Source organism: Hippocampus guttulatus, chromosome 1 (assembly GCF_054856545.1).
Source record: "Hippocampus guttulatus isolate MCC_2025c chromosome 1, RoL_Hgut_1.0, whole genome shotgun sequence".
NCBI classification, from domain to species: domain Eukaryota; kingdom Metazoa; phylum Chordata; class Actinopteri; order Syngnathiformes; family Syngnathidae; genus Hippocampus; species Hippocampus guttulatus.
In genome coordinates this window covers 35182127-35324711 of record NC_141261.1, presented here as the reverse complement: position 1 = coordinate 35324711, position 142585 = coordinate 35182127, and the positions used below count along the sequence as shown (strand labels likewise).

General features: G+C 43.0%; 4 protein-coding genes across 8 annotated transcripts; 3 read left to right on the top strand and 1 right to left on the bottom strand.

Annotated features, from left to right (window-relative positions):
• Nucleotides 1–26257: 26257 nt before the first annotated feature.
• Nucleotides 26258–56822, bottom strand: def6a (DEF6 guanine nucleotide exchange factor a). 2 transcript variants are annotated; one of them, XM_086128245.1, is made up of 15 exons: nucleotides 56562–56822; nucleotides 55619–56134; nucleotides 52695–54674; nucleotides 52030–52286; nucleotides 50361–50501; nucleotides 47109–47294; nucleotides 39458–39685; nucleotides 39232–39378; nucleotides 38252–38360; nucleotides 37879–38177; nucleotides 37632–37798; nucleotides 32984–33182; nucleotides 31542–31632; nucleotides 31128–31249; nucleotides 26258–27191 (listed from the first exon to the last, which is right to left on the bottom strand). In XM_086128245.1, the coding sequence occupies exons 4-15, from the start codon at nucleotides 52123–52125 to the stop codon at nucleotides 27069–27071; spliced, it is 1908 nt and encodes a 635-aa protein (XP_085984371.1). In that variant the 5' UTR covers nucleotides 52126–52286; nucleotides 52695–54674; nucleotides 55619–56134; nucleotides 56562–56822; the 3' UTR covers nucleotides 26258–27068. The 2 variants fall into 2 exon arrangements, with proteins under 2 accessions (XP_085984371.1, XP_085984372.1); XM_086128246.1 differs by lacking the exon at nucleotides 26258–27191 and having other exon boundaries at nucleotides 30544–31249.
• An 800-nt stretch (nucleotides 56823–57622) lies between these two features.
• troap (trophinin associated protein) lies at nucleotides 57623–67536 on the top strand. Of its 2 annotated transcripts, XM_086128243.1 has the most exons (19): nucleotides 57623–57727; nucleotides 57980–58067; nucleotides 58492–58690; nucleotides 58770–59166; nucleotides 59820–59938; nucleotides 60069–60197; nucleotides 60841–60880; nucleotides 62386–62504; nucleotides 63181–63306; nucleotides 63379–63418; nucleotides 63896–64014; nucleotides 64237–64365; nucleotides 64437–64476; nucleotides 64663–64727; nucleotides 65375–65392; nucleotides 65735–65827; nucleotides 65903–66152; nucleotides 66231–66424; nucleotides 67092–67536. In XM_086128243.1, the coding sequence occupies exons 2-19, from the start codon at nucleotides 58015–58017 to the stop codon at nucleotides 67152–67154; spliced, it is 2193 nt and encodes a 730-aa protein (XP_085984369.1). In that variant the 5' UTR covers nucleotides 57623–57727; nucleotides 57980–58014; the 3' UTR covers nucleotides 67155–67536. The 2 variants fall into 2 exon arrangements, with proteins under 2 accessions (XP_085984369.1, XP_085984370.1); XM_086128244.1 differs by lacking the exon at nucleotides 65375–65392.
• Nucleotides 67537–67938: 402 nt separating this feature from the next.
• Nucleotides 67939–93195, top strand: pfkma (phosphofructokinase, muscle a). Of its 2 annotated transcripts, XM_086128242.1 has the most exons (22): nucleotides 67941–68110; nucleotides 70384–70457; nucleotides 70577–70654; nucleotides 71811–72000; nucleotides 72358–72523; nucleotides 72636–72680; nucleotides 73223–73331; nucleotides 73420–73515; nucleotides 74685–74777; nucleotides 75466–75591; nucleotides 77448–77512; nucleotides 77679–77742; nucleotides 78616–78762; nucleotides 81257–81327; nucleotides 82252–82339; nucleotides 82816–82968; nucleotides 83038–83202; nucleotides 83283–83344; nucleotides 83727–83838; nucleotides 83913–84012; nucleotides 92422–92527; nucleotides 92621–93195. In XM_086128242.1, the coding sequence occupies exons 1-22, from the start codon at nucleotides 68020–68022 to the stop codon at nucleotides 92760–92762; spliced, it is 2343 nt and encodes a 780-aa protein (XP_085984368.1). In that variant the 5' UTR covers nucleotides 67941–68019; the 3' UTR covers nucleotides 92763–93195. The 2 variants fall into 2 exon arrangements, with proteins under 2 accessions (XP_085984367.1, XP_085984368.1); XM_086128241.1 differs by having other exon boundaries at nucleotides 67939–68110; nucleotides 82816–83202.
• A 3369-nt stretch (nucleotides 93196–96564) lies between these two features.
• Nucleotides 96565–133944, top strand: larp4aa (La ribonucleoprotein 4Aa). 2 transcript variants are annotated; one of them, XM_086128228.1, is made up of 17 exons: nucleotides 96565–97138; nucleotides 114430–114547; nucleotides 115750–115908; nucleotides 116783–116864; nucleotides 116963–117099; nucleotides 117176–117279; nucleotides 117393–117503; nucleotides 119163–119216; nucleotides 119306–119515; nucleotides 122896–122996; nucleotides 123108–123149; nucleotides 126061–126279; nucleotides 126389–126443; nucleotides 126529–126687; nucleotides 129317–129444; nucleotides 129528–129726; nucleotides 131968–133944. In XM_086128228.1, exons 1-17 carry the CDS (start codon nucleotides 97022–97024, stop codon nucleotides 132349–132351), a joined length of 2379 nt encoding a protein of 792 aa, XP_085984354.1. In that variant the 5' UTR covers nucleotides 96565–97021; the 3' UTR covers nucleotides 132352–133944. The 2 variants fall into 2 exon arrangements, with proteins under 2 accessions (XP_085984354.1, XP_085984360.1); XM_086128234.1 differs by lacking the exon at nucleotides 123108–123149.
• Nucleotides 133945–142585: the final 8641 nt, after the last annotated feature.

The following is a 142585-nucleotide window of genomic DNA, read 5'->3' as shown; positions in this document are numbered from 1 at the left end:
GTTGTTTCCTCTTTAAACTCCTAGCATCTATGGCCGGCCAAAGCTGTGATCCATAATTTATTTGCTCTGAGCACTGTATGTTGAAGGATGCGCATCAGGGGTGGAGTCGTACATTTCTTACTGAGGCAAAGCAAAAACCTCCTTTTCAAAGAGCATGTCACAGCGTTGCGACACATTTCTCGACAAACGCATGACGCTAAAACATGTCGGAGAAGTCAACAACCTTCAGCTTGGAAATAATAATGGGACACGCAAGGGAGGGCAAAACTGCAGCTACCAGTGCCACGAGGTAACACGTGCTCCCCGGTGTTGACGAACGCGTCTTTGGGATTTGCCTTTAATTGAGCTTAATAAATGGTCACTTCATAACAAATTGTAGGTGTATGTTGTGCAGGAAATAGTGTATTTTGTGAGCACAGCGATGTTGCCTTTTCGTTTGGGGATGGGGGGGGGGGGGTCATTTCCTACACAGGAATGAGCACTGCTAACTTTGCAATTCAAAGATCTGCTTGATTAATAGCATGCATCTTTGAGTGTGCGGTGACTGCAAGACGCCAACGCGGGGCGGGAACATGAAGGACATTGAAATGCAGCGTAGATAAAAGCAGTCATTATTTCTGCACTGACAACCTTGAGTGTCCAGAGATAAGATGGTTAAAACTGGGGCTAGGCTGCAAGATTTTACATCTTGTGTTCATTTGGACCGGTTTATCGTTTGTCACAAAACGTACTGTAAATGAGCTTACGCTTTGGAGCATCCATTTCACGAACAGGGAATCCATATGAGGGGTCAACACTGCAGTCAAAAAAAAAAGTCAGATTTACTCTGGCGAGCTTTGATCGATTGACACCCTCAGCAGTGGCACGTTAATCATCTCCAAAGCTTTTGGAAATACGCCCTGTGCTGTATCAATGCCAGTTTGCAGTCGTCAAATCGGAATCTGTACCATAGACTTACTTTCCAGTCCTGTTAAGCGTGAGGCATGTATTCGGCGGAACAAGCTATCATCAGACCAATGGATTTTGTGCAAAATGCTGAAGGAAGGTGGAGTGATAGCTAACAAGTCAAGTCAATTGTGCTTGCAAGTACTTGTAAAATAGGAATAAATTAAGATGCTAAATGGTTCTCGACCAAGGCCAGACATTCCTAAACGCGAGGCTGACTTGTTTGGGACACAAAAAGCCATATAACCATCTGGGTGGTACCATCACTCTTCAGTGCAAGTGCAAGTGACTCATTGTATCAGTAATTCTTTACTGAACCAATTATACCTGCTTGCAAACAAACAAAATGCAATCAAAACAAGTCCTCTCGCCTTAATACTTTTTGGTATTGGAGCTGATTGTCTCAGCCAAAATAGTCGAATGAGGGGGCCAGACCGGGGGTTCAAAGGGAAGTTTTTGCGGAGACAAAAGCGGTCTTAATCTGCTCTTTAGAAACAATGCTACTGACTGCTGTGAAGGCAACATTGGAGACAAATCTTGACTGTGAAAAAGTGTCTTACTGAGGAAGTGAGAGTCCACTTCATATTATTTACATTTTATGCAGGACAAGGAACTATGGATCACTTCTCCAAAGGGATACCAGAAAACTCAAACAGGACACGTCAAGAACCAAATACGGAGTAAAAATGGAGAGAAGATCGCCGCTATCTTTCTACCCACGTCGTGTTGAATTATTGCGTTACCGTGCGTGCTCTACACAGGCTTTGCTTGCCACACTAAGATGACGGGGTGGCCTGCTTCGTCAAAATAGAAAATGATTGTACAGTTGATACACGCGCAAAACTGATGAAACGCCGCTGCGTGGGTGGCACACACTCCCCTCTATTAATTAAATTGGAAAATGAAAACGTGGCTGCTGACGTCGCTGTCCTCCAATCATATAAAAAAAAAAAGAACGCATTGTGCTAACGTGCGCCATGGATTGCTAATTCCCAAGATGGTTATTTGAAGTGAAGTGCATGTTTTCTTCATCCCTCAATCATGTCACACTATAATTGCAGTACATTGCTTTGCTGTTCAGCATTGACATGCAAACCTCAATCGTTATTCTGCCTGGCATGTCCTCCGCATTAAAATACTCGTCACCTAAAAATACACATCCCTGATTGGAGTTTATGTTTGGCATTGCGACTTTCAAAACCAGTGAACAAGAATCCTGGTGCAAGAAATTATCAAGCGAGGAGGAGAGGTGGCAGCTGACACAAAAAGGGAGGGAGGGAACCACGTCCATGAGCACTATGGACAAATACTGCACTCAAGTGTTTTTTTGTTTGGGTATCAACATTTGAAAGCACATTTCTTCTCCTTGCACAAAATAGGCTTTTTACTCTTTTCACCCTCGACGGATGATCACAAAATGTAAAAGAGATGTCACCAGAGAAAGGTAGAGTCTGTTTGGCATCTGGTTTGATTGTGTGATTGTGTTCTTGGAGCCTTAAAAGGCAGGGAGAAAAACGCAAAAACAGGGACTGCAGCGGCATGGAGGAACGTGCAGCAGGGATCATTAATGAAGATGAAGCAACGAGAGCCTTGAGCCGGAACTGGGGTCATGGGAAACTAACCCACTGTTGAAATCCATTATTTGTCCTCGGGAATCCACTCTGTCGCTCCTCCCTTTGTGTTGCGTTTTGTTACCTTTTTCAGTGTGGGCTGGGCGTCTTCCCAAATCAATGCACTTGCCTCACCTACACGCCTGCCATTCTTCACCTCGTTAGCTACACCCACCCCTTGCAGCATAAAAGCCGGCCTGAAGAGCCTCCCGTTGCCAATTCATGGGCCATCTTCCCAGGCGTACTTTCTGCTGCCAAGATGCTATGATCCCGCCTTCCTGTACACCTCCATTTGGCTCCTCTGACCACTTTGGTTCTTGCTTCTTCAAACTGTCCTTTCTTCCTGACAATAAAACCTCTTCCGAGTTCATTGTGTCTGCCTGTAGGTCCTGTGCTCACTTCTAGCAAAGTCTAACCACCCACCGGAGTCCAACAGCCTACCGGCACGGCAGAACAGAAACCGAGGAACATCATTACATGGGCGCCTCTGCTGGTCAACAGGAGGGCTGGTCAAAGAGGTTCCGAAGTAATGGCAAGAGGTGCATTTAGCACTGCAGTTTGGTGAACAGCCCCATGCAACGGGGTAACGCTCATACTTGTGCATCCCAAAATAGAAGTGAGGCTGTTTTCACAACAGCACATTTCATTAAAACTTCCGAAAGCACGCACTGCGGCTTTAATTGCTCACCCTATTCATGTCCTGACAATTGAAAGAAAGAAACGAGGTTGCGGTGACAGATGGGAACGCTTCCTGTGTTCGTGTCATCTTGCTTTGCTTGCTATTGCCCGTCCAGGGAGCTAAATGTGCCAGAGGGAGTGCAGGAAAGGGGCCAGGGAGACACGCCAGACTCATCGTGGCCTTGTTTCCCAAACAATGCAGAAGCACATACTTGGTTTAGGCTTTGACGAACAAATCTTGTCAGAGCAGCGGATTTATTTACTATGACCTAGAAAGAAAACAGAAACACTCCGACGCCTTGGCATGTAAGTGGGGAGTTGCGGGGTTGTCACTTGCAAGTGTTCTGTACCTGTTTGTTTGTAGGTGCAAGAGTTTTCTCATAACTACTACAGAGTAAGCCTCGGTTTGTTAAGGACATGCAGACTTAGCCGCCATCTGGAAGTGAAAGTCCCAGACAAGCTATTCCATTCACTTGCATTGAGGTCACCATGTTGCGCCAATAAATTCATCCGAATTCATCAAATTCTTTCTGGATTTTAACACAGACTGGTTTGTTAGAAACATTAGACATGCAGTTATATACTGTAGGTCATTTTATAATCGGGCTTTCACAACATAAATCAAACATTATTATTTAATTTTTGAAGCGAAAAAAACATCAACAATGAACTTGACTTTACATTAAATATCCTTTCATTTCTCTTGCTATGACATTTTTAATAGGAACGTGACATCAAGCAAGAATGGGGAAAAATAATCCCGCCTCCCAAGCTTCGATAATTAGTCTTCAATTCCCAAACAGGAATTGAATGTTGTTCAAAGGTAGGCTCATGGAACATAGTTGTAAACGTGCCCCAATCCCAGCTTGTTTGGAACATGTTAATGAATATTTGATCAATAACAATAAGGTTTGAACCTGAAATCTCTTGTCTTTGTAGTGTATTCAATGATATATAAATGGATTGGCAAATCATTGCACTGTACTCTGTTTTTACTCAACATCCCAACTTCACTGGAAATGGTCTTGTGCCATCAACGATATGAATAACGAGACCCAGTGAGATGCCCTTTCCAGCTGGCCCCAAACAAGTACTGCCTTTGTGTTTGGAAGACCCTTAGAAGAGAGATTACCTGACATATTGTAAATGCCTCATTATTTGCACTCATGTCACAGTCGATGACACATCAGAATGCCAGACAGTCACTGTGAATATATTTTCTGGTTTGGAAAGTGCCAGTTATGCAAATGCTGCATTCTGATCTGTCACTACTTTCTCCTCTGGGAATCATATGACAGCCTGACACATTCAACCAGCTATTTCTTTCTTGATTTGTTTGGTTGTTTATTTGTTTATTTATTCGAGGGATTGGGCTTCAACTGTCAAATACAGACTCTTGTGCCAGGCAGAAGATTACCTTTTTCAGCTACTCCTGTTGAGTTTGCTAGCATTTGCGCGAGTATTCAGCAAACCTTTTTTGTCACGGTTTGCAGTATATTGAATCAGCTTTATGAGTGAAAGAGAGAACAACATATTTTATCAAGTCTACCCAACGATGAGCCCATGAAAATCATAGTAAATGCATTCGAATGTCTGTTGAGCGTGTGATCTTTGTGATTGTGTGGATTTGTTTTGTTTCCATGTAAGAATTGTGGGAGGAAGCCAAAGTGCCTCTCTTGCTTTATCTGCCTTGCAATTGACCAACGAGGGATATGTACGCTCCAACTCACGTGCAACCCTAATGAGGGCAAGCGCTTTGGAGGGATGGAGCAAGCATCGAAACATTGGTAGAGGAACGCAATAGCTGTGAAGTCAAGCAGATGACAATGTCGCTGAAGTCTGGATGCCGGAAACAAGCTGACACAAAATATTTAAAAGGAACCACCATACACTCATGGTATTCACTGATTTTTTTTTTCAAATATTTTTATTGGGGAGGGGGAATAGAAAAAAATGTTATATTTTTCCCAATGCATTTCAATGGCCGTCAACTCCACACGGGTTTCACCCCACCGTCCCTATCCCCCCGCGTATAGTGGTGGTCCACTGTACTATTTGGTTGTCTGCATGATGAACAAGTGAACTTTGACCTGTAGCAAGTCAAAAAGGTGAGAGGAATAGTATGTTGTATGACTGATTGCAACTGTGTTATGACTAATATCTCTTGCAATTAACACAAGACACGCCGTCGGGGAAAATTAATTTCCATCCCCGTGAGAGTCCTGTCAAATATCCTTTTATCCCCAAAGCCTCTATGGCAGGGGTGTCAAACTCAAATACACAGTGGGCCAAAATTTAAAACTTGGACAAACTCGCGGGCCAACATTGGTATTTATTGAAAATTTTCCTTCAGATATAACAATGAACCTGTGCATTTGGACACAAACAACTTTTGCTTAAACACTGAATGTGGAACAAGCAAAGCTGAATACTTTATGATGCATAGCTTAATATTGCACACGTGCAAAATTGAATTTCAAATTAAAAAAAAACATAAATGGCACTTATTCCTTAAATAAAATTTAAATGAAAATTGTATGCCTTTTATTTATTTGCAGCCTTCTGATTTAAATTTCAAAAGTAACCTTTTTCCACAAGCTAATAATAAATTAACTAACAATAATATCCTTCAATGAAAGTGCAACCATTCAAGCCCATGCCTTGGAGAAGAAGCAAGAAAGTGCTCAAAGAAAACATGAATTATTATTCAGTTTGCAACACACTGATCTACTCTGAAGTGCTCAAGCCAGATACCTGGCATCTCTTCTTGGATGCCAGTTCATTGATGTCTGTGGTCAGGCTCTGAGCTGAGGAAATCCTTAGGATTGAGCAAAGGTGTTCATCAGTCAGACGTCTCCTGTGAGCTGTTTTGATCATCTTCATCGAGGAGAATAGTTGCTCACATAGATAAGTGCTGCCGAACATGGAGAGCATCTGAGCAGCTTGGGTGCGGAGCTGAGGCATTGTGTCAGGGATGAAATGTGTAAACTGTGCAGCACCCACAGCGTCATACTTTGACTTCAGTGTGTCACTACACTGGAGTTCAATCAGCTCCATTTGGAGGTTGGTTGGTGCATTTTCCACATCAACTGCAAACGGATTGCTCAGTAGTTCAAACCTACATTTTTGGACATCAAAGTCGGCAAATCGCCGGGCAAACTCAGCACAGAGTGCGTGGAGTTTATCAGCAAACTGTGCACGTGGAAACACGGTGGTTGAGATGTGCATTTAAATGGTTTGGCAGCAGGGAAAATGGCCCAGGTTCCCTTGGAGCATCTGATTCTCCCACAAGCACAGTTTAGTTTTAAAGGCCCTCACTGCAGCGTACATGTCTGTGATGATACGTTCCCTCCCCTGAAGCTGCAGGTTTAGTGCATCGAGATGGATTGTGATGTCACACAAAAACTTTGGCTCACGGAGCTCCACAGTGTCTTTCCCTTTGCTGTCCAGGAACTGACATATTTCCTCACGCAGCTCAAAATATCGGTTCATTACTTTCCCTCCGCTTAACCATCTCACGTCTGTGTGATACGGCACATCCTCGTATTCTGAACCACATTCCTCGAGAAAAGACTTGAACTGGCGGTGATTCAGACCTTTTTCTCTTATAAAGTTCACTACTCGTGTTACTGAGGTCATAACATGTTCCATCTTTAGGGCTTTGCCACACAGTGATTCTTGATGTATGATACAGTGGTAAACAGTTAGCTCACCTGCACAGTTCTCCAACCGCATCCTCTCCTGAACCCTGCCACCAGTCCACTCTTTTGACCGCACATTGCTGGCGCGCCATCTGTCGTTAGTCCCACAAGTTTATCCCACGGCAGCTTCATTTCAGTGACACAGGTGGAAACCTCTTCAAATATGTCATTTCCTGTGGTAGTGCCATGCATTGATTTTAATCCCAAAAGTTCCTCCGTAACACACATATTTGAGTCCACTCCACGGATGAAGACTGACAGCTGGGCAGTATCACATGTGTCGCTGCTCTCATCCACAGCAAGGGAGAATGCAACAAAATCTTTTCCCTTCTCCGTCAGCTGCTCAAATAGGTTGGTGGCAAGTTCACATGAGCGAGCAGCGATTGTGTTCCTGCTCAGGCTCACATTTGAAAATGCTTTCTTTTTCTCTGGGCACACGAGATCACAAACTCTCATCATGCACTTTTTCACCAACTCTCCCTCATTGAAGGGCCGCGCTGATTTCGCAATTTCTGCCGCCACAATAAAACTAGCCGCTACAGCAGTCTCACTTTGCGATGTGGCTTTTTTAAACATAGTCTGTTGTGTCGCCAAACGTCTTTTCATCTCCTCCGCTTTCTGGCGCCGCTGAGTCGTGTCCATCTCCTTGTACTTGTCGTGGTGTTTTGTTTCATAGTGTCGTCGTATATTGTACTCCTTGTTTATAGCCACGTTGGCTCCACGTACAAGACACATAGGTTTGTCTTTTTAGATTTTTAGGTCTCCCACCTGTCCAGAAAGGTCCTGTTTCCTGCCTTTTTTTTCGCCATTTTTGGGAGAGGTAGCGCGGTGCCAGTAGTTGCGTGAGGTAGCGAGGTATACTATCAACAACAGAGAGAGTGTTCATTGGTCCCAAGGGAGGCACCAAAACACCAGCTGAGCATTCTGGGATTTGTAGTATCAGCGGTACATGCGCTGTATAATACCGGCGGGCCAGCTCTAATAGTAATTTAGTATTGCCTTGCGGGCCAAATATAATTACACCGCGGGCCATATTTGGCCCGCGGGCCAGAGTTTGACACCTATGCTCTATGGTGTGCAATACGCCATGACCTTGCCCTTATTGAAATATCCGAATATCCGGTTTATTGCCACAACACAAGCAGACAGTGACTCATAAAGCTGATGGCTGCCATAACTCATCCTTCAGCTCCATTGTCACGACTCTGGTAGGGGGATGGAACAAAGGAGTGATCGAAAGGGGCATGAGGCCATCAACCAATGGACGCTTCATTCTATTTGCAACACAGTCGCTTCAAAGTCAGAGGCAAAGAAGCAATTTGGTCTTTATATTGTTTGTTCTCCTATTTGCAAAACCACTTTTATTATTATCAATGAATCTAACGGTGCTGCTAGTCTAACTGTGTTGCACTGGGAATCAAGTATATTGTAAGGCTGGAAAACAATTAATCAAATTTTAATCAGGATTTCAATTTTGGCATGAAAACAAAACTCGCCAATTTTCAATACTACGCTATGTGGAGTTAGTAGAGTGGGTGCTAGGGCAGACATCCTCATTAGTCATGTCAACTTGCGGCTGAGAGTCATTCACTCCGACAAAGAGGCAAAGAAAAGGGGGCATCAAATTGACTGATGCCAGGCCATACAACACAGACTGCTTCCAAATAAATTCATCTATCCATCCATTTTCTGATCTGCTTTATCCTCACAAGGGGGGGGGGGGGGGGTTGCTGAAGTCTATCCCAGCCATGTTCGGGCAGTAGGCGGGGGACACCCAGAACCGGTTGCCAGTCAATCACAGGGCACACAGAGACGAACAACCATCCGCGCTAGCACTCACACGAGGGACAATTTGGAGCCTGGCATGCATGTTTTTGGAATGTGGGAGGAAACCGGAGTACCCGGAGAAAACCCACGCAGGCACGGGGAGAACATGCAAACTCCACACAGGAAGGCCGGAGCTGAAATCGAACCCGGTACCTGTGCACTGTTAGGTAGACGCACTAACCACTGGACCACCCGGCCGCCCTCCAAATAAATTTAAAATACCGGTAATCATAATAATAACATTAACAACATTTAAAAAATCTGCTACGTAAATGTGTTGACTTCATGTGACTCTGGACTCCAGTTAATTGACGACTAGAGAGATGGTGTTGGCAAAAGGTAATGTGAATGGTCACGACTGTTATGTTATGATGCTGAGACTTAAATGAAGATCATGGATCAAAGTGAAAGACCAAGACGATAGGCTATTTACTAGCCTCTTGCTAATATGTCGCTAAGCCACAGAAAAAGGGATTTAGTATTTGGTTTTGCTGAACTAGCAACTATCAGCACTGAGGCATCATGTCACGCATAATTTCACCCATAGGCAACCGAGTCGAGTTTGCGTTTGCAACACAGCAATTGCAAATTCACACAGACGTCTTGACTGTGGAATTTTTATTTTATTTTTTTTGAAGAAGAAGAAGAAGAAGAAGAAGCTGGAACGATCATCCTTCTTTTGGTGTTCAATTCGAATTTCTCCATTGTGAGACAAATGAAGGTTTTTCTTCAACAAATACATCACCCAATTTTCGTTATTGCCATTTGTGAAATATCTGCATTTGCATCTGCAGTTCATAATGAGCCACCTTCAAAATATGACAGCTCTACCAACTGCATTTTGTAAGCGACCCGATTACGTAGAATGCTTCCGCTTGTATTAATGTTCCCCGCTAATTGTCTATCTTCACAATGATAGTCTTAGTTGCTCTTTCCTGCTCTATGTACAGCAAATGTCTTTCCCACTCAGTGTCTCAGGGAGATGAAGTCAATTTCAGCTATTTCAGGTGAAAGGCAGAGTACACCCTGGATTGGTCGACAGTCTACCCCAGGGCACACAAAGCTACAGACAGTCACATTCACACAGTCACTGTGAAGGAATTGAACCCACGTGGCTTACAGTCCTCTGAGTGTACGACACCGTTGTGGATGAATGTGTTCTGATTTTTGCTGGTTGATTAATAGAATCTTTAAACCCTTAAAGTTAGGAGGGCCCACCGAAGGGCCCTTCGTCATCTGTCAAAAGAAATCGCTGATGCACGTCGTCAGCTGAGTACATGTGTGAAAATGTTCTACATCTCTACTTACTCTAATTGCCCCACGGGAATAAATAAAGTTTTCTGAATCTGAATCTGAATACATCTTTTAAAAGCTGTCCTAATCAACATTCTGAATCCATTTCCAAGGCAGATTTTGTGAAAAGAAATTAGACGAACATAAGATTCCCCTTTTTCTTCTATTTTCGAACATCCATAGTTCAGTGACAGGAGCACTTACACAGATTCTTACTGTATGGGAGATACATACATAATGATAACATTTTGAATATTTCAAAAAGAGACCAAAACTATGCTGACACTCCAAATAGTTCAAGAACAGCTACAAATTTACTGGGTGCACCTTTCCAGAGGCGTTTTTGGCAAAGTTGCCCTTGGTTTAAGGTGAAATGCAACTTACTTTTTTGTTAAGAAAATTCAAAATATGACAGTGTTAACTTTATTCTGGAAACAATCAGAGAAATGGCGTTGATAAAGACTTTTTGGATGATTAACATAAAATGACGCAGATGAATGCATCGGTTTTAGTCATTTGGCAAGAATTGCATGTCTCTGTGCATGTGTCTCAGATTTCACAGTTTTAATCTGCCTCATAAATCATGCTGAACTGAGCCGTTAAAGAGGTCAGTTTTGGTTGGAGGATAATATCTTGCATTTAAGGATGCCTATAAGCAAGTTAGAGGGCAATGTTGATCTCTGCGCCAACACAAATTTATTGCAGTCGTACATCACATTGCAACAACCCCCCCAACACACACACACACACACACACACACACCGTGAATATCCGTTAATATTTGAAAGAGTGGACACACAGAACACTTTGGTTTAGTGGGAATTTTGGGAAGGCAGAAATTTGACAACAACAACAAAACAAAACAAAAAAATAGCAGAAGCTACCGAAACTGTAGGTTGGGAAAAACATGGGTGTGACATTAAAAGATGAATGAGATTAGATTTTTTTTTTCTAGAACGTTTTTATTTCTTGGTATTTACTGTACATCTGCATTTTATTCACATGCCCTGCGATTGGCTGGCAACCGGGTCAGGGTGTCCCCCGCCAACTGCCCGAGGACAGCTGGGATAGGCTCCAGCACCCCCCGCAACCCTTGTGAGGATAAGCGGATCGGAAAATGGATGGATGGATGAATCTTATTCACAAATGAGAACATAACCTTTGGTTTGAAATTGTATGCAAGCAAAAGTATTGGAACATGGGACTGACAGGTTTGTTTTGATAACCAGATGTGTTCCACTTTGATGAACAATTATTAATAAGACTAAGTATCTGTGCTCACTTTCTGATTTGGGCTTTGTATGTGGATACAAAATGTATAAAAGTTAGAGGCGGAACCATCATGATCAGAGAGCTGCCTATGGGTCAAAAATAAGCAACCGTCAAACTGAAAGACAGAAAATTAATCAGACCTACCGCAAAAACATCAGTCATACGCAGTCCCACTGAGAAAAAAAAAAGACACTTTCTCATTGAAGCCACTTTTATTCTCCCTGGAGTAGATCAAGATCTGAATGGCACAAAATTTCTTGAAGTCAATAAAGAGAAGACAGTTGTGATGGTGGTTGGTCTCAGTGGTCCTTGTGCATCCCATCCTGTAGACTCGGGCCCCCTGTCTCCTTTTTTTAAGCCAGCAGTCTCACACTTGGGTCTTAAACTGGACAGTGATTTTAAATTGGACCAGCAAAATGGTAAATCCAGCTTCTTTTATCTTAGGCTGCTGGCTGAAGTAAAACCTTTCCTTTCTCATGAGCACTTTGAAACAGTTATTCATGCCTTCGTCACATCTCGGCTGGATTACTGTAATGTACTTACTTTGGAGTCAGCCAATCCTCCATTAAGTGCCACCAGTTGGTCCAGAATGCTGCTGTGAGCCTCTTGACTGGTACTCGTAAGAGGAGCACATCACTCCTACTCTGGCAGCCCTTCACTGGCTCTCTATACATTTTAGAGTTCTTTTTAAGATCCTGTTATTTGTTTTCAAATCTTTAAATGGCCTCGCTCCACCTTACCTCTCTGAGCTCCTCCGCCCCTACACACCTGCCCGGTGCGTCAGGTCTGCGGACCAGCCATGATTAGACGTACCAAGAACTTAACGGAGGCTCAGATGGGATCGAGCCTTTTCCGTTGCTGTTCCCTTCCTTTGGAATGACCTCCCACTAAACATTCGGCCACTGCCCTTGGTTCCCGTCTTTAAAACTTGTCTCAAAATTCATCTGTATTCTATGGCTTTTGACTCAGCATGACTTAGAGTTGATTTTTAGTTTTACTGTTTTTGTGCTTTCTACTGTATTTGTTGTTAATTTATTGTTTTATTGTTTATTGTTGTACATATGATATTTGCTCTATGTAAACTTTGTATACAGCGCTTGTTGTTTTAAAGTGCTCTATAAATACATTTGAGTTGAGTTGAGTTGAATACAAGCATTTTGAACGGATGTATTACCTGATTCACATGACATCCCAATATTGGCGAGCAAGCGACAAGCGACAGTTGGCCCACGGGGTGCCAGTTGCTTATGCCTGGCTTGAATTAAGTTCGCCACCATGAACCCTGTTGGGCACCAACAAGCAGCACACTACCAAGCCTCTTCTCTGCATGGCCAGCTGCGCCCAGGTATGAGAGCCAACAAGTGGCTCTCTGATAGAGAAATCTATGAGCAAAATGGGATCATGTTTAAAGTTTCGGTTAATTTGGGCATGGTGTCTGTCACGTTTGCGAGGTGGTGGTGGACCCCAAAAAGCAGGCAGGAGAGAGGAGCAGGGTGTACTTGACAGATTGTATTAAAACATAGAGAAAACTAAATTCTCAACAAACAAAGTCCTGAAAACAAAACGAATCCAAAGTATCAAACAAAAACCATAACTGAAGCTCAAAACTATCAATAACAGAAACATGACCAAAAACATGACCTTAACATGACAGACAAACAAACATGACAGCAGCAAAGAGCAACAATGACCCGACAATGAGTGCTCGGGCTGGGAGTCCTTTTAAAGCAATAGTTACATAACGACCAACAGGTGTGCAGCTGCAGGAAAAGCCCCACAGTGCCACCTGTTGGTCACAAACGAAAACATGACAGTGTCTGCCGTTTGGGTGGAGGGCCTTTTTTACCCGGACACTCTCTTACCTGTTCCATTTGCGTTTGTGCACAGTAATTCTCGTTGCGACAGACACGTGGTTGATGTAATAATTTCACCACCATCTGCACGGATGCAATATCTTGAATTCAAAGATGGATCCAAACAAAATGACGGCAGATCGAATAACACTAGCAGTTAATGAGCAATCTTGACGGCTTGTAGCACTAAACAATTGTGGTATTTGGTGAGAAGACATTTTCGCACAAGAAACTCATGACGAAAGAGAAACACAGCAGTGTTCATCACATGAGGTGAGTCCCTGTCAAGCCAAGTCATTAACACCATAAAAGCAGTTTGGTCCGTGGCCTCTACTTTCCATCTCCCGGTTCCACCTAGCAGCCTCCTCTCACCCCGAGCGCTGCACCAAGTGACACCTTCTATCCATCAACTTTTCCACCTGCAACATACTGTATGAGGCCAGAAACTCCAGGGATAGCAAATTTTTCATGCATATGATATTTGGTCTACAGAAGACCTACCCATGTTGACTCGGGAGAGTGAGATAGGGGTAGCGGGTGGGCTATCGGGGCAGAAGGAGGGTATATTTAGAGGCAGAGAAGATGGATTACTACATAATTTCATAAGAAAGATTCTGCTATGAGCCATCATCAATTTCAGTCCGAGGCTCATAAAGTGAGAGAAGTGTGAATATGTTGTCGAATTTCATTTGCAAAAAGAGTTTATTTTTATCGTCAACAGCACAGCAGGGTCTCTTGGTGTTGTCAATCTCCTGAACAGAACTAAATAATACACACCTTAGGCTTTTTAACTAATTTAATGCCAGCCGTTTTTCTTACATTGGAAAAGCCATTTTTGACCATTTAGACAAATTTTTGAAGGCCTACAGAAAATTGAGTTCTGTAGCCAAAAGAAAGCTTTAACCCTCTTCTTTCGTCAGGAAAAAAAATAGAGAAAGTACATTTCTACCTTTTCCCATTCTTGAGTAAACAGCAGTGGAATATTGGTCAGCTTCTTGAATTTTCAATCAAATTCACCCATTTTGACTGTGACATCATTATTGGATTCAAAAAGAAAATATGTACAAGAGAACTACGATTCAAAATAATTGAATTAATGATTTGTTTATTGTTTTACTCTTCATGTTTGCATTATAGGACTCTCAGTATCAACTTTGTGTGTGTTGTGTCCTACCTGGCATATATCAGAAGAATATTTTGCACCTAAAATAGCGATCTGGTTATCAGATGACAATATTAGAAATAATGAAATGGATTGAACAATGTGATTCCTTATCACGAGGAGTGTTTTAAGGGATGCTAAGCAAAAATGTAGTTCAGGTAAATGTGTTGAAATACGCCCGGAGATGTGTTATGAATTCCCTCCTGCTCCCAACAAATGAAGCCGTCTTCATTTCCAATAGCAAGGCCTTGCTGATAAAGATCTTTTGCAATCAAGAAGGATACCGCTCCAAATACATATTCCCCACTTGCCAAAACCCGAAACACCCCACAAGTGACAAGTGTTCAGTCGGCACGCATGCAGCTGCTTGGAAAGTGAATCTCTGCCAAATCCCTGTGGTTCATTACGTGAACTGGACGAGTGGTGCAAAGCTCAGCAAAAAAGTGAAATGCCAGCAGATCATTAGCAGCACATGGAGGATGATGTGCGTTAAACTTTCTTCAGCTCCTCCTCGAAAGTTTGGCCTATTTTTTAACAATGTCACCTCAAACAACACCCGCGCAATCGACCAGTGACAGAGGTCCCGAGAAGCGAATGAACCTTCTCTGTTGAATCCTTTGGGAGCACCCCCACCTTCTGCATCAATTTAACTGATTTAGCCCTGTGGGAGAGTCAGGCAAGGATGGAAGTCACCACTGGTGCTGAAGCAGCAGAGGGAAGGCCTCTCACTGTCCATCCCCACCTCCACTTTTTTGCTTGCACCATTATTTCCTGAGATGACAAGAAACTCATCTTACTTTGAAAAACGTTTCTCATTTTAAACAATGCAGCCTGCGCCCACCGTGCGTTTTAACTCATTTCACGGGGCCTTACTTCAACAACTCGAACCATCGAGCTGGCTTAAGCACATTCAAGTTCAGGGTTGTCGCACCTGGGAAAGGAACAGGATTCATTTCGCTTACTTCCTAGAACAATTTTGAAATAGATCGTTTTACTCTGCCCTTAAATAAGAAGTTTTCTGTCATTTGCAGTAGATCATCCACAGATGTGGTCAATATACTTCGAGCATCAGCACAAGTGCTGGTCGAGTGCTCTGCAATCACTCAAAACGTGATAACACAGACAAGTCGTGGTTTGGAAATAAATACATGAACCCAAAGGCTTGGCTTCTGTCATGATTCTGTTTTGTCCTGTCTCCAGTTCTGCAACTGTCTCTCATCATGTCATTATCAGTCACCCGTTTTAAGAGACTGTCAAGTCATCACCAGTGGTTGGAATATTCTGTTAAGGTTCCGGACCAGGCCGGGACTTAAGCGCATCCCAAAAATGCAGACCAGGAGTGGTTCCGATACAAAAAAAATAGTTTATTATGACAAACTGATCATGAGACCGACAAAGTACAACAGAAATCGCTGGGAACAACCTAGGGTAAAAATAACATGATTAACGAAAAGAGCTTGCAAAAAGCAAGAGAAATCAGAACGCAAAATCCCATGTCCTAAAATAACAAGGCGAAGCCAATCAATAAGTAAACATAAATGCACCGAGGATAGGAAAACCGCAAAAGTAACTGAAGATAACAAGGAGAACGAGCCAGAAATACGACAGGTCTAAAGAAAAAAAGATCGAGAGTGACGAAAGTCTCGAAAATTCAGCACTTTGGCGAATATGCCGACAACTTGTGACGCCTTGACAGTCTCCTAAAACAGGTGACCGATAACAACATGACGAGAGACAGGTGAGGAACGGAAGGATGAGCCCTCCACTGCCACCTGCTGGAGACATGACAAAACAGAACCACGACAAGTTTCTTTGGTGTCCGGCCACGTTTTAGTCATTTAACAAGTGCATGGCAGGTTCAATGATGCTTTGGTTGTCACCACATGAGATGAGCACTTTAGCTTGCTTGAGGCACTGAACCAGCAAACGTGCTGAGAACTTTTGGAACACACTCAGAGTGCTTTTAAGATGTTTATATGTATATTTCTGTGAGACGAAATTCAATCTCAGTGTTTTAATGTACATACCTGTCAGAGATTTTCTCGGACAAAGTTAAAGAAATGACTCAGCACACAGGAAAATTGTCTTCAATATCGGCGGGAGTGGATCTCTGAGAGCGAACGACGGTTTAGTTGCTCCGATGATCACACACTCGAGCTCCCTTCCCGCCAATTCGGACTTTTATCGTAACATACAAGGAAAACACTGCCCCCGATATTTGCATACCGCACCCCCGGTCCGGCCCCTCGGTAGTGATGGGTTACCTGTTTTTAAACTTTGAACCACCAGTACGTTGGCGCCTTTTCTGTCTGGTCTACATCAAATTAACATGCTGCAGACTTTGCGGATGGCCAATGTCGCCTGGGCGCGACGGGTGTTCTCAACTCGTCTTTTGTTGTTCAACCGCTGTTCCCGAATTATTCATTCCCCTTTTGTGACCGAGTTTCGCCGTCTCCCCTGTGATCGCCCACCTGTATTGACGTGCTCATGTGGACTTCAACAGCCCTCCGGCCAGGTGGCCGGCGCCTTTGTGCACAGGCATTTGGGGGTGCTGGATACGCACCCAAACGTTTAGATGTGCCCAGATTAAATTAAACTTCAAACATGATACAATTTTGTTCATAGATTCCTCTAACAATACCTCATGACATATTAAATGCTATTCTCCCATTAATCCAGTTTGTTGGGGGTTTTTTTTGTTTGTTTGTTTTTTTTGCCGGATCCAATTTGACCAACAGGCTCAACAACGACGTCTGACACTATCTGGAAGGCTGCGTGGTTTGATTTCAGCCAGCAATCAGGTTGCCTTCATCTTGTATCTTCATTGTCATGTCAAAACAGTAGAGCAGCTGGATGTCACAGAGATTGCCTTTCAACTGGATGATGTGTGTCTCAGACACCCCGGATGGCATTTGTGCTCTCTAATCATCTCGCCCCCTCTTTGCGGGGTGAGAACTGTTTCATAGAAAAGTCTTTCATAGAAAAGACAAAGGCAACAGGAGGGAGGGTTACCTGTTGCACAGAAGACATGCCCTGGCACAATTTGGCCCACAGACCACTTACACCAGGGGTGCCCAAACTTTTTGGACCAAAGATCTACTTTTCGATCAACTAACCTCTACCCTTACCGGCGCACGCGCGCCCACACACGCGCACACACACACACACACACGCCATGATGAGAAACAGCCTGAAACTGAGGCACGCGATGCACTTTTGCAGCCTGTTAACTATCGTAACTCACACGTACCGTTTTAAAGTGCTTCCTTGGGCCCTCCTAGGTTCCTATTCTTTGCCCGTGCCCTCGGTGAATTGTACACGAAGCAAACTCTGAATGAGAATAATGACGATAAAAGATAGAGCGCAACAGTTCTGATCACAAGCTGCAATTGCAGACTGCTGAGCGCTAACAACTTCCGGTGACGTAATCACGCGCCACCGTAAATTCAAGATTTACCTGCTTTATTTTATTTTTTAAATATTTTTTGGGTGAAAATGAGACTGATAAGATGATTAGGGTACAGTGTACATTAACACAAAAAAATATATTACTAACATGTACAAAGACACACAAATGGTTGTTTGTTTGTTTTCTCCTCGACACTCCTCGGATCTACTTGGGACCTGTCTTAGATCTACCAGTAGATCAGGATCGACCTAATGGGCACCCCTGACTTACACTAACCTGCCCGAGGACAACCAGTAAATAAAACAAATACTGTACGATTCAATGAGAGTGAACAAGTTGTGACTTGGTCATTAAAAGTGACAATGAATGATTGATGATTTTGACTGCACGCAAGGAACGGTACATATGGAAGTGAGCGAGCTACCGATACTGCCCGCGAACATAGGGTGAGGGCGGAGTCTCACCAAATAAGTCACATGCAACAATACTTGTTTGCGCGCCCGTAACATTCCCACAAATGAATGAAACAAGATGATCTCATCACTTACATTGGTATTGCAGCAGCCCTCACTAAGGAGTTGTGTTAACTTGACTACCCCACTCAAAAATATTCTGCTTACACTGCTGGTTTTGCAAAACCTGATGCCTTCCCTTCTCTTTCAACTTTGTTCACTGATATGAAGGAAAGCCACAAATGGATAACAAACTGCCTTGGAGAGTGCGACTTTGTTACGTGTTCTGGTACAAAAACTTTTAGGCTGGTCATAGCTCATAGCTGGACTATTTTACTTGAGACACTGCAGTTGAGCAAGCTCCCTGCGTGTATGTTAACCCCCACAGCAATACCCTCGCCAAAAATAACTTTTCTTTTCAACAGAGACCCTTTATTACATTACGGTCATTTCTACGTGTTTAGGAATTCGGGCATATTATTTCTTCTTCAAAATATGTTGAATGACAATATATTTTCATTCCATGCAGAAAAAAATTGACAGAAACATGCTCAACATTTGAGTACACTGTGCTGTTGCAATGGCCATTGGCTAGAGACAAGCAAGTTATCAAGAAGGCAAATTTTCACACTGCACAACCCAGTGATGTTTTTCCCCCCCTTTCAGTATGTACTGAAATAAGTCCTGGCACTTATTTCAATCGCTCATTGTCATATGCTGGCAGACACTTTCAGCGATTACAGAATGTAACATTACAGAATGTAACTGCCACTGGCAACAAATGTGTCTACATTTGTTGCCAGTGGCAGTTACATTCTCCTGGTTTGAAACTGAGGATTGATTCCCCTCATAAATGCTCATTATTCCGAATTGTGCGCCGAGTGTTCGAGGGACGTCCACACAAGATGCAAGTTAAAAGCAACTTTCTGGTGGTCAGTGGTAGGTAGATGGGTTTTTTCCTCTCTCTGTGAAAATCCCTTCTTGTCTCTGGACACAGATGAGGGAGGATTCACCAGCTTCCTGTCACCTCTTTACTTTTTTTTTTTCTCCCACTCTCCTTTGCGCTCAAGAGCCTGCCTGCCAGCAGAAACAGAACACCTCACTGCGTGCTTAGAACATACTTTATCGTTTTGCTTTGGGCAGCATCCTTCGTCTGGGGGCTGTGACAGACGATCTTCCCAGCGAGGGTCCAATCCAAGCACTTGGCCTTGACAACACTGCTCCATTAACTCCCTCTTTCCTTTTTTCCTCTCATGAAAATTCACACTGCAGATTTTTTAAACCCAACTATGGTTTTTAAAACCTTCGTGCCAAGTCAAAAACATTTTGCAGAGGACGAGAATTAGGAGTACAGTACGCAAGTAAATTAGGAAGAGATCATTATGAATAGAGCATGTGCTATATAAAAAAAAACTTTCAATGCAGAGCTATAAATAACAATAATTAAAAATGCCATCATTTTTTATAGCACTGACACGAACTCCAAAACAGCTTGATGGAGGCTACTGTGAATTTGCATTGGACGGTATAAAACAAATTTACAAAGGAAAAGAGGCCTACTAAAATAATACCGAATGCCTCTAAATGGGAAAAAATACCCCCCCCCCCCCCCCCCCCATTTTTTAAAAACAAATAAATAAATATCGGTTTCCTCATGACTAAGCCGGACTCTTGACACAAATGACCACGAGGGATGATAAAGCTCCTGCAATCGGTTCCTGACTGTGTCGGGAGATTGGAGCTTGTTAGTCAAGTTCGGGTTACCGGTATATGCCACATTCTCATGTACGGACCGGTATATGTGTGTCAGCTTCAGCTTACTTTCAGTGCAAGAAAAACTCTGACAATGTCAACATGCCAAGACAGATTGTAGCCATTAAGCTGTGACTGAAATAATGTGCCTTTGTGTGATCATCCCCCCTATGTCAAGTGACACAACAATATGGAAGAAACGTCTAAGAGCCGCACAGTTATACTGCGAGTTGTGCGTCCAACTCTCCTCTGAGATGAAGGAGGTGGCCTTTTGACAGTACTTTCGTCTACATAACGTTTCCTCGTCAAGCTTCCTGCAGCATTTTAGTTCGCTGACAGCTTCTATTATGTTTTTCCTCTTCACTCTCTGCCCACCATTGAGCTTTCAAACAAGATATTTAACACCTGCCGCTGCAGCTCACAGTCCGAAGGTGCGGGGAGCCTCATTTTCACTGATAATAGTTTGCTAGTTTGCATTTATTTTGTTTTAAATTGCTGAATCAACTTTGACATTTGTAAAGTTGAAAAACACCATGATTATAACAGACAGATAAAGAGTATCTTGGCTACAGACTGTACAATCAAATTTGGAGGACAAATTTACAAGTTACAAATCCAGGCCATCTTCGCACCAAAATGATGAGCCACAGTACCACGAGCACACAATTTCTCAATGTTTGGAGCTCATTCTCAATCAGAATGGCTGATGAAGGCCCAGATTGCAGAGGGCCATTAATTAGAGTGGCGGCTGACGACAGAATCAGGGCATCGCACTGTTCCTTCACAAACCCTCGATATTCTTCCATTTACTGACTTGTCAGTATTGTATGTTTTTTTTTTCTTTTTAAAAAAGCGCCCATGAAACCAAGACTCTATATTCATCGCAAAGCTCTACGTGCTTTTTCTGAGTGTATTATTTATTTATAAAGGTGTGGAAGTGAAAATGGATCTTGAGGCGGGGTGCACAAACACACATTTTTGTTTCTTTACGTGATAGACCACACACGAGAGGGGAAAAAAATGCTTTCTGCTCTTGTAGGGTCTGGCATACTCAAGATGACCAACATGATAGGCTCCTCTCAAGTCTTTTAATTGTAACAGTTCCTCAAAACCTCAAAAGCGATTTTGGAAGTTGCTCTAATGCCGAGACATGGAAGGAACATTTCAATTGAACTGAAATTGAGGTGCAAGGATCGAGCAACCAGGAGCTTCTTATTTTTGGTGGATTCCTCTAAGAGTGCCAGATTGAGGTGAGGCTGCTGAGGTGGCATTATTGGGGAGGACCTGCTAGACAGGTCCTGATAAAGGCATTGCAGAGAATTCAGCGGCCTGAGATGTCTTCATTTTTCTTCTTCATCTTTGTGGGACTTGATGGCTGTTGGCAAACTAATGGAGTGGTCTTCCTCTTCTTCATAGATGAGTATTCATGCTTTCCACATCATCACATAGGTGGTACTGGTATAGGATTGTCATGTTGCCTATTTTTGAGGACATGCAGTACTGATAGAGGAATCTATGAGCAAAATTGTATCATGTTTAAAGGTTCATTTAATTTGGGCACATCTAGACGTTTGGGTGTGAATCCAGAGCCCCCAAATGCCTGTGCGCAAAGGCGCCGGCCGTCTGGGCAGAGGGCTTTTGAAGGCCACAATTATCACGTCAAAGCAAAGGAGCGAACAGAGAGAAGAAAGGCTAGACACGGTCACAAAGTGGGATTGAACAATTTGGGAACAAAGTGTTGTTGAACAACAAAAGACGATTTGAGAACACCTGTCGCGCCCAGGCGACATTTGTCGTCTGCAAAGTCTGCAACTTGTTGATTCATTGTAGACCAGACAGAAAGGCGTCAACATACCGGTGGTTCAAAGCTTAAACCAAGGAAACCAATCACTACCGAGGGTCCGGACCGGGGGCGCAGTATGCAAATATCGGGGGCAGTGTTCTTCTTGTATTTTGCATATGTAACAATAAAAGTTCAAACTGGCGGACAGGGAACTCTGAGCGTGATTACCGGTCAAAAACCGTCGTTCGCCCTCAGCGATCCCTCCCGCCGTGAATGAAGACAATTTTCCCTATGTGCCGAGTCATTTCTTTGACTTTGTCCGAGAAAAACTCTGACAAGTACCTTGCAAAATGGCTTTATTTAGTCCACGTTGCTTTTGAAATTCTAACATGTCACTTTTCTACGATTGTTTCTATCGTAGTTTGTCATCTGCAGCAAAATGTGTGTAATAAGAACACAGGGATGGACATTCCGTCCCTGGGAACAGCCCGCTTTTGGGAGAGAGGACGGAGGATGAGAAGTTTTTTAAAAAGGACGGCCTCAGCAAGGACGGAAGTGGGTTTTCGTCCATCCCTTTAATTGCCCCTAACCAGGTTAAATATGTTAGTTCAGGCAAAACTTTTCTTCACAGGCTATTTAACAGCACAATCCTTTTCATATCAGCAGTATTTTTAGAGCAACACAGCTACCTAATTTAAAGTCAGAGAACATTATAAAGTACCGACGGACCCCAATTTCACTCATGATGAATCCAGCCGGTTAAGAAAGCTGGCTGTGTTGTATGTCTCTCGGTACCAACCCACCAAGATACTTATGCCATTTGAGGCACGGATTTCGAAAAACAAAGTTGCGCATTGGAGAGTGTGATAGGCTGGCAACACCTGTTGTAGAAGTTGCTTCAAATGATGAGAACCAGCGACCGGTCCGAGCTTTGGTGGAGAAAACCAACCACAAAGCAGACATCACCATTGCTTGACAACAGACACTTTGACGCCTATGGCTGGAATTCACCCATCTTTGCCTAGCAACCATGATGGTGATTGACTCTTGACCAACTTGAAGATTTCATCACCATGTCACATAGCTCTGCTGTAGGTATTAGAATCCTGAATTATACTTTGAATCGTACAAATAAAAGTCCTCGCAAAACTGAGAAATAGTTAACTGATGGATTGTGTTGATTTTTGAGTGGCGTATTTCTAAGCAAAAAAAATAAGCAGACTTCTGCCCTCCACCAACCACCCCAAGCCATTTTTTTTCTCGAGCTAACAAAAGCACCCTCAGCTTTATGACAATGAGAGTTTGTCGAGTTTTTGTTGGAGTAGTCTCAATTGTAATGTATCTGGGGGTTGTTGGTCGATTGAGGGCATAAGAATTTATTAATTGTTCCTCTGCTACTACCCTAGCTTTTGCTAATTGAGTTCCATAGTTTCCTAAGAATTGGCCTGCCTTAAATTTGAACTCTTCCCAATTTGAACCATATAAGCCTTCACTTACAGCCTTGTTAAGGAATGTATCAATCCGATTTTTTTAATTAGATTTGACTACAGAATGCTCGCAAAGTGAACTATTTCATTTCCTCTATGCTGATCTATAAAGATTGTTTTCAGATGTGACGAGCTGCAATTGAATGTACCTTGCTCGATGTTGAGTAAGCGGTGTTGGAAGGATATCGACCGCGACTCCATCCTCAGGCCACTTGCTAGATATCAACCAAAAATCAAAGCAAAGCTGTCTCGAGCCAAGTGAATAGTCTGTCATCAGGAATCTTCTTTCTCCATAAATTCAGAAGACTACATTTTCCCGTAAGATTTTCCTGTTTTATATGACATGATCAATTTTGTCTCATGGGCCATGTATCCAGTGTATTATCTAAAGTAACATGAAAGTCTCCTCTTATTATTAAGGTTGCATATGGATACTTGGAAGGTCAAACTATCAATTGCGCCTGCCCGAGGCTTCTCCAGCCAGGGAAGGTTGTGCGGAAGTCCAGGAAGGTTGCGAGCGGAGTCACCCACCCACGTGACAATTCGAGACAGAACTGCTGTCGGCACCTGCTACACCGACTACAACAGGGAAGGGTGGCGGAGGGACGGGACAGAGGCGACTGGCCAGCAGAGGGGTTGACCACCCCACAACCCTCCCGTGTGACCGTCCGTGACCGAGCCGCTGCCGCTCACTAGGCCCCGCCCGAGCTGCGCAACGCACCTGCCACAGCGGCTCTGGCATGGAGGGGGTGGTGGAGGGCTGGCACCGGGGTCGGTGGCAAGGGAAGGGCAGGAACAACCCACTGCCCAACCGCGCGACCATTCGGAACTGAGCCGCTGCCGCCCACATGGCCCCACCTTTATTTGTGTTATGGGACAATGAACATATGTTTGCTCACCATACACTACTATGTTGTGACCTGTTTATATGGTTACGGTGAGACAAGGCGTCTATGAGTGTTTCACCATGACTTCATATCTGTGCAAGTTACGTGAAATAGTCTGAAATGAACAAAAGGCAAGACAGTGACATCTCATTTACAAGCCGTCCTACATGAAATGTCGCGCCATCTATCTTTGGCGGAGATTGGTTGGCACCCTAAGAGCATGATGATTAGCGTCCTACATCACCTCCTTCGTGGCTCATCCACCAACACTCTAATCACTATCAAAGCTTTTGTTTTTCAATAGTAGACTACATCGTCAGACGTACACACATTTTTCATTGCTGTGTCAGAATTAGTACATTTGTATTTTACAAAATTCAGACAAACAATCACCTGATGTCCATCCGTGTTGCTGAACTGACATTGAAGATATTTTGGCGCCTCAAAGTATCTGATGGCTCCCGTTGTCTCTCTCCATCAGCCTTTTTCTTTTCTTTGTGGTTTCTGTTTTGACGCACTGCATCATGGTCGACAAGATGCATTGTGGAATACATTGAGGGCACTTTATGGGGAAACCAAATGTTTACTCGCTACTTCCAGCAGTACTGCAAATAAACACACTAAATATATCGTGTCGGCAAGTGTTTCTCTCACTTTTTTACTTCAAGGACTTTCTTAAAAAAATACTTCCCATTGAAAAATGGCAAAAGAGGAAGCCTACGTGGTTTTACTCCTGAAAGGTTTTGCAGATTTGCCCATTCGCTGCTTTTGCAAGTGAACGTGTTTTTACAAAGTTAACAACTCGAACCAAAGCCAATAAATCAATGTTTTTTGGTGTTAATTCGGGGTTTATTCGCCTTTATTATTGTATCTTTGCATTTGCAATATTGAAAAGAAACAAAAATGGCAATGACATAGTTTTTCAAAAGCATTCAGCGTGACTCCCAACAGTCTAATTTCAATGTGTGTGTATGTCAATATGATGTGTGTGTGTGTGTGTGTCGTGGGAGGGGGGCGGGAGGGGTGGTTTCCCAGGAATGCCAATCCCAATCGGATTTTAGCAGAGCCTCACCATCATCGAGTTCCTAATCGATTGACCTCAGATGCCTTGTCATTCCGCCACGCCTCCCGTTTTGCCCCCCCCCCCCCCCCCACCCCTGTCTCCTCCTTCAGAGTGAATACACAGACAGTATCCCACTATTTGAAGTTAGCCTCGGGCCAGTTTTGCCAACCTCGCAACTTTCTCACTTTTTTTGGTGAGTTTTCAGACTCATCTAGTGACTCTTTAAAAAATATATTTTAAAAAGCGATTAGCGACAAATCTGACTTTTTCTGGTGTTATTGGAGACTGCAATGTGAAAACATTTATCATTCTTATTATTAACCCACAAACTCTTGTGTCTACTTTATTTTTCAGTTCCGTTCATCTTAGGGCCGTTGTGGCTGTTGCTCATTATGGCATGCATTATGGCATAGATAGATAGATAGATAGATAGATAATACATTTTATTTATAAGCGCCTTTCAAAATACCCAAGGACACTTTACAATCAAAAAAGAGCAATAAAACCACAGATAAAATTATAAATAATAAAAAGCGATGAGTTTAAACTGTATATGCAATTTTAAATAGGTGGGTTTTGAGATGAGTTTTGAATATGGGAAGAGAGTCAATATTTCGGATGTCGGGTGGGAGTGAGTTCCAGAGTTTGGGGGCAGAGCGGCTGAAAGCTCTGCACCCCATCATGCTGAGACAGGCAGAGGGTACACAGAGGTGTAGGGAGGCTGAGGACTTGAGGGAACGAGAGGGAACCGAAATTTGAAGAAGGTCCGACAGATGGGGGGGGTGGGGGGGGGCAAGGTTATGGATGGCTTTGAATGTGAAGCGGAGTATTTTGAAGTTGATCCTCAGTTTGACAGGGAGCCAGTGTTGTTGGAGGATGGGGGTGATGTGATGGAAGGAGGTGATGATACGGGCTGAAGAATTCTGGACCAGTTGAAGTTTATGGAGGAATGTGTTGTGGACACCGAAGAGAAGTGAATTGCAATCGTCAATACGGGAGGTGACGAGACTGTGGACAAGGATAGCAGTGGAGTGAGGGGTGAGAGAGGGACGGAGACGGTTGATATTGCGTAGGTGGAAATATGCGGACCGGGTTATGTTATTAATATGAGAGTGGAACGATAGTGAGCTATCGAGGATGACACCCAGGCTCTTGACCTGAAGGGAGGGGGACACAGTGGAGTTATCAATAGTGAGAGAGAAACTGTTGGTTTTGTGTAGGGTGGATTTGGTACCGACGAGGAGGAGTTTTGTTTTGTCACTGTTAGGTTTGAGGAAGTTATGTGTGAACCAAGATTTAATTTCTGAAAGGCAGTGTGAGAGGGAGGAGGGTGCTGGAGGCATCGGGTTTGCTGGAGAGGTAGAGCTGAGTGTCATCCGCGAAGCAGTGAAAGTACAGTAAATATTCTCTAGTACGGACTTGTGTTTGCGCTGTCCAATTTGTCCTGATAACAGAAATTCCTCATTTGGGAAATGAGCATGGTACACGTCCTTTATGAACCTGCAAGTATGTTGACAAAATGCACGTGTAACAACACAATCAATAAAATACGAAAATATACTGTCCAAAAACTGTTTATATAACAAAAACTGCAATACAGGTGTATCCAAAAAAAAATCACAACAGTAAAATACGTACAGTATTTTAATGTTTATTTTTTTTCTGTCTTGGGAAAAAAATATGTATTTTGGATTGTTTTGTTAGATGCATTCTTTGGTTTATGACAATGTTTGCCTGCGTGTCATACAGTTTTCTTGCTAGTTGCAAGTAACTGTCCCGTTGATCACCGATGTCTGGTAATTCTTGTGCATACTGAAGGATTTTTGTTGCTATTTGCATTGCTTCCTTGCTGGATGGTGGCTTGTCATCAGGAGTTGAATCGATGCCTTGTTGTTTAAAGTTTCGTAGATTTGCGTCTTTCCGACTCCAAGTGTCTGCTGGATCTTTCGCTCAAACGGATGCATTTCACTCGCTCCGCTCCAGTTGTTACAGTTCTTCTACGTTTCGATGCGATGATCTACGCGACGTAAGTGAATAAAGTTAATATCTTTCGCAATTACAGTAAAACGCACGCCAATAAAAAGTCGCTTACACGTCTTTGTTTCGAATCTGATGAATGAAAACGGCGAAGCGAACACGTTTCTTCGGTCGTGTCGAGTGGGTGCTGCTTTTAAGCTAGTGCCGCGTTCTACAGGACGTAAGTGAATAAAGTTAAAATCATTCACAATTACAGTAAAACGCACGGCAATAAAAACTCACTTGCACGTCGTCGTTTAGTATCTGATGATCGAAAAACGCGAACTGAAAACTTGTTTCAGCGTTGTCTTTTCCGTCGCATCGGGTGGGCGTTGCGTGTATTTAAGCTCCCGCGGCATTACACCTCCATCCGGGTTACGGGTAGTGGAATTTCCGCTTACGCAACTTCCGGTAACATGTAATATCGTAGTCAAAATGTTAATGCATAGGTTTTTATTCCGGGTGAAGGATATTCCTTTCCGTAGAATTCCGGGGATGGGAATATTTACTGTATATACCAAATTTACGGAAAATATTGCCAAGGGGGAGAAGGTAGACAATGAAGAGGAGGGGTCCCAGGACAGAGCCCTGGCGCACACCGGAAGAGACGGGGAGGGACTGTGAAGTGAAGGAATTGAGTTGGATGAACTCAGAACGGCCAGAGAGATAGGAGTGAAACCAGTGTAAGGGGGTGTGAGTGATGCCTATGGTGGAGAGTCTATTAAGGAGGATGGGGTGGGAAATTGTATCAAAAGCTGCACTCAGGTCAAGGAGGATGAGAATTGAGATTAAACCGGCATCTGCTGCCATAAGAAGGTTGTTAGTGATTTTTAAGAGGGCTGTGACGGGGACGGAAACCAGACTGGAATTGTTCATAGAGATTGTTATGGGTGAGGTGGGAATGAAGTTGAGAGGCAACGATTTTTTCAAGAAGTTTGGAGATGAAAGGAAGGTGAGAAATTGGTCATAGGTTATTGAAATCATTGGGATCTGAACCAGGTTTTTTCAAGATAGGAGTGACAGCTTCAGTTTTGAAGGGGACAGGAACAATTCCAGTGGACAGTGAGGAATGGATGATGGCTGAAATGAAAGGAAGCAGAGAGGGTGAGCAGGATTTGACCAGGACTGTTAGGAGGGGATCTAGTAGGCAGGAGGAAGTTTTGGATTTAGTAATGCTATCTGAGATTATTGAAGGATGGGGGAGTTCAAAAGAGGAAAGCAGTTGACAGGAGGTGTGGATGTCAGGGGAGGGGAGGGGTACAGAGGAGCCCAGGTGTTGGTGGATTTTATTTACTTTATTTACTTTTTACTTACTTTATTTACTATTTGGCGGCCCGGTAGGCCAGTGGTTAGCACGTCGGCTTCACAGTGCAGAGGTACCGGGTTCGATTCCAGCTCCGGCCTCCCTGTGTGGAGTTTGCATGTTCTCCCCGGGCCTGCGTGGGTTTTCTCCGGGTGCTCCGGTTTCCTCCCACATTCCAAAAAAAAAACATGCATGTCAGGCTGATTGGACGCTCTAAATTGTCCCTAGGTGTGAGTGTGAGCCCGGATGGTTGTTCGTCTCTGTGTGCCCTGCGATTGCCTGGCAACTGATTCAGGGTGTCCCCCGCCTACTGCCCGGAGATGGCTGGGATAGGCTCCAGCACCCCCCGCGACCCTAGTGGGGATCAAGCGGTTCGGAAAATGGATGGATGGATGGATGGATATTTACTATTTACTAAATAAGAGAGAGAGAGACAGAGAGAGAGAGAGATCCGCGACCCTCGTGAGGATCAAGTGGTTCGGAAAATGAATGAATGAATATCTCTCTCTCTCTCTTGTTTTTATATATATATATATATATATATATATATATCCTTCCATCCTTATCCTTCCATATATATATATATATATATATATATATATATATATATATCCTTCCATCACATCACCCCCATCCTCCAACAGCTCCACTGGCTCCCTGTCAAACTGAGGATCAACTTCAAAATACTCCTCTTCACATTCAAAGCCATCCATAACCTTATTTCATTCATTATATACTGTGTGTGTGTGTGTGTGTGTGTATATATATATATATATATATACATATATATATATATATATATAAAAATAAGAGAGAGAGAGAGAGATCCGCGATCCTAGTGAGGATCAAGCGGTTCGGAAAATGAAGAAGATATCCTTTATTTGTCCCACACTGGAGAAATTTACAATGAATGAATGAATATCTATATCTCTCTCTCTCTCTTATATATATATATATCCATCCATCCATTTTCCGAACCGCTTGATCCTCACTAGGGTCGCGGGGGGTGCTGGAGCCTATCCCAGCCGTCTTCGGGCAGTAGGCGGGGGACACCCTGAATCAGTTGCCAGCCAATCGCAGGGCATATATATACCGGTATATATATACAGTATATATATAAGAGAGAGAAAGAGAGATATCCGTGACCCTAGTGAGGATCAAGTGGAAAATGAATGCACACACTTATGCACACACACAGTGAGAGAGGGTTTTTTTTTTTAAAGCCGTTTGTCAATGTTCAAGCCCTGAGTTTTTGAGATTGTGTTTGGAAGTACTAAATTAAAAAACATTTTCTTCAGGGTACACACTAATGCAAATATTGTTAAGCTTTCAGGCATGTTGTGCACCTAAAAAGGCCATTCATTAGTCCCAAGAATAATAATCATAATGTTGGCGATTCCAAAAGGGCCTTTGCACCTACTAGTGCTGGGACACAAACAAGAAATATTTACCTGCTAGCTGCTATCCATCCATCCATCCATTTTCCGATCCGCTTATCCTCACAAGGGTCGCGGGGGGTACTGGAGCCTATCCCAGCCGACTTCAGCCAGTAGGCGGGGGACACCCTGAACAGATTGCCAGTCAACCACAGAGCACACAGATGAACAACCATCTGCGCTCACATTCACACCTAGGGACAATTTGGAGCCGCCGGGAAGAGCTTGAAGAAGTGGCTGGGGAGAGGGAAGTCTGGGCTTCCCTCCTAAAGCTGCTGCCCCCATGACCCGACCCCGGATAAGCGGTGGAAAATGGATAGATGGATGGATGGACAATTTGGAGTGTTCCATGAACCTGCCATGCATGTTTTTGGAATGTGGGAGGAAACCGGAGTACCCAGAGAAAACCCACGCGCGCCTGGGGAGAACATGCAAACTCCAAACAGGGAGGTCGACACGCTAATCACTGGACCACCGGGTCGCCCCCTGCTCACTGTTATGTACGCATATTATGTAGACTGGTCCCCATCATAATCCTTGTTGCGTCATGAAATTACTTGGACACACCACCAAAACAGTACTTCTATCATGATTGACACATCTCTTGACCAATGTTGCATCTCCAGTGATGATTCAGTCACACAATCTTATTTTCATTAGTTTCATTTGAATGTACAGTACACACAGTATGTGAATCTGGTTTCCTCATCATTTTATCTTAACTGTAAAAAATGAATGTTGTATGAAGGAAATGATACTCCAAATCTTTACACATATAAAATTTGAGCCATCCCTCCTGCACTTCAATATGAATTGCTGATCCGCATTATTCGCTTCTTTTGTATTACCGGTACATACTTGGGCATTTTAACATCATACTGACTTAGCTGCTTGCAGTTCCATTCATACAAGGCACTGAGGTATGTTCTGGGTACAGGTCAGACACCAGTGGTTAACAACGCAAATACAGTGCACCATTATGAGATTGAAAAACCCCTTTTTTAAACTGAGAACAGTAAATCTGACATTTGATCAAAATGTTGATGCTGAAAGGCCTGACTCCTCCAGTCAAAATACCAACGATTCCTTGGATATGCATCTTGTCTGAATCATGAATTTAGGGGAAATTTTAGTCTCCATTTGAAGTATGGGAGTTGTGTCTCTCTAAATCTGCATCGCATCTGTGGCCAGCACTGACATTTTCTATAAGTTGCTCATTTCGATCTTCTGATCCCGATATCCTTTTGAGATTCAGCCCAGGGTCTCTCTGGCTCAGAATCTGGAAGGATGGTAGGGAGCTTCTCGACACAGGTCGTTTATCTGGACACAAACCATACACAGAAAAGAGATCCTCATGTTAAGATGGGGTTTTTGACTTGTGGATATTTATTCGTTGATGCTAAAAAGGGACAGAAAGCTCAGTTTGTGATGTGTAGCCTGTTTAGTGTATATATGCAGTAGTCACGTTCCCCGTTGGAGCTTTGAATGCAGATACTGTACATACAGAAAGTGAAATATGTAAAGCAACAAGACAAAATGTATACATTTGCTCTTTTGGTTCCCTATACACCGCTTATCTGAAATGTCGCGTGCACATTGTGTGGAAACTCACCACCTGGTCCAATGGGTCGCATCAGTCTGTTCATCTGAACATTCCAGTGTTTGACGTTGGTGCTCGCTTGGCGAAGTTTCCTCTGAGCAGCCTGTATATCAGAGCGTCAAAACAAAAAAACATGTACAGTATAGCATCACAAAAGGATAACTGTTTGCATTGGTTTATCTGGATCAGCAAAAATGGAAAGTGATTCTGCTCCCCCCAGTGGAGGCTTCGAGGGGAAGATGGAGTGGGAGATCGACAGGCGGATCGGTGCAGTGTTTGCAGTGAAGAAGGAGCTGAGCCTAAAGGCAATAGGTCTCGATTTACAGTTTCTCATTCCTACCATTTTCTACCACTTTGCCGGGATCGGGTCGTTGGGGCAGCAGCTTTAGCAGGGAAGCCCATAGTTCTCTCTCCCCAGCCATTTATTCTAGCTCTTCCTGGGGGATCCCAAGGCGTTCCTAGGCCAGTTGGGAGACACAGTCCCTCCAGCGTGTCCTGGGTCATCCCTGGTGCCTCCTGCCGGTGGGACACCTCATCAGAAAGGCGTCCAGGAGGCATCCTAATCAGATGCCCGAGCCACCTTATCTGGCTCCTCTGATTTTTGTGGCTCGACTTCGAGTCCCTCCCGGATAACCGAGTTCCTAACTCTACCTCTAAGGGAAAGCCCGGACACCTTGTGGAGGAAACACACGGCTGCTCGGATCCGGGATCCTGTTCTTTCAGTCACAACCCATAGCTCGTGACGAAAGGTGAGAGTAAGGCACGTAGATCGACTGCTCAACTCACCGCCTTCTTCACCACAACAGAACGATACAGAGTCCACATCTCAGATCTCAGTAGACGCTGCACCAATCAGCTTGTCCATCTCATGCTCCATTCTACCCTCCCACGTGAACCACAAGATACGTAAACACCTCCACTTGGGGCAGGATCTCATCCCCGACCTGGAGAGAGCACTACACCTGGAGTTCCCTACCCGTGCACTTGACAGACCATTTGAGCATATTGAACATAGACTAGAGCAGAGGTAAGGACGTCCGGTTCCTGGAGAGCCATATCCTGCCTGTTTTCAATCCCTCCCTACTCCAACACACCTGACGCAAACGATCAGCTCATCAGCAAGCTCTGTAGAAGCCTGAAACTATCATGATCCATTGAATCGGGTGTGTTGGAATCAGGAGAGCTGTAAAACAGGCATGATATGGCTCTCCAGGAACCGGAGTTCCCGACCTCTGGACTAGAGCAATCATAAATATATTATTGCTTACCTGACTGTCTGTGGTCCATCTGGGATGGTCAAATTTAAAATGTATTTGATTTTTTAATTTCTTGACTTAATTGGTGGCACGGTAGGATGTGACACTTTCTTCTTGAATTTGAAAACTAATAATAACCTGAATTTGTTTGAATTAACTTTTCTATAAAAACGTGGATAGGTATCATTCTTTGCTTACCACTACATCCTGGTCAACCCTGTGCCGGTTGGCCCGGACTTCCTCCAGCTGCCTCTGTGCCTCATCCAAGGCCCGCGATTTGGCTTCCATCTCCTGCTTCAGCTCCTGCTTCTCCCGCTGCGTCTTCAGGATATACTCTTCCTGCGCCTCCTGCAGGGTCATCAGCTCCTTCATTTTCTCCTCCTCCTCGGCAAGTAACCTGCACCCAGCCCACAACAGCCACAAAAATTACTTTACCAAACAACTTTTGTCCTTTAAAAGCCACTACACAGTAGGTCCCTGGCCGACACAGACTCTGGTATGCAAAATAATTGAATAAAATTATATTTAAAAAACTGCATTTCATACATGAGATACAATAAAACAGACTGGAATGAATTAAAATATCTACCAAGGGGCAAGAAAATGACTAGAGGTGAAAATCAATTTAAGACTCGGAAACTTTGCAATTCTTTCTGGGTAATGTGCACATCATTTAAAACTGTCAGACAAAATAAATAATTGAATGTATGATAGCATGATTATTATTTCATGTTTTGAGTTTTGTGCTTCGTTACATCTCCAGTTGTTGTGAAAGTGTGATATAAATTTTACTTCAATTGAATGTCTTTTAATCATTTCTGTATGAATTTAACTATTTAAATATGTATTCATTTATTTCAGTCTTGAAATACAAATTTATTTTAACACTGAATGATTTCAATATTTATTGAATTAATTTTCTCACTCCTGTCCTCTTCGTGTGAATGGCCTACGATTGGGTGGCGACCAGGATGTAGCCCGCCTCTCGCTCAAAGTAGGCTCGCCTCAAACTCAAGCTCACATGCCACCCAAGTGAGGGGTAAGCAAAATGGATCATGGAAATGGATAAGGAAAATACATGGATGGAGGTCATTTTAGTTGAACAGGAAAAACTTTAATCATACTGTACATGTATAAATGTGTCTTGCAAATTTTTGTTGATGGAAAGAACTTTGAAAAAACTGTAAATGTCTGGGCAGATACGGTATATAATTCGAGGTAGAGTAAAAATGTAGAATAAGAATTGTATTTCTTCAATTATTTGGATTTAAAAGTTATGTGATTTATTTCTCCAATAAAACTGAATAGCAGCAACGGTAATTCAACATATGTAATATCATTTAATTTTATGGATAAAAACTTTTATAACTATTCATATACAACAGTGAAATCTACCCATTTTTGTCCATCTCAGGGGGTGGCCATTTTGCCACTTGCAATCGACTGAAAATGACATCACTGTTGCTCAGGGCTTGGGTAATGACCGAGCATGGCTCAGCTTCAGAAAAGAGCTTATCTTCATCATATTACTGTGAAGAAAATTTCCCTTGAAGAGTAATGATCTTTTTCCATGTTATATTAGGGCTGACAGTTGCTGGTAATTTGATGGATTGTGGTCCTCACTATTTAGGGATGCAATTACATTATGAAATTAAAGTCAGTCAAGTCTGTGGCCTATTTTCAGGATTGTATTTTTGATTTGAGCCAAAAATGTAAAGGCAATTTTGTAATTTAAGACAAATGACAAAATAATGAGTTGCTGTAATTTGTTCTGTGTTTCGATTGCCAATTCACAATGACATGAATGAATGGTTCGTTCCGATCCGCTTAATCCTCACAAGGGTTGCGGGGGGTGCTGGAGCCTATCCCAGCTGTCGTCGGGCAGTAGGCAGGGGACACCCTGAACTGGTTGCCAGCCAATCGCAGGACACACAGAGACGAACAACCATCCGGGCTCACACTCACACCTGGGGACAATTTTGAGCGTTCAATCAGCCCGCAATGCATGTTTTTGGAATGTGGGAGGAAACCAGAGTACCCGGAGAAAACCCACGCAGTCCCGGAGAGAACATGCAAACTCCACACAGGAAGGCCGGAGCTGGGATCGAACCCACAACATCTGCACTGTGAGGTCAACGCGCAAACCACTGAACCACCAGGCCGTACGAATGAATGGTTACTGATAAATAAAAGGCTGGACGTCCATTGGGGTGGGGGTGCGATGTGACTTGTAGCATCCACTGTACAATAATCTAGCCATTAAAGCATATTCTCATTGTTAAAAGATCATGTTGGACAAAAAAAAAAGAAAAGAATAAAATCCATACACTCAACGTTGGTAGTTTCAGGGGCGAAATTCATGATGAAATTCAGGGGTCTCGGTAGTCAGAGTGCATGGTTGAGAACAATGACAAAATCAAATCTGAGGAAGTTAAGATTCAGAAAAGGCCTCAAGGTTTTGATTACGATACCCAATTGGCTGAGTGCGCAAACACAAGGTCACAAAAAATGTCAATGACGGCAACTTCCTTTGTGAGCAGCTCTGCTTCCTCAGGAAGATGACATGATTTGAACTCCTTTCACTTTGGACATTTGCCACAAAAAAACCCCAACTATGCCACTGGTGAACTCAGGCAGCATGGTTAACAGTCGCTAAAATGTCACCGCAGTTCTGCCCAATGTTCGATTCTGACAATGTTTACCGAACACCTGAAACCTGAGGCGAGTGTCCAGAATGCGCACGCCCTCCGAAACACATCAAGATCAGCAGCAACAGCACCTAAGTGCAGGTGTGATTCTTCGACTGTATTCTTTTGAGACTTGCCCACAGGTGTGAAGGGGAGTGTGAATGCTTGTTGGTTTGTGTGTGCCTTATGCTTGGCCGGCAACCAGACCAAAGTGTACCCTGCTCTTACGTGCTCTAAAGTGATGTCATTTAGGCATTGTCTGCACGTAGCCAGATATTTTGCAAATGGAAAATATGGGTTGCCCTGTCATCCAGACGTCACCGGAGATTGTTTTCATGAAAAAAATGTATGTATTTTAGGACCGTCAGCCAGTCTATTATCGTGAGTACGTCACTCTGTCACGCAGCTCCGACACGGACCGCAGTTGTGTCCCGTGCGTTCTCCCCTAATTTCGACGCGGCTCGAGCACGTCACACATCCGCTCCAAATTCCGCACTCAGTATTCACATGACATCCAGAAAGCTAGCATTTAGATAATATTTAGTCGTGAGGAAAGTTAGAGGAATGTGCCTCTACCAAGTTCTTCCCGCACACCAATCGCCAATTTCAGGAAGTCACAGGTGAATGCATCCTGTGTGCATAACGGGGTGAGAGAGAGAGAAAAAAAAAATAGAAAAACGGCAGAAATATTATATTGCGTTTGAGTACATAATATTTACTTTCTAACCTGTTCAAATATTTACACAGGCCTGTATAGTTCATGTGGAAGAAGCTGAATAAAGAAGTATATGTGAACACTTCCACGTCCTCCCATTTTGGTTGATTTTAGTAGAGAACACTGGAAACATGTAACCCATTATGCCTTTAACTATCAGGCCTACGTTAAGCATATCCGGATCAGCCGGCCAGAGATACAAGCACCGCAGAGACTATTGACATTTTAGCTTTCTCTTTCTTATTTATTTGGATATTTTACAGTTCACATATTCATTCATTTAACTATTTAATTTTCAGTCATTTTATGGAGGCCTACTCAACTATCCATTTATTATTATTTGTTAATCCTATTGGAATTTATTTTCTCTCTTATTTTCTTTATTTTTCTCTTTGTCTTATTTCGTCATACTTTTTTTTTTGTAATTCATCATGCCAAGAGTCAAAACAGACGCGAATATCATCTACGCATCAGTGCAGCGCACATTGTGTGGGTAAGGTACAACTGCCTGTAATTATGCACATGGCCAGCAGATGGTTTCATGTGCACATGAAGCAGCAAGAAACGAACTGGAACCAAATGGCTGAAATGGTGTGAAGGCTCCTGGGGCTTCATCTCGCCATCTCTATGACACCCTTATATTTAAATATGACTGGCCTCATCACAGCTCTGCTTCTGCATTAATTACGCCAGTCCAGCCCTGCCCGTGTCCCTTTTTTCATGTCTTGTCTGTCTGGTTAGATTTTTGTTCCCACCTGTTCTCACCAGCTCAGTCCCTCATGTCGACCAATCAACTCAGTCAGATGCGTGTGTCTTGTCCAGGTTTTCCTTATTGTTGCATCAGTTTGTTTGCATTTAGTTCCCTGATTCCTTCCAGTCCTTGTCAGTTGATTGTTTGTGTTTGCTGTCAGATGTCACGTTCCCAGGATGTCATGTTGTGTGAGTCTTATTCCAGTGTTCATAACTTTGAATCTTGATTTTTTTTTTTTTTTGTATTTGTTGATTTTGCATTTTTTGTTCCACGTGCCCTGTTGAATTTCCTATTTGTCCTTTTGAGAATAAATGTCCATTTTTGAGTACAATCATGCCTTGCCTCCCTGCTTCCACGCAGATGGATCCCAACCAAGCAAAGCCGTCACATGAGGAGCTTCAACATAGCACACTAAAAAGAAAGAATCAGTCTACACCAAATACTATGTAATTCTTTAGAATTCTGCTACTAGTTTCTTTATTTATGATGGTTTACTTCCATGTTGTCACTGCTTTACGCATATTCAGTATATTCCAGGCGTGTGTGCAGGTGTTCATGCAATGTAAATACATTTGTGTCAATTCAACTTGTGTGTCATGATGCATCATAAGCACAATTCTTTCTAGTCCAATGATCCAATGAAAAGAAAAGGTAAATAATGTTCATATTTTGTTGGATAAATAATAACTTTACCCTGCTTGAGCATTGCGGAAGGCCTCCTCATCCAGCCTGGCTCTAATCTCCTGCTGCAATGCCTCCTCCAGTCGCTTCTGCATCTCCTCCAGCTCGTGGATCCTCTTTCTCTGCCTTTCCGCTTCCTCCTCTTTGAGAGCCATCTCCGCCTGCATGCTGATTCGCACCTTGACACCCACACACCAGGAAGGAAATGTCTCAAAGCCAACTCTCTTGTGAAGGACCTCACATTTGCCGCATTGCCCACCTCCTCGGCCTCCCGCAGCTGCACCTCTAAGGTCTGTTGGAGCTGCTCGTGTTGCTGGCGCCTCCTCTCTTCGTCCTGCTCCAGGAGAACCTGGGCCTGCTTCTGCGCCTCCCTCAAGAGCTCCAGCTCTGCCAGTTTTCGCTCTCGTTCATCCTGGAGGGCCCGGAGCCTCTGCAGCTCCTCCTCCTTGGCCTGTTGCCTGCTCTCGCGCTGTTCACGCTGCTCATGCCGCTTCAGCTTCAAGTCCTTGTGGAGGGATGTCTTCCCCTCCACGTGCAGCCTGATAGCTGTCTGAATGGCTATGGGTGGATGACAAATGAGGTTCTGTGTAACTGAAGAACCTCTGTAGAATTGATGTATTGATTTTTCTGACCTGTTGTCCATTCTTGTCTCTGCTTTGTGTCTGATGAGCTCATCTCATAAGTTTTGGAGAGTGTTTTGAGACAAAACATGCACCTTTTACCATCGCGGTCGGGCAGCACCTTAAAACAAGCCAGCATGCAAACGATTTTGGCAGGATAAGATGTCATGCTCGGCATAAATGGTTAGCACGTCGGCCTCACGGTGCATAGGTGGAGGGTTCGATTCCGGCTCTGACCTTCCTGTGTGGAGTTTTAATGTTTTCCACGTGTCTGTGTGGGTTTTCTCCGGGTACTCCGGTTTCCTCCCACATTCCAAACACATCCATCTATCCATTTTCCAATCCGCTTATCCTTACAAGGGTCGCGGAGGGTGCTGGAGCCTATCTCAGCTGTCTTCGGGCAGTAGGCGGGGGACACCCTGAACCGCTTGCCAGCCAATCACAGAGGAACAACCGTCCACACTCACACCTAGGGACAATTTTGAGTGTTCAATCAGCCTGTCATGCATGTTTTTTTTTTTAATGTGGGAGGAAACTGGATTACCCAGAGAAAAAACCCACGCAGGCCCAGGGAGAACATGCAAACTGCACACAGGAAGGCTGGAGCTGGAATTGAACCCGGTACCTCTGCACTGTGAGGTCGACACGCTAACCGCTGGACCAGGCAAGGTGAGGATGACAGAATTGGATGTCGCTGTACGGATTCTGGACATAAGAGGATTAGATAAAAGGATTAGAAGATGGATGGATGTAAAGAGGGTCCAAACATCCATCCAGCCATTTCCAATGTCACTTCTCATGTTTAGGATCACTGGACTAGGTAGGCCACTTATTAAGATGGATAACCATTAACGCTCACATTGTCACTGAGTGGGAACTGAAGCAACACTGCCTGCACCAAACTCGGATGAATGGACCATTACACCATTAGTGACTTGAGTCCAAACAGTTGTTGGCAATATATGAGTGCAACAAGCACTTGCTGCGTTTACCTCAACACAGCAGTTGCCATCCAAGACAATGTTGCCCTGGCACTCCTTGCGGTCCTCCCCAGTGTAGTAAAACAAGTTGCTCGCCCTCAGAGTGAACCAGCGCTCCTTCCAGTTTCTCCTGAGTTGGCCTCTTTTCCACAAATAACCCTGCAACACACACACACATGCACGTCAGAACGTTAAGCAAAGCATTTCTGAAAGCAGGCCACACACACATGACTCCTACCTCTTTAAGGACATCGCCAACAATCTCCCTGTATACTTCCTCTATAGCCATGCTGATGACGCTGCCATCAATGCCTCTGGCCAACTTTCCTGCATCCAGCATCTCCAAGAAAACCCAAACAGTGATGCCTCTCTGCTGCACTGAATCTTGGGAAAAAAAGTCCTCCAGTTCAACACAGTTGAGCTCAACACTCATTGCTGTGCATATCTTCTTCAGTAGGTACTCCACCTGTGTGACGGGGATAAAAAGATATACAGAGAAATTGTTACTATATTATCTATTTGAATTCCAAAGCTGTTTATCACTCTGCTTGAATCGCTTTTAACTGATTAACTTTCCTATGTCTGTTTCTGAGTCGGTGATGATGTAGTGGTACACTCGCCGGACTTTTGTGCGGGCAGTGCGGTATTGATTCCTACTCAGTGAAAATGTGGATATGAATGGTCATTTGTCTCTATATGTGCCCTGTGACTGACTGGCGACCCGTTCAGGGTGTTGTCTGCCTTTTGCCCGACGTCAGCTGGGATTAGCTCCAGCAAGTCCCCTGGAGCTAATCCTGCTCAGGATAAACGGTGTTGAAAATGGATGGATGGATGGATGTCTTTTTCTTTGGTACACCAAAAATTTACAGCAAAAAAAAACGTGCCCCAGTAACAATGAGTTGTGCTCCAGTCTCAAGTGTGGACTGGCAGCCAGAGTGGGGAATAAAATAAAATAAAATAAAATACAATTGCTGGGATATTGTCAGTCAGGGCTGCCTTTAACTCCTGATAGGCCCCGGGGCTAATCATCAAATATAGCCCCACCATAAGCCGGTTAGCCCCAGCCAGCCTGCGTTCTGCACCAGAAGTAGCCACTTGTACAGCGGGAGCCCGAGGCGTGAGTGTGCAAATGGGCAACAGGCCTGTCACCCGGCCGGCTACCTGGCACCACAACTGCCCGCCTGCGCTGCTCCCTGCCAGCCAGCCAGCCTAGCGTAGCTCCGAGCCACTATGTTTGTCTAAAAGATGAAAGCCATTCAATTATCCCTACCCATGACCCGTAACCTAAACTTGTAACCTTCGAAGCCGTTTTATGACAGCAAAGACTCACCAGTATAGTGCTCTCCATCTGCCATTGTGACAGTTGTAAAAAGCACTCCTGGTGCATCTGTGATATCCAACCTGTCCAGCTTGCACATGTACCTCATTATGTCCTTTTAATCAAACTTACACGTGAAGTGACTTTAACAGAATATTGGCAAATAAACTGCTGCGGTGACGGTCCAGTTAGTTTAGCTGCATAAACAACCACGGACGGGTGTGATGCCGCACTGGTATGATTGACTGAAAAATAAACAAATGGCTGAATAATATGGAATTTAATGCTTTTTGATGGGTGCTTTCGCATTAAGCTGTAGGCCCCTGTGGGGCGTGCTTCTTCAGCTAGTTTTGCAGCAGGGGAATGACTGACAGAAATGTCAATGTCAGAGTAATCAATTTAATAAAGACCGAATGAGGACAGGAGACACTCGATTCTGGTACCGGGGTAACGGAGAGAAGCGTTAGGTTTAAATTCTCTGTACGTCACCCACAGATCAGGGGTGTGTCCAACCTAAGGAGTGAGGGCTGTGGAAGACACACACCAAACTTGTTTGACTATGTGTGTGTATGTGAGTGAAAATTATGTACATGTTCCAATCTATGCACAGAGTTCCAAAATATGTGATTGTTGCGGTGCACCTTCGATGAGCGCTCCGCTTGACTGTGTGATAACATACGGACACATCGCTTATATAGAGGAAAGACGGACGTAAGTGTGGACGGCATGCGGACGTTCAAGGGGAAGGGTGGGCGTGAAAGAGGACGCTCAAGGCACACCGACAAGTAGTTGGATCTAATGCCAGTACGTAGATTGGGCAAAACAACTCTGGACCCCCGAAAACGGCACATATGAAGAGAGAAGCCTATGAAGCACAGTTCAAACTTCAACCGTTCAGTTACGCGGAGGAACATGGCAAACGAGCAGCCGGGAGAGATTTTAAGAAAAATGAATCCATGGTTCACAAATGCCGGAAGCAGGAGAACGAGCTTTGCCAAGTCGAGCAAACGAAACTGGGTTTCCGCAGAAACAAGGCAAGCAGAACACTGTGGTCCACCGTATCGGACGCTGCAGTCAGATTCAACAAAACATAAAAAACACATGGAAGACACGCTTTTTCATTAGTCCCAAAGAACTCCACACCAGACCGCTCTCCTATGCACGGCTAGCACAACACCACACGGTCTCCATTGCTTTTTCATCATAACAGGTGCACAGCGGGTTGGGGGCAGGATCAACTGAACAGCACAAGCTTGTGCTGCGCTCTTGACACTCGCAGCAAGTCATAACATTTTACAAGTGGCGAGTTTTGGCCAATATTTTTGGGGCAATTCAAAAGATGAATAGCAGTTGCATGAAGTGAAGACGTCACAATGTACAGCCCATCAAATGCTCAGCAGCTTTCACATATACAAAGGCAAAATCCATTTCCAGCTATAAGATAGCAAAACAGCATCCTGCCGGCTGCCGTCAGGTTAAAATATAGCATACAGTATATAGCACACATTTTGTGTCGGACAACCCTGAACCCTCTGAACAATCCCACATGTACCATAGATGAAATAGTGTGATGGTGATTTCACGAGCGCCACGCAAAACTGTCCGCCAGTGTTTGTTCATTCTGGCAAGTTCACTCTCGTTAGTTTGGTCTCCTCTCTGGTGATTTAAATGAGTGCTCTAATGATAAACTGCAGGAATCTGTTCAACAATTCGGGGTAAGATTCTGCGCAAATGGGTGATGAAGAATCGACAAACACGATGTTATCATGTTTAAGAGTTTTATGCTAGATTGGCCTCAAACATGTGTGTTCATACAGCTTGTCCACAATGGAGCAGAGATTCAGGGGTCAATTTAAGGTGAATAGAGCCAAGGCACTTGTTAACCGATAATACAGGAAGAAAGATTCAACTTAGGGCGGACAGCATGCGCTCCAGCATGATAAGATGTCCTTGAGTGAAGTTACAGATGTCTCCGTTCATGGAGATTATGGATGTAGGTGCTTGTACCGGGAGGTGTCTTGGCCTGCAGGTGTCCACTGAGGGGCGTATCAAGGGGCCGGGCCGAGGAGTGTGGCATGTAAATGAGGAGGGGAGTGTTTTTTCTGATATGTTACTTGTCATTTGCATAAACTGTCAATAAAGGCCAGCAGGAGCTATGAGGGTTCAGGTTTTCGGTTTGAGGAGCGAGCACGAGTGAGTGCGGCTCAAAGAATCGTGCCTCTTGCTGCAGGAAAAGACAATCTCTTCCTGGGTGGAGTCACTGTTCAACGGTCTGAGTGAGCAATTTCTGACAATGGGCTAAGTGGGTTTCAGCACAGAATCAATACTTTTAAAAAGAACACTTGGATTATGATGGTGAGTCTTAATAAAGTTTGACAAACGTTCCCTTTTGGCCTCTTTAACTGTGCTATGGTAGCAACGCCAGCAGTCTTTTGGCATTTGTGTTTTTTCCACTTGGCTTTGTGACATTCCTTTTTAGCTGTGCCAGTTCTCTCATTAAATCAGGGCTGAGGTCTGACCTTTGGCCGCACTGTATTTAATGGAGCCACCAAACCCAGTCGCATGAGTGGAACCAAGAATTGCTCCGTGCATAAAGTAGGAACACAAAGTTCATCAAAGGCATCAGAGAAATGGCCAGCCGCAAGAGGGTAAAAAAAACAAAAAAAAACTATAAATAACAATAAATAAAAACAACATTCAATAATTGAACTACTAGCATTAGCGAGAGAGGTGAAGTGTGTGCGCATGTGTGTGTGGGAGGAGGCGGCTATAGTAAGGGGCCTGTGCCCCAGAGAATTTCATGACCAGCAACGCCCCTGCTCGCATGTTACATGCTTCCTTTGTGTAATAAATTCTGTTTGATGCCTCTATTTTCTTTGAGGTCCAATATTCACCAATTCTGGATGTCTGATAATCATCTCCTCTATTTGTCTCACTTTACCTTTCATTATTCAAAGTTCACCTTTTATCACTGCAGAAATTACAGACCTGACATGAAAACCGCATTGTGAGAGCAGCTGAGAAGATCATTGGTGTCTCTCTCCCCCCACTCGTGGCCATCTACAACTATCACAGGTGACCCCACCCACCCACCTCACAGCCTCTTCGACCTGCTGCCGTCGGGGAGGAGACTGCGATGGCTCTGTGCTAGAACCAGCAGGCTCAAGAACAGCTTATTCCACCAGGCGGTCAAGAGACTCAACTCCCTCCCTGTTCTGCCCACACTCCCCCCCCTCTACCGCTACCTCCTGCCACAGACTGTGACCCTCCCTCAGCATCTGACATCTAACTTTAACCTGCAAACAAGTGCCCTTGGTTGCCTGTTGATCGCTATTTATTGTTTTATTTGTTTATACATGTCTTTACTTCTTTTTATGCAATTCAGTTTTGTTGCCCTTATTTTTAGCTGTGCGTGTTTCAATGCATTGCGTGTTTGCACTGTGGTTGAGAGGAAAGTACTGTAATTGTATCTGTGCTGTGTGTTGCACAAAGAGCATATTTGACAATAAAGCTTGACTTGACTTGAATATACTGAACATCAAAAAGTGGGGTGATCTCAACTCAACTCAACTCAAATGTATTTATAGAGCACTTTCAAACAGCCATCGCTGCACACAAAGTGCTGTACATGGAGCAACTAACATATACAACAGTAAAGCATAGCAACAAATCAGTCACAAAGACGGTAGAGAGCACCAAACAGTATAACTAAGATCATAATTTGGGTCATGCTGAGTCAAATGCCAAGAATACAAGTGAGTTTTGAGGCGGGTTCTACTTTACTTGCACTTGGCTAATGTTCTCTGAAGATTTGTTATCACAAACTTATATGAAATAGCGTAACAAATACCTGTATAAAAATGTAAATCGAAACAAGTAAGTGTAATTCATGTATTGCCAGTTATGCGAATTCCCAGATTCATAGCAACTTTTAATTTACAGAACATCAATGCCGATTTCTTGACACAGTGCGTAGTTTAGAAAGCGTATAAGAGGTGGATAATGTTCTGTGGGGCTCAGCGTAAAATAAACTAAAGTGGACTGTGAATGTAGGCCTTGTTCTTGGAAGCGTCTGTGAAAATGACTGTAAATGACAGGAAACCAAAATGCAAGGTTGAAGGTGAGACAAGAGCCCAAATGGCGGTATAAAAAGAGCTTGCGTGTTGCATGATGCAAGTAACACGAGTTCAGTCAGGCTGCACTTGGTGCTTGCAAATGATCTTGTGACATGTTTGTTTTACAGATTATCGCCTTCTCATTGGAATGAAGCAGTAAAACATGGTTCAAAAATAATCAGCTAACAAACAAAAACTATGTACATATTCATTTGGCCCATCAGACGGTTGTTCATTTTGTTTTAGTTTCACATTTATGTATCAAATGTGCTACAAAAATACATACTGGATGAAGTGATTATGGATATGACAAGGCACTTTGAGACTACACTTGGAATTTTTACACAAGTTGGACAAAAAATATTGAATGCATATTGTCAATATAAGAACAGAACTGCAAATTGGAAATTCATCTCTTTTGTGACGCTGGTCAAATTTAAATCTGGTCAACTCTCAAAGCAGAATTTACTATAGAGATCAGTTTTATATTATAGAATAATTCATATCAGAGTCTAAACTGCCACCCTCATAAAAGCAACATTTTCACATTTTCATAATTTTACATGTCTTCAATGACTCAAACAGTCATATGAGTATAATCTGAACATGTCTGTTCAAAACAAAATAACTAGGATGGGTAAGAAAGTTCAGTCGCTCATTTTCAGACAGGGTTGTAGTACTGGAATCTGGACTCTGACTCGAGTCCGGAATCAACTTTTTTTTTTTAACTAGACTCGAACTCTTTGGCGTTTGATTCTGACTTATGTCAGACCCAGCCGTTGGACTGGCAACATTTTTGTTATCGACTCAACCGAGTCCAGCTACGTATTTATTCCTGACATTTTTCAGATCAAAATGGCCATGTGATTGGCTAACCTGACTGCGAGGAATTCGGGTGCATCAAACTCTGCTGCAGTGGCACGTTTTTCATTCATTAGCTTTGTGTTCTGCATTGTTTTCATCTCTCACTGCCTGATGCATTCTGCTGCTTCCCAGTGGCCAATCTCCTCCTCGTCTCTACCCCGAGGCCGACCACCATTAACAAAGCAAAATTGTTTTTGAAATTTTTTGGGTTATCTCCACACACATTTAATAAAGCAAAGGCTTCCTCGCCTTCTATGAAGAGTGTTGAGCAGGATGAAATTTCCCAAATTTTGTGGTCATAAAAATTGTATTTGTCTGTTTTATGGATTACGGTACTCTTCATCTCATCTGGACTTGACATGGACTCGATAAAGGTGGACTTGACGACAGCTTTGTTTTCAAACATTAAAACATAGAATTGACCAAAAATTATGTCAAATGTAATGTAAACATAACATAGACCAGCCTGAATTTGTGACATCCAACCAAACCATCAAAACAAAATTTTGGAGTAGTAGCCTAGATATAAGTCCTGGGTTGCGTTGATTTCAATTAATTTTCTTCCTTTTTAAAAATTATTTAAAAAGATAAGACCGGCTTATTGAAGAGAAAACAATGCACGGCTCTCACTAATCACAAGAACTACAAGCCTTAATTCCAATTAGGTTGAGACGTGAAAAATTATTTCAGCGCATATTCACTTGAATACACTACAAAAACAACATTTCATGTTTATTGGTGATTTTTTTTTATCTGTCTTTTAAGTTGATGTCTGAATTACGTTGCAAAAAGCTTCAACACTGGCAACAAAAAGCTAGGAAAGTTGAGTAATGATCCAAAATGACCGTCTTAGGACATTTCAAGTCAACTGTATTTAGAGAGCACTTTCAAACAGCCATCGCTGCATACAAAGTGCTGTACATGGAGCAATTTAACATATACAATAAACAGTAAAACAAATCGCTAATAAAGACGGTAGAAAGCACCAAACAGTCAAACCAAGAACAAATCTAAGTCATGCTGAGTCGAATGCCAAAGAATACAAGTGAGTTTTGAGGAGGGTTTTGAAGATGGGCAGCGAGGAGGCATGCCGAATGTTCAGTGGGAGGTCGTTCCAGAGAGAGGGACCAGCAACAGAAAAGGCTCGTTTTCAATGATTAACAACTTAATTGCAAATCAGTGTCTGGACTGGAAAGAAAATTTATTCCCTAAACAGAACCGGAACCCAAAAATAGAAGTTCCACTACGGCGTAAGTCAGACAGGATTGGCCTATAAACTTAAATATCAACAAAAAAATTATGTATAGAACGCAGTGGTACAGATTGAACCTGTCCAAACTAGCTTGAATGGCACTGGATGTTGGACCCCTTGATTGTGTCAACCCTATATGTAAATGTTCATGTCTGTTTAAACATTTTTATTTTGAAAATTCAACAATATACAGTATACCATATCTACACAATTACAGTTTGATGCTTTATATAACTTCAATTGAGGTTAGCATGTTGTTGTGGCCCTGAATAACCATTCCAGTTTTTCACATGTAAAATCACATTGAAAAATGAATTCCCCAGCTATGGGTTGGACCAACCTCATCGGGGACCATCACCAAAGGGTACTTGTCCTCCGACAGAAAGTTAAAAAGGCACCAAAGCCGAAATGCGTCCCGCTCTGCCAGAACTGTGTCTGAACTCTTGTTGGGTTTGTAGTTTTTCTTAGCTGTCAGGGTCCAACACAGCTCATCCACATCTTCCTTGTTGAAGGCGCCTTCAACTACCTACAAAAAAAAAAAAAAAAAAATGTTAGCACCAAAACCTCAGGGTTGCATCTACTCTATGATGTGAATTTAGGATTGCTGCAATCAGAATGTCAAGCACAATAATAGTTAAAATGGGTTGCTTCCAAAAACATGCTTTTCACCTCAAAAAAGTGAATGCAACTAGGTACATGTTCCAATGTAATTTTTAAAAATATAGAGTGCCCTTTAAATAATAAGAGCAGACTTTTTATTAATGTAACTACAGATAAAGACTCAGGAGGTAGTCAATAGTATATATTGATAGTCACTTCTGCCTTAGGACACGCTCCGTTATATCATTTGTTTCTTAAGGCCCCCAGCCAACATTTAGTACCGGGTTGCAAATTGCACATTAATAATACGAGTCTGAAAGAATCTTGATGCCTGGAGTCAGATGCATCTGCCTTTGCTTCTCGGTATGACACGATCTGAAAATAGACCAAATGGTAAGCAATCCCACAAACGTAGACTCAGAAAAACGACAGCGCAAAAAATGAAAAAAAACAACAACAGAAAAAAAACAAAGTATAGACAGGGAGCACCTGCGACACAAAACCAGGAAATGCCAATATGAACAAAAAAACTCTCGCAAACGGCAAGGTAATTTTGATACTCTAAAATACACAACATGAAATGGCAAATGTTCAATTCCACAAAATGTTACTAATCCACGAATAACAAGAAATCCAAAAATACTAACTCAACAAGAAAACCAGCGAAACAAGAGTGACTAACCATAAACGAGTCATAGATTTTTTTTTTCTTCAGCAACAGCAAGCAAGGTCAATAATCCGACAGTGACTAGGCAGCTTGGCAGTCCTTGAATACATGGAAATGTTTGATTGGTAACGAGAAACAGGTGCACCACTGCTGAGGCACGCCCTCCCCTCTAGCTGGCGCTGAAAATAAAAACAAAGACGGAGCAGAACACGACACTATACACGTCGAAGTGCTCATCTCTCATATGTGATACGATAGCCAAAAATCTCAAAGGCTCGTAAAAATGAGTCAAAAACAAAGCAACAAAACAACTTCTTCAGGAAGACAAAAAGGCCAAACTATGAGACAAAAGACAAGCCTACAACTTCCAAAAAAACAAGCTACAATAAATATACATATTTACATTACATTTTACATTAAAAATACATTAATAGACAATATCAGCAGTCCAACTTTAAATATGGGTTCATCACGACACATGTTTGGCATACACCAAAACCTTTCTGTGCAATCTGTGATGACGAGCTTGAAAATAAGAAAATGAAACGACCAAAAAGGTCAATTTTTGTAAAGCAGGTTTTTCTACAATGATGACCAGAACAAGAAAACAGAGTAGACTGGACAAAAGTAATCAATTAAGTTAATTGAACTTACTTAATTTTCATTGAACAGAAAACAAGCACAGGGTTCGCACGAGAACAACGACATCAGCGTAACGGTGATTGATGGGCAGAACACTTCAGTGGCATCCAGAAGAGACCATCTTTCATTCAGACAAAGCCAAAGAACACCAACACCAGGTGGTCATAAGCCCAGAACCTGACACTCCTTTCTTCAGTGGAAGAGATTGCCAGGGCAATCAAGCACAGGTCAGGAAAAGTCCTGGGCACTGAGGCCCTTCCGTCAGAAGTGTTCAAGTGAGGTGGCCCAGCTCTCCAAACATGTACCTCAGAATTCTACCAGGCAATGTGGCAAGAAAAACAGCTACCACAGGAACAGAAAGAGGCGACCAATGTGCATACTTACAAGAGAAAAGGGAACAGTTGCTCTTGCGACAATCACCGTGGTTTTGCCTCTTCTCCAATGTGGAAGAATTCTTACCCACATTACCCTCAACTACTCTACCTCATGGACTAACTTGAGCAAGGCCACCTCCAATTGTCAGTGCAGTTTCCATGCAGGATCGATGAACCACCGATATGGTGTTTACCGCTTCCCACCTTCAGTTGAAAAGCGTTGAACCACATCAAGACCTGTTTATCACTTTCGTGGATCTGATGAAGACTTTTGACACAACGGACCAGTACAGGTGTGATGGCAAGATGTTCAACACCAAGTGCCTGCAGTCCATCATAAAAGGTAAAGAGTAGGCCCTAAATACCAAAGTGAAAGAGATGCAACAGAAGAATGACAGCTTCTCATCTCCATGCAACAACTTCTATCCTACAATCAGCACCAGGTGAACTGAGTTGAGGAACCAGCTGACCTCAGAAACCTACATCATGGACCATGCATCAGGTTGAAAGGACAAAAATTTCAAGTCGTAGAAAACTTCACATACCTCGAAAACACACCAAGCATGGAAACGGAGATCAAAATTTTGATTGCCTTCCGACGACACGAAAAACTGATGCTGCAGGTCCACCTTCAGTCTCGCCGCATACGAAGCGCAACATATTTGTATGACAAATTTTTATTCATAATTTTGATATTCAGTGATACCAGGTAGTATGAGGAAAAAGGAGCTCAACAACTAGCAACAATCAGAGTAGTAGTGACTTTGGAACAGTGGTGGCTGGTCAACAGAGGGTGCTAAAATATTGCCCCACCACACATGGTTGTCACCATATTACTTTCCTTGAAGACAACAAATAATAATAAAAGCCGGAGTACCCGGAGGAAACCCACGCAGGCCCGGGGAGAATGTGCAATCTCCACACAGGGAGGCCGGAGCCTGAATCGAACCCTGCACCTCTGCACTGTGAGGTCGACACGCTAACCACTGGACCACTGGGATAGACTCCAGCACGCCCCGCGACCGATGTGAGGATAAGCGGATCAGAAAATGGATGGATGGATTACTTTGTGCGGTATATTGCATCAAACATGTCAAGTGCACAAGGCTGCACATAAACAGTTGCCACAAAGAAAAATGCATGCATGCATGACATGTGATACACAAAAAAATTACATTATGACAGACTACTGCTCAACATATACACCGCTGTAGGCAAAGTGCGTGATTATTAGGTTTAAAAAAAATCTGTCAGATTAAGGGTTTATCTCAGCGGCTTTCCTGATTATTTTAGTGAGTAGGAAAATCACCTTATCCAGAATGTATTTGTTGAGGTAGGGCATGTAACCCTGACTGGAGACCGGACCATCATCATCATCGCGGAAGTGCTCCTCCAAAGCAACTGGGTCATGCGGGATGCACAACACTGTGCAGAGGTTGTGCGATAACACCTGCAAATCCACAAGGTTGGAGTCTTTAAACAACAAATGCTGATTAAAACAAGTGCAGGGACAAATCAGATTGAATATGCCGAATAAAACAGAAATACAGTGCATACTTCACGAAACAAAACGCATAGATTGTTCACATTTTTTAAATGGTAACTGCAGGTTTAAAATTTTGAGTGAGACTTTTATTGAAAAGAATGCATGATAAAGAGGTGATTTTATGAGGGGAAGTGAAAGCATGGGTCGAAACATTTTGCTGCCCGATTAAAGATAAGCAACGTATAATGACAATCTCATCAAGTTATACGTTGGTCTGAAAATAGTCATGACATTTTGCATTTCATCACAAGAATCTTATCAGTATCACAAGTTGTATGCAATAAATGACAGTTACAGCCAGAGATGGATGCATGATGAGTGTGGGGACTTTGAAATTCACTCCCCTCCTCAAAAAATATGACTTTAAAAAAAAAACTCCACCCATGAGAGAGTCGGACCCCGTTTTGTGCTACACTTGCGTTGGGAACGAAAACGGCCAATGTTCGAAGGGTGACTCTTGCCAGGGACTTCATATGCACTCATTACTTGCTTGTCACAACTCGCAAGAAGTCACTATACATCGAGCATGACCTACTCTAGGTGCAACAAGACAATGAAAATGAAAACCAACACATAACACGCCTAACACAACTGACATGTAATTCTGCAGCTCTACGTCAGAAGGCAATTCACAATTGAATCACTGTCTATGCAACATAATTCATGTAAACAGTGTCAAATAATGGACAGTTTTTTTCTTTAATTAAACAGACTGCCAAGAGTGCCTTCACCTGAAAGTATTGTGAAACATGCTGCAAGGCCTAAAACTCCCCGACCACATCCTGCCTCAAGTCTCCACTCAAGAGAAGAAAAAAAAACATCTGCTGCTATCGAGGCCATGCTTTTGTGAGCAAAAGTACACCCTGTTGTACACTGGCTGCATGCTTGTGGGGAATAAGCCCTGTCTTGGGGCTGAGGACCATGGATGTGGTTGGAATGAAGTGTGAGCTGTAGTGACATAAGGTAAAGCAAGAGCACAAGAGGCTGCATTGAAAACAGAAACAACAATGACCAACACGTTTCCACGGGCTCTGTGCTCAACTGTTGTCTGTAACAATGTTCTTTTGACACACAAGCTCACGTACACGGCTTGTGTTGTGTACTCTCAATCCAACAAACTGTGCTCTGACGGATCCAGTGCCACAGGTCGGCTTTGCACGACACACTATACTGTATTCTGAGATGGGGACTCAAGTTCCTATTCTGGACTTTTGTCCTATTTCCACAAAGGAGGCTCATAATGAAACTCTAACTTGCTTGTTTTATTTGACACTTCCTCCGATAGATACAACTTTGGGGAAATTGTTGGTTATCAAGTAATCCAAGGCCAACTCCTATTTTAAGAGCTTGTGTGAGTTTGAGGGAGGAAATGAAGCGCTATTCTATGTATTTTATAGGAGAAAAATAGAAAAAGGACACACGAGACACTCACCTTCAGCTGAGACTTGGAGACCTTTCCGCTCCTCTCCAAATCTAGTGCCGTGAACCCGTACCAGATGGATTTGAGTAGCTCAGAGCGCAGGTCCATGTCTGCACCAGCGTCACTTTCTGATTTCCTCTATCTGCACACTGTCTTCTTCCTTCCTCTGAACGCGCGCGCGTCGGCTGTGCAGCGCTGCGGTCACGGTCACGCAGACGCAGCAGGATGTTGACCTCCTGGCAGCGACACCTGCTGGACGTCGGCAGTACCTGAAGGAGACCTCGTGGGAAGGAAGTGGAGGATAGGGGAATTTTCTCGATTACCAATGTCGGACTGAAAACTCGGAATGGTCAATATAGAAATCTATGATTTGAACCATTTCACACCGATGGAAAGTTTATATCTTTTTTGTTTGTTTGTTTAATCGATTTTAAACTGTCATTTGATACTCTGCTCACTGATCGCCCTCTGCTGAGACATGACAGTTAACATTAATTACGTTTTTATGCCTGCGACCCTTGAGGATAAGCGGTTCGGATAATGGATGGCTTGGTGAATGGATGACATTTTGTTAGATGTGTGCAGTGAGGGGGATGAGAACATTAGGATCATCCCTCTCATTCAGCAGTCATGGAGGTGTTGGCGGCCTGGCTGCACCTAGGCGTACGTATGCTCACCCTCGGCCGCTGACATGGTGACTTCTGCTGGGACCGGCGGGCCTCGCCGTAGCTTTGGTCAGAGGGCGTGAGAACCGCAGTGCTCACAGGTGTGGTTGGGCGGTCCTTGCAGTTGAGTGGTTGCACTGAATGGGGAAGCAGGTGGTACTTGCATGCTCACTCGCAGTCTCTCCTGGCTGGAGTGGAGAGCGACCTGGTCCAGAGGAGCGAATGGTCGAGTCTGCCTTTACCAACGGGCTTGTCTGAGCTGAAGCCCACGGGCATACAGTAGTCAAGGGCCTATCAGAATTAGATATATATTTTTTTTTAATCCAAATTTGTTGATCTTTCTGTCAGTCACTTTACATTATTGGCATGAATTGACCAACCCACAGGTGATTCAGTGCAGAGTCGTGACCGCAATAATGATATGTGCCAAGAGAGGGCCAACCAGAATTCTTTGTAGTATTATATTTTTTGTCATATTATTCTGACAAACTCAGATGATTTGGTGCAGAGTCGTGGCCGCAAAAATAATGTGTGCCAAGAGAGAGCCTATCAGAAGTCGTTTCATATTATTCTGCCACTTGTTGAACATTCTGTCAGCCACTTGGCAACTGCACAGCATGGTGAACTACTGGTTAGCACATCGGCCTCACAGTGCAGAGGTGCAGGGTTCGATTCTGGCCTTCCTGTGGAGTTTGCATGTTGTCTCCGTGCCCAAAGTCAGCTGAGATAGGCTCCAGCGCGCTCGTGACGATAAGTGAATAAGAAAATGGAAGGACAATTTGTTTGTTTTTGTTTCAAAATAATTTGACATTGGATAATTTCCCCCGGAACACGGTGTTCACAGGCACACTTGTTGACAATCACTGCACTATAACGCACTTTTGAACTGGGAAGTTCGAGTTGTAAAGTCGAAAAAAAAGACCCTACGTTCACTGACCAACTTTAGTGTGACGTCACTCAACAATGGCTACCTCCTCCGAGTCTGCAGCTAGATACTATAGAGGGTTCCGTCCTTTTTGCTAAAAATAGTAACAGTATCCCACAATTCCGTGCGGCGCGCCATATTGGAGGGCTCGCGCTGATTGCGCAAGCATTTTTCACTACGCAGACTTCGACACGAAAGAGTTGTTTACTGACTAATTTGGTGATTTGTGAATGCACACGACATGGAGAAGTATGTTGAAACATTGGATAAGCAAGCACATAGCCTTTTTTTTTGAAAAAATTGCTGTTATTGGCAAGGATACTTATCAGATTGAGAAATCTGAATGGAGTGATGATGTGATTGAAAATATAAAGTAACAACTTGAATATGAGATTTAGTGTTATTTCCATTTGTACAAAATTATTTCTTCCAGAATAAATAACAAAAACATATCTGTAATGTTCTTTGTAAAATATACTTGCCACAGTATATGTATCACAATACCACTGATAGTTACATATTACACATCAAATAGAATAATGTTTATGCCTGCGTCAATCAAAAGGTACAACAGATGGACACATGTTAGTCAAGGCACAACAACAAAGACAATCTTGTCCAGAATTGTACACTCATCACCAGGTTTTGAAGTCAGGTAATCTATTGGACAAGTAGCACCAAGGATCATGAATTTCTGTCGCACAGTTCCTATTAGACGCTCCACATGAATCCTGACATTGGCTATTTTCTTTGTCGATTCAACTTCAGTCGCACTCAGCTGTGTTTTCCCTTTCATGAAAGCTGGATATTTAACTTCTGCTCCCACAAGTGCTACCACTTCCTGAATGTCAAATCCTGTCTGCTAGTATGAGATCTCCATTTATAAGGGTATTCAAAAATTTACAGTTAGCTGTCAAGTACTTGTCAGTCACTCTTCCACCCCAGCCTTCTGAGATGAAACTGACACTTCCCTGAGGAGTACCGGGGTAATCCCTATTAAGTACTTAGCTGTATTATGATGCTTGTAGTTGGACCAGGTTTGTGCCCTTGCAGTCATGTTGGAAGGTCTGTCGGTGAAAATTTCAAAACAGTCAATAATACAGGTAACTCTGCGACCAAAGTATTTACGGAAAGCCATAGGCATTGTGTCCTGAAGTTCATCTCGCTCAGGCCATCGCACTAAAGGTTGCAGTACATAATACATCAGATTCGGTGTATCCAAGAATGCTTTAGACACTGTTGTTTTTGAAACTCCAAACCTGTAACTGAGATCTGTAACCCCCCCCCCCCCACAATGGATCCCGGTTTAACTACGAATATATAGTAAACTTTCTCCCCCTCTCCCTCCCTTGTTTCTTTCTGACTTTCGGGTTGAGTGAACGCTGGCGCGTTTTGGCTGCCGCTGCTCAACCCGTATTGTTTTGTGTTATTTGTTATTGTAAAGTGTCCTTGGGTGTCTTGAAAGGCGCTTATAAATAAAATCTATTATTATTATTATTATTATAATTGGCATATTAAGATAAGATAAAATATCCTTTATTTGTCCCACACTGGGGAAATTTATTAAGTCTTAATCTCATCAGGGTGATCATGAGTTTTTGAAATTTGTTCAAAGTTGAATTTCTATTTTCACTCATTTCAGGAGCCAAAAGATTGAACAGTGCCATTAGTGTCATAAAACTCTGTAACCAGGTGTAATATTTAATAATAATAATAATAATAATACATTTGATTTATAAGCACCTTTCAAGACACCCAAGGACACTTTACAATAACAAAAAACACAAAACAATACAGGTTGAGCAGCGGCAGCCAAAACGCGCCAGCGTTCACTCAACCCGGAAGGCAGAAAGAAACCACAAGGGAGGGAGAGGGGGAGAAAAAAATCCACGCTCAAACTACCCTCATTTTGAGGATAATTTGAGTTAGGCAAAAAACTCCTAACTTGCTATACATGGTTGTTTTTTCGTCTAAAAACGCCTTCCTGTACATGGTCTTTTTTGTTCCGCACCTGCCAGTGAGAACCAGCTGGATTTTACGAAATCCATTTGCCCAACAGATGAGAAGCAGATTGCAAAAGAAAAGAAAATCTGGACAAAGCTTCCCCCCCCCAAAAAAAAAACTTTATCATTGTCATTTTCAAAGTCCTCTGGCAAGTTTGTCTTCATCTTATGCACTGTGCTCTTCAAACACTCATTTTGTTCTGTCAATAGTTGGTTTTCTTTCTTCAGCTGAGAAATTTCTTCATTTGCCAAATCCAGCTTCTCAGCATCAGACAATTCCTCTACCACCTCGGGTACCTCTGGTAATGATTCTTCTGTTTCCACTGGTAAATCAGCTCTACTGTCAGCTTGCAAATATGTGCTGAGTTCCAAAAGACTCATATCGGCTTCAGTCCTTGCATCTTTCCTGTTTAGAAGTCTCTCATGTCTGATAGCAGCTTTTGATGGTGATCTTGGAGTTTCATACCCTAATAGTTTGCTTAGTGCCCAATCGGGATCAGTTTCATCATCCAAGTGAGGTTTTCCTGAAATGCAAATATAAATATTAACTATTTATAGCAAGAGGGATTGCTTTAGCTTACTCACAGTGGAATAACATTGAATTAGAATGTATACCTTACACCAGGCTAGTTACATTTTTCTTCTCATGTAGTGCATTATATAGTACCAGTGCTAAACTCTAAAAATCATATTAATTTATAAATACACATTTATAATATAAACATAATTTCTACTACTATTATCCATATACCAGTATATAAGAAATAGGGAAATATGCACTATGCCACGACACAACACAAGGAGAATGACAATGTACACGGTGTACCATGTGCACATTATGCATTTCGATCGGAATACGTGCCATAGCACTCTTTGTTTTTTCATGTTAACATTATCTTTTATTGCCTGATACATTAACTCTATAACGATGACGAAGTTTTGTTTACATACCCGATATGAAGTGATCAGAACACACACGAAGTTGGTCGTAATTTTTCACATCAGAACGGTTGATACCAGCAAGCCACTGTCTTCAACGTCGCTCACTTTTCTTTTCTGCCGCCTCTCCTTGGCCTTTCGTAACCCTAGGAATGCGATAAAAACTCTTTTTATCCCTCCCACCTCGGTTGTGACAGTTGATAGCGCATGTTAGCGGCATATTCTTGGATGAATGGACATGAACATTCACAATAGACTTCGTGTATGGCTTGTTTATAACAGCCCTCCAATATGGCCGCCGGTAGTGCATTGTGGGTAACTGCGAAAAGGATGGAACCCTCTATTGACCCCATGGAGACAAAGTCCGTGAATGGCACGACCCCATGGAGACAAAGTCCGTGAATGGCAAGACATAATTTGCAAAATGATAACCTTATGTAGTTTTAGTTAGTTATTATTACTTTATTTTAGTCATTCAAAATAACTTCACGAACACAACGTGATTTGTAGTGACTGTGTGAAGAAATTCAGTTATCCCCCTGCGTCAAATAATAAAGTCAGAATGCTGAGATAAAAGTGAGGATCTTACCAATCTTTTTCCCCTTCTCTGGCAATAGTCCTCTTCTGTAAGGTGAGGGTAAGGTAATTATTTTCATTAATAAAAGAAATTATAAGGAAGGTTTGTCGGGGGTCACAATGTGTTGTGATGAACTTTTGTAAGCATCCATCTTTGTTGTTTAGATTCGCTTGCAACGTTTTGACGTCGGCACTGAGACAACGCGAGTGGGATAATTCCGATTTCCCACCTTCATCGAATGCAGCATAAGGTTGATGGAAGTGGGGTGAGAGAGTGAGAGAGTGAGAGAGAGAGAGAGAGAGAGAGAGAGGGAGAGAGAGGGAGGGAGAGAGAGAGAGGGAGAGAGAGAGAAAGCACGAAATCTCGTCGTGGTTAAATGTCCCTCGCTTCGTTGCCTTGGAGTTGTTTACGCAACTCCGTCGCTCATTGGCCAACAGAAAACGCTAACAAATAATCCATGCGGTGATTGGCTGATACAGGTCCAATCATAACCAATAGCAACGTGCGGTTGATACAAACGGCTGATCGTCGGGGGGGTTTTCAGACAACTTGCTCTTGAAACTGTCATCAAACTAATGAAAGCAAAATCGAGACTTCTTGGGTGAATAAATAACGTTTTATCTTGTGATAGTGTTTCGTTAACGTATGTACGAATATTGAGCCATGTTGTTGATACACCGTCTGCTGTGCTTCGAGCTAAAGGCTGTTTGAACGCAAGATCATTTGACTACTTGGAATGACAACTAAATGACCGTTTTTGTCTTTTAATTCATTGTTGTATCGACGAATATCTCGTCAGACAATAACTTGGTCAATCGATTGCTCAAATTATTTGTTTTCTTTCCCTCTCCAGTCGTTCCCCACTGCTCACACGACACAAGACAGAATATGGACTCATCTCCCCCAGTTCTTCGTGTGCTAAGTGAGGATTACTTTAGGAGGTAAGTGGCCAATAATGAGCTAAGAAATTTAAAGTAATGTTTTACCCCAAATGAAAGACTTTGCTGAAATAAGTCTGTCTGGGGTACCACATGTTTAGCGTTATGCAGTGAATATCTCTCTGCCATTACATTACGTCAATATCATCACAGGTGCATTGCATATGAGTAATTCCAGGCGTGTGTCAAGGGTGGGTTATGGCATCTTGTGATACCTCCCCCAAGAAGATTTTGTTCACAATGTTTTATGCATCCAAAACTACAGTGATGAATTGTGTTGTATTGGAAGACAGAGTCAATGTATGTGTGAATGGCTTCTTCTACGTTTTTGTGTGCAACATTGCTGATAATTTCTTATCACCCTCTCTCTTTTTCTCATATTTCAAACTAAAACTTGGTCAGTTTCACCTAATATCTTTCTGCCCAGGGTGAAAAATGAGAACAACAAGATGCCACTGGAACCACAGAACTCAAAGCCACACCTTCTTAACATGGATTCAGAGAACCAAGATCCTGGGAGGAGGACACTAATGCGGCCAAGAGTGAGCAGACTACCAGTCTTGGTCAAGACCCACCAACCTCCTACAGCTTTTCATGCTGCTCAGTGGGAGGAGAAAGTCTTGTTTGTGAGTGTATCTTTCCTATCATTTTGACATTGCATAGTTTTCTTGTCTCTCTTCTGAACACCATATTACTTAACTGCAGGGGAAAGCCAAGAAGAAAAAGTCATGCACCAGGCATACGCCTTTCAGCATGTCTCGGCACAAGACTTTGAAAACAGACATTGTATCTTTACAGCCAAAAAGTGGTGCTCATGCCATCCAGCCTAAAAACAATGTTTCTATAAAAACCCACAAGACAAGAGAAAACACCCTGGAGTCCCCAGCCGTCTTAAAAAGCACAGTAGCAGCAACAAAGGAGAAATGTAGATCTTCTGGAACGGCCTCTGGACAGTCTAACACTTTAAAGACTGAAAATGTTGCACATCATCGGAGTTCCTCTTGCTCTTCTTCTGTCTATTTGGATAACAAGATCGATTTCAGTCTCAAAGATCCAGTGAGAAAGCAAAACGTGCCGGAGAACCTCTCAAGTCACCCATGTGGTAAATTCACCGTCCAGATTTGCATGCAACGACCTTTCTAATCCAGTGTGACACATTTGTGAAATGTTATTTATGATAATAATTTACCTGTGCTAATCCGCACCCTGACTTGTTTGACATAACTTTCCAAAATAATAATAATAATTACAATTACACTGGCCAAACAAGATGTAAATTTTAGACTGGAAAAGAAAGCGTATGCTCATGGCAGGGTAGAGAAAGAGGAAAGAATCCATACAATCAGAAGACACACACTGATTCCAGCTGAGGTATTGATGCCAATACTGTATATCTGTCCTCCGAATGGAAAATATGCTTCGATACTAGAATGCCAATACCAATTCACCAGTCTGACATATACCCTTGGGGAAGTGGCCATGTCACCAGTGTGTAAATATTCTTGGGGAAACACAGATGACCACACTCTTGATTAACTACAAATTGTGCTTTGCAAAATCGAATATCACTTGGCTGACAGGGAAGGAATCTGAGCTGTTGTATCAGGTCGAGAGGTTCATGAATGAATGAATTCAAATATAACGCATGCACACAACGAATGGCACACTAAATGACTGTACTAAATTGGCATTTCATTCATGCACTGACAAGGCACCCCTGTTCATGTCCAGTAATTTACGGAAAATGTTTTTCAGACAAAGCTGAGGGATTCCAGCTCGATCACGCCGCCTTGCTCAGTATCCTGCACAATCAGGGTGTACATGTCTCTCGACAGCCATTTGCAGCTTCAGACTCTCAATCCCGTGCCACGTTTGTGAGTTGATGGACTCTGGATGATGATGATTATGATTATTGTTACTGTAATTATTATGACTGTTATTTTTTTTATTATTAATCATTGTTATACCCGATCCAGCCTGTAATCTAATGTCTTATTTCTGTAGCCGCTGCAAGTGTCTGTTGTAAAGAGTCATCAAAAAGCCGCTGCGAGCCAGAACGAGGGGTTGAAGACGACAGGCTCCGTGCGCGCCACACCTCAAAACTCATCTAGAAAAGGCACTTATATGGACACGGTATGTACTTATAGTGCATATGAAAGGTCTTCATAACCCTGTTCAAATGAGGGTTTTTTTTAATTATTTTTTTGGGGTGATGCAAAAAAAATACTTTTTGTGGCCTACTACCTGTACAGCACAATTGGGGGTAGGGGGGTGGAACCATTATTGAGAGTAGTAGGAAAAATAAACAACTGAGATAATGTGAAATGCACAAGTATGCACACCCTCATAAGTGGGGATGTGGCTGTGGTCAGAAAATAATTATTTCATCACATTCAAACTCAGGTTTTCCACCATTTAAAATGGCTATTATTAACCCCAGATGTTACTGAATGCTTTTCCTGGCATTTTTGTCGTCCCATAATTCAGTTCAAACCAAGGCCCACAGAGAACCTTCACAGTTATCAGATGGATCTCATTGTTCAAAGGTATCAGTTAGTTGGAGGCCATGTTAATGGTGGAAAAGGTTTTGAAAGTGTTTCTCTTGGTCTCATTTTTTAGTATCGCCCCCCCCCCTCAAAAAAAAACAAACATGGATTTTAACAGGAGCATTTCTATCCATCTATCCATCCATCTTGGGACAATTTAGAATGTTCAATGAACCGAACGGGCATGTCCAATGCTGTTTGTTTTTCCTTCCTTCTATTCTCCCATGCAGCCACAGAGAGTTCCGATCACAAAGAGTCTGGCAGTAGCAGGTAAGATGGACATAATTCAATTAAACAGTCTTAAAGTGGAACGAAATGAAGTTATATTTTAACCTTGCATATCTTCATTAGCTGCTGTTTACGTCCCTCTGAAAACGTTTTCGCTCAATTCAAGTCAATGTAATGTGTGTTCACCATTTCTTGCCCATTCATAGCGTAAAAGTAAATATTCGGCCACGACAATTTACAAAGTCGATTTCATTATATGTACAAAAACTGCTTCACAAATCATAGTCCAAGAATGTTAATCAGTTTTTTTTTTTTTTTTAAGATCCAGTTCAAGGGTGTCAAACTAAGTTTTGTTGCCACATCGTAGTCTATGGTTTCAATCAGAGGGCCATTATGACAGAAATGTTTTATCGCCACCTCATATTATGACGTGCACCCCAAAAATTGATGGATAACTCGTTTTGGAATCGGATGTAAAGGATAATCCTTTGCTCAACTATAGGTGAAGTTATCGCGAAAAAGTAGTTTGCTAACCAGAATATTTGTGCAATATAAAATGAAAGGATTTTTGTTTGGAGATTGTTTTAACCCCTCGTTCATACTGTTCCGTAGTTACACACGACCAATTGACAAACAAAAATGATTGACACACTTGATTTGTTTTCATGGCCCACATATAGGGATGTGATGGGCCAGATGTGGCCCCGGAGCCTTGAGTTTGACACCAGTGGATTAACTACATGCCTTTAAGCAATCTGTCAACCAACATAGATTAATAGCCCACCGTATTTGGAAGCAAGGCACAACTATTGCTTTGCCATCACATCAGGTCTGCAGTTGATAATGATTTCTGAGCGTGGCACCCCCTTAAATTGATTTGTTTTGAGCATTACAAACACATACATTTTATTCTTGCTATGAAAAATATTCAAGATGTGTTGAAATGCTATTTGTCGCTTACCTGTAACCTGCAATTTCAGACAGATTTTTTTTAGATTTTTATTTTTTTGGTAGTTGGGCTTGTTGTATCAAAACACTTTCACATCACACTGGCCCCAACATGAGATGTCAATTCCATGTCCAGAAAGGAAAAACGTTGCCGCAGGTGCCTCTGCTCAACCGGCGGGTAAACGAGTGGGACGTTTGGGCCGCATCTAAATGGAAATTTTGACAATGCCAACAGCTAGCATTCTAACAAGCCATGTTTACCCATAATTTCAATTTGGCAACATTTCAAGACTCAATTTACCGGTACTAAAGTCTACTGAGATGGGTAAAATGCCAAATTGCTAACAGCCTGTATGGTAACATATTGCAGGGTGACAACCTGAGTACAGAAGGCACCGAGGCACATCCATATTGGATTCACACTTTGCCCTTTATTCTGATAGGATTTCAAATGAGAATTATGGGGTTGGGAATCCTGTTGGCTAGTGACGGGCACGACTGCATGATCTGATTTGAATAGTGCTCCATCAAGCTTTCAAATGGACATTGACATGGTGACCTTGCTACCTTTTTTTAATAAAAATCCAAATGATTTCCAGACAAAGGTGCAGAATTCCAGCCCAATTCCGCCTCATTGCGAAGTATCTTGCGTAATGTGGGTGTGTGCATCTCCAGCCAATCAGTTGCAACTCCACGCTCTCAATCTTTTGCCATGTCTGTGAGTTTGTGGACTCTTGAAGTCTTTTCTTCTTCTTCTTGTTTTTAAATAATTTTACCTTATTTTTTCAGACTGTAAATCACACTTTTTTTATACAGTTTGGCTGGTCCTGTGATACTTGTACTCAGGTGCGACTTAAACATTAAAGTTAGAGTTAAGACAACCACCCAAAACCCCCGTTCCCAAGAATGTGTTCAGTAAATGACTAATAAAGTCACTATAATGTAGGCTCATCAGGGTTGTAACGATCAATTATTTTAATAATTGATTATTTGGTCAATTATTTTTCAAATTGGATTAAAAAAATGATTTCCATTCCTTTATTCGCAAACAGCCCATTATTTCAAATTGTACAGAAAAATGCCGAACAAGAGCTCTTAAGTCCCTATCGCACTGAGCGGTGAACATTTTGCATAGGTAGCAAATGTGGTGTTCTCGTCAGGGTTTGTTTAAAGTCACAAATGTTCACCAAATGGTTGCCAGACGTTCATCAGACAGTCATCTGTACTTTTCTTGTTGCATGGAATTTTTTTAACATTCAGTAGGCAAGCTTAAACGATTTGTGAGCAAAGACAAAAACATGTTTTTTCACAATTGTGTGTACTTGGCGATAACTTATTTATTTCAAATTTGGCAGGACTTTTAGTTACCGAGTCAGAATTTTGTATTTCTGCAGCCACAAGTGTCTGTTACAAAGAGTCATCAAAAAGCTGCTGCCATCCAGAACGAGGGGGTGAAAGGTGCAGGCCCTGTGCGTGCCACACCTCAAAAACCATCTGGAAGAGGCACTTCTCTCAATACAGTGTGTACACGCAGCTCTTATCCGTCCTGTTCATTCTGTGTATTCTTACTTTCTTTCTGTTCTCCGCCACAGCCGCAAAGAATCATGATCAAAAAGAGTTTGGCAGCAGCAGGTAAGGAAATATAATTCAGTGAAAACATGATAAAAAAAAGTTGCCATTTGTTGGAGTTTGGATCCACTTTCACTCTGACACAACTAATTTCTAACAATGCTAACAGGGAGAATGCTAACAAGCCATGTGCAACCGGAATTTTTTTTGGCAACATTTTATGCCACAATGGACAAGTGTGAAAGTCTACTGAGATGGGTAAAATGCTAACATGCTAACAGTCTTTATGCTAGCATACTGTGGGATGGCATCCTGTGCACATCCCACAGTATACATAAAAGGCACATCATATGGATTTTGTACCATGCCCCTGAGTCAGATACAATTTCAATTTAGACTTAAGAAAAGTAAAACGAGTTAGCTTAGTGACAACACAAATCCATTATCTGATTTGAATAGTGCTTCATCGTGCTTTCAAATGGACATTGACATTATGACCGACTTAGCTTTTTTCTAAATGGAACTAAAAATGTTTTTCAGACAAAGCTGTGGAATTTAAGCCCGATCCCACATCACTGCAAAGTATCGTCTGTAATGAGGGCCTGTGCATCTCCGGCCAAACACTTGCAACTCCACGCTCCCAATCTTTTGCCATGTTTGTGAGTTTATGGGCTCTGGCTGAATCTTTATTCTTTTTCTTAAAATAGGATGAAATACATGAAGATAACCTTGATTAGTCGCACAGTGGAGAAGTTTTCTTCTTCTAATTGTTGCTGCTGTGTATTATTGTTGTCATGATATTGTTTTATACATAAAATTAAGAGATTCTGTACAGTTTCCTGTATGTCTGTTAGCATTATAATAATTGATTATTTCTGCAGCCACAACGCGTGTCTGTTACAAAGAGTCACCAAAAAACTGCCGCAAGACAAAACGAGGGGGTGAAGGTTGCAGGCCCCATCCGTGCCACACCTCACAAACCAGCCGGCAGAGGCACTTTTATCGACACAGTATGTACACACATGTATTTTCATTGCTGTCTATTTTTTGTATTTCTACCTTATTTTATTCTCCACTGCAGCCACAGAGAGTTCCAATTAAAACGAGTCTGGCACTAGCGGGTAAGATATAATTCAAAAATTCAACCAAAAGTGAGAGAGCAATAAAGAATGAATTATTGTTATAATGAATGGCAATTCTTTACAGTTAGAGGTAATGCTTTGGTCCCCAAGCAGGCCTGGAATACAAACCTTGTATCTACATTTTATGCTGCTGTGGTTGTTTTTTTGCTTTATTTTTCCTCTCAGTTTCAACTCGCAAAGAGGCCAAGAACATGTGGACATGTCAGAATTCCCCTCCCAGTCCCACGATGGTGTGTATTTTGTGGTTTTCTGCCTCTTTAAACATATTACTTGACTGAATGCGCAACACCTTCAAAGTCAAAATATTACTAGATCAACAACACCTCATTTTGTAAGGATAAAAATCCAATCCAATCCAATACAGCACATCCCGATATATATATATATATAGCAAGAAATATAGTCGTTGAATTGGTTGTTTTAAAAAAGGACAAAAAGAAATAGTCATAGTCAATAGTTTACATGAATTAAATCTTTTTTTTATCAACTACCGCAAGGGGACAAAAAAATATTCATGATGAAGAATAAAATTGTAATTGTCAGACAAAAAAGGTTCGAAAGAAAAGGGTAAAGCAACATTTTTAAAAAGACAGTCATAAAATGTAGGAATAAAAATTCACAAACAATTGCCGTTTTATGATAAAGAAGTTTGGAAGTTTGCGACCAAAAAACTTACTACTACACGGAATACTGTTAGGAGAAGCTAAATTTTCTGTCCTGCTTATCCCTGCACCGGTCGCTAGACAGTCGCAGGGCCTTTATAGAGCCAGACAGTCATTCACGCTTACAGTACATTCACACCGTTACTGCGAGGAACTGAACCCATGGGCAATTGCCATGAAAAAAGATAAAGTCCTGTTTCTTTTTCCTCCTGCAGTCCGCTGTAACAGACTGGGTAAGCGTGACACAAGTGGATTTTTGAAATGTTCTTCCGGTTTGGGTTTACAGGTGCTTGAACATTCGAGATGCATGTGTTGCTTTACTTCAAGCTGTTACCGAGCCTTTCTTTTTTGAGTTGCAGGCAGGAAAACACAAATAAAATGGAATGACAGTGGCCCAAAATTATAATACAACTTTTAAATTTACAACTGCTAAATTTTGTAAGCTTTTTCTTTTTCTCAGCGTTTTCTGTGAATTCGTCATAACAAGAAAAAAAAACCCCAACTTGACTTTTGACACAGACTAATTGCAAATAATCTTTCTAAAAAAGATTGTAACTTGTTTCTTGCGGTGACAGCAAGTTGCCCAGACGTTATTCGTTGACCAGGAGAATGAACGGAGTCCTGAAAAAGGGAAGGAAGAGCAGCTCCCAGTTCTTCAAGCCTCACCTGTAAGAAGCGAGGTTCAAGCTCAGACCACAAAGCCATTTCTCATCGATGAATTGAATCTTTTCCGTTTCTTGTAGATTAAAACCCCCTGTGAGGACAAAGCAAAGATGACCACTAGCCGGAGTGATGAAGAAGAGCAGAAGATTGAGGAAGGACAGAAGTTCATCCAAAACCTGCAAAGAGAGTCTGTCATTTGTTTTTCCACAGGCAAGAAACAGTGCCGTTTTGACAAGCAGGAGAGCTCTGACTCTCAGGATCTGTCAGAAATGGCAGACGTGTGTGAGCCTGTTAGTCGCATCAACCTTGCTGGTCGCTTTCTGCACAGAGGTAACACAACGGCAACACGTCCATCGTTGCTCATTCACAGCTGTGATACGCTTCTAAACTTTGACTTGTGTTTTCCAGACCAATCGGCCTGCGTTAGCAACACTGCGCTTGCGTTACTGCCCAAGAAACTTTCTCCCATGAAGGACCTACGTTTGGACAAGGAGGTTGCTTTTTATACCTCCCATTCTGTCTCAGATGCTCCCAGATCCTTCCCCTCTCAACCTCGCTGTATTGACCCGGTGGCATCTTTGCTGCACTTTCTGGAGTCCACTGTGAGTGCAAACTGTTGAACATGAGCAATCAACCATTGTGGTACCTTGAAGCTGCACCACAAGCGATGGTCAAACGTTGTTTGGGGTTTTTTTCTACTTTGGTGATCTGAAACAAAATTTCCCATTGTGATCGATTTGGTGTAATCTATTTAAACCAACCTAATCAAATAATTGGCAGGTGTTTTACAGTTGTGGACTTGAAAACATTCCCCACCCCGTGCTCTCAAAGATTCAGTTGTGATTTTATCCTTGTTTTGAGCATATTTTGGAACACTCACACCCAGGTTGAAAATGTGCCCTCAAAATCAAGTGACTCTGACCCAGGTGCTGAGCAGAATCTCTAACAATCATGACGCCAAAATACTACAAAATAAATTATTCAGATGCAACCGCAGTCTTTTCGACTTTGAATTGATGTATGCTAACATTCGCAGGATATTCATCTCTGACATTTGTCATCCTTTCAGAATTAGTATCACAAAAAGCAAAAGCAAAGCCCCTGAAATGCGGTCTACTTGGGGTCTGATGACTTCACAAGATAATGGTTCAAATTCCAAAACTTGTTTTAACGTTGAGGCATAGTTTGGGGTGTTCCAGCTTCAAGGTTCCACTGTACGTATTCCCTGCGGGGTTGTCTCACAAGTGTGCATGACTTTTCTTTTTCTAGACGTTTGTTCCACTGTGCTTGGATGCTCTTTCTCCGTGCTCCTCTCCACTTCAAGCAAAATAATTCATGTGTCTTTTTCATGAAACACTAATACACATCCCCACAATGTTGCAGGCACTTGATATGCAAATGTTGACATTTGAGCTTGTCTTTCTAAAGAAAGTGAAACGTAGCTACAGGGCAGAATTGTTCCCTTGGGCTGTGAAGGAAATTTGCTTGTTTCCGTCCATTTGTTCTCCTACACTCCAAGAAAAGACTGTGGGGAAAAGACTGAGCTCCATCGTTGTGTTTGTCGGAGAGGACTTAATAGGGTATTTTCTCATTCTGTTGTCCCTGTGAGGATCAGCACCTTTCCACAAATGACTAATGTATTTGTTTCAATGTGTTTTTGTCTTTTGGCGTCTCACTTTTGGAAATAAATGGTTGTATGCAGTTTGTGGCCTGAGCATGTGTCTGTTTTGGAGTCTGTCGCGTAACAATAATAGCTAGACCTGACGGCCCATTTTTGTTCCATGTGTAGATACAAAAGTCAAAGATTGGGTGAGCTTGGGGAAGTAGAACCACATCAAAACACTGGGGTAAAATTTACACAGCCCCTTTCAAGTTCCTACCGTCGCTGATTAGTGTGCAAGGCAAAGGTTGGGCCCGACTTGATGTTTTCCATCATTTCCCTTTCATTCTGATGAGAGGAACTGTTGTCCAAGTAGTTTTGAATCAATGAGGATCGTGTGCCTTGTTTTGCCATGTCCAGGACAGGTGCTTGGATGTATATTTAGTTGACTGAGTGCTGGTGGAGGAGGCTGTCGGTGGGAGTGGACTCAGGACACCAGTGGGCTATAAATCCTGTGCACTTCCAGCAGGAGAGCAGCCGTTCCTGCTCTCTGTCTCCTTTCCCGTTCAGCGTTGCCCTTGCCGCTTACTGGGAAACATGTCAACGAACCTCCAGACGATGACGGATCCCACCAAGATGGGCCTGGGACGCTCCATAGCCGTGCTAACATCTGGAGGAGACGCCCAAGGTAAGATGGTATAGTTTCCTGTCTGCTGGTGTGCCTGTGAAGTGAACACAGCTGGATAATTGCGTTGAATGAGCATTTTCTACGTTAATTTGTACCTTTAAATAACACCAAAAAAGTGTTATTTAAACTTTTTCTGTGATGTCTGCAAATAAAAACATTCATTTTTGTGCATGTCCTTGGTGTTAATATAGATGTGACAGATTAGGATCCTAACATGCGCAGCAGTCATTCTCTTTTACCACCGCATTCAAGATAGGCAACCTCGTAAGGACGCTTCCTCTGTTCACCTCCAAGTAGTGATGTTATCGATTTAGCTCTTATTTTTCAATGATGCTTTTTCCAACCCACTGAGCATTCCTTCAATTTGCGTGTCGGGGGCTAATTTTAGTGGCGGTGACCTTCCGGCATGCAGAGGAAATGCTCCGTTCTCCCCCTTGAGGTCACCATCGACAGCAGCTGTCCAGTGAAACAAGAGCTGGAGTCTGCCAATTTGTCACAACAAAAACACAGGCTGTGGCATTTGGCGTTTGAGGTTATTCAGGTGCGACACATAGGGAGCGCCATTCACACGCCTTCTGTCCTTTTCTCGGTGCCTATTTTGGCCTAGTCTGCTGACAGTGTAATGAAAGGTCAGATGTCCATGAAAAGGTTGGAGTTCAATAGTTGTGTGCATGTAATCTACTGCTTTACTCACTATTGATCCTCTTCTATGAACAAAAACAGCTAAGCACTACTGGTTACTAGAAATCATCAAAAAAATACAAGATGCAACCCTTAATCTACCCAGGAAAACTCAATTACCATGTCAGAATTTGATACAGTTATAGCGATAATGGGGTCGGTTCGTTTATTTAATTAACGGCGGCTGAATCTTACAGCCTGCAGTACTGTTGGCCACCAGACGAAAAACCTTTTTTTGCTGAAGAGAAAAACTCTTACCTGGCTGACAGTTTCGCCTGTTGCTTCAGCCTTCATCGAAACTGGTGATGTCATGAAGTATTGACAGCTCCGATGAAGGCTGGAGCAACAGGTGAAACTGTCAGCCAGGTAAGAGTTTTTCTCTCCCAAAAAAATAAGAATTAAAAAAAAAAAAGACCACGGTCTGGAAAAAAGAGACCTTTAACCTAACTTAAGTTGACAAGATGAACATCATAGTGCTAAATTAGAACTGCATGTACTGTTTCTGCTACTAATTACACTTAGAATGACATTTTCTTTGATTATTTGCATTGCATGCACCTAATTTTCAAGAAAATGTGAGGATTGAAATTTACTTATGATGGGTCTAGCTAATGAATGTTAAAATGGAAAAAATATATCTTGATCAATGATTCAAAAATCGTCTGTGGATGAATCTTCTTCAAGTGGCAATGTTGCACCTAATTACAATAACTTCACAACCACCCCCGAAAGATGGAACAGCCAACACGGATTAAAATTTAAATGAATGCCCAATTATTATTGCTACAAATGATAATAGCAGGGCGGCCCCGTGATCGAGTGATTAGCGCATCGACCTCACAATGCTGAGGTACCGGGTTCAATTCCAGCTCCGGCCTTCCTGTGTGGAGTTTGAATGTTCTCCCCATGCCTGCGTGGGTTTTCTCTGGGTACTCCGGTTTCCTCCCACATTCCAAAAACATGCGTGGCAGGCTGATTGAACACTCCAAATTGTCCCCAGGTGTGAGCGCGGATGGTTGTTCGTCTGTGTGTGCCCTGCGATTGGCTGGCGACCGGTTCAGGATGTCCTCCGCCTACTGCCCGAAGACAACTGGGATAGGCTCCAGCAGCCCCCGCCCCCCCCCCCCCGACCCATGTGAGGATAAAGCGGATCAGATTATGGATGGATGGATGATAATAGCAAATATTCCTTCTTCTGGCTGATTGGTGAACTGCTCACTCTCTGTAGCCGGAGGGGCAAATTTATTGATATGATCCTAGTGAACTTTGTAAACATGTCCAAATAACTAAAACTATCCAGAGCACAAGGAGGAGGCAAAATGGACAACTCTGCTACAAACCAAAGTAGTTGCAGAACCCCGCACACGAGGCCAGAGTTCAGTCGGGCTCAGTCACATTGCTCGCTGTGCAGTAGGCCTAACCCTACTGGTACGACAAGTCCACTACCGTGACCAGTAAGACTACTTCTCTTAACGACTACTTCTGCAGTCGCTGTACTGGTAGAGCTGTTGCTAGCACAATTACCACGACTGACCATAAATTTCGATGAGTGAGTGTGAAAATCAAACAAGCTCTCCACTTTTGTGTGTCAGGTATGAATGCTGCTGTGAGAGCCACAGTCAGAGTAGGTCTCTACACTGGAGCCAAAGTCTACTTTGTTCATGAGGTAGGAAACAATGAAAGCAGCGTTGTGTTGAAATATGACATGCCGCCCTTTTACAGTCTATGCTGAACATACGAAGACTGCAATGAAAACAATTCTGGTTCTGTCAATGTGTGCATCAGGGCTACCAGGGCCTGGTGGATGGAGGAGAAAATATTCGGCCTGCTACATGGGAGAGTGTTTCCATGATGCTTCAGCTGGTGAGTTGATGGCACACGTGGATCATTTCATGTCAAATCACTCAGGGGGTTGAACCATGGGGATATTGATTTTAATGAAACATTCTGTACTTGTTGATCGTGGTGGCGCAACACGAAATCTCAAATTTTAGGTCAATCGGAGCTGGTGTTTGAGAGCGACGGCCCATCGAATTTTAATATGTTTGGCAAAAAGGGGCGTGGTTTCCTTCTTATGAACCCTCTCACTCTCATGGGCTTCTGGGACAAAAAAAAGGGAATTCAACAAGGAATCTAAATCTGCAATAATTTCAAAGATTGGTGCATATTTTGGTAGTTTGACCTTTTGACCTATAATTTGACCTGGAAATTACCTTTTGGATCACGTGATCTTCAACAATTTTTTTTCATGAAATGTAATCTCACACATGTTTGCTCGAACATGAAAGTTTCAGAGATGTAATTTCTTTGTTTAGCAGAGTTAAGGAGTCAGATTTGCAATGAATATTCATGGGATACTCAATAAATAGATGACTTTCAATGAATATTCAGCGAATATTAAACAACTTTGATGGAAAAGATTTGAGGGATTACATTTCATGAAAAAAAAAGGACTAAGGTCACATGATCCACAAGGTAAATGTCAAGGTCAAATTCTAGGTCAAAAAGGTTAAGGTACAAAAATATGCACCAATCTTATAAATGATTGCAGATTTGGATTCCATGTTTTCAAAATCAGGGGGTTTGTGTACATTGACCCAGGTAGCTCCTGAGATATAAGGATTCATTTGAAGGTTGCCATGCCCCCTTTTGCCAAACATTAAATGGTGGGCCGTAGCTCCCAAACCGATGCTACGATTGACCTAAAATTTGAGATTTCATGTTGTGCCACCACTATCAACAAGTACCGCGAGTTTCATTAAAAACAAAATCCACTTCATTCAATTTTCCAGATTTTTTTGGTGGGGTGATTTGGCATGGAATGACCCCCATGTAAACCCATCACATGTAAAAGTAGGAGTGTGTCCGTTCTGCTCGTGAATATTTCATATTGCAATACGTGACACATGGGAACCTGCAGTGGCTCGAAAGGGACACAAAATAGAGTGTTTGGATTTTAAAAAACGTTGATACTTTAGCAAATCGTCAACCAATGCAAGAGTGCTCAACAACTTTTCAGGGGGGAACAGTCATCGGCAGTGCACGCTGCAAAGACTTTAGAGCCAGGGAGGGCCGTATGAAAGCGGCCTGCAACCTGGTAAAGCTCGGAATTACCAACCTGTGTGTCATCGGAGGCGACGGCAGCCTGACCGGGGCCAATGAGTTCAGGACAGAGTGGAGCGGACTGCTGGCCGAGCTGCGCCGAGCTGGTGAGGAGAGATTGCTTTCCATTTACTCTGCCCAAGATGAGCTATTCATCAGGGACTCTGAGCTCCTATTTTAATCATCTCTCTGCTGCTTTGAATTATGGAAGCAAACAGAGAATGTTAAATCCTACTAAATAGAGTACAGTGCCATGAAAAAGTACTTGCCATCTTCTTGATTCAACATTTTTTATTGCATATTAACGACACATATAAGTTTCAGAACAAACCAATTTTAAAGGTGAAAGGTGAAAAAACTGTGTCCGTTTTTGATACCTTTCAGATTTCTTTACAACACGGTATATGCACATTAGATGCAATATGCATTTCTTGTCACAATGAATCATGAGCAAATATCTGCAGGTAAGATAACGGATGAAGAAGCCAAAAAGTCCTCCCATCTAAACATTGTGGGCATGGTGGGCTCCATCGACAATGACTTCTGCGGTACCGACATGACCATTGGCACGGACTCTGCCCTGCACCGCATCATTGAGGTGGTGGATGCCATCACCACAACTGCACAGAGGTCCTCCATCATGCTTTTGCTGCTGTCTTGAGGATAATTGTACACGCATACAGTACATGTATGGATATGGGTGAATGTCGTGGTAACTATTGTTCATTGTGTGTATCCACAGCCACCAGAGGACCTTCATCCTGGAAGTGATGGGAAGACACTGTGGGTCAGTAGATGGCAAGTTTGTCGTTATTTACAGAGATGAATTTATATAAAGAAGAGAGAGAGAGAGAGAGACAAAGAGAAAGAGATTTATGTGTATTACCTGATTACAACAAAATATATATCAAGGGAAACTGAAATTATATACTGTATTCCAATGTCGACTTTTAATGTTACAACAGTAGTTGTTTCCTTGTTTGAGTAAAATAATGTTCGTTTTTAAGATTACACCCATTTTGTGAGAATTAAAGTCATATTAGGTCACTGAAGAAAAAAGACGCCCAAATGAACATGAATCAGAATATTTTGCCATTAAAGAAATGTAATAATCTATTTGTACATGGCAACTTGAGTCTTTTTTGTTACAAGAAAAAAAAAATCTGTGATTGTAGGTGGAATTTAAAAAAACAAAAAAAAACCGAGAAGTTGCAATTAAACAATCAAAACAAAGAATTGTATTTTTGTTGAGTATTTTTGCAGGAAGAAAAAAGAATAGCAATGTAATCTTACAAGAATTGTGTGTCTATGTCTGCCCACGGCCACAAGGTACCTGGCACTGGTGTCGGCTTTGGCCTGCGGCGCAGACTGGGTGTTCATTCCAGAGATGCCACCAGATGACGGCTGGGAGGAACACTTGTGCAGGAGACTAGCAAATGTAGGACCGTCGCTGCTCGCGCTCCCCGCTCTGCTGGGGGGTCTCCTTGAATGACGCGCGACGATAATGACAATAATTGTGCTTTCAGCAACGGGCCAGAGGTTCTCGTCTGAATGTGATCATCGTCGCTGAGGGTGCGATGTCCAGAGATGGCAAAATCATTTCATCAGACCACATTAAGAAGGCAAGGCCCAGATGGTGACTGTACTACACTGTGTTCCAAATGTGTCATTTCAACCATTATCTGCCGTCAAAGGCAACAGCTAAAAGAAAGTATCCATACATCCATTATCTGAACCGCTTACCCCTCATAAGGGTCGCCGGCGTGCTGGAGCCTATCTTGCCACCTGCCACCTGTCTTTCGGACAGTAGGCAGGGTACACCCTGAACCGGTTACCAACCAATCACAGTCAAAGCAAATATACTGCACTATCAAACAAAAGAAAGGTAACAGATGATTCAAAATGAGCAACATGAAGCGATTGCCAATGAAATGGTACAGCAATTGTAATCATGACATGAGGACACACCATTCACTCTTCTCAGGAAGTAAGCAAAGAGATTTTATTGAACAAATCCACCATAATGACAAGAAGTCGTTTTTTGTGCACATTTTCTTATAGGGGAAGTCAATCCAAAAAATGTTCTTTCCAAAAATATCTTCTATGCAGCCCCGCGAGTCTTAACACGGCATTCTGATTAATATGTATGTGCAGATGAGTCAAGCAGTAAAATCCACTTGTTATTGTCCATTTCAGGGGTCGTTCTTTTTGCCACTTACTGTCAACTGAATATGACAACACAGTTGCTCAGCACTCATGTAATGACCAATCATGGCACAGCTTCAGGATGCAGGTGAGCTGTGATTGGTCATTACCTGAGGCATAACAATGGAATCAATATTCTGCTGCTTCACTATTAGAAAACATCAGTTTCGTTTTGCTTGCATTAAGCGACAATTTTAATTCTGCCAAACTATGACAAACAGCATTAAATGAATTTTGGCAATTGTTAGCCACTTCGGCAAGTGCAGTTGCAAAACAATACACAATCATGTCATCAGAAGAAAAATGACAACTTGTGTTTTTTATATTCTGTCCCACATCATTTATATACATATTGTAAAAAGGACTGGGCCAGGAATAGACCTTTGAGGCGCGCCCTGAGTAACTGTCAAAACATCAGAACACATGCTATTGAACACTTTGAGATCTATGAGAAAGGTGGTTGGACAGACAACCGATTGCCTGCTCTGACAGTCGTATGCAGCTTGGTCAATTTTTTAGCATCTGATGATCTACCAGATCAAATACTTTGGTCATAATGCTCAAAGATGAATTTGTGGTTCTCTAGCTGGTCACTGACAGACTTGGCTTTGACACACGGACCACTGTCCTTGGACACGTACAGAGGGGAGGGACGCCCTCTGCCTTCGACAGAATCTTGGTCAGTACATCATCAGTCAAAATTCCTTACATTTGATTTGCCATAATTAAAGCCCCTATCATCCTTAAAATTGATACATTAACCATAAATCACACTAACATGAAACTCAATCCATGTGTTTGTGAATTGTACATGTGCAGTATGTGGCACAAAACATTGTAAATGAAAAAATGCTTTGTACAGCAAGTTTGAGCCTGAGAGATCTGAAGTAAAAAATGGCTTCCTAAAACTTGCAGAAGCAGTTTTAATCGAGCAAACTAAAATGACAACACAGATTAATTGCAAACTGTTTTATTAAATTTCATGGCACACCACTGTTTGGTGGTGTACTGTGCAGCAAAACACGCACACACACATATGTGTGGAGATATATAAATATTTGATATTAATAAATATATATATATATATATATACTGTATATATATATATATATATATATATATATATATATATATATTTACATGCATTTAAAGTTAGTAATTTAAAGTCTGTTGTTTTACACATTTGAGCATCACCTTTAAAAACTTTCGATTCCAAAGAACCGCTATTGGAAATGTGAAATGTGATTAATTTCATTTGGGGGTGGGAGCTATTGAAGACAAGCAAAACACAAACGGATGGAAACACACCTTATGATCTGTGCATGTGTGTGTGTGTGTGTGTGTGTGTGTGTGTGTGTCCCCTCCAGGGCAGCAGAATGGGCGTTGAGGCGGTGATGGCTCTTCTGGAGGCCACACCAGACACCCCGGCCTGTATCGTCAGCCTGTCTGGTAACCAGGCAGTTCGGCTGCCACTCATGGAGTGTGTGCAAGTGGTATGTCTGTCTGTTGTTATGCCACAAATTACAAACCCAATTCCAATGAAGTTGGGGCGTTGTGTTTAGCATAAATAAAAACAGAATACTGTACAATGATTTGCAAATATTGTTTAACCTAGATTTAATTGAACACACGACAAGAAAAACTGATAAACTTGATTGTTTTTAGCAAATAATCATTAACTTAGAATTTTATGGCGAAAACATGTTCCAAAAAACTTGGAGCAGTGTCATTTTCACCACTCTGTTACATCACCTTTTCTTTTCACAACATTCAAAAAAACATTTGGGAACTGAGGAGACAAATTGTTGTTGTTGCTTTGTCGGTTTCTCATGACAGGTTCAGCTGTTCAAAAGTCCGCGGTCTTCATAATGCGCCACAAATTTTCAATGCGAGACACGTCTGGACTGCAGGCAGGCCAGTCTAGTATATTTTTACTAAGAACCCACTCCCTTGTCACATGTGCAAAATGTGGTGTGGCATTGTCTTACTGAAATAAGCCAAGGGAGTCCATGACAAAGATGTTGCGTGGATGGCGGTTCTTCAAAACCTCGATATTCCTGTTAGCATTCATAATGCCTTCACAGATGTGTAAGTTAGCCATGCCATTGGCACTAGCGCAGCCCCATAACATCACAGATGCTGGCTTTTGAACGTTGTGTCCATAACAATCCAGACGGTTCTTTTCCTCTTTGACCTGGAGGACACGATATCCACAATTTCCCAAAACAAATTGAAATGTGGACTCGTCAGACCACAGAACACTTTTCCACTTTGCATCAGTCCATCTTAGATGAGCTACAGCCCAGAGAAGCGCGCAGCATTCCTGGATGTCGTGGACAAATGGCTTTTGCTTTGCATAGTAGAGTTAATGCAGAACTATATTTAATGACAATGGTTTTCTGTAGTGTGCCTGAGCCCAAGTTTTGAAATCCTTTCCACAGTGAGGTCGGTTTTTGTTGCAGTCCCGCCTGAGGGATCGAAGGTCATGGGCATTTAGTGCTGGTTTTCAGGCTTGCCGCTAACAAGCAATGATTTCTCCGGATTCTCTGTAACCGTCGATGATATTTTGGATCATAGATTATGAAATCCTTAAATTCCTTGCAATTGTACCTTGAGGAATGTTGTCATTAAACTCTTTGACTTTTCTCACGCAGGTGAACCTACCCACATCTTTACTTGTGAATGACTGAGCAATTCAGGGAAGCTCCTTTTATACCCAATAATGGCATCCACCATTTCCCAGTTAGCCTGTTGACCTGTGGGATATAGTATTCCAAAGAGGTGTTTGATGAGCATACCTCAACTTTCTCATTCCTTTTTGGCACCTGTCCCAGATTTTTTGGAACGTGTTGCAGCCATAAAATTCGAAGCTCATGATTATTTGTTAAAAACAAGAAAATGTATCAATTTGAACTTTGAATAACTTGGCTTTGTAGTGTAGTCCATTAAGGATAGGTTGAACGTGAGTTACCAATAACTGTATTCTGTTTTTATTTATGTTTAACACAACGTCCCAACTTCATTGGAATTGTACAATTACCTGAGAGTTAGGAAAAGAAAATAACAATGATTTATTTTCATTTCAAAGCTGTTCTAATTTTTAAAAAAAAGTACACAAAGAAACACAAACGCATAAGGCGAGAGAGCAAAAGGTGTTCGTGGCATAATATTGTCACATTGTGGTGTTTTATTTATTTTATCTATTTAGGTGTCTTAAACATTAGTGACTTTTGTTTGTTGTTGGGGTTTTTTGACTCTCTGAAAAAAAATCATTTATTGCCTTTGAAGATTTGGATTTTGGTACCGAAGGTGTGAATTGAAGTCCTCTTTTGCTATTTCTGCTTTCCAGACCAAAGATGTGACAGCTGCCATGGCTGAAGGCAGATTCGAGGATGCTATCAAGCTCAGGGGAAAGTAAGATATTTACGTTGTATGAATCTAAAATCAGAAATATAAAGTTATTAATATCGTTGTGGTTGTTATTATTACTGTACTCTCTTGTGCAATAGAGTGAGGGTAGTGACACCGACAAAGAAACTAAATCAGCTCAATAAATTTTGCTTTGACGCTCAACCTGCAGGAGCTTTGAGAACAACTGGAACACATACAAGCTGCTGGCCCATATTAACCCCCCCGATGTTAAAGTAAGAACCATCCATCTGATCAACACCAGTGTTGCCAGAGAGGGAATACAGTCGTCGGGTATCGTACTGCGCGCTCAAAATGGTTGCTCCAGGAATAAGTGCAAACTGGAAGCTAAGAGTTAAGTCCTAAAAGTAATATTGTTTATGGGACTAAAAGTTTATGTTTTGGAGAGAAAATCTTTTTTTTGAGAGACAGTAAAATGTATATTTTGGGGTGCGAAAATCACAAAGAAAATAGTTTCAAGAAAAGTGTTTCTCAAAGAAAATAAATCATCCTAAAGAATCTCTCCTGCAAAAAGTACAATGAATGTAACATTTTCAGAGAGGAAAAAGTGCACAGTTGTTTCTCATTCAAAAACGCAATCATACAGCACTTGTGTTTTAAAATGTTATCTCTGAGAATGTCATTTTTTGTATTCTTTTCACAAAAAAACTGTCTAATGAGGATACACTTTTATTTTCTTCAACAGAAGCAGTGGTCTCATGATAATGTCATTTCCTCAAAGAGAAATAATATTGTAAAAGGGAATAATCCGTTTTTTTCACTGTGCAACTTCAGAATCTCATGAGATTAAGATTGGATTGGGGGGTTTTCCCCAAGATTTTATTTTTTTCAAGGGAAAAATTATAATCTCGTAAAAATAAAACTGGATTGAGAAAAAAAAATCCAACAAAAAAAAAGACTTCATATAATGGGAATAAATGTGAAAAATCATATCAGGCTCAAATGATTGCAACGTTTGGGAATTTTTAAGGTATTGCATCTGGCAACACTGTTCATCACCTGCTCCATCTGTCACCTCGTTCATGCATTGTTAAACTTTTCTGTATTTCCCCAAGTATTCCAAGTTAACCATCCCTTCCTTGTGTCAGAGTAACATCAACGTGGCCATCATAAATGTCGGCGCTCCCTGTGCTGGAATGAATGCAGCCGTGCGTGCAGCTGTCAGGATGGGCATCATCCAGGGTCACAACATGCTGGCCGTCCACGACGGCTTTGACGGCCTCGCCCATGGACAGGTAGCGACCGGCACTTGACGGCGACATTTTACGCACCTCCTTCATCCTTCAAACAGAACAATATTTGCCAACCATGCCGAGATGTAAGCCAAATGCCTCAACGTTAAATCGCAGAGCTGGATGACTGCGTCCTGCTGATCAGCAAAGATTGCTGAAAGGATTAATGAACGTGTTGTAGTAAATTACATTTCTTAGATTTAAATGATAATATGTCAGACTGTTGCTTCATTATCCATCCAGCCATTCATTCATTTTCTTCTGCTTACCCGGGGTCGGGTCGCGGGGGCAGTGACATTAACAGGGAAGCCCACATTTCCCTCTCTGTCTGTCATCTGTCTCTCTCTCTCTCTCTCTATCTCTCTCTCTCTCTCTTGCTCTCAAACACACACACAGTTATCTTCTGTTGGTGCCAAAAGCATGTTGCTGGCTTTTTTTAGCTGCTGATATTTGTTGGGTCATGATGACTTAGCAGGTGATTGTTCTATTGACGTAAGTAAATATTTACCTGTAAATGTGTACACACTTACCAGCCCATTCCGCTGATAATCAACAATTTGTGAAAATCTTTTTCTTACACCGTATTGGGCGGACAGTATATGATGTCAAATGGAAAAAATACATTTAAGGTTTAGGACTGCTTGGGAGCAGTTTCACTCCTCCAGTACAATACAATACATCTTTAGTCATATAGCGCTTTCACAACAGCTGCAGCTGTAACAAAGCGCTTTACAGAACATTTAACATAAAATAACATGTACTGTATAATACAACAGAACCCATAACATAAAACATAGACAATACTAAAACACACCTGATTCAAAACAAAAGCTCTTCAGTTAGTTCTGTACAAGCCTGATGCCGATCTTGATCATCACAATCAGGTGTGCAGGAGCAGGTAAACATCTCAAACAGACAGGAAAGCGGCTGGACTGGAGTTGCCTCCCCCTGTTAAAGGTGTTATAGTTTCCCCTGTGTTAGTCTTTCCAACCCCCGCTCCCCGCCGCCATGTGCACATTTTCTTGGCATAGCGTATTATCCCGTCCAAATAGCTGACATACTCACACTCTGATATGCGCAACTACCTAAAGCTCTAGAAATTTGCAACCATAGTTGGTAAAGTTAACTTGTAATGAGAAGCTTTTTTAATCATACAGTGTGTGATTTCGCGTTAAATGTTTCCACTTTCAGGTGGGAGATTTCAGCCTTTGATTAATATTTAATATTAACTGCTATTTGGTCCAATAAATAAGTAATCCTGGACTGTACACAATAAGTACATAACTCAAATTCATTGACACACATGGGAAAGATAAGATTATATTTCCCATATATGTTCCGATTATCAATAAACTGGGGTATTTAGTTTGCTTGTATTGAAGAATAGTTGGTACTTGTTCGAACAAAAGATGGGTCATTCCAGAATTGGAGGACATTTTACATTCCACCCATCATACTTTAAATAATCCACATACAAAATACAAAAACATGCAGTTTCTGAGTAAATTTACTTGTCCTGAGACCAAATCTAAAGAAGAAAAAAAAATCCTAAGAGGAAAAGAATGCTTGAATATCGATCAAAGGAATTCAGAGATACCCTCGGCAGATCTCTGTCGCGAGAGTTTGCTGAATAAATTTGACATTCTATCTTCTGAAACAGATGAAGATTTTCACCTCAGATCTCGTCAGGTGTTCTATGTACGTTGAGAATGAGCCGCCAAGCTGTTCTGTCATCAGTTGAGGAGATCTAATGAAGCCCGTTTTATAACTGAGGTTAGCACTCCGGATGGATTGACCACCGATCAAAAAATCAATCGTGAAAAATTAAGAAATTTTTATGAGGAGCTGCACAGTGCTAAAAAAAAACTGCAATCGTAAGAAGTTGGATAAATTATTTTCATAGTCTGGAGTTACCAACAGAGAGTCAGCAGGATAGACCAGATCTTGGTAGTAACAAGCACCAACAGGTAGGAAACTTAACATACTTATGACATAATATCAAGAGGCAGCGGCCATAACCATTCAGTGGCATCTCCTCATTAAACATCTTTTCGACTGTCTTTTGGGTCAAAACATACATCCTCTTAATAATTGTCTGGTTGACAACTTTGAGTAATAGCGTTTTTATTTTTAGTCGCTCATGTAGTCAGACACACACTGTCGTCTCTGTGTATGCGCTCAAACTTTGGAGCCACGAAAATCAAAGTCAATCTTTACAACGGCGATACACATGCAACAGCCATCAGAGTAAGCACGGTCCCAGGATTTTTTTTTTCCCCTCACAAAGCAAAGGGGGTTTGACCGATATCTGGGGGAGGGGGGCTGAGAAAATACTCAATTTTCAATTATTATACATAATTAACTCTATTCCAAAGTGCGTTCAGAAATTCACTCTGACGCCCATGCACTACTCTTGAGATTGGGTGTGTTCGGAGAGGTCGAGTGCACTTGAGTGCAAGTATGTGTTGTGACGATTCATGTCTTTTATTTGCTACAGATTGAGCCTATCAACTGGACTTCAGTGAGTGGCTGGACTGGCTTGGGAGGCTCAAATTTGGGCACTAAGAGGTAATCATGTGTAAGGGCGCCTCTAAAGTGGAACATTTCAAAGCAATTGTTGCCCTCGGAAATCATAAAACATTAATTGAATGCTGAATTTCTTTTTATTGTCATTACACGTTCGTGCAACGAAATATCACTTAACAGGCACGCTCTGCACAAGAAACATGAAAAACAATGGCAAACATGGGATACAGTGCAAAGGGCCTGTCGGTACTCGCTGTGTGCACAGCGCCCTGAGATCCATCCATCCATCCATTTTCCGAACCGCTTGATCCTCACTAGGGTCGCGGGGGGTGCTGGAGCCTATCCCAGCCGTCTTCGGGCAGTAGGCGGGGGGCACCCTGAATCAGTTGCCAGCCAATCGCAGGGCACACAGAGACGAACAACCATCCACGCCCACGATTTAATGATTATCACATTTTTTCCCTCTCTGGGTGGCATCCCGTCCATCCATCCCTTTTCTGATCCGCTTTATCCTCACAAGGGTTGCGGGGCATTCTGGAGCCTATCCCAGCTGTCTTCGGGCAGTAGGCAGGGTGCACCCTGAACTGGTTAGCGGGGATCGAACCCACGACCTCTGCACTGTGAGGCCGACACGCTAACCAGTCGACCGCCATGCCACCTGGGTGTAATCCCAAAAAGCAATACAAACTAGTGGAGTTTATCCTTTGGAATCACATTTTTGGAGCTGAAGTCTCACAGGAATTGCTATCATCCTGTGCAGTGTTGATTTGAATTGCAAATTTGATTTTGAGCTGTTTTTCACACACTTTGGTTGGATTGAACTCCAAACCGTAACACTTCAGTTGTATTTATAATTCTCTGGATCAGTCACCAATGTCAAATTATCGACCCGCCGACCGAACCCAACCCCCCGACCCAATGTCCATGAGTCATAACAACACAAAGTCTTTCTGTTTCTCTTCAAAGAACACTTCCAGGTAAACTGATGGAGGAAATCACCCAGAACATTGCAAAGTTTAACATCCACGCCTTGGTGATCATCGGAGGATTTGAGGTAGGACAGGCCAGCCAAGATACACATTTTCTTCCATTAAAAGTGACCTATGCATTTTGACCCTCCATAGACACCCAGACTGGTGGCAAAGAGAATCCAGAGATTTTGAGAACGATTCAGGGAGGGCACTGGAATGGATACAAATATTTGGGGAGCAACATAATTTTCACAGCGTTAACTCTACCTAAAGTAACGATTGAGGCCTCTCAGCTCTTTTTTACCACTCAAGTAATGGGAGAAAATTAGCTTTGAATAGGTTCTGAAATGTCCTGGTAGTGAATATGGTGAGATATACAAAGGTACAAATTGTTAGGTATATGCTAAATATAAAACAAAAACACATTCAACCACTGGTAACAAACACATCTGACAGGGGTTAACGTCTTCATAACTTCATTAATTAAATACATTGCATTTTTTTTTGTGAAGTGAAGAGAAGGGCGACTCAAATGATCTCCTCGTATGTGTTCTCGCAGGCCTACGTAGGAGGTCTGGAGATGGTTCAGGCCCGAGAGAAATACGAGGAGGCGTGCATCCCCATGGTCGTGATCCCCGCCACCGTCTCCAACAATGTCCCTGGCTCCGATTTCAGCATCGGCGCTGATACCGCTCTAAACACGATCACCTCTGTTAGTGTTTGGACAAGCAACACACACACACTCACAACCTTTAGGTGCTCATCCACAAACTGCTTGCAGACATGCGACAGAATCAAGCAGTCTGCAGCGGGGACCAAACGGCGTGTGTTCCTCGTCGAGACGATGGGAGGCTACTGCGGCTACTTAGCCACCATGGCCGGGCTCGCGGCCGGGGCAGACGCTGCCTATATATTTGAGGAGAAATTCAACATTAAAGACCTGGAGGTGAACATGTGATGATGGAGAAAGCCTCCGTACAGTGGATAGAGGATGACTTCCCGTCTGTTGCGCTTTTTATCTTCAAGGGAAATGTTGAGCATCTTGTGGAGAAGATGAAGACGACGGTGAAAAGAGGCTTGGTTCTCAGGTAGAATGTGACAGATATGAACAGGAGGGCAACAGGACATATTCGTCATTCCAAACTCTACTTAGATGCTTGATTCAATAACGTCCAGAAAAGATTGGAGTTGTAATCAACACTCAGAAGTCAAGATGACATGCCGTCAATCCGCACTAACTCCAGTGACCAGGATATTATTGCTGCTCTGACGGGTGAAAATAAATCCTAAAGTCGCACGCGTTAATGCTAATGAACTTTTTGAGCCTAATTAAGCAGAGCATGGCGTGGATGTTAGATGATCATTTTCATCATCATCAAAAAATGGCGTGCGAGGGCCCGATCTTCATGACATCTTTAATCCATCGTTAAGTCTTTTTGTGGACTGCAATTGCTGATCTCCCTACTACAGGAACGAAAACTCAAACGCCAACTACACCACGGATTTCATCTTCAACTTGTACTCCGAGGAGGGTAAAGGTGTCTTTGACTGTCGCAAGAATGTGCTAGGACACATGCAACAGGTGGCTTTGCCGTGTCCGAATTTGTCCACTCACTTTTCTCCCCGTGCACCTGACAACTTCTCTGTTCACGGCAGGGTGGCACTCCAACGCCTTTTGACAGAAACTTTGGGACAAAGATGGGTGCCAAGTCTGTGCTATGGCTGACTGAAAAGCTCAAAGAGTGCTACAGGCATGGTAAGATTACTTGAAATAGGTGTTTTAAAATATCATAAACAGCGGTACCTTGAAGTGGGATCGTCCGAAAAATGCTGCTCATGTCCCACGAGAGACCCAGTATCAAAACATAAACTCTGCGTGTGTGTTCTGACTTTTCCAATTGCAGTGATCCCTTGCTATTTCGCGGTTCGTTTATCGCGGATTCGGTGCATCGCGGATTTTCTCAAGCATATTCATAAAAAAAATATATATTTTTTTTTTAAATCGAAAAAAAAAAAATCCTCGTCTCACCCCTCGGGTGGTGTCCGTCCCTCATTCAGCTCGGGTCCTCTACCAGAGGCCAGGAAGCTTGAGGGTTCTGCGCAGTATCCTTGCTGTTCCCAGCACTGCACATTTCTGGACTGAGATGTCCGATGTTGTTCCCGGCATCTGTTGCAACCAAGTTTGGGGGTCACTGTCCCGAGTGCTCCGACCACCACAGGCACGACTGTCACCTTTACCTTCCAGGCTCTCTCCAGCTCCTCTCTGAGCCCTTGGTATTTCTCGAGTTTCTCGTGTTTCTTTTTTCTAATGTTTCCATCACTTGTGACCGCTAATTCCACTACAACGGCTTTCCTCTGCCCTTTATCTATGATCACGATATCTGGTTGGTTCGCCTTTACCATCTTGTCAGTCTGGATCTGGAAGTCCTCTGTCATTCTCCACCACCTTCGGAGGTGTTTCCCATTTTGACCTTGGGGTTTCCAGTCCATACTCCGCACAGATGTTTCGGTAGACTATGCCAGCCACCTGGTTATGGCGTTCCATGTAGGCTTTCCCTGCCAGCATCTTACACCCTGCAGTTATGTGTTGGATCGTCTCAGGTGCCTCTTTGCACAACCTACACCTTGGGTCTTGTCTGGTGTGGTATATCTGGGTCTCAATGGCTCTGGTGCTCAGGGCCTGCTCCTGAGCAGCCAGGATGAGTGCCTCTGTGCAATCCTTCAGGCCAGCCCTCTCTAGCCACTGATAGGACTTCTTGAGATCAGCCACTTCAGTTATGGTCCAGTGGTACATCCCGTGTAGGGGCTTGTCCTCCCATGATGGTCCCTCTTCCAGCGCCTCATCTTCTGTTCCCCATTGTCTGAGGCATTCTCTGAGTACGTCATCCGTTGGAGCCTTCTCCTTGATGTATTCATGGAGCTTGGATGTTTCATGCTGGACAGTGGCTTTCACACTCACTAGTCCCCGGCCTCCTTCCTTTCGGCTTGCGTACAGTCTCAGGGTGCTGGATTTGGGATGGAACCCTCCGTGCATGGTTAGGAGCTTTCGGGTCTTAACGTCCGTGGTCTGAATCTCTTCCTTTGGCCACCTTATTATTCCTGCAGGGTATCTGATCGCTGGCAGGGCATAGCTGTTTATTGCCTGGGTCTTATTCTTGCCATTGAGCTGGCTTCTTAGGACTTGCCTCACTCGCTGGAGGTATTTGGCCGTAGCCGCTTTCCTTGTTGCCAGTTCGAGGTTGCCATTGGCTTGTGGTATACCGAGGTACTTGTAGCTGTCCTCAATGTCTGCTATTGTTCCTTCAGGGAGTGAGACCCCTTCAGTGCGGACTACCTTTCCTCTCTTAGTCACCATCCGACTACATTTCTCAAGCCCGAATGACATCCCGATGTCGCTGCTGTAGATCCTGGTTGTGTGGATCAGGGAATCTATGTCCCTTTCGCTCTTAGCATACAGCTTTATGTCATCCATGTAGAGGAGGTGACTGATCGTAGCTCCATTTCTGAGGCGGTATACATAGCCTGTCTTGGTGATTACTTGGCTTAGGGGGTTCAGTCCTATGCAGAACAGCAGTGGGGAGAGTGCATCACCTTGTTATATGCCACATTTGATGGACACTTGGGTAAGTGGCTTGTCATTGGCTTCAAGTGTGGTTTTCCACATCCTCATCGAGTTCGCAACGAAGGCTCTTAGGGTCCTGTTCACCTTATACAACTCCAAGCATTCAGTGATCCATGTATGTGGCATTGAGTCATATGCTTTCTTGTAATCAATCCAGGCTGTGCACAGGTTGGTATGTCGGGACCTGCAGTCTTGTGCGACTGTTCTGTCAACCAGGAGCTGATGTTTGGCTCCTCTGGTATCTCTACCAATGCCCTTCTGTGCTTCGCTCATGTATTGATCCATGTGTCCACTTATCTTAGCCGCAATGATGCCTGACATGAGCTTCCATGTTGTGGAGAGACAGGTTATTGGCCGATAGTTGGATGGGACTGCACCCTTTGAGGGATCCTTCATGATCAGGATCGTTCGCCCTTCGGTTAGCCATCCTGGGTGAGTCCCATCCCTCAGCAGCTGGTTCATTTGTGCTGCTAGGCGCTCATGGAGTGCTGTGAGTTTCTGTAGCCAGTAGGTGTGGACCATGTCCGGGCCTGGTGCTGTCCAGTTCTTCATATCTGAGACTCTTTCCTGTATGTCTGCCACTGTTATGGTAACTGGGTTCTGTTCAGGGAGGTGTCTGTGCTCCTCTCTCAGGGTCACCAGCCATTGTGCACTGCTGTTATGTGCAACCTCCTTCTCCCATATGCCTTTCCAGTACCTTTCAGTTTCCAGTCTTGGTGGGTCAGCTCTGTTGTTAGGACCCTGCCACTGAGCGTACACTTTCGCAGGTTGTGTTGCGAACAGCCTGTTTATTCGTCTGGCCTCATTCTCTTTCGTGTACCGCTTTAGGCGGCTGGACAAGGCTTGGAGCCTTTGTTTGGCAGTTTCGAGTGCTTCAGGTATGGTCATCTGGATGTACCTCTCGGGTGTCGGCCTTTTCATCACACCTCTCTGGGCCTCCGTCAATTGACTCACATCTTTCCGAGCCGCCTTGATCTTAGCCTCCAACCGTCTTTTCCATGGTGGATAACGTATCTCATGACTTCCATGGTTGCTCTTATAGCCAAGCATCTCTAGGATCACTGATGCTGAAGCGTATATCAGTTCATTGGTTTCCATGATCGTTACGGTAGGGATCGCCCTCAGTGCTGCATTCACACTTTCCATGAGGCTTTCAGGTGGTACTTCACATAGCCGTTGTAATCGGTTACTAGGTTGCCCAGCTTTCATTCTCGCCATGATCTTAGCTTTCAGGTCAGTTGCTGCCTCGCTCAGCATTTCATTCATTGGGGCTGGCCTCCCAATCTCATCATCTGCATTCATTGGGGCTTGCCTCCCAATCTCTGGTATGACCTCCTCATCTGATCTGGCAGCCTGGGGCCCTTCACCATGGAACCTGCGTTGTAACTCATCAATCTGAAGTTGTGACAGCAGTTGCCGTTTGTGGATGTTGGAACACTGAGCTACTAGTTGTTTTGTGGTCAACCGTGACTGTGGGTTTCGAAGTAACCATTTAGCCCACATTCTCTGCATATAACCCCTCTGACTAGGGTTGCTTGAGTAGTAGCATTCCAACAGAGCCATGTTATCGCATCTCGCCCATCTCCGCTTTGTTCCAGTAGCCCATATATATATATATGTGTGTGTGTATATATATATATATATATATATATATATATATATATATATATATACAGTATATATACGTATATAATTTTTTTTTTACCTGTATATGTTAATTGGTCGTTACTTCGCAGATTTTCGTTTATCGCGGGTGGTTTTGGTCCCCATTATCCGCGATAAACGAGGGATTACTGTATCCTTATGACACATTTCCTGAAAAAACGATCGTGGGAAGAGAAAGAAACACTTTTACATCCTAAACAGACAAAATGGTGTCCAAGAACGAGCTTTTTGGTGTCCTGACAGTTTAAAGATTGTTGCATCCCAATTTGAAAGGAATATCACAGAATACATTACAATAAATATAAGAGTGGTTATAAGGGATGGGTACTAAGGCCCGGTATTTAACTGGCCCATGAGTTAAATGTTTAAAAACTGCAGGATCAATAAGCTCCACCCTGAGCGGTTCTCTTAAAAGTCTTGGAGAAATTACTCAAATTAAATTTTGATTGATTTAGTCTACAGTATACGAACGTTACTTTGCACCTTAGACCTCTCCTGTCGTTTCGAACTAACAATGAAAGTCATACGTTCGTCTCAGATGCATGTTCACAATCGCAGGCATGTGTATTTTACACCTCAAATGTGTTTATGTGGCAAAGCACAGAGCTGCCAAATGTTTCAGCATCACTGAGTGAACGCTAACTTGTTATGCCGGTCACACATTGAGATTCCTCTGAATGTTTTTAAAAAATCATTTACAAGGTCGGAGCGGCCTCCACTACCAAGGGCTTGTTTTTGCCTATGGCTCCCTGCATTTTGTTTTTGTTTTTTTTGCTCTGCTCCCTCTGACTCAAGAGTTGGGAAGCACGTTATAGGATATACCTGAAAACTGCGATCAATACTCACTAAAATTTATGTTGACATGTCTACTTATTATTATTATATTGACCTCTAAAAATATTAGAATGCTCGCCCAAATATTACAACAAAGCTTATGTCACTTAATGAGAAAACACTTGGTCCATGAAACAGCAAATTTCGGGGCGGTATTTATCGAGGTTGGTGTGGTCATTCGTAGAGATACCCACAAACATTCTGGTGCCGACTGATTGCAGCTTTCTGTCACGTTAAGGGATGTAAGCTTTTTCTTATGCTTATGTTGAGTTTTGGCTGCCGCCACAAGTGCGAGTTGACGTCCTCGGCTCTTCCATCCATCCATCCATCCATCATCTACCGCTTATCCGGGGCCGGGTCGCGGGTGCAACAGCTTTAGCAGGGAAGCCCAGACTTCCCTCTCCCTAGCTACTTCTTCCAGCTCTCCCCGGGGGATCCCGAGACGTTCCCAGGCCAGCTGGGTGACATAGTCTCTCCAGCGTGTCCTGGGTCTTCCTCTGGGTCTCCTCCCGGTGGGACATGCCCGGAACACCTCACCAGGGAGGCGCTCAGGGGGCATCCGAATCAGATGCCCAAGCCACCTCATCTGGCTCCTCTCGATGTGGAGGAGAAGCGGCTCGACTCTGAGCCCCTCCCGGATGACCGAGCTTCTCACCTTATCTCTAAGGGAGAGCCCGGACACCCTGCGGAGAAAACTCATTTCGGCCGCTTGTAACCGGGATCTCGTTCTTTCGGTCATGACCCATAGCTCGTGACCATAGATGAGGGTTGGAACGTAGATCGACCGGTAAATTGAGAGCTTCGCCCTTTGGCTCAGCTCCTTCTTCACCACGACAGACCGATACAACGTCCGCATCACAGCAGACGCTGCACCGATCCGCCTGTCGATCTCCCGCTCCCTCCTGCCCCCACTCGTGAACAAGACCCCAAGATACTTGAACTCCTCCACTTGGGGCAAGATCTCCTCCCCGACCCGGAGGGGACACTCCACCCTTTTCCGACTAAGGACCATGGTTTCAGATTTGGAGGTGCTGATCTTCATCCCAACCGCTTCACACTCGGCTGCGAAATGCTCCAGTGAGAGTTGGAGAGCCCTGTTTGAAGGAGCCAACAGCATCACATCATCTGCAAAAAGCAGGGATGCAATACTGAGGCCCCCAAAACGGATCCCCTCAACGCTTCGGCTGCGCCTAGAAATTCTGTCCATAAAGGTTATGAACAGAATCGGCGACAAAGGGCAGCCTTGGCGGAGTCCTACCCCCACTGGAAACGATTCCGACTTACTGCCGGCAATGCGAACCAAACTCTGACATCGGTGGTATAGTGACCGAACAGCCCGTATCAGGGGGTTCGGTACCCCATACCCACGAAGCACCCCCCACAGAACTCCCCGAGGGACACGGTCAAACGCCTTCTCCAAGTCCACAAAACACATGTAGACTGGTTGGGCGAATTCCCACATACCCTGCTAAGGGTGTAGAGCTGGTCCACTGTTCCACGGCCGGGACGAAAACCACACTGCTCCTCCTCAATCTGAGGCTCGACTTCCTGACGGACCCTCCTCTCCAGCACCCCTGAATAGACCTTACCAGGGAGGCTGAGGAGTGTGATCCCTCTGTAGTTGGAACACACCCTCCGGTCCCCCTTTTTAAAAAGAGGGACTACCACCCCGGTCTGCCAATCCAGAGGCACTCTCCCTGTTGACCACGCGATGTTGCAGAGGCGTGTCAACCAGGACAGCCCCACAACATCCAGAGCCTTGAGGAACTCCGGGCGGATCTCATCCACCCCCGGGGCCTTGCCACCGAGGAGCTTTTTAACCACATCGGTGACTTCAACCACAGAGATAGGAGAGCCCATCTCAGAGTCCCCAGGCTCTGCTTCCTCCAAGGAAGGCGTGTTGGTGGAGTTGAGGAGGTCTTCGAAGTACTCTGCCCACCGATTCACAACGTCCTGAGTCGAAGTCAGCAGCGCCCCATCCCCACTGTACACAGTGTTAGTGGTGCACTGCTTCCCCCTCCTGAGACGTCGGATGGTGGACCAGAATTTCCTCGAAGCCGTCCGGAAGTCGGCTTCCATGGCCTCACCGAACTCTTCCCACGCTCTGGTTTTTGCCTCGGCGACCACCGAAGCTGCGTTCCGCTTGGCCAGTCGATACCCGTCAGCTGCCTCTGGGGTCCCACAGGTCATAAAGGCTCGATAGGACTCCTTCTTCAGCTTGACGGCATCCCTTACTGCTGGTGTCCACCAGCGAGTACGGGGGTTGCCGCCACGACAGGCACCAACCACCTTACGGCCACAACTCAGATTGGCCGCCTCAACAATAGAGGCACGGAACATGGTCCACTCGGGCTCAATGTCCCCCGCCTCCCCCGGAACATGGGAAAAGCTCTGTCGGAGGTGGGAGTTGAAACTCCTTCTGACAGGGGATTCCGCCAGACGCTCCCAACAAACCCTCACAATACGTTTGGGTCTGCCAGGACGGACCGGCATCTTCCCCCACCATCGGAGCCTACTCACCACCAGGTGGTGATCAGTTGACAGCTCCGCCCCTCTCTTCACCCGAGTGTCCAAAACATGCGGCCGCAAATCCGATGATACAACTACAAAGTCGATCATCGAACTGCGGCCTAGGGCGTCCTGGTGCCAAGTGCACATATGGACACCCTTATGTTTGAACAAGGTGTTCGTTATGGACAATCCGTGGCGAGCACAGAAGTCCAATAACAAAACACCACTCGAGTTCTGATCGGGGGGGCCGTTCCTCCCAATCACGCCCCTCCAGGTCTCACTGTCATTGCCCATGTGAGCATTGAAGTCCCCCAGCAGAACAAGGGAGTCCCCAGCAGGAGTACTCTCCAGCACACCCTCCAAGGACTCCAAAAAGGGTGGGTATGCTGAGCTGCTGTTTGGTGCATATGCACAAACAACAGTCAGGACCCGTCCACCCACCCGAAGACGGAGGGAGGCAACCCTCTCGTCTACCGGTGTGAACCCCAATGTACAGGCACTGAGCCGGGGGGCAATGAGTATGCCCACACCTGCTCTGCGCCTCTCACCTTGAGCAACTCCAGAGTGGAAGAGAGTCCAACCCCTCTCGAGAGAACTGGTACCAGAACCCAGGCTGTGTGTGGAGGCAAGTCTGACTATATCCAGTCGGAAATTCTCTGCCTCACACACCAGCTCGGGCTCCTTCCCTGCCAGAGAGGTGACATTCCATGTCCCAAGAGCTAGCTTCTGCAGCCGAGGATCGGACCGCCAGGGTCCCTGCCTTTGGCTGCCGCCCAGCTCACATTGCACCCGACCCCTTTGGCCCCTCTCATGGGTGGTGAGCCCAAGGGAAGGGGGACCCACGTTGCCTCTTCGGGCTGTGCCCGGCCGGGCCCCATGGGTGTAGGCCCGGCCACCAGGCGCTTGCCAACGAGCCCCACCTCCAGGCCTGGCTCCAGAGGGGGGCCCCGGTGACCCGCGTCCGGGCAAGGGAAACCTTGGTCCATATATTTTTGTCATCATAAGGGGTCTTTGAGCCGTGCTTTGTCTGGCCCCTCACCTAGAACCTGTTTGCCATGGGTGACCCTCACGGAGGGGGTCCTCGGCTCTTGTTATTTACAAATACGTACATGTCTTGCCACTTTACACAATGCGACACAAAAAACTTGCAGATTCACTTTGAAAACCGTACAGGATTCTTGCACACCAATGTGGATGTATTTGTCGTGTATAAGCCTGCGTACCAAACAAATTTTTCAGTAAGGGTGTGTTTGGCTATTGCATGTAAGACTGGCCATCAATCAAGTGAAAATCACCCTGTTTCTCTACATTTACTGTATGAGTGATGAACAACTCAACATTAGCTTTTCACTACTCAAAAACAGCTATGATAATATGTAATCTAATGATTTTTAGTGATCTGTGCCTGAAATGAGGAGTACAAGCATCTTGGCGGCTGGGAACGGCTCCCTGTGGCCCACCCATGGTGACAGGTCTGACTATGTTGTAGCCTACTGTGAACTACTGAAATGTATTCTCCTTTGGCTACCGCAGGTCGCATCTTTGCCAATACACCCAATTCTGCCTGCGTGCTGGGCATGCGGAAGAGGGCACTCACCTTCCAGCCACTGGCTGAACTTAAGGGAGACACAGACTTCGAGTATGACGTGCATGCTTTCGACGCACCATGTGTACACGAGTGCTGTCGTGTATTAATTGCTACTCCTCCCCATCTCCACCTGCTATTTGCTAGGCACCGCATTCCAAAGACGCAGTGGTGGCTGAAGATACGGCCCATCATGAAGATCCTGGCCAAGTACAACATCAAGCTGGACACGTCAGAGCATGCTGATATGGAGCATGTGATCAAGAAGAGAAGCCCCCTCTCCAGCTAGGGGTCACCGACAAATTAATATGCAACTCATCTTCATAATCTTATCTTATGTACTGTATTCAGATGCAGTCTCAAAAGAACAAAAGAAAGATTAAACTCTTAAAAAATGTTTTCTCTTTAACAAAACAATCAGATTGCAATACTGCAAATCTCAGTTAAATAGAACATACTGGACAGGTTATTGGCAGGTTACTGCCTTTCACCAGTCAGGTCCAGAGCCAAAGCATCTGAGTACAGGGAATATAAACTTTATGAAAGGCTTCAGTTCAAACCCTAACACACAAAACATCAAACGAGAATACCAAACAGAAAATGCCACATGAATTTATTAACATCTACTTTGGCCGGGTACACACAGTCACACTGTTTTTGCCCCATTTCTTTCCTGACATCAAATGCCCAACAATCTTGTGTCTCATAAAATTGTCATGGAAGATTTGCCTTATGTGTGAGGTGTGTTAAGAGTAGATTTGTTCCGAATGTAGTGCCCAAAACCAGCCGGGCCCAACATTCTTAAATAATGAGGAGTCCTGGAGAGTCTTTGGGGGCAGGCAGCCTACCTGATATTTTTTATGTCAATGTAGGTTTCCCACATGCACACAACCTGGGAAAACCAGAAAACTTGGCTTTCCCTCGCAATGATTGCAATATAACCCAAAATAGTTTTTGCAATGGGACCCCCCCCCCCCCTTTTTTTTTTTTTTTTTTAAAACGGAGTGGTTATTTTGTTTGGTTGAGAGTGTGGTAATCAATCAAACTTTATTTATATATCTGTAGCACTTTTCATCCATAAAAATGGAGGAGCCGACCACCTCCCGCCAACATACACAAATATATACAGTATCTCCACAAGCATGCCTATGCTCGCACACACACACACACACACAAACACACATTCAAAACATGCACACAACCTAAAAAGATGAGCCATAAGGATCCTTTTAACTCAACTCAACTCAACTGTATTTATAGAGCACTTTCAAACAGCCATTTTAAAAACATCTAGTCTCTACGAATCTGATGTCCTCTGGCAGGCTATTACCATAGTTGGGGACCAAAAGGCCAGTGCCAGAGGATCTCAGGATCCGCGATGGTTTATATGATAAAAGCAGGTAAATAAGATGGCCCAAGACCATTAAAACATTTAAAAACGAATAAAAGCACCTTAAAATCAATCGTAAAACACAGAGGGAGCCAATTTTAAAACTGGTGTAATGTGTTCCCGCCCTCTGCTGGTTGTCAGGACTCGTGCGGCTAAGTTTTGGAGTACAGTAATTGAAAGCTTAGAATACTCTTTTTAGGAAGACCAGAGAGTAGGGCCAATAACTAAAACCTCAGTTTTGTCCTGATTGAGCTGTAGGAAATTCTCTGCCAATACAATTTAAAAGGTTATCAATAAGCCCTGTGTTGTCAGGAGACACAGCCATATGCAGCTGTGTATCATCAGCGTTGCTGTGGAAGCTGATGCCATATTTCCTGATGACGTCCCCGAGGAGAAGCGTGTAAAAATTCCAAGGTATTGGGCCTAAAACTGAACCTTGGAGTATCCCACATTTAATTTCATGGACTCTGGAGGAACAAGTATCCAAACTTACAAAATAACATCTGTGGGATAGGAATGAAACCAGTTCAAAACAGGACCAGAGATGCCCACCGGGTTTTTAAGTCTGTTTAATAGAATAATAAGAGCTGTCTCTGTACTATGGTTCATCCTAAAACCAGACTGATATTTCTCAAAAATATTCATATTAAAATACCCCTTATGATGATTAAAATATATGGACCTTTGTTTCCCTTGCCTGGATGTGGGTCACTGGGGGTCCCCTCTAGAGCCAGGCGTGGAGGTGGGGTTTGCTGGCGAGTGCATGGTGATCGCGCCTACATCCATGGGGCCCGGCCAGGCTCAGCCCGCAAAGGTAACATGGGTCCCCCTTCCCAATAACATGTTCAAACATATAAGGGTGTTCTTATGTGATGTGGATTTGGCACCAAGACACCCATGGCCGCAATTGGATGATTGACTTTGTGGTTGTATCATCGGATTTGTGGCCTCAAGTTTTGCACACTTGGGTGAAGAGAGGGGCGGAGCTGTAAACTGATGACCACCTGGTGGTGATTTGGCTCCCCTGGTGGGGGAAGATGCGGGTCTGACCTGGCAGACCCAAACGTATTGTGAGAGTTTGTTGGAAGCATCTGGCAGAACCCCATCGGACGTTTCAACTCCCACCTGCGGCATAGCTTTATTGCCACATTTGCCACCGTTGACAGTGAATGCTACTGTGATGGACTCTGAGTCACTCTGTTGGTGATGAATTTTCCACATTTAAAGAAGTAGAACATAATATGAAATGTGTATTTTTTTATGTATTATTTTTTGTGCTGGTAGGTGTATCTACAGGTATATCATTGTTGTGAATCCAGTTAGAACTCCAAAAATGAGGATCTTGGTTTTGTAACATTCGTAGTACAGGGGCTCAATCATACAGTTTACTTATGTTATAAAAAACATTTGTATCTCATCTTTAAGAACTATTTGTTTATAAACTTGTTTTAGGTACAATTTCTTTTAGCTTTTATGTTAAATACATAAATAAACTTAATTAAGTACAATCCACGCCAGTGGAATAAAATGCTTGTTTGAAGAGACGCGGTCTTGATGGAAGGCGTTTCGCCATCCTGCGAGGATATGGTTGTGCTTTCCACTTCTTGGACTCCACACAGGATCACTGGTGGCGGTGTATGGCTTTACGTCCACGTAACACTGAGAAATTTGCTTCTGATCTTGGCAAACACACTTTTTCTGGATCTGGATGCTGTAGCTTTACATCATAATACTGCATGATTAGTTTGGTCAGAATGTCTGGTGTCCAAAACAATGGGCTGTACTGCCAGGCCAGGCTAAGGTGAAGACGACCTCCTACTCTGATGAGCCCCATTTTTCTTTCACTCACTCACTCACGTCTCGGAACATCACTATTTAATTAATAGTATCTTGTAACTTGTAAATTTTTGCTAACCAGACCCCCTCCCCCTACACACAAATGGTGTATGGAGTCTTACCCATTCAAACCCAGTTCTGTTGTTTTGCTCACGTGACGTAAGTGAAATGATCTGAGGCTTCGGAACTCTCAGCGAATCAATCGCCAGTGTAACCTACCACAATAATATAGAAAAGTGAAAACGTTTTTCGATTTAAAAAGTGACAGAGAGAAGAAAATGTATTTCTGTCGGTCTGATCGCATGTCGTGTCTCTCATTAGTTTCGCTGCCCGGTAACTTGTTTACCAACTTAGCCTTTGTATGTTCCATATCGGTTTCAAGATCTTGATAAAATGATTATCGTTGTGAACAACTGGGTTAAAGGTATATACAGTTTCAGTCCATCTGTTTTGTATGTCTGAATATTTTTCTGTCGGGAAATTGTGAAGAATGAATTCTTTGTAATAGTGTCTGAACAGCAACGTTAAAGCCCCTAAATTCCATTACAGCAGATAAAACATGGCACAAAGTGCACCGGTCACTTTGTCAAATGAAGTTTCAAGCCTTTCAAAACAATGCCTGCACGCTTGAAGGCGTACAGTGATGCGTACATCTATGTACAGTACTGTCAAACACTGCGGTCAAGCCGGCCTCCACTCACAAAATCGAAGTCAAATTAGCCGCAGTTGTCAAACTGCTCACTGTTCAGTCGCCTCTCTTCCCCCGCCCACCCACTTCGATTCTCACGCACGCGCAGAGAGAATCCAAAGGGCTCGACCCAGAACTGAAACCGGAAACGGAAGCGCTGTCACAGAGGTCACCGAGTACTCGCGGTGGTTGCCGGGACGTCGGCGGACGATGTGCCTGCGCCGAGTGTAGGTGCGTGTCCCCAGCGTCCGCTCCGGTCGTCCAATCTAGAATGCGCGATTGAGCAGCGTGCTTTGTGACAAAGTGACCGAGGACACTGCACCGTGCGAGGGGCCATGGTTACAGTCTTTGGGTTTTATTAGCGTCGTGGCACAGACTACAGGTTTGACTCGTTGAGCTAGCCCGCTTCATTGATTCGTAGCACGCTAGGTCCGGAGCATAACCGCTAGCCGGCTAGCCAGCTAGCCTGAGAGATAAGCTAGTTAGCGAGCGTCACTGGCCCATCCAGTCGAGCAGGTGGGGGGGACGGACTGCCCGGCGGACTGGTGAACGCGGCCGGCAGAGGAGGCGGGCGCCAGGCAGGCCGGCGGGGTCGGGAGAACGCGACGGGGTGGAAGAGTGTCAGGAGCGGCTGATGAGTTCAGACCAGAGCGGAGAGCCGCCGCTGCTGCAGGAGGAGGCTGATCCCGGACCGAAGACCGGCGGGGAAGACGAGGCTCCACCGAGGAACGAGGAAGGCTCGGGCGGCATGGTGAGTCAGGCCTGCTGGCTAACGAAAGTTGCTCGTTACGACACGGAGACCCACCGGGACCTCTGCATGATAAGCCACATTTTTAGCTTACTCCCAACATTATTTTGACCTGTTAAATCACAAAATTGTCGCATGTTTTGTGGTCCTCGTGACTGTTCGAACGTTGTCTCGCTGTGATCGTGGTATTGAGTCCAATGCGCAGGCATTCCCGTCAACGCACGCTTACAACCGTATTCCTTTGGACCTTACTTGCGACAGATAGCTAGCTTAACATTAGCTGCCCACCGGGAAGCTCATTAAGTCGTTTGCTGACTAATCATTACCCAATCAGTTATGAAGCCGCTGTGCGTGTATGATTGATGGATTTGTTTTGGGTCCCAAGTGGTTTAGAGGAATGTTCACAGTTCGCATTCCAACAACTTTGATGACTGTCTTTTAAGTTAAACGTCCCTTCGCCCCGAACCTTGCCGTTAGCATAATCGGTTGTGTGTGTGGCTAACGCTAGGCTAGCTAGCAGCCGTGACATGCGTCGCGACGACCCGGCCTGCGCAGCTCAGTCAGCTGACTCGACTCCACTTGGCTGGCTGTGACACAGAAGCACGCGTTGTCACTCAGAGGCGAGTCTGGGGACGATTACGTCGATCATGTCGTGAAATGGCGTCCAGGGAGGAGACGTGTTTTCTTGAAACCAGCTGTTATCAGGCCGCGAGGGTAGCTCTTACCACAAGGGCATGGACCTCTGTTTGCAGGTGGCTGCTGACAATGTCAAAAGACAACGAACACAGTAAAGCCATTCACTGCTTGCCTCTTGTTCGTAATACAGACTAAAGTGGATATTAACAAAAGCTGATAATAATGTGGTTCTGCGCACCTCAGTTGCAAGCTTTATTTATCATTATTTATTATCATTAGTTCTACCAACAGTGAACATTAGCATTACTACACCTTGTGACGAATGTTTTATTGATAAAGTTACCATGCTACAACCAGTAAATTATAGAATAACCAATACTGTTTCATAATATTTTTCACAGCGATTAGCCTACAAATCTAATGACCAACTTGCCTCGTAACCGTGCCTCGCGTTGTATCTCGCTCTCGCGTTCTGTGCATACGTCACAGGTGAGTTTAGTGATACGCCCTTTGGACGATTCATACGAAAAAATCAGACTAGCATTCCCATTTCTTAAATATCGTAATTAGTAGACCTTGGTGAGTTTTTTTTCGCCGCCATCTCAAACTTTCATCCGCGCCATTCCTCAGTTTGCGGACTAAAATAGCAACCCGCATGCGCACATAACGTCATCTGTTGCGCCCCCCCCCCCCAACACTGAAAACAAAACGAAAGTAAATTAGAAGAAACACACTCACACACCACATCACAAACACACATACAGGCGGAGTGAAATCGCGTTGATCACAGTCAATTCGTGTGCGGTGACTTTTATAGTTAAACTATTTTTCGGTACCGTGAAAATGACGCCACGGAAACGACACGCTACCGGAAACGATTGTTACTGTGAAATCCTCAGGCTTGCCGTAGTTTTTTTGTTTGTTTGTTTTGACTGAGAAATTTCCTTGCGTCCCAAAAACGCACATTGTTTGGAACTGTGCGTCCCGTGGGTTAATTATGCGTCTCGGACGCGGGACGCAGAGGTAACGAGATGGCTGATCTCTAAACATTCTCTGAGTACTACTATTATTACCACTCCCACTAATACGACATTAATTAATTTAATACCTTCAACTTCACAATAATAATAAAAAATAATTAAATCAACCATGATTTTAAACTATGTATTATCAATATTCATCATTCCAAACATGAGAAAGCATTCTGCAAACATAACTGGAATCGAGCAAAAGGACTGCAAATCCCAACGGCCAAACCCGGAAGTGAACTGCCGACATGATTGACTCCAGCTGTAACGCAAATTACTTGGTTCAAACAAACATTCTAGTGCCACCGCACAAACGTGACGACTGTGCAAAAATAACTAAATAAAAAACACCACGTTACAGAAAGACTTTACACGCCATTTAAACTGCCGATCGCGAACGGAACAAACCATGATTGAAACTAACTGTGATGCCGCTCTTTATACGTTGCGCTAACTGTCAGCTGTCAGTGGCAGACCCGCCCCTCTTAAAGCGCCAGATTAATCCATCAATATGCGTTTCCCTGAATGGAATTTATTTGATTCCTTCGTGATTTTTGCGGTCCTTGGACCCACTTTATACCTGTGGACAAGGGATTCGAGGCTCTAATCCCTCATTGTGTCTGAGGACCGGCAACCCGAGGCCAAGGACTTGACTCCCAAGGCCAAGGACCATGGACCGACCTTCAGTCCTCGAGGCCAAGGACCGGCTCGAGGACCACAACACTGCTGCCTACTTGGGTGTCAACTTGCAAAAAAAAAGTATCATCACAATAAGTGATTATGTGGTAGTAAATATATAATTTGGGAAAAATACCATCATCATAAATCACCATATTATGCCTACAATATCAGATTGTGTTGATTTGATGCGTTTTATTTAAAATAATCATTGATCATCAATCTTTCCGCTTCATCTATAAATTATGTGGGATTTCTATCAATCTACATAAGATGACATTTGACAAGAAGAACGATGGTGGTGAAATCGCCTTGCTATTTTACTTGCGTACATTTCGTGGTTATCATTTACTCTTTGTTACAATGTATCAAAAAATCACTTGGCTTCCATACTTAATTGTAGCAGGTGGGGGTGTCAAACATAAAATAATCAGTGAGATTTAATACCGGTCGAAGCGTTAAAATAAAATCTTAATATTTTTGTCCCCTAAGACTTTTGTTAAGTCCTGCATATAGTTAGTTTCGATTTATTGTCATTGCATAAAAACACAACCCCCCCCCCCCCCGCCCCCTCCACAGAAAAACAAAGCAACAACATTCAGTCATCAGTAACCGCACAGAATGTAACGTAACATTTAAAATTGTTTCGATGAAAATGTTTTAAGTGCAATCATATTTGTGGGCAAGAGGCACATTTTTAAAAAAAGGATTATTTATCCCACATACGTATTGTGCTGGTGACTATGATGGTGATTCAGAGAACGAATGCCGTTTGGAAAAAAACTTTTTGAATTTGGTGGTGTGCGATCTAATTGATCTGTATCGCCTTTCTGGGGGTAAAAGAGTGAAAAGGTGATGACTGGGGTGAGAAGTGGCTGTACTGATGGTCCTGGCTCTTGCGTAGTAACGGGTGTTGGCAATGTCCTATAATGGTGGAAGAGAGAGGCCAATGACTTTTTCTGCAGTTTTTACAACTCTCTGTAGTGTTTTTTGTCCGCAACAGAGCAGCCTGCATACCATGACGTAATACAGTATGTTAAATGGTTTCACCAGTAGAGTAGTAAAAGGCTATCAGCAGTTTCTTACAGAGGTTGTTTCTTTTTAAAGTCCTGAGGAAGTAAATTCGTTTCCTGGACTTTTTAACAATTGCTGTGGTATTTGTAGTCCAGGAGAGGGTGTCTGTAATGTGTACTCCTAAGAAATATGTAACTGTGGACTATTTCCACACAGTCATCATTGATGAAAATAGGGGTTAGGTCAGCTCTGCGTTTCCTAAAGTCCAATATGAGTTCTTTAGTTTTATTTGTATTTAAAATATAATAAATGGAAATATCGGCAGTGTGTAAAAGATTTTCAGTCTTTTCCATGTTCAATTGTTCAAAAGTGTTTACATATAAATGTTCAAAATGTACAAGCATTGTAATTATCCATATAGTATTTTGTTGAACTACAGGTAGTGTAGAAGTTAAATTATTTTAAAGTTGTTTACAGGGTTCGTATGGGTCCTTAAAGTTTTTTTAAAAATCAATAAAAAAGTTGTAAAATTATGTACTTAATTGTCCATAATTTTCAGAGAAATAGTTTAAAATCCATAAAAATTAACCTGCGGTGTTCATTTCATTTGTGTATGTCATTTTCCCCACCCTTCCAATTCATAGTTTTGTCGGAACATGCAGGACCTGGTACCCGCTCTGCTTTTTCCGCCGTCTCCGATTAGTTCCGATGATGACCACGCGCCTCAGCAGTCGATAGTCCGCTGCTCTCTGCTGTGTGTGCGTCAGCTAAGCTTAGCTGTTGTTTCAACTAGGCTAGCGTTTTGTTGTCGTAGATCAAAGCGTATTTGATTTGTGACGTCGGTTGCTTGGTTGAAACCAAAAGACGTGCGCGTGCGTACATGTTGGCGCGGACGCACACACAGCAGAGAGCAGCGGACTTTCGACTGCTGAGGCGCGCTTCGCTCGAGTGGCGTCGCTACAAATATTCCGGGACAATGCTATTTTCAAGTGGCGTGGCTGGAAAAGCTGGAGTTCCGTGTATGGGTCGGAAAAATTGCTGGCGATTATACGTCGGCCTACTGCGGAGTGTGCAAGAAGGGCATCTCCGTGAGAGGTAAAATTTGTCATAGCCTCCTGGTCAAGTCAAATGCATTGAGGCACACAGCAAAACAGAAGAAAATCGATCGCCAAGAACTTGCAAAAGAGATTGAGGAGAAAACTAAGTCACTGTCTGCTCTTCCCTAATTTTCATATCAGTTTCATATTTGTCATTCTAAAACATGTCTGATCATTGAAGGTGATATGAGGGAAAATAATAGGGTTGGACCATTTGGGATTTAGACTTCTGACATGCATTTCAGCTGTTAAAGTATACTGGATAAGATGGGCAATCAGTACATCAGTTAGTGAAACCAGCTTTTTCTAAACCCTGTCCAGGTGACCCATATGACCAATAGCTCTGTTCTTAGTGTTTTGTTTATTCGAAAATAAATTGAAGTTATATATTTTCTCAATTTAAAATTTTCTTTGTGTGTTTTATTTGAGAATTAATTAAAAAGTTTTTTTTCATTTTCCTACCTGTAGCAAAGCTAAAATTTGACATACAGTATGTCAAATAAAGGGTTATGTGATTGCCCATAAAAATAAAGATGTGCCCTTCCTATGTGGCTTTCTGTTCAGCCCGTGTATTGCTGAGCGGGCATTAAATCCACCGTGAATCCCCCGCTGAATGGAGAAAAAGTCCTTAAAAATGGCTAAATTGGTCCACAAAAGTCATTGAAAAAAGGTCCGTCAATAAAAAGCAAGTGGAAGAGTGGGAATCCTGGTTTAGCTTTCAGCTATTATTTCACAACTCTTTAGTGGTGGATAAAGTTTTTTGCCATGACATTGTAACAACTTCCTTTTAGTCTGTCTTTTAGTCATGTAAAATAACAGATCTATTTTGACGCTGCTGTGTTGCAAACAATTATTACAGTTAAAATACATGGCAAATATATTGTTAATCTTGACATCATACCTATACATCAACAAATATGGTCATGCTGTACCGCCCCCCAAAAGGGTGCGACCAAATCCAGTGTGGTGCGACCCCCTGAAAAAGTTTGTAGCACCAGTGCAAAAGTTAATGTAGAGCCCTGTATTGTTGTAAAACAATATATGCTGACTGGAGCAACACTATATTATCAAATGTATTTGCGCTCCCATCCAAATGATCAGGTGTCCTAATCACTTGGCACGGCCTGGCCGCAGATGTATAAAATCAAGCACCTAAGCATGCAGACTGTTTTGACAAACATTTATGAAAGAATGTGTCGCTCTCAGGAGCGTGGAAATGTCATAGGGTGCCAACCGTGCAACAAATTCAGTTGTGAAATTTCCTCGCTCTTAAATATTCCATAGTCAACTGTCAGCTTTATGATAAGAAAATGGAAGAGTTTGGGAACAACAGCAACTCGGCAACAAAGTGGTAGGCCATGTAAACTGACGGCAAGGGGTCAACGGATGCTGAGGCGCATGGTGCATAGAGGTCGCCGACTTTCTGAACAGTCGATTGCTACAGAGCTCCAAACTTGATGTGGCGTTCAGATTAGCCCAAGTACAGTATGCAGAGAATGGGTGTCCCTGGCAGAGCTGCCGCATCCAAGCCCATTCATCACAAAGTGCAATGCAAAGCACCGGATGTAGTGGTGTCAAGCTCGCCGCGACTGGACTAGAGAGCAGTGGAAATGTGTTCTCTGGAGTAATGAATCATGCTTTTCCATCTGGCAATCTGATGGACAAGTCTGGATTTCAAGGTTGTCAAGAGAACGGTCCATTTCGGACTGCATTGTGTCACGTTTGAAATTTGGTGGAGGAGAAATTATGGTGTTAGGGTTGCTTTTCAGGAGTTGGGCTTGGCCCCTAAGTTCCAGTGAAAGGAACTTTGAATGCATCAGGTTACCAAAACACTTCGGACAATTCCACGCTTGCAGCCTTGTGGGAACTGTTTGGAGCGGACACCTTCCTCTACCAACATAACTGTAGTGCACAAAGGAAGGTCCATCAAGCCATGGATGACGGAGTCCGGTGTGGATGAACTTGACTGGCCTGCACAGAGTCTTGATGTGAACCCGATAGAACACCTTTAGGCTGAATTCGAGCGTAGACAGAGAGTCAGGTCTTCTCGACCAACATCAGTGTGTGACCTCACCAATGCGTCTTTGGAAGACTTGTCAAAAATTCCCATGAACACACTGCTCAAGCTTATGGACAGGCTTCCTCTGAGAGTTGAAGCTGTAATAGCTGCAAAAGGTGGGCTGGCGTCAGTTTGAACCCGATGGGTTCGGAATGGGATGCCACTTTAGTTCTGATGTGAGTCAGGGCAGGTGAGCAAACACCTTTGATAATATAGTGTAGGTATTTTTATACTAGCATTTACTCCGGAGTAAATTTTTAAACCACCTCCTGAGCGGGGTTAAATTTGCTCACTCAAAAAATTGAGCCTGTCTTGAATATTTTTCTGTCCTTCTTAAACTGCTTTATTTATTCATACAAACATGGCAACAATCAATTTTAGTGAGTGTGTCATGTGTAATGTAAACCATGTAAAGCTGCTGAGTTGTAATCTAGAGCACTTTGTCCTGCTTTTGAAATCGGTTGCAATTATCTATCAAGTTAACTGGCAATATATATACCACAAATGATTTTTAATGTTTGTCCCCAAGTAAAACGTTTGAATTTGAGAAAATTCTCCCATTTATTGAGCTACATAGTCATTAAACTCCTTGGTGACTATTACAGAACAATCAATAGCTGGCTGTTGTTTTCAAATACACTCGATTCAAAATATACGTGTCCATAGTGTCAAATTATGAGCGCATGGATGGAATCCTCTGTAATGGTTTGCAACTAACAATGCTGCTGATATGTGTGGAGTCACCAACAACACAACAGAACTACCATAGCAATGACAATGTAGGACTCTACCAGCGGGAACACATGGACCAAGTAGGTAATTTCATCGTGCACAATTGACAGCACAGCATCACAGCGCTAAGCTAATAACTGCTGCCTATAAAGTTTACCATTCTTCCAATCCCGATGGGTCTCGTTTCCACTCTATGTCCGGCCTTTGGGGCACATTCCCCGCATCCTGAACATCTGGCTCGTACACGTATGGTCCAACAACATCCTCTTCTTCCACCTTTTCAAACACCTAGATCACGGGTGTAAAAGTCAAGGCCCGGGGGCCAGATCCGGCCTGCCACGCCATTTTATGTGGCCCGCTGGAGCAAATCATGTGTGTCAACTTGCATGATCCTTTCTGAAATCTGGACCGAAATGTCAAAGTGTCATGGGTAATAAATAATGTTGAGATTTTACTTCGGCCCTCCAAGGGAAGCCGCAACAAAAAATGAGTTTGACACCCTTGACCTAGAGCCTCTCAGATAAGTTTGAAACGTCACTTTCTGAATTGATTTTCTGACTAGCTTTCATACACTTTCCAGATTGAGCTGTGCCCTTGTTTTTCTTTAAATGACATCACATATCTGGGTTTGTCACTCGCCAGACTCTCACTTTGGGAAAACGATTACTTTGTCGAATATACAAATTACAATTTATTTTTTTCATGCCTTAATATGTTTTATTTAATTACTTGTGACATAAAAATATCACATTTGACATTTTTGAAATTCACAATTGGTCTTTAAAAAGATGAGGAGCCTATCATTTTCATCATAGGTATGCCTCAACTATGAAAGATAAAACAAGGAACAATTCAGAAAATCACATTGTCTGATTTTGAAAGGATTTCTTTGCAAATTATGGTGGAACATAAGTATGAAGCTGTAACATTTATCTTGTGGATGCAAACACTTTGTTTTTCTCTTTCTTCTTTCTACCCGCAATCTTGCTGCTGTAGACTGTAAATTTCCCCAGTGTGAGACAAATAAAGGATATCTTATCTTATTAGGTCAGTAACACAGGTTAATCTCAATACTTTGTTATATGCCCTTTGTTGGCAATGACAGAGATCGAACGTTTTCTGTACAATGAAGGAGGTCATACTTTTTCTGTAAGTCTTCACACACTGCTGTGGGTATTTTGGCCCTTTCCTCCATGCAGAACTTTTGATGGAGCAGTGATGTTTTTGGGCTGTTACTGGACTTTCAACTCCTCCAAAGATTTTCTTTGCGGTTCTGGAGACTGGTGAGACCACTCAAAGGCCTTGAAATGCTTCTTACGAAGCCACTCCTTCGTTACCCAGGCGATGTGTGTTTAGGATCATTTCAGACAAAAGACCCAGCCACATTTCATCTTCAATGCCCTTGCTGGTGGAAGGAGGTTTTCACTCAAAATCTGACGATACATTCTTTCCTTCACACGGAGCAGAAGAACAGCCCCGAAGTGGGATGTACCCACTGTCATGCTGAACAGAAATCGTGTTCTTTGGATGCAACCGAGCATTCTTTCTCCTCCAAACACGACAAGTGGGAGTTGTTACCCAAAAGCTCTATTCTGGTTTTATCTGATCATATGACATTACCCCAACCCTCTTCTGGATCATCCAAATGTTCTCTAGCAAACTTCGAACCTGCCTGGACATGTACTGGCTTAAGCAGGGGAAGGTGTCTGGCACTGGGGGGTTTGATCCCTGCTGGCGTAGTGCGTTCCTAATGGTGTTTTTTGTGACTTTGGTCCTAGCTCTCTGCAGGTCATTCACAAGGCCCCGTCTGTGTGATTCTGGCATTTTTGCTCACCGTTGTGATCATTTTGACCCTACGGGGCGAGAGCTTACATGGAACCCCGGATCGAGGGAAATTGATTATCAGTGGTCTTGTATGTCTTCCATTTTCCAATATTTGCTCCCATGGTTGTTTTCTTTATACCAAATAGCATACTGTAATTATTGCCACAAACCTCAGCACAATAACTTATATGTGGAAAAAATTTAGAACAATCAAATACGGAACGATTAATGACCAAGAACGTGTTTGCTTAGTTTAATATTGCTCTGCATCTTTAGAGCTTGGACTGTAAATTAGACATTTTTTTCCAGTTAATTTGTCACCACCAAGAAATAGATTTTATTACTGTCAGTGGTCATCGCATCTATTTTTAGTTTTAATCAAGTTTAATGCCAGTTTAATTCTATTAAACCAATGTTTCACTTTCATCAATTCCATATTGTCATGTTTTTGGAGTTATACATTTTGGTCAGAACAAAAACTGTATCGTTTGTGAAGAAGATAAATGTGAACACATTTGATACACAAAATAAATCATTGCTGTAGACCAGTGTTTTTCAACCTTTACTTAGCCATGGCACATATTTCAGATTTGAATACAATTCACAGCACACCATTTAACAAACTGATTCACAAAACGTGTATGTGTAGTGGGGAAAAATAGTATTCAGTGAGCCGCTACTTGTGCCACTTGAAAAGATAAGACAGGCCCGTAATTTTCATCATAGGTAGACCTCAATTTTGAGAGAGAATATGAGAACCAAAAAAATCCAGAAAATCACAGATTGCATGGCAGTATTTTATATGCACATACAAATAATAAGATAGAAACACTAAAACGGTGAGGTAGCTAAATAGCGATTACCGTATTTTCCGCACGAAAAGGCGGACTGGATTATGCGGCGCATCTTCAATGAATGGCTGTTTTGCATACATTGGCGCATTATAAAGCGCAATCTATAATGCCTCCACGAGATGGTGCTACGCTCTTTCCATTCAACTCGAGAGGCGTTCATGACCGCCTCTGAAAAATGTAAATTTAACTATTACAGTAATGTAAATGAAACTACGAAAATTGAAAATAATGCATCAAAACAGAAAATCAAGCGAGGAAATCACAAAATAAATTCTATATCTTCCCCCCTACAGAACTTATTTTGTGATTTCCTCGCTTGATTTTCTTCGTAGTTTCATTGAAGTAATCATTAATTTACGTTTTTCAGAGGCGGCCATGAACGCCTCTCGAGCAGAACGGAAGTAGAGCAGGCACGGAGACGGACAAAGACGTACAGTACCTGTACTTGTTGAGACTGTGAAAACCATTAATAAAGGCTGCGTTTTAAAAAAATAAAACCACAGCTCTCCGTTTTTCAACAAATACAGGTGAGTCTTTGTCCATATCCGTGCCTTCTCTTCTGCCGTTCAACTCGAGAGGTGTTCATGACCGCCTCTGAAAAACGCATTGGCATTTCCTTGATCATAGCTTCAACAAAACGATCAGATGTCAGTAGTAGTTATTTATTCCTTTGTTGTGTATTCACAAATGATGAAATCCCAATATAAACTATGTAGGGGGGGGGCTATAGAATTTATTTTGTGATATCCTCGCTTGCTTTTCAGTTTTGATGCATTTTCAATTTTCGTAGTTTCATTGAAGTAATCGTTAATTTGAACGCCTCTCGAGTCGAACTGAAGAACAGAAGGCACGGAGACGGACAAAGACTTACCTGCATTTGTTGAGACTCTTTTAAAAAAACAACACCACAGCTCTCCTTTTTTCGGAGCCGCAATAAAAACTTATTTTATAAAGCAGCGACACAGTTCACTGAACCAACAGCAAGTTAGAACATTGGAAGCATCCTTCCAGGAAGGAGCCATCTTGGAGTCGCTGTATTACCATAATGACCATACACAAGACCCACCGGATTTTAAGGCGCTCTGTGAGCTTTTAAGAAAATGGAAGACTTTTTGGTGCGCCCTATAGTGTGGAAAATACGGTAATAATAATGGCGAATGGGTGGGGTAAAGTAAATCACACACAATAAAATTACAGGCCTCTTTCATCTACTTAGGTTGGAGAACTTGCACGATCGGTGGCTGAATATTTTTGTGTGTGTGTGTCTGTGTATGTGTGGGGGGGGGAGGGGGTTCTATCGATCTAATGTATTGTCCCATTCGGGCCTTTAAAGCCAATTTTTTGGGTGAAAGCGCCCAACTTGTGAACTCTGTGAGCCATGGCACTGCATTACCCACAATGCTTCTCTTTACACCGCAGATGTCCGAGATTACTTTTGCTGTGCATGTGTGTCACAGCCAAGGTTTGGAGCCAGCTGGGAAAGCAGAACACTTGACTGGTTCAACAAGAACAAAGCGGCCAAATAAATATCTAAAAAAACAACTCGCTGACAATTAAATTAATTCCCGTTCACCGATTAGGGGTCTTGTCATGTTTTATGCAATGCCAAATCTGGAAAAAAGTAAATGACCACTCCACTTGTGTGGTAGAATTTCCTGGAAGTTGTTTTGATACTTTTATTGAACATAACATAAAACATATATACAGTAATAATTTGACAGAAAATAAGGTAGATAAAAAAAGTAAAAAGAAAGAAATCAATCTTCATTCAACACAATTATTATGTTCAAGGGAGTAGGAAGAAGTAAAAAACTTATCTAGTCCTACCCCGTTATGTGATTGTATCTAATAAATCATTTTTATATCAATCAGAAAAGTAAGAAGAAAGAAGTCTCCATTAAGGCTCATACTTTACCCTTAACCGTGATATTTTTACAACTTTTGGTTTGTATCGGGATTATATACTTCCACACCCTGACACTCTTGTGTCAATTTTCTCTTAAATTCATAATGGATATTTATATACCTTTCTCTATTTATCAACTTAGTTCTGATTTATCATTATATTTAATGTTTTGAATTTATCATTTTAACTCTGATTGATGTAGGTTGTTTGTACTATTTTTTTGAATTTGTTTTTTAACTCGGCAAGCGATTTACTCATTTTCAGGTCCGTTTCGAGATTATTCCACAGATTAACACCTTTGATAGATACACTTCTTTGCTTGATGTTTGTTCTTGTTTTGAGTTTTTTGAATAAGTTGGTACCTCTTAAATCATAGCTGCTTTCTCGAATTTCGAAAAACTTCTGAATGTTTTGGCAGAGCAGGTTATTGTGTGCTTTGTACATTAATTGGGCGATTTTAAAGTCAACCAGGTCATAAAATTTCATCGTATTTAATTTGATAAATAGTGGATTTGTGGGTTCCGTATATTTTGATCTATTAATAATTCGAATTGCTTTTTTTTGTAGGTTGAGAATAGGGAGTGTGTTTGTTTTGCAGGCATTTCCCCATATTTCCACACAGTAGGTCATATATGGTAATAATAATGAAGTGTACAATGTGTACAAAGATCTCTTATTTAGCACTTCCTTGGTTTTGTAGAGGATCCCTACGGTTTTGGCTATTTTTCTTTTTACGTTATCGATATGTGGCTTCCAACATAGTTTTGAGTCTATTACTAATCCGAGAAACTTGGTTTCATACGCTCTTTCTATCTCAATTGAGTTTACCATAATTTTAGCTTGGTGTTTGATTGGTCTTGTGCCAAAAACAATTAACTTCGATTTTTTCAGGTTAAGTGACAATTTATTTCTGTCGAACCAGTTTTTTAATTTGTTTAATTCGTTTTCTACGGTTGTCAGGAGCTGTTTCAGATTTATTCCAGAACAGTAGAAAGTTGTATCATCAGCAAATAGGACACATTTAAATTGTTTTGAGACCTTGCAGATATCATTTATATATAAGATGAATAGTTTTGGACCAAGCACTGACCCCTGAGGAACTCCGTGAGTGATTTTTAGTTGATTAGTTTTTTTATTGTTGAGTTGCACGTACTGATATCTGTTTTCTAAATAACTTTTTATCCATTTATAAGCTACACCTCTAATGCCATATCTTTCTAGTTTTTTCAATAATATACTGTGATCTATTGTGTCAAAAGCTTTTTTTAGATCTAGGAAAACCCCAACAGTAAATTCTTTGTTGTCTATATTAGTGGCTATTGCTTCCACAAACTCCATAACTGCCATTGAGGTGGTCCGCTTTTCCCTGAAGCCATATTGATTCTCACTTAACAGCGCATGCTTTTGTATAAAGCTATCAAGTCTGCGAGAAAATAGTTTTTCTAATATTTTTGAAAATTGTGGTAGTAGTGATATTGGTCTATAATTTGTAAACCGATGTCTTTCTCCACTTTTATAGATTGGAATAACTTTAGCAATTTTCATTTTTGATGGAAAGATACCAGCTTTGAATGACAGGTTGCATATGTGCGTGAAAGGTCGCACTACATATTCTATAATCTGCTTTATTATTGTCATGTCAATATTAAAGCAATCAGTTGACTTTTTATTTTTAAAAGTTTTTATAATATTTGATACTTCTTCTTGTTTTACAGCAGTAAGGAACATCGTGGAGGAGTTTTTTTCTACATATCTATCTATTTCAAACAAGTTTGTTGGATCAGGAATTTGTTTTGCTAGGTTACTGCCGATGTTGACAAAATACTCATTAAATTCGGTTGCTATTTCTGCAGTTTTTTCCAAAATAGTATTTTTGCCTTTGATAAAATACTCTGGATAATCCATTTTTTTAGGACTATTTCTGATTACTTGGTTAAGTATCTTCCATATTTCTTGTGTGTTACTTTTATTCTGCTCTAATAGTGCATGATAATGATCTCTTTTACTGGTTCTTATAATATTTACTAGTTTATTTTTATAGGTCTTATATTTTTTTTCTGCTTCTTCAGTTCTCAATTTTAAAAACAATTTATATAAATTGTTTTTCTTTTTACATGCGTTTTCTATGCCTTTCGTTATCCATGGCTTACTTGGGTCTTTATACTTTTTGGAGACTTTAGTTAATGGAAAATGTTTATCATATAAGGAGATTATGGTAGACTGAAATACTTCAAACGCTGTATTTGGGTCTTCGTTTGAATAGACCTCGGTCCAGTTTTGTTTTTCTAGGTCTTGCTTAAAGGCGTCGGTGGAGCGTTCGGTTCTTAGTCTTATTTCTGTTATGCGAGTTGTTGACTTAGCTTTTCTATCAAAATAATTATGAAAAACTGCAAAAACAGGTAGGTGGTCACTTATGTCATTAATGAGAAGTCCACTTTCCATTTTATGGTCAATCTTATTTATAAATATGTTATCTATTAATGTGGCCGTGTCAACTGTTATTCTGCTAGGTTTCAGGATTACTGGGAAAAAGCTGTTGCTGTACATAGTATTTATGAAGTCGGTTGTTTTTTTGTGTCCATTTGGGTTTAATAAGTCAATGTTAAAGTCACCACATATTATTCGTGTTTTCTTATCGTTGTTGTAACTGAGCATATCTGTTAGTTTTTTATTGAATGTGGCAATACATGATCCTGGTGTCCTATAGATGCAACTTATGATGATATTTGATGCCTTTTTATTATGTATTTCAATGGTTAGACATTCCATTAGGTTTTCTATTGTGTTTGTCAATCTCTCGATTTTACTGCATTTAAGTGCTTTGTCTACATATATTGCAACCCCCCCCTCCTTTTTTGTTTTCCCTATTAGTTGCAAACATTTCATAACCTTCTATTTCCATTTCAGTTGTTTTATCTTCATCAAGCCAAGTTTCTGATATGGCAATTATTTTGAATTTATTGAATTTAGTCAGGTATTCTTTGATTTTTGTGAAGTTTTTATAGAGACTTCTACTGTTTAAGTGTATTACTGAAAGTGCATTTTCCAATTTTATATTAGTGTTGAATTGTTCATCCAGGTAATAGTCAGAGTTTGTTACCCTTTGTTTGTTCTGGAAGAAGTTGTTGTCTGGGTCCAAATTGTTCTCGGGATCGAATGGCTTATAGTCAATATCTTCAAAGGGTTGGAAGTCCATGTTTTTGGGATGTGAATTTCCCGCTCCCACGCGGTCGTCGCTGGCTCCCTCGCGGTCGTCGTTGGTTCTCTCGCTGTCGTCGTTGGTTCTCTCGCTGTCGTCGCTCGCTCTCTCGCCGTCATCACTGGCTCCCTCGCGGTTGCTGGCTGGACGTCTCCTGGGTCCCTCGTGGTCGCTGGCTCCCTTGCGGTCGTCGCCGACTCCCTCACGCTCGCTGGCTGGCTGCCTCCTGGCTCTCTCACGCGCGCTGGCTGGTTGTCTCCCGGCTCCCTCAGGCTCGCTGTCTCCCGGCTCCCTCGCGGTCACTGGCTCCCCTGCTGTCGTCGCTGGTTTCCTCTCGGTCGTCTCTGGCTCCCTTGCGGTGGTCGCTGGCTGGTTGTCTCCCGGCTTCCTCGCGGTCGCTGGCTTCCCTGCAGTCGTCGCTGGCTTCCTCGCGGTCATCACTGGCCCCCTCACGGTCGGTCGTCGCTGGCTCCCTCGCGGTCGGTCGGTCTTGAAAAAGTTATTGTCCGGGTCCAAGTTGTTCTCAGGGTCAAATGTCTTGTGGTCAGTAGGGTTGGAAGTCATCAAAGGGTTGGAAGGGTCATCAAAGGGTTCGAAGTCCATGTTTTTGGTATGTGAATTTCCTGCTTCAGTAGGGTCAGAGTTTTTATCTTCGGGTGGTGAATAATTCTCAGTATGCTGCTTGATGGTGTTGAACTCGAGCCTGTTGTGTTGGAGTACTGGTGCGGGGGTGGACGATAAGTTTGTCATGTCTTAAGTAGGCAGTTTCCCCTCTGTCACGTGCAGCTTTTAATTTTGGGAGGAGCTCTTTTCTTTTTTGTCGTACGGCATCTGTAAAGTCTTCGTTGATGTAGATGTTGGAGCCTTTTAAGTATTTTGCTTTTTGTAGGATCCTTGATCTGTCCTTGTATTTGAGAAATTTCACCACAACTGGCCTCGGACGAGGTCTTCCAGGTTCTTGTCTTCCTGTGCGGTGAGCTCTCTCCACCTCAATTTGCCCCTGTATCAGCAGCTTCTCCTTGAGGATTTTTTGAACTTTTTCCTCTGTTTCAGTCCACGTTTCTCCCGGTTTTTCCTCAATTCCATCAATTACCAAGTTGTTTCTTCTTGACTGTCCTTCCAAGTAGTCCATCTTGTCTGTTAATACAAGCATGCCGTCACATATTTTGTAGAATTCTGTTTGCATGTCTTTGGAATGGCCAGTTTGACAGATTAGATTTTTTTTAATGTCGTCTACCTCTTTTTGGGTAAAGTTGATGCTGGTTTTTATTTCTTGGACTTCCCTGGTAAAAGTGTCAAGTCGTGAGTTTGTTGAGTCTATTATCATCTTGACAAATCCTTTGAAGTTTTCCTGTTGTTGTTGCAAGAGCGCCGTAAAAAGCTCTTTTTGTTGCTGGAGTAATTCGTTTACTTGAGTGAGGGTCAGGAAATCCTCATCCTGCTTTGTGTCTTGCTTCTGTTTGGGTGGCATTTTGTCGGGTCTCGTTGCTAGCCAGTTGTATGCTAGTTTGTGACGTGTCCAGTGGGCTTGCTGCTGGGTGTTTCTAACGTGGCAAGTGGGGTTGCCGGCTCCCTCACGCTCGCTGGCGTTCGGCTGGTTGGTCTCTGGTGGTGGGTTCCAGCTGCGTAGCGACTTTTCGCAATTAGCTTCCGTGCTAACGTCCGCGGTTAGCTTCCGTGCTAACGAGCTAGCGTTTCGTCCAACCCCCTCTTCACGTCGCCAATTTCTACACACGCGAATTATGCACCACGCTTGTCACAGAAGGTCCCAAATCAAAGTCTTTTGTTGTCAAAAAGTGAATTGTAGTTGTCCTCCGCAGTTACGAGACAGTTGTCATACTGAACGCCTAGTCAGAGTGCTTTGTTAGTTAACTCAAATCTAAGTAGGTAATTAAATTTTCATATTAATTCATGGTTACTTTGCCTTTGTTTTATTTTTATTTTTTTTAAATCTTATTGTAATGCACATTAATCTATTGCTTCTATTTGTGAAATTTTAAATCGGCATCGTAGTATTGAGGGGAAAAAAGTGCAGTTATCTTTTTCAAAATTGTTCAGCCTGAGTTGAGTGATATTTTTTTTCTCACCAAATTAGGCTCTCAATTGCTTAACTTATACTAACTTAGAATACCCTTAATAAAAATTGTTAGGTTTAGCCTGGAGCCAGAGATCATTTTATTCAAGTCACACAAAATGGAGCCGTTTGCTTAACGCTTTGTGCTCACACACACATAAATAAAACGTGTTTTTTTTTTTCTCCCTTCAAGGTCACATCGAAAGGCACCAGTTTAAACCCAAATGCCAAGGTGTGGCAGGAGATGCCGGTGACCCCCAGTGAGGCGGTGACCAGCAGCCCCCACTGGCTCTCTCCGGACCTCAGCGATGGTGAGTTTAAGTGCCCCATCTATTCAGTCTTTATTTAATTCTAGCGTTGCATCTTTCGTAATTAATTGCAATAACCAAATGCAAACGTTATGCCACTAACTTGAAGTAACAGTCTACTACTTTTAAATGTTTCTAATATTGAATAATAAATAGTAAGTGGGGTGTAACTCGTTGTCAGAGATGTTTGCTCGGACAGTTGAACAGACCCAGGAAGAGATTGTCTTTTCTGCCGGCAGGAGGCGCAGTTTTCTACGAAGCCACTCCGTGTGCGCTTCTGAACTGACACCTGACCTCTGCAGCCCCTGCCGGCTTTTGATTAATCGTGAATGCAAATTACAAGTGATATATCAGAAAAACACTCCCTTCTTCATTTACATGTCATGCCTCTCAGCCCAGCCCACCGATACGCACCTCAGAGGCCAAAATCTCTCGGTATTAACAATGGATACATTGTTAATTCAATGGGTATATTTCGCATGAATTGAGACAATGGAACAAACTCAAGGACATCTTATCGTGCTGCCCACCTGAAGTTGAACATTCCTGTTTGTACAATCAGTTGACAAGGCCTCAGTTTCATTCAGCTCAAGTTGGCCCTTTTTCCTGTGTGCTCTAAATACATGTGTTTGAGGTCAATCAAGCATACAACAAAATGAAACTTTTAAACATAACTGAGTTTGTCTATACTCGTATGGCGCTCTTCTATCTTTGCTATTCAAAGCAATTCACACTATTAGCTAATTTATCCACTGACAATGCAGCAACTGGGGCTTCAGTATATCGCCCAAGGACACGACATGGTTGCAATGGCTGAGGATCACACCCCCAACCTCTGGGTTGGCAGACAATCACTCTGCCACAAACCCATGCCGCCCCCACAAAAAGAGTTTGTGAGCTTCACAGAAACAGTGTTACCGCTGAATTTTGCTTTCCTTATTTAATTAACGAGATGGTGATAAGTCAGGGGCATACGAGTCTGAGTTCAGTGGCTTGGGAAAGAAAAAAAAAGGTTCTGCCTGACATGTGTCACCCAAGCCGTTGACTTCATCTATTTACTATTATAGAATATAAGTGACAATGTCCAACCTTGCTGGAAAGCTGAAGGCTTTAATTAACACTTAGAGTCCTGGACAGGGCACAATGCGGTTTAAAATGTTGACGAGGTGTCAGTTATTCACTTGACTGAATGTAACACTTCCCAGGTTACACTGAGCCGTCGCCTGCTGTTTGCAAGCCGTACACTGTGGGATTCACAAACCCGGATGAAAGCAGCACAGCAACAGCTGAGATTGCAGTCAATGGAATGGACCCTCCAGAATTGGCTTTCCCCCCTGCTGAGCTCACCACTGCAGGGACGGCAGGTTTGTCATGCCGTACCACAAACACAACCCTCAATCTAGATTAAGCCTTTGCGTGCGCACGCGCACACACACACACACGAGCACACACACGGGACATGAAGCTTTCTATTTTTGATGGAGCTCTGATCTGATAGTTACGCAAATTTTTAACCTTTGCTAACTGGGTTGTAAAAGTCATAGGTAGAGTAAATATTTAGATTACAAATATTAATATTATAAATATAAATAGTCACGAAGGGCGGCCCGGTGGTCCAGTGTTTAGCACGTCGACCTCACAGTGCAAAGGTCGTGGGTTCGATCCCGGCTCGGGCCTTCCTGTGTGGAGTTTGCATGTTCTCCCCGGGCCACTTCTGAGAGAGAACATGAACTAGAGAGGGAACGATGAGGACGCAGTTAAAAGTTAAATGACTATCATTTTTATTCTTAACATTATGCACAGATTAGGGCGTTTACATGGAAAACGCGTCTCGACTAATTTCTATTTAAGAAATTTCTTCCAGAACCAATTAATTTTGTAAGTAGAGGCACCATTGTACTAGGCATGATTTTGATGCCGCCATGCCTGGAGTCTTATGGTAGTTACTTTGTTTCTGGATGTGTGAAGGATGTTGTCTGCAGACAACGTAATGATAACCGCGTCATTGGGAATGTTAACCATTGTTCCTCAGATTTTAATTTCAATTAATTGCCCAGCCCTACTTTGTACTGAATTAGAGTTGCGCGACAATTGAGACAAAGGGCAACTGAGTGAAGAGTCCGACTGATGAAGTTAATTTCTTGTCACCAACCTGCTGTTCTCGACACGGCGTGAGGTGTTTAATACACCGCCTCATTCGTCATTGCCCCCACCCCCTTTCTTTTTGCTGTGTCGTAGATGCGAAAACAGAAGATCAGCCAATCTCAACAGAGAACCTGCGCGAGTCTCTGAAAAAAGAGCTTGAATTTTATTTCTCCAGGTAAGAGTTGAGATCAGTGACATCATTTGAAAATAGATGTTATTTAAAAAGAACTTGGATCCAATACTAATATATTTTAAAATGTTTTTAACATTTAGAGAGAACCTCTCAAAGGATCTGTACCTCATGTCCCAGATGGACAGTGACCAGTTTGTCCCAATTTGGACCATTGCCAGCATGGATGGCATCAAGGTTCTCACCAGTGACATGGAACTCATTTTAGATGTGTTGAGATGTAGGTGGCATGTTTCAGTCGTTTCATGATGAGACGTTTGTGAAGGAACATTTGAATTGACAATGTATCCCTCCAGCATCACCCATGGTACAAGTGGATGAGAAGGGGGAGAAAGTGCGCCCCAACCACAAACGGTGTATTATCATCCTGCGGGAGGTCCCGGAGACCACTCCCGTTGAGGTAAATGGCACTTCTCAAGAGAAAAGTGAAACTGAGATGTTTTAGTTTTGCAACATGAGATGACGCCCACTCGTAACCTTAATGTTTTTCATCCCCTTCCTTTGTTTTTGAAGGAAGTAGAGTCGCTGTTCAACAATGGCAATTGTCCAAAGGTGATAAGTGTTGAGTTTGCACACAACAACAACTGGTACATCACATTCCAGTCAGACACTGATGCTCAGCAGGTGAATACATACTCTTTTCTCTCTTTGCATTTCTCTTTTTATAACCACCGCATAGTGTTATGCCATGTGAATAAAAATGTATCTTCATGGAGTATTTTTCCTTAAAATGACATGATTTTTATGGCTATGTTCATAATCGTTCCTCTAAATATTTCTAAAACTAATTTTGTATAGAAAACACAATGAAATGTATAAAAGATAAAAATAAGACCAGTAATAAAAAAAAAACAAATCACAAAATTCTCCTGTTAAATTATCGCCTTTCAAATTATCTGGTAGTATGCCTACTTTTCAATGACTGTACACCGTTGTGTACAAAGTAATTTAGTGTAATGTACAGCAGCATATATTGCCATCAATGAGTAGTTGCGGTCTATGTGAAAGAAACATTCCGAATGTTTTACACTACTCCCCCCCCCCCAAACCGATATCACTCTTTGGGTACTCACAGATACAGACTTATAATACACGACTTGAAAAAAGGCGGCCTCACATCGCAGTTTGCGGCTCAAAATGTGGAACTTGCGCCTCATATGGACACTTTTTGGTTGGTGTCACGGGACGCTAACAGAAGTGTGGAAGCCTTCCAGATTAAAACGCAAAGCCGTCGTCGTAACACAGACCTTGCTTTCTGAAGATGCTCAGGGTGAAGTCACAGTCAAATTTAACACTCCGCAAATCATTGAAAAATGTCAATGTAGCTTAATACTAACAGAACATTAACAGACACCGATCTGGTGTCTGGGACGCCTCACACCCACGACTGGCATGTCAGAAATTTCCGCACAGTGTGATATTTTTTTTATCTAGCCCTACAATTTATTTCTGATCATTGTGTGACGGAGTAAAACACCAGAGCACCCTGACCAGTGTGCTATAGCGCCCGATTGTACCCAAAATATCGGGCGCACACTCCCGGCATCGACATTCGCCAGGAGCGCGGCAATTCGCTTGTTGTTCTTGTGGATCCTAGGTCGGGTGTGGACCCGCACACGTGTCCCACGAACATGCCTGCATGCCCGAAAATTGTTTCCAAACTGTTCCCTGCTGCTTGGACCCTTCTTTTTGTCCCGCGTCCCAGAAGAACTGTGTGGCCGGGCTGTGTTCTTGGCGACAGCATGCGATGATTGGGCGGGGGCTTGTCTGGTCAGTGTCAGACTTGTAGTGTGACCACTCGCCCGCTCCTAGAAGACATAACGATTTTATGTCACCATGTCTGATAATATGACATCGCATCCGTCATGAATGCCAAAACTCTGCATTAATTAGCGAATTTGTGGCTTGCTTTTTCCCCAAGATGCCTCGGTCATCATTACATCATACAGTGTGCTTATAGGTTTTGCTCAGGGAAGACACGGCTAATGTAATACTCTAAGTATGGGTATCTTGTCGGGTTTTATTCATAATTATTCTGAGAAATCGCGAATGTGATCAGTTTTCTCAGAAATGATAATCATATTTCCTTAATTATAGCATACGAAGGTAGTTTGAGCAAATTTATTTCAAAAGTGCATACAATCAAACTGGTAGCCCTCTGCATGAATCAGTAGCCAAGAAGGAGGCTCTTACTTTCAAAAAGGTTGGTGATCCCTGGTATATGGTAATATCACACAGAACTTCCTCAAGAAGCAGTTCATTTAAATTTTCCTCTGTTCGCAGGCTTATGAGTACTTGCGAGAGGAAGTAAAAACATTTCAGGGAAAACCCATAATGGTGAGTAAAAGCTCATTTTTGTGTGTCATCGCAGTAAGGCCCGGTCTTACTGTTTTGTGTTTTCCCCCTCTCCCATCACATGTTGACAGGCCAGAATAAAAGCCATCAACACGTTCTTTGCAAAGAATGGCTACCGTAGCATGGACAGCAGCCTTTACTCCCAGCAGACCCAGAGCCATTCCCAGTACAGCTCCCCTCTCTACATGCAGCACGTCTACCCCCAGCAACAGTACCCCGTCTACGGCATCGTGCCCCCCACCTGGACCCCTTCGCCGGCACCATACTTTGAAACGCCTTTGGTGAGACATACTGCTTGGACTACAATCCCTGAGAAAATTATGGAATCTCTGCCCCTTGAGAATTATTATTTGAATATTTAGCTTTGAAGGAACCGGCAAATCGTGATGTTCCACCAAACGATTCTTGTTCAATATGCCACCCTTCTGGCTTTTTCAAACACTTGAAAAAGGCAAGAAAAAAAGTTGAATTGAGTCACAGTTTATTTTTTTAATAAGAACTCAACACTCAAATCTCAGGAACTGTTCTGGAATTGGCTTATTTTTCAGTTCTAAAACAAAAACCTGCATCATATTGATTGTATGAAGTCAGCAGTTAGATCGGAGTGATCAAACCTTGGAGAGCTGTTGCGCCACGTGGATTGATGTGAATCATGGTTCCAATGCGAGCGGTGTCAATTAAACCAACGGAGAGCATTATAAAACTCCAAGAAGGTAAATCATCACAGAATGTAGCAAAAGATGTTGGTTGATCTCAGTCAGCAGTGTCTAAAATCTGGACCAAGTGCAAACAAAATCGGAAGGTTGTGAAAGGGAAGCGTAATAGTGGACAAAGGACGCCCTCAAGCCATCAAGATAGAAAGCTCCAACTGGAGTCACCGTCTGTGACCGAAGTGGAAGAAACTGCGAAAAGGAAATGGAATTTACACTTCTTCTAAGAGGAACGGAGCAGTCCAGTTGTGATCGATTGAGTGCCTTGAGAGAGAAATGAGAATACCCACTATTACGTTTTACGTTGCGAAAAGCCAAAAGAAAACCATCTTGAACACCTCATCCATCCATCCATTTTCTGAACCGATTTATCCTCACAAGGGTTCCTTAACACCTAAACATAAAAAAGGCAAAAAGTTCAGCTCTCCTGGACTGTGGATGGACCGGGTGACGGTAATATTGAGGTGCTGAAACGCGAGTCCGGCGACCCGGTGGTCCAGTGGTTAGCGCGTCAACCTCACAGTGCAGAGGTACTGGGTTCAATTCCAGTGTGCCCTGCGGCTGGCAATCGGTTCAGTGGGTCCCCCACCTATTCCCCGCAGACAGCCGGGATATGGCCCCAGCGCCCCCTTGTGAGGATCAGCAGATTGGAAATGAATCGTGAATCTGTATTGGACAAGGTGATGATGCTGGAACTTTTGTTTGGAGCTGTTCCAGTGAGATTTATGAATAAAACTGGCAAATTTCCACAGTTATTGATGGTATAGGGCAACATGAAATGCATCTTGCCAGAGAGCAAAAATAGGAGAGACCATCCTTCTGTAATGTCAATATCATAGCCTGCAAAGAGGCTGGATCTCCATCCAATCGAACATCTGTGACAGAAATAAAAGAACACGGTAAATGACAAGGCTCCGACCTGCCAAGCTGAACTAATAACCGCAATCACAGGAAATTCGAAACCGATTAATGAGGAACACTGTTTGGTACTGGTTAAGTCCATGCCTCAGAGGCGATAAGCTGTCATAAAAGTCGCAGGTGGTGCAAGAAAGTATTCGCGGGGTAGTGTTTTTTTGCATTTTGATTTTGTTTTCATGAACCCATCATTTTTTCCCCAGAATTAATTGAGCCATTCAGTTTTTTCCCCCTCTGCGTGCTTGTGACCAATTGCAACATTTTTTTTTACCTTCTCTTCGTGTGTCTTAAAGCCATTTGGAATCAAAATGTTTTGTGGAACATCTGTGAAATTCACACTATTCTCTTAAGTTAAGCATTTGAATGATCATTCTACAGGAGTGGTGACTTTCTAATTTTAGCCAGGGGTTGTAGCGCACGCACACACTTTCAAGCGCGTGTTTTTTTGCCTAGAATGAACAAAATGCCCTTTTTGCTACAAGCCCTCTTCATTCATGAAAAGAACAACTCCTCAGTTCCACCCACAGCGTATTGATTTTTGAGGGGATTTTAAGTCCTCAGCAGAATTGTTCATTTGCTCCCACGTTAATTGTTGCGCAGTTAATCAGGGGCACTTCAGTGTGTATTGACCTCCATTTACCTTCAATTTTAAAGTTTTTTTTTAAAATTAAATTTTGAGTGCAACCACATGCCCATTTATATGAAGGTGTTTGTATGTTATCTGAATTGTTTGTTTTTACTTCCCAACTCAAATGTGTTGTACAAGTTATAAAGGGGGGGGGGGGTTCATGAATTAGCTTGGTCTCATTTCTTACACATCAAGAGCCTTCAATATAGTTTATGGACTTTTTACAGTCGAATCGTGTTACAGCGTACCTTGACGGTGTAACCATTTGCACTAAAATGGCTGCCAGCTCTGATGTACAATACTGGATGAAAATGTATTAGATATAAAAACCACACTGGATCGAATCGAATTGTAACACTCAGATACTGAACCGTATGGTATGGAACCCTTCCGCCCTCAAAGAATTGTTTTAATCGAATCGTAATCCCTCTATTTAATATGTATCGAATTGGCCTTTTGCCAGAGATTCCCAACTCCAGTGCTGGCCACCATCTCGCACTATCATGACACTCTGAACAAAAGTGCTTCGACACCACAAGTCTCCTCTGTTTAGGATGTCAGCATATCCCACCCTAATTTCAACTCAATATTTGCATACTCCCGGTGTCCTTACAGAAAATGTGTCGATGCTTATGTCAGACCCTGTGATGAAATCACGACGCATGGAGGGAGTCTGGTGTGAAGGAACTGGCTTCGGTCCTTATTCTTCTATCTATCTCTCGTTTTCTATCCGATTCTTTTTTTTCCCCCTCCCCCTTTCGAAGTCAGTCTTCACTCCTACCCCGATGAACCATGAGATTATGAGATCTGAGGGTCAACGACGCATATGATCAGGCCGTGTAAATCACCTTGGCTTTCCTTGTCTACTCCTACGTGAATTATGATCTATCGCCTATTCATGTAGGACACCCATTCCCATCCGATCAGCCTCATATAATACAACAGCCTTTTCTTTCCTCCTCTGTATTGAACATTTATCAAACAAATAAACATAATATTGGGTTATAAAATCAAAGAAAAAAAGTTATTGAAATAAGTTCGATGTACCGTTTGCTCTGGGTTGACCTTGCGGAAATGTGGAAAATAGGGAAACAAACGGCATGTCAAATTCTTAAGAGATTCAATAACTTCTTCAAATTACCGATAGTGGAACTTCAAGGAAAAGAAAGTGATATGTAGGAAGCGGCAAAGCTACTGATTTGTTTGGATTATTGTTGCAATCTGCACTTTAGTTTGTACATACTTATAACCGGTAATTGTTTGCGTGGTATTAGTTCAAGCTTGTTTGTTTATTGTTGTGACTTAGATGAAGATCAGAACACAATTATGAACCAATTTATGCAATTCAAAAGGGTTCACATACCTTTTCTTGCAACTGTATTGTTTACAAGTGGCCTTGTCTCTCCAGGCGCCTTTTCCCAACAGTAGCTTTGTGAATGGATACGGCTCTGGACAGTACAAAACTGGATCTGGTTCCCTTACGATCACTCGGCCTTTCAACAGAAATCGGTAAGGCTTCCGTTTGACTTTGCTGGATGTTCAGCGAGTGCAATGATCATGAGATGCATTGACCCCAGCAGGGAATGGTTCCTTACTCCCGTCTTCTTGCTATCCCCACAGTGTCCCCCTCTATTCAAGAAAGAATGTTATAAATGCCTTCAGGTACCAATATTGTTTCGCAATAAGCTTCATTGCAACCCCTCATCTTCCATTCTACCGCCTTTTGTATGAATCGCTGTCATGCACCAGTGAGGTGGTACACAATCAGTTAGAAAAATCATGTGATCGGATATGGCTTTGGCAGTTAGGTTCTACAGCTGTTACCCCATTGCAACATCTAAAGGTTTCCCCTTCAGCCTAACTATTAACCATCCATTTTGTTGCCCGTGGTTTTGTTTTTGTTTTTTTACAGCAGCTTTGTTGATCAGCAATTTCTTTGGCGCTTACTGCGATGTACTGCGTACTACATTAACAGTTGCGGATCGCATTGTTTTATCTCGAGATGAAACGACACGGGCATTTCATAATCACAGTTATTGGTATCATCGTATCCCTGAAAGTAATGCCCACCAAAAATCAGATGCGCACACTAAAAGCATTGCAGTGTTTTAGATAATTGTAAAAACAGCAACACTGAAAGGGCCTTTTCGTGTATGCAAGAACCCACAAATTGTATGTAACTGACGAAGATGACAGTGATGCATTTCATTGTGTCATGCACTTGTGAACGCGCTTGTGACAGTTTCTTTTACTACAATATAACTTTGTGTTTCCATTCGCAGCCCATCTTACCCTCCAGCTCTCAATCTTCAAAATAGCACACAAACAAAAATGCATGTGGATCGTGGGATTGAAAACAATCTATTTAGATATAGCTCATGTTTGAAATGAATTGACCAAGACAAAAACTAAGTATGTTCTTGCTATGATTTTAAATAAATTCAGACATTAAAAGTTCCAGTTGGTTAGTTAAAAAAAACTATATATATATACATATATAGGAAAATATTTCTTACATTTTAGTTTAGGTAATTTTGTTGTTTTCGTTTAGATTAGCACTGCCAGGGAGGCTTTGCACACGTGTCTGATTACTTGGGAAATTTAGCAACAGCGTAACAGTCTTCAACATTGCGTCAACCTTTTAAGTGCCAAGCACACTACAATATAAGTGTGTTAAATACAGCAATGCCGATAATATACAACCATACACCATTTTAAAATATATTCACTGTTTTTTTAAACGGTTAATTTGTTTGGGGGCGGGGCGGACAAAACGCTTTCTCCTATGTTGTTGCGTTTGTCTGCGGACAAAGTGGGGGACTTCACTCCGTCCATCCCAATGAGCAGAATTTTGTTCCATCATCTGCCTCCCAAGTGTATTTTGTGATGTGTTTTTTTAAAATCAAATGTAAATAGTATCATGTGCTCTTCTGAGCTTGATTGGTTACCGCCTCAGCCGATCATCAATACAGGTGTATGCTAGAAAATACTCCCCTTCTCTTGTGGCTGGCCAGTATCTCTACGAAAACCCGCTGTCATCTTATGGCTTACCTGTTTCCAAATCAGTCCCCCAAGCAATGTGCGAAAATTTGAATCATTAATTGGACCACATGTAAGCCAGTAAGATTACATTTGCAACTGCAACTAATCAATGATTAAAGATTTGACCTTAAATATGCACATTTCCTGTACAAGGCTTTTAATTGCAAGCAAAGTAATGATTTATGAGGCACCCGGTAAATATTGTAACACAGCAGGATGCATCAGGGAGGAACATCCTTTGGAATGTCACGCTCAGACTCCTAAATTCTATTGCTCAAGTTGTTGATGTGTCCTTTGATCTTTAAAAACTCTTCATTTAAATGTTTCCAAAACAATTGTCCTTAAAAACAGCATCTTTAAAAATGGAATTCTCTCCTCTTAACAATCCCGCAGACGCAAATGTTGCTGTGTTATTTGGAAACCTTTGCAAAAACTTTTGTTTAATTCAGACTGTGTTTCATGCTTATTGTTTAGTGTACATGAATTAAGTATGAATATAATCACAGACTGAGCCTTGCCAGGAATCTGTTTTATTGCCTTATTGGTATTTCAAATTCTGTGAAAAAACCCCCCATATAATCTCAGAAACTGCGATCAAAGAAATGTAGTATACATTCAAACTCATCATTCTCTGCTCTTTAAAATCCATGTCTTACAGATGATGTGATTTTGAAAAAAATGTGCATGTATAGCTTTACATAGAGTGAGGATTCTAACTTCAACTAAACAACTCTAAATTTAGCTTCTCTCCCAACCATAACTAGGTTGTCACTAAATCGAGATGTGGGCCAAATGTTAAAGCAGTCAGGCCACTCAAACGCATTGTCCGATTTACAGTATGCATGGCAAGTTTCTCCAAACGTAATCTGTTCTTGGTGAACCCCGCAGCAGGCCTAGGCGTTCACGCCAAGCCAGGGAAAGTTTATCCGCAGAGCTGCACTGGAACCCAGCATCAACAAAAGCTCCATCCTATGGATGCTTCGGAAGCATGATCATTTTACCTGTACTGACTTGAGGGGATTTGAAAGGCTTCAAGTGGGAGATGGTGATGCTCAACAATCTCAAGTCGGCACAGGTCAAGCTTGACAACACACTGACCCTGGCAGAATTTTTGCAGCATGTCTTCGAATCTCAGTTGTTGAGCCATGGCAATTTGAACGATATGCTTCCAAAAACTGCCAAGCCACAACTGCCAAATGCTCATGGCCTCACGTCTGTCTGAATGGGGAATGGTCGCGCATTGTGACTTTTGAGACACATTTCATTTGAACTTGAATTGATAAATGTTTTTACTTGCTGGCTTCAGACACTGTAACAAAAGTTTCATACGGATTTCATCTCACAAAGTATGAAATGCTGTGGCCTTTCCGTTGTTACAAAGTCTTGCATTTGTCTTGGTTCAACCTGTAGATAGATACCATGAAATTCCATCCTCATTCTTTTGCACCAAAATGACCAAGAGCTTTGACTTGGTGTCAAATTGGCTAGCAATAAGTGCCGCGCATCCGACTGACGTGTTCCTCTGCCGTAGAAACCACGTGAAGCCACCCGTGCGGGCGAACGAGGTGACCCCAACGTCCATTGCCCCTGTCCCCCTGGAGAGTCTGACGAGACTCCGCAGTCCACAGCCGCACGCCCCCCTTAACACGGCGCAGGCGGCTTCTGACTTGAGCTCCATGTTCTCACATCTGTCTTCCTCGTCTTCCTCCTTGGACCCAAACGATGACAATAACATGGCTGGACGTGGACGGTAACCCTCTCTTCTTTATTTATTTGATGTTTTAATAATTGTCTAGGGGGTCTGCTTTTCATGGGTGCTGAATTCAGCCATGACCGCTGACTGAGTGTGTGCGTTTTAGACGGAACACAACTTACAGAGGGACACGCAGAAGGCGAGAAGATGAACGGATGATGGTACACTCACTTGAATATTGGACAGTCAAAGGAGGCCTTTGTCCTGATGATAAGCGATTGTCTGCACGTCCTTGTCCTCCCGCAGAGGCCCGTACCGCTGGCTGAAGTTAAGGTTTCTCCTCCCAAATTTGACTTGGCTGCCACCAATTTCCCTCCTCTTCCCGGCTGTGTGATCAGTACTCAAGAAGAGCCTGTGCTTGAGAACCGAATGTCAGATGTCGTCCGCGGTTTGTACAGGGACAAGGTAGGACAAAAAGTCCATTGACGGTGGTACCTTCAAGTTTCATCACAATCTGCTCTGCGACCGAAAACTCACTTTACCCTTAAGGTTAATTATCTCTAGAACAATTCATTCCAGAGTCCAAACTATAATAATACATTCATCCGGATACAAGGATTTCAAAGACAAATTTGTGGCCAAAACTATAACCATCACTATTTTGATTAATATTGCAAGTTTGATTATTAATCGCAGTTACACATCATGTATGCGAAACAATCAAGACAGGCAATCCCCTCCAAAAGCAGTGAAACGACAAGGTCAATTCTTGCCTTATTTTTGTCACCTGATCGAACAATTTATCAAAAGCATTTTACATTGATATTAAGCATGTTTTTAATTTGATATGCATTAGTGTCTGTATTTTAAATGTAAATATCGCTCATGGTCAGGTTAATTTAATCGAGACAACCCTGGACGATGATGTTTGCAGATGACGATGTGATCTGTAGTGAGAGTAGGCAGCAGCTACAAGAAAACCTAGAAAGGTGGAGGTTTGCACTAGAGAGAAGAGGAATGAAGGTCAGTCGTAGTAAGACAGAGTACATGTGCATAAATGAAAGGGAGACCAGTGGAACGGTGAGGTTACAGGGAGCAGAGGTGGCGAAGGTACAGGAATTTAAGTACCTAGGATCAATAGTGCAGAGCAGCGGAGACTGTGGAAGAATAGAGTGCAGGCAGGATGGAACAGCTGGAGAAAAGTGTCAGGAGTGATTTGTGATAGAAGGGTGTCAGCTAAGGTGAAGGGAAAAGTTTACAGAACAGTTGTGAGACCAGCCATGATGTACCGTCTAGAGCCGTGGTGGGCAAACTACGGCCCGTGGGCCGAATCTGGCCCGTTGGTCTTTTTAATCCGGCCCGCCGAAGGTTGGTCCACAATTAAGGTTCGATGTGAATGATTGCATTCATTTCAATTGGACTTGTAATGACAGGCATTTCACCGCCAGGTGGCGCATTGACTTGGAAGTTGCAGAACACGGGGGGGGTCAATCTTTTCGACCACCTAGTACCTCTGTATCGCTCTACTTCTACTGGTCTGATCATAACCCATCTGCAGCGATGCACAGGCTAAAATAGGTCATCAACAACACTTTTGTCATTAAAAAAAAGTATATGAAGACCGTACTTTCATGCTTTTGTTCTGTTGATGTTTGATATGGACTGTCAACAAATGCAGTTTTTTTTTTTAATGTACCATAGCTCGTGCTGACCTGGCCCTTCTGTCAAATTTTAAAAGTCAATGCGGCCCCCGAGCCAAAAAGTTTGCCCACCCCTGGTCTAGAGACACTAGCAATGGGCAAAAGACAGGAGGCAGAGTTAGAGGTGGCTGAGTTAAAGATGCTGAGATTCTCCTTTGGAGTGACAAGGATGGACAGGATCAGAAATGAGGTCATCAGAGGGACAACTCGGACGGGAAAGTTTGGAGAAAAAGTTAGAGAGGCCAGACTGAGGTGGTTTGGACATGTACAGAGGAGGGACAGTGGATACATTGGTAGGAGAATGTTAGAGATGGAGCTACCAGGTAGGAGACAGAGAGGAAGGCCAAAAAGAGATTCATGGATGCCGTGAGGGAAGACATGCAGGTAGTTGGAGTCAGAGTAGAGGATGCAGAGAACAGGGGAAGATGGAAATTAATGACTCACTGTGGCAACCCCTGAAAAGGGACAAGCGGAAAGGAGCCAAAACAACGGATTTTAATGTTTCCGATTAAAAATCCTATTCATTATGCAGCCCAAGTTGGCAGTCTCCGTTTCCACCGGTGTCGAGTGTTTGTGGCATTCAACTGCTTGCAGCTTCTAATGGAAGCAGAGGCCAGTGTGGAAAATGAGAGCATTTAGGACCATGAAAGCGTTTTTGTGATGCATGTACTCATCAGCAAACACAAAAAGGCCCCCGCCCCAACAACACCACAACACATGGCATTGCCAAATACAATTCCAGAGGCAAATGCGTAAACTAGAATAAGCCGACAAACCTCGCATTGGTCCTCACAGGCCTTTAAGTGGTACAACTCGCTCCAGTCCACCTTCAACAAAAAAAATGATTCAGGGTTATTGCGTGGCAAATCTCATAGCATGTCTTGAAAGATAAATAATAAAGATCGGTGGTACATGGAAACTCAAATAAATGGATGCCATTGAAAACTGTTTCTTGCGGCAGGAGCTGGCCAAAACACACCTGCCGCGTGATTACCGGGACGAATCCAATGTAAGGAATTGGGAATGTTGGGAACGAGGCAACGACCCAGTTGTGAATGTGAACACCATATTTACCCATTATAGATGTACACAGTACAACATAAAGAGCTGGCATTTAAAGGGCTTGTCAAAAAATATAAGAAATATGGCTCCCGCAACAAATACTGTCACAGATTCTGAGGAAATAGGCCAAACGCACTTTATCGCTATGTGCGTGCTGAAATTGGGTCTCGTGAGGTGCACTAAAAACTTTGTAATGATGTCACATGACGGCAGTTCAAAAGCATTTTCACCAACAAATTGTATAACTTTGGCGGTATTCAAACTTCAAGGTACCACTTCGCATGGCTTCAATGGTAACGAGAGCCGTAACATGCGTATTTTGTCATTGAAAGATGGAAGCGGGAAATAAAGAAAGCAGCGTAAGTCCAGCTTTGGTCACCGAGGAGGGTTTGGCGTGTGCAAGTCCGACCCAGACCGCTGCAAAATGTGTTACACAACCACCAGCACCACTGGCCCCGAGGTAAGTAACAATAGCATAGTTAGGAAGTGCACACTTGACAAGGCTGGAGGTGTTGAGACCTTTTGGTTTGGACATGAAACCAGGAGTCAGGAGAAAAAGGTCGAGCACCCGGAGCCGCCGGTTTCCAAAGCCATTGCCAGCATGCCTGCCGAAACCGCCGTCAGCCCCGCCTCCTCCGTGCAAGCTGTGCACAGCTGGAGGCCGCCTACCGCCCCCGCCTCCACCCCACTGATGCCCAGCACGCCCCCGCCTCTTCCTGCTGCTGTTTCTGCCCCTGCACAGGTGAGCAAGGGGCGCCTTTTACTGGCAGCACTTCCAGCAACATATTTATGAGACTGTCCAATTTCCTAGAGTGCTTCAATGCTCTCAAGGATTTATGCCTTTCAATGGGAAACCGGAGTCACCATTTTACTTTTGAGCCTCCTCACTCTTAGTCACAAATTAATCAACCCAAAAACTTTTGATGGGTGGTGGTGGCTGGCAAAGCCGGTAGCACCCATAAGCCAAAGGCGTTATTTTCACTCGTGAGGCAGAACTTGGTACACTTACCAATTTGTGGCGCATACAACAGACACAGCGCCAAACTCAAATAACCCACACTGCCTATACCTTCATATACTAATTGAGTAAGTGCTGCTTATCAGAATCTTGATCTTAGCTAATCTTAATTGATGCATCCAACAAAACCCAATGCAGCTCTTCTTCACTTTCAACTTTGACATGATCGCGTTTCAGACGTCATTAAGGCCAACACTTGCAAATGGCAGATATTTGCCCAGCCGGTCTGGTAAAGTCATTGGCAGAAAATGTCTGTAGTGGCAGTTGTTGTATTTTGTAAAACATTTAGTTTTCGATCTCTTATTTTTTGGCTCTGTATACAGTGTGTGACGATGTCATTCTATACGGATCGAGAGGATGGAAAGCTTTACAGAGTCACGCAACCTCGGTGAAACACCGAAAACAGACATTTCTACTGAAAAGTAACTACTCGATTTCTAGCGCTTTTAGACAGCCTGGAGCAGGTGTAAAAACAAGAGGAGTCGCCTAAAAAGAGAGTGGAAAAAGACGGAGAGGACCAATACGCGTTTAGCGCTTGCTAAAAAGCTTAAAATGAAGAGAAAAAGTATTCTACCTCATGAAACTGTATATTGTTGTATATACTGTAAATAGACATCCACTTTAGATAATAAAATACATTCATAACCTGATAAAACGGTTAAAAACAGTGTGGGACTTCACTATCACTGTATGAGGTAAGAATCAACAGCTTTTTTAAAAATCCCATTTACACAACACTTTATGAATACAAGTAATGAACAAATCTTAAATATGGCAGGGAATGTGTTTCCTTTTTTAGTTTTGATTTTGAGCAGCAAATTTGAAGTTACTCACCAAGAATGCATAAGCAAAATTGCACAAATTTTCACTTGAAAGAAGAGTGAACAATCTTGGGATTTTTTTTCTGTTAAAGTTTCAAATAGTGTGTAAATCCTCTCCTCTTTCATCTATAACTGCTTCAGACAACAAAGTGTATGCAGAAATTGGTGAAGATTGCACGACTGTGTCCTATGTGTTGTTATTTTTGTTATTTTGACTTCAAAATGGCGCCGCGAGAGTGGCTGCCTTTCCAGCAGCTCCTATATTTTGTTGTTCTACTTCTTCCTTTCATAACTTTGCTGCTGTGAATTGGGAATTTCTCCATTGCGAGACTAATAAAGGTTTTCTTATCTTATCTTAAATTGAATACACTTCATCTGTCCTGGGCTGCTCCCTTGACACTCTGGAGGAGGTGGGCAACAGAAGGGTGCTAACTAAGCGAAAAGCTATGATGGCCAGTCCCTCCCACCCTCTCCAGCCCGCCCTGACAGCACTCGGTAGCTCCTTCAGCCAGAGACTGTTACACCCGCGCTGCAAGAAGGAGAGATACCGACGCTCGTTCCTACCGACTGCTGTCAGGCTGCTGAATAAAAAATAGCAACAATAATATTATTAATTATATGATGTGGAAAACAACTGTAAATAGCACTGCAATTTATCCATTTTGTATTTATATTGCACTTAATCGAACTGTGTTTGTTTGTTTTTTTCTTCTTCTTTCTGCCTACATTCTTGCTGCTGGAGGCTGTAAATTTCCCCAGTGTGGGACAAATAAAGGATATCTTATCTTCAGCATGTTTAGTGCCACTTTTGTAAGTGGCCCCGCCCCCGTCCCGGCCACGCCCCTTTCTGCTTTTTTCATCACTAGCCACTCTCATCCCTGATTCAGGGTTTGGTTCATCAACAGGTGGGATTTTATTTCCCCAGAAATTACATCGCTATAAATGACAACGTATGGTTAAATGTGTTGTGAAAGCTTTTATGCGTCAAACTTGAAAATCTCAAAACCCTGATGTGCTAGAAAAAAAGAAAAGGCATTTTTAAAGCGGCATCAAAATTAGCTTTAGGGGCACAGAGAGCCATCTCTGATTAAAATTTGCTGCTGCCCAGTGTAATGATTGGTCATGTTGTCGCCCCCTTGTTTAGGAGCCCCGTAAGCTCAGCTATGCTGAGGTGTGCCAACGGCCTCCCAAGGACCCCCCACCCCCCAGCCTCTGCAGCGCAGCGGTGGGCCAGCCTTTGCGCGAGTTGCGCGTGAACAAGTCTGAGGAGCCTGGCCCCAGCGGCGTCCCCGGAGACAAGCCGGAGCGAAGCCACGACAGAGAGGCCGGGCGAGAGTGCAAAGACGGACGGCCCGCACGCGAGCGGGACCCTAAGGGCCACTACCGCCACAACGGACCGCGGGGTGCAGGCCCCGGCCTCAAGTTCCGAGAGCAGCGGAGACCACCTCTAGCCCGACGCCACTCTCCACAGGGAGCTTACAGGCACGCTGGGAAAGAGCAGAATATCCCACCGGTATCGCCAAAGTAAAGGAAAGCAAAACTCTATGAATAGAACAAAAAGTGTATGAAAATCTACGTGGATATATGTCTAATTATATAAAAATGATACACATAAAAGCGACAACATTATGGTAGCTACCTTTCCCTGGACGTTTTCCCACATAGCAGCTCATCCGAGACTTGTGGGCGAAAGGACAGCTGGCAACCTGAAACGAGTGATTTGCAAAGGCTTTTTATGGCACTGTGCTCAAAATTAATTGACTTTCCATGGAGATGCTCTGATTTGTGCAGGTCTTGGGAGAGGTAGGATGCTGGTGCCCCGTACGTGGCCCTCTACCACCTTATGATTTCAAGAACAATATGCACTAAGGAGGAGAACATGCGTATGACATGTACAGAAACAAAGATATCACTAACACAAAATGAGCTGTGCTTTGGTTTGCAAGTATGACTGAAGGGGTTGACTGTTTCTGCATTGATTGTTCAAACAAAAGGATTGGTGCGGGGGTTTCATGAGACACGGTGTCCAACTGGAAGCTCGTCTAATCCCAAGTCGCTTTTGGCTTAAAGGTGCGGCGGGCAAATCTCAGAAGGTTGTGATTCCAAGCTTTTGTGAGACCTGCTGAACTGTTTCCCATTGCTTTCTATTTCAAACTCTTCAAAGTTTTGGATGCAGAATACTGATCATCAGTCAGGCTCTCTGTTTACATATGTTTCATGAGCAGGGACGATTTGAAACTGTTGGCGGTCATGGGATGGGTGGCGTCGGAGGCAACGGCGTTCCGTCAGCTGAGAGCTCAGCTTTGGATGTAAAGTAATTGTCACTGTCAAGCTGCCTGAGACTGCGTCCCACTAGCATTAAGTCCGCCGAATGTCATCGTCGGATTCTGGCCAGCAAAAGTTGATTTTTGTTCTTTTTTTTTTTTTTTTTAAAGAGACCATAGCGGAATAGTTGGCTGCGCTGTTAGCTCGTATAACCCTTCACTAGATGTGTGGGAGATTTCAGTAGCTGATACGGCGGTTTCTGACAGCAGGGATCCACCTGATTGTGCTTTTTAGTGGGAGCAACTTTTTTTGGGGGGGGGGGGGGGATTAACTATAGAATGTTGAGGTTCGAGCTCACTGTATGTATTGCTTTTTAAATATTTATTATAATTTGTCGCGCACGGCTTTTCTCCCAATCGCGGTAGGCTGGCATCCCCAAAGTTGTGTGAAATCGCATTGACAAAACCAAATGGAGTCATGCTGCGCGACGATGAATCGTTCAACATGCCAGCAGAGAGAGATGATATTTGACGCTTTGGGTGTGGAGGTGCAGTAAATGAATAATCACTGGAGCTGCCATTTGGTTTTAACCAATGAGTTCAATTAACAAGAAATGCACTAATGTCCGAGTACAATTGCTTGCGGGAAATGTGAAATGATTTTTGCAAGCGTTTGCTTGACAGGCAGAAATGACCACCATCACCCGTCCTTTTTATGCTTTGCTAATTTTGTTGGTTGAGTTTTTTTGGGTTAGGATTGTAAATGGAAATATAGATAATTGATCAAACACGTGTTTGAGACACAATCCTAGAAATGTAAGAATTGTCACCAAAAAAAATAAATTATTTTGATTTGGCTTTCTTGTGTACCAATTTTTCCCCTCCTACGACTGTGCAATTAAATTTGACTTGTTTTTGTGTGAGAAATTGAGGTTCTCTAAGCAAGCGTTATTCATTTGAGGGGTAGGAAAATAGACAATATCTGATATTCTCGTGTCGGTGCTTGAGTAAAATCATGGCCTTATGCGCTTTCAGAAGCAAAAAAAATTAATATATTCAATTTTTATGACACTTTTATGAAGGTTCCCGTTTTGGGAATTAACCTTACAGGTGTATGTTCATTTTAAACATGTCCCAAGGGTTAAAGCATAGACATGAAAGTCCTCCGGATTTTCACATTTTCATGAAATTTCCTCTGGAAAATTGAGGAAAAATTGCCAAAAAATTATCCGGATATTAGTTAACAACATTGAACGAACACGCGTTTGAGTTCGTTATTTTGCTTTCACGAGCGTAGCCATGTTGAGGCACGAACACGAGTAACATTAACACCCCTCACATTTTCATGGCCTCGCCATATCTCGGAGATTTCGACATTTCGGCGCGAACGGAAGCCACAAAGGGTGCACGTGTGCACACAAAAGGCAGATTAATCATTGAATGTCGAGTATTTGAATAGCGTTTTGTGTCAACTAATTCATTCGTACGGCCCCAGCGCAATGTTCAAACAGGTAGACAGGCAAGCCGACATACGTGCAATAGACGCGAGTGTTGGGAACACGTTCAAGTGGTCATGGCTTGAGGAAAAGGACTTGAACGGAGTTTTTTTGTCCGACTACATTAGAAAGGTCGACAAACCTGGTAAGTCAGTCAAAATTATATATATGTGTGTGTGTGTATGTGTGTAAATATAGAGATGTGTGTATGTATATATACATATATATGTACAGTATATATATTTGTATATGTATATATACTTATATATTTTAGAGCTGTCAGCGCGTTTTTATTGGTATTAATTTAAATGAATTTTAACGGGATTAAATTTTTTCTCACGAGATTAACACGGCACACGTCACAAGCGGATGTTACGTTGCTCTATAAATAAACCAGAAACAAAACAAGCGCGCTGCATAGGTCCACGCACGTTTGTTTTGCCAGCCACGGCAGCGCGAGACACCGAAAACGGATACTTAAAGAATTTATGAATGGAAAGTTTACTTTTAAAAAATTGCCAGATTGCTCCACTGATAAGACCAAAGTTACCTGTATCATACAGGTATACGATGTATGCCACTGTTTACACTATTTTGTGTGGAAGGTTAGTGTTCCGTGTCCATATAAATAGAGCGGGTGGAGCTTCTCTGTGTTCGTCTGACAGTGACGGTGCGCTGAGGCGGTGACATGACAACGAAAGTTCAGCGGTGTAGTGGTAGCGACCTAGCGAAAATAAAACGTCTCCAATGTTGTCATCGAACCAAGTGTGAAGTCATCCGAAATGATGTCTACACAAAACCGTAGAGAGACTTCCGCGCAAGAAGGACCAACAGAATCAACATAGCCTGACTGCTGTCTTCAAAGCAAACTTGAGAAAAAGAAGTATGCAACCATGGCTTAAATCCACTATAGGCTGAGTACTAGTTTACCTTAGACGTGCACTTTATAATGTTATATTGCTCTGTTTGATTCCATAAAAAGAGCTGTTAAAGCAGCTGTTGTGTGACAAAATATTTTTTTTCACTGTGGTTGATGGACAGTAATATTGTGTGAGAGATTATGTGTGAATAACTGCTCCAAGTGAAAAATGTTCTTGTAAAATTAAAAATCGAAATTGTTATTTCAGTAAATATTTGCATTTTGCACATAGAAAACGAATTCATGATTCCATGTTGATTAGAGCATTAAAATGGAGAAAAATAGGACAAAAACTATCAAAGGAAATTCAGAAACGATAATAAATGCGTGAGTAATCACGATTAATTTTTAGTGAATTTGAGTTAATTATGACAGTTGCGTTTTTAATTGGATTAAATATTTTAATCGTTCGACATGGTCCACATATATATACAGGTATATATATATATATATATATATATATGGGATGTAGCGGTCCCAAGTGATGGAAATATCAGAAAGAAGGAACACGAGAAACTCGAGAAATACCAAGGGCTTAGAGAGGAGCTGGAGAGAGCCTGTAAGGTAAGGTGACAGTCATGCCTGTGGTGGTCGGAGCACTCGGGGCAGTGACCCCCAAACTAGATGAGTGGTTGCAACAGATCCCGGGAACAACATCGGACATCTCAGTCCAGAAATGTGCAGTGCTGAGAACAACAAGGATACTGCGCAGAACCCTCAAGCTTCCTGGCCTCTGGTAGAGGACCCGAGCTGAATGCGGGACGGACACCACCCGAGGGGTGAGACGAGGAATTTATATATATATATATATATATATATATATATATAAATTCCTGCCTGAGCGAGGCAGCAACTGACCTGAAAGCTACGATCATGGCGAGAATGAAAGCTGGGCAACCTAGAAACCGATTACAACGGCTATGTGAAGTACCACCTGAAAGTCTCATGGAAAGTGTGAATGCAGCACTGAGGGCGATCCCTACCATAACGATCACGGAAACCAATGAGCTGATATACGCTTCAGCATCAGTGATCCTTGAGATGCTTGGCTATAAGAGCAACCATGGAAGCCATGAGATACGTTACCCACCATGGAAAAGACGGTTGGAGGCTAAGATCAAGGCGGCTCGGAAAGATGTGAGTCAATTGACTGAGGCCCAGAGAGGTTTGATGAAAAGGCCGATACCCGAGAGGTACATCCAGATGACCATACCTGAAGCACTCGAAACTGCCAAACAAAGGCTCCAAGCCTTGTCCAGCCGCCTAAAGCGATACATGAAAGAGAATGAGGCCAGACGAATAAACAGGCTGTTCGCAACACAACCTGCGAAAGTGTACGCTCAGTGGCAGGGTCCTAACAACAGAGCTGACCCACCAAGACTGGAAACTGAAAGGTACTGGAAAGGCATATGGGAGAAGGAGGTTGCACATAACAGCAGTGCACAATGGCTGGTGACCCTGAGAGAGGAGCACAGACACCTCCCTGAACAGAACCCAGTTACCATAACAGTGGCAGACATACAGGAAAGAGTCTCAGATATGAAGAACTGGACAGCACCAGGCCCGGACATGGTCCACACCTACTGGCTAAAGAAACTCACAGCACTCCATGAGCGCCTAGCAGCACAAATGAACGCGCTGCTGAGGGATGGGACTCACCCAGGATGGCTAACCGAAGGGCGAACGATCCTGATCATGAAGGATCCCTCAAAGGGTGCAATCCCATCCACTATCGGCCAATAACCTGTCTCTCCACAACATGGAAGCTCATGTCAGGCATCATTGTGGCTAAGATAAGTGGACACATGGATCAATACATGAGCGAAGCACAGAAGGGCATTGGTAGAGATACCAGAGGAGCCAAACATCAGCTCCTGGTTGACAGAACAGTCGCACAAGACTGCAGGTCCCGACGTACCAACCTGTGCACAGCCTGGGTTGATTACAAGAAAGCCTATGACTCAATGCCACATACATGGATCACTGAATGCTTGGAGTTGTATAAGGTGAACAGGACCCTAAGAGCCTTCGTTGCGAACTCGATGAGGATGTGGAAAACCACACTTGAAGCCAATGGCAAGCCACTTACCCAAGTGTCCATCAAATGTGGCATATACCAAGGTGATGCACTCTCCCCACTGCTGTTCTGCATAGGACTGAACCCCCTAAGCCAAGTAATCACCAAGACAGGCTATGTATACCGCCTCAGAAATGGAGCTACGATCAGTCACCTCCTCTACATGGATGACATAAAGCTGTATGCTAAGAGCGAAAGGGACATAGATTCCCTGATCCACACAACCAGGATCTACAGCAGCGACATCGGGATGTCATTCGGGCTTGAGAGATGTAGTCGGATGGTGACTAAGAGAGGAAAGGTAGTCCGCACTGAAGGGGTCTCACTCCCTGAAGGAACAATAGCAGACCTTGAGGACAGCTACAAGTACCTCGGTATACCACAAGCCAATGGCAACCTCGAACTGGCAACAAGGAAAGCGGCTACGGCCAAATACCTCCAGCGAGTGAGGCAAGTCCTAAGAAGCCAGCTCAATGGCAAGAATAAGACCCGGGCAATAAACAGCTATGCCCTGCCAGTGATCAGATACCCTGCAGGAATAATAAGGTGGCCAAAGGAAGAGATTCAGACCACGGACGTTAAGACCCGAAAGCACCTAACCATGCACGGAGGGTTCCATCCCAAATCCAGCACCCTGAGACTGTACGCAAGCCGAAAGGAAGGAGGCCGGGGACTAGTGAGTGTGAGAACCACTGTCCAGCATGAAACATCCAAGCTCCATGAATACATCAAGGAGAAGGCTCCAATGGATGACGTACTCAGAGAATGCCTCAGACAATGGGGAACAGAAGATGAGGCGCTGGAAGAGGGACCATCATGGGAGGACAAGCCCCTACACGGGATGTACCACCGGACCATAATTGAAGTGGCCGATCTCAAGAAGTCCTATCAGTGGCTAGAGAGGGCTGGCCTGAAGGACAGCACAGAGGCACTCATCCTGGCTGCTCAAGAGCAGGCCCTGAGCACCAGAGCCATTGAGGCCCAGATATACCACACCAGACAAGACCCAAGGTGTAGGTTGTGCAAAGAGGCACCTGAGACGATCCAACACATAACTGCAGGGTGTAAGATGCTGGCAGGGAAAGCCTACATGGAACGCCATAACCAGGTGGCTGGCATAGTCTACCGAAACATCTGTGCGGAGTATGGACTGGAAACCCCAAGGTCAAAATGGGAAACACCTCCGAAGGTGGTGGAGAATGACAGAGCGAAGATCCTGTGGGACTTCCAGATCCAGACTGACAAGATGGTAATGGCGAACCAACCAGATATCGTGATCATAGATAAAGGGCAGAGGAAAGCCGTTGTAGTGGATGTAGCGGTCCCAAGTGATGGAAACATCAGAAAGAAGGAACACGAGAAACTCGAGAAATACCAAGGGCTCAGAGAGGAGCTGGAGAGAGCCTGGAAGGTAAAGGTGACAGTCGTGCCTGTGGTGGTCGGAGCACTTGGGGCAGTGACCCCCATAATAGATGAGTGGTTGCAACAAATCCCGGGAACAACATCAGACATCTCAGTCCAGAAATGTGCAGTGCTGGGAACAGCAAGGATACTGCGCAGAACCCTCAAGCTTCCTGGCCTCTGGTAGAGTACCCGAGCTGAATGAGGGACGGACACCACCCAAGGGGGGTGAGACGAGGAATTTATATAGAGAGATATATATATATATATATATATATATATATACATCCAGGCGGCCCGGTAGTCCAGTGGTTAGCACGTCGGCTTCACAGTGCAGAGGTACTGGGTTCGATTCCAGCTCCGGCCTCCCTGTGTGGAGTTTACATGTTCTCCCCGGGCCTGCGTGGGTTTTCTCCGGGTGCTCCGGTTTCCTCCCACATTCCAAAAACATGCATGTCAGGCTGATTGGACGCTCTAAATTGTCCCTAGGTGTGAGTGTGGGCGTGGATGGTTGTTCGTCTCTGTGTGCCCTGCGATTGGCTGGCAACTGATCCAGGGTGTCCCCCGCCTACTGCCCGGAGATGGCTGGGATAGGCTCCAGCACCCACCGCGACCCTAGTGAGGATCAAGCGGTTCGGAAAATGGATGGATGGATATATATACATCCAGTGTGGGTCCTTGGGCAAGATCCTTCACGCTAATGCCTACCTCATACAATGATGAGAGACAATAAAACGAATGACATGCCGGCTCAGACGTTGCCCGGCCAAACAAGGTCTGCGTCAGGTGCTGGGGAACCAGAGCACCTTGATGAAAAATGGGCTACTGGAACAAAGCGGAGATGGGCGAGATGCGATAACATGGCTCTGTTGGAATGCTTCTACTCAAGCAACCCTAGTCAGAGGGGTTACATGCAGAGAATGTGGTGAAGGGCCCCAGGTTGCCAGATCAGAGGAGGAGGTCATACGAGAGATTGGGAGGCAAGCCCCAATGAATGCAGATGATGAGATTGGGAGGCCAGCCCCTATGAATGAAATGCTGAGCGAGGCAGCAACTGACCTGAAAGCTAAGATCATGGCGAGAATGAGAGCTGGGCAACCTAGAAACCGATTACAATCATCACGATTACATTACTCACTAGGCTACGGCCCTTAAGTGTACCCATCAAAAGTGTGAACGGTGTGTGTGTGTGTGCAAGTGTGTGTGTTTTGCTTAATTACTTTCAAAAACAATTTGTTGAAACTTTGTTTTATGGTGTTTTTATATACAATTCAGTGTTATTTTTATTTCATTAAAAACATTTTTTCACAGGGCAGTAACATTTTAATTCATTTAGCGCAATGAAGCCCACGTTAGCAGTAGCAAACTGCATAAACCTGGTTTATGAGGTGAGGAAATATCGCTGTATCAAATTAGCTTTTTTGTGATGGAGAGAAAGAGCTCATGCTTCATTGAATGGTACCTTAGGGGAAAAGTTCTTAAATGCATCGACCCATCGCTTCTCAAGTGTCATCCTGTAACTGCAGAGTGTGTTACTACACTGTTCCTAAGAACACTTGCAGATTCACAGATGATTGTCTATATCAGGGGTGTCAAACATACGGCCCGTGGGCTGGAACCGGCCCGCAAGGAGGTTTGATCAGGCCCGCAGGATAATTTAAAAGTGAAAAAACAATGCATAAAAGACATGGAATGAATATTTTTAATAAGATGCAATTCATGGAATATCCGCTAAGGGAACACACTGTTTTGATCAGAGTTGAAGACAACATTGTTTTGATCAGAGAAGAAGACAACCGCAGTCTCAGTCTGTCACTGAGACAGACCTAACACAGCAGAGGCTTTCAAGGACATGTGAATACTTTATTCTTTACACATTTAATAGCACTCTCCTTAGTTTGTAAGGTGTAGGCAGGGATTACATTTAGATTTTATATGCTCGTGTAAATGGTTTAAAAATTCCTTTCTTTATAAATCTTGTTTAATCTTAAAAATGCATTACTATATTTTTCAATACCAATTACATGCTAAGGTTTTGTGCCTTTGTACAGTCAGTGGGATCAGTTGCAATGCATATATTGTATGTGAATGATAAAAGTAAATTGCACATTTGTCTAAGGAAATCTTAGGTGCTTCATGAAATGTTTTGTAAAAGATATGTTCATTAAATTTCAACATTTTCCTAGTGTTCTTGTACTTCTTTAGACCAAAACAAAGGAAATACATATTATTTTGGTTATTTATAGCAGAGTATGGTGTAATTTTTAATGGTCCGGCCCACTTGACATCTACCGAGGCCGTATGTGGCCCACAATGTGAAATGAGTTTGACACCCCTGGTCTCTATAGTCTCCCTTCCAAGCACTCTCACTCCCAAGCATCAGTACCAAAGAGGCTGATGTGTGGCATTAAAGAGCATTTCACGTATTTGAGCATATTAGCAAAAGAAAAAAAAAACCTTCATCTTCCAATCCATCACCTCAAGAACTCCAAACATCTACAGTACAACATAGTACTGTACTTAACAATTTTGATCAATATGAAAACGAAATAACATTGTCCTCACCAGCGATACTTCATGCAGAAGCTCGGACCTATCTGTATAGTACTCTAAATTATTCTGAATTTGCCCCCGCCCCCACCAAAAAAAAAAAATCTGCATTGAAAACAGCACCTTGCAAAGCAATGTTAGTTGAAATAGCCACATAAAATCATTTTTTCTTGAAAAGTACGCCTTGAAAGTGAATTTTCAATAATGGTCCGATATCGTCCTCCATCGTCCTCAAGTTTCGACCGCACAGTTGCTGTGAACCAATGAGAGGATGGAGAAACTCACTCGTCACTGGGCCTGCGTGGATGGCTTTCCCCAAGGTCAATTAACAATCTGATTGGCTAAAAGAACCAGCGATTTCAGCAGTGTCTGTCTGTGTGTGTGTGTGTGTGTGTGTGTCGTCGACGTCGACACTCGAGGTCAAGACAGACGCACTGAAATGAAGACAAAAGACTGTTGGAAATCAATTATTTCCACTTCCTTTAAGTAATATAAATGTAGATTCTGTGTTTCTGATAGTGTTTGCATCTGTAGAGGAGGCCCTGCCAGAACTACACCGAACTAAACCTTTCTCAAATGCATTCGGCCACTTAATAAACGTTTTGATGGTGTTAATTTTTTTTTTCGCATTCAACGTAATGCATCAGCAAATGTCAACGGTTTTTTTTCCAACATATTTACGACGGTCATTACAAGTGTGCGCTATGACAGCGAGGAAGATGCACTTGGCACAGACCAATTCCGCTCGTCTTTGCATCTTTAACACTGTGAAGCGAAACGGTCTGGATATTTGACTTTAATTGGTGATAGGAAAACTTTGAACGACAGACGGTGCATTTGAGCCACGCGTAAATGACGTGACGTCATCTTTAGAAGACGTCTTCCTGAAACTCCTACACGACAGATCTTCCATTGGCACCAAGCCCTAATATGGTCCTACTTTACAACAAATATTGAAATTAACATTGGTGCAACCCGCATCACACGTAGCGCAGATGTACGCGGTGCTTCGGTGGGCGCTTCCAGTCAAAATCAAAATGCCAGACCTGATTCTG

Bases quoted from the DNA above. Each gene is read 5' to 3' on its own strand.
- troap (XM_086128243.1), top strand. From the start codon at position 58,015: ATGGACTCATCTCCCCCAGTTCTTCGTGTGCTAAGTGAGGATTACTTT. The intron at 59,939-60,068 runs GTGAGTTGATGG...TTATTTCTGTAG, and splicing joins CTCAATCCCGTGCCACGTTT to CCGCTGCAAGTGTCTGTTGT. The intron at 64,477-64,662 runs GTAAGATATAAT...TTTTCCTCTCAG, and splicing joins AACGAGTCTGGCACTAGCGG to TTTCAACTCGCAAAGAGGCC.
- larp4aa (XM_086128228.1), top strand. From the start codon at position 97,022: ATGAGTTCAGACCAGAGCGGAGAGCCGCCGCTGCTGCAGGAGGAGGCT. The intron at 117,100-117,175 runs GTAGGTGGCATG...GTATCCCTCCAG, and splicing joins CATTTTAGATGTGTTGAGAT to CATCACCCATGGTACAAGTG. The intron at 129,445-129,527 runs GTAAGTAACAAT...ACATGAAACCAG, and splicing joins CCAGCACCACTGGCCCCGAG to GAGTCAGGAGAAAAAGGTCG.
- def6a (XM_086128245.1), bottom strand. From the start codon at position 52,125: ATGGACCTGCGCTCTGAGCTACTCAAATCCATCTGGTACGGGTTCACG. The intron at 47,295-50,360 runs GTGATTTTCCTA...TTTTTTTTGTAG, and splicing joins ACAAATACATTCTGGATAAG to GTAGTTGAAGGCGCCTTCAA. The intron at 31,250-31,541 runs GTGAGTTTCCAC...GTTTGTGTCCAG, and splicing joins GCGACCCATTGGACCAGGTG to ATAAACGACCTGTGTCGAGA.
- pfkma (XM_086128241.1), top strand. From the start codon at position 68,020: ATGTCAACGAACCTCCAGACGATGACGGATCCCACCAAGATGGGCCTG. The intron at 70,655-71,810 runs GTGAGTTGATGG...ACAACTTTTCAG, and splicing joins TTTCCATGATGCTTCAGCTG to GGGGGAACAGTCATCGGCAG. The intron at 75,592-77,447 runs GTATGTCTGTCT...TCTGCTTTCCAG, and splicing joins TCATGGAGTGTGTGCAAGTG to ACCAAAGATGTGACAGCTGC.